The sequence below is a fragment of the Chlorocebus sabaeus genome, chromosome 9, assembly GCF_047675955.1.
Source record: "Chlorocebus sabaeus isolate Y175 chromosome 9, mChlSab1.0.hap1, whole genome shotgun sequence".
NCBI lineage: Eukaryota > Metazoa > Chordata > Mammalia > Primates > Cercopithecidae > Chlorocebus > Chlorocebus sabaeus.
The window spans coordinates 100,075,764-100,197,659 of record NC_132912.1 but is presented as its reverse complement, the minus strand read 5'-3'; the positions used below and the strand labels follow the sequence as shown (position 1 = coordinate 100,197,659).

At 49.9% G+C, this 121,896-nt stretch overlaps 4 protein-coding genes and 1 long non-coding RNA gene across 6 annotated transcripts; 3 read left to right on the top strand and 2 right to left on the bottom strand.

The window, feature by feature from the left end:
• Positions 1–462: 462 nt before the first annotated feature.
• On the bottom strand, positions 463–8,266 carry PGAM1 (phosphoglycerate mutase 1). The gene is made up of 4 exons (XM_038009392.2): positions 8,004–8,266; positions 3,535–3,809; positions 3,057–3,237; positions 463–1,521 (listed from the first exon to the last, which is right to left on the bottom strand). Exons 1-4 carry the CDS (start codon positions 8,140–8,142, stop codon positions 1,352–1,354), a joined length of 765 nt encoding a protein of 254 aa, XP_037865320.1. The 5' UTR covers positions 8,143–8,266; the 3' UTR covers positions 463–1,351.
• Positions 8,267–8,374: 108 nt separating this feature from the next.
• Positions 8,375–33,532, top strand: LOC140712419 (uncharacterized). The gene is made up of 4 exons (XR_012094028.1): positions 8,375–8,426; positions 14,881–15,218; positions 31,123–31,215; positions 33,418–33,532. It is a non-coding gene; the product is annotated as an uncharacterized lncRNA (long non-coding RNA).
• A 734-nt stretch (positions 33,533–34,266) lies between these two features.
• RRP12 (ribosomal RNA processing 12 homolog) lies at positions 34,267–77,524 on the top strand. 2 transcript variants are annotated; one of them, XM_038009391.2, is made up of 34 exons: positions 34,267–34,541; positions 35,096–35,325; positions 39,047–39,130; positions 41,873–41,949; positions 45,049–45,154; positions 45,353–45,469; positions 46,924–47,062; positions 47,173–47,300; positions 49,849–49,947; positions 50,583–50,674; positions 53,506–53,617; positions 53,849–53,946; positions 54,741–54,855; positions 55,891–56,033; positions 56,245–56,366; positions 61,220–61,284; positions 61,377–61,539; positions 62,018–62,172; positions 62,421–62,488; positions 63,054–63,147; positions 64,151–64,309; positions 64,409–64,489; positions 64,645–64,750; positions 64,937–65,044; positions 65,649–65,806; positions 68,122–68,213; positions 68,345–68,509; positions 68,630–68,805; positions 69,018–69,143; positions 71,026–71,075; positions 73,935–74,007; positions 75,535–75,602; positions 75,925–76,007; positions 77,035–77,524. In XM_038009391.2, exons 1-34 carry the CDS (start codon positions 34,403–34,405, stop codon positions 77,135–77,137), a joined length of 3,894 nt encoding a protein of 1,297 aa, XP_037865319.1. In that variant the 5' UTR covers positions 34,267–34,402; the 3' UTR covers positions 77,138–77,524. The 2 variants fall into 2 exon arrangements, with proteins under 2 accessions (XP_037865319.1, XP_072875325.1); XM_073019224.1 differs by lacking the exon at positions 34,267–34,541 and adding an exon at positions 35,720–35,837 and having other exon boundaries at positions 35,243–35,325.
• Positions 77,525–95,269: 17,745 nt separating this feature from the next.
• On the top strand, positions 95,270–98,022 carry FRAT2 (FRAT regulator of WNT signaling pathway 2). The gene has a single exon (XM_007963732.3). It carries the CDS (start codon positions 95,956–95,958, stop codon positions 96,655–96,657), a length of 702 nt encoding a protein of 233 aa, XP_007961923.3. The 5' UTR covers positions 95,270–95,955; the 3' UTR covers positions 96,658–98,022.
• Positions 98,023–109,596: 11,574 nt separating this feature from the next.
• On the bottom strand, positions 109,597–112,194 carry FRAT1 (FRAT regulator of WNT signaling pathway 1). The gene has a single exon (XM_007963731.3). The coding sequence runs from the start codon at positions 111,984–111,986 to the stop codon at positions 111,147–111,149; it is 840 nt and encodes a 279-aa protein (XP_007961922.3). The 5' UTR covers positions 111,987–112,194; the 3' UTR covers positions 109,597–111,146.
• Positions 112,195–121,896: the final 9,702 nt, after the last annotated feature.

Below are 121,896 nucleotides of genomic sequence, written 5' to 3'. Positions count from 1 at the left end.
AGTGGCACAAGCCTGTGGTCCCAGCTATTTGGGAGGCTGAGGCAGGAGGATTGCTTGAACCCTGGAGGCAGAGGCTGCAGTGAGCTGAGATTATGCCACTGCACTGAAGTTTGGGCGGCAGAGCGAGACTGTCTCAAAAAGAGAAAAAAAACCCAGCAGACTATTTACTCTTAAGAGGATACAATGGAGTTTCAGTGACTTTCCAGTCAGGGGAGCACCAAGCAAGAGCTGCAGGGGGCAACATGAACGGAGGGCTTGGCCAGGAGGGCCTCCCACCACCACCTCAGCTCACCAGGCTGACATGAAAAGCCCAGGGAGATGTGTCATTTTTGGACCAACCATGTAAAGTTGTGACTGGGTGTCCCAAAACAAACTGCCACACAAGGACTAGGGTAGTGGGAGACATTTCAAGTTAAATGCTAAGGTTTCCTCAGATAAGCTCTTCCACATCACACAAGAAACTATTGCACATCACTCCTTTATTATACTGATCTGGAAAAAGGATTTAGTACAGTTATGCTCAGGTGAACACTGGACCCATGTGGCAGAGCCAAGCAACTAGAACATGATTCGGAAATCAGTGAAAGACACACTTGGACAGGACCAAGGGGCGTTTCACTGCCATGAAACAAGGCAGGAAGCACTCCTGCCCCTCAGAGGTCAAGGAACTGATCCCATACTGGTATGAGGAATGGTTTATTTTCTGATGACCACATGTGGGACTATTTCAACCGCCACAAGAAACCCCAGAAGGGTTACTGTTTTGTATTATTTATATATACTATACTTTTTTAATAAAAGTAAATGTAACACATAACTAAATTCAGGATTGATCCCAAACTTCTAGAGCCAGGTCCTCTAGGGTCAGGGAGGAAACAGTTGTCACATCACCATGCAGGTTACATTCATCTTCCACTGGAATGACTAGAGCCCCCAGGCAGTGGCCTGACTGCAGAAGAGCAGAGGACTGGCTCCTGGGGACAGAGAGGCTCTGCTGCTTCTCCTCATTGGTCATGGCTTAGCATGATTCCTCCCCACAAGTCCTTAGTAAACAAAGAACTCGCAAAAACCCAAGTCACTACCTTTAAACTCTGTTGGATAAGGGGAGCTTTTCCACAGCTTGGACTGAGAACCTATGCTTTAGAAGTGCTATTCTGACTAGATTGTACGAAGGGAGTGGGTGCAGAAGACAAAATGGCTAAAATGAAAATGGGAGCCACCAGTCCCCATCTGCAGCTACAACTCAAGATGTCTACAGATGTGGTCAGTGTGACATGTGCAGGTGGGAGGGGCAGAGGGACAAGACGGGTAGGGAGGGTGCTCCTGGGGACAGTATCCTCCCCGCTGGCCTTCACTTCTTGGCCTTGCCCTGGGCGGCCACAGCTTCCATGGCTTTGCGCACCGTCTCTTCATCCCCCAGGAACTGCATGGGCTTGATAGGCTTCAAGTTCTTGTCCAATTCATAGACAATGGGAATACCAGTCGGCAGGTTCAGCTCCATGATAGCCTCTTCAGAGAGACCTGAAAACATCCACCATCATCAGCCACACAAGACATAAATCTACATCATCCCTCCAGGTTTACTCTTTGTCCTCCAGGGGACAAAGGACTTTGACAGAAATTAAAGTAAGACACCTTTTCTGATCTTTATAGTAGTTCTGAACCCAGGGAATGGCTCCCGCCATACTTACTTCTCAGCCATTAAACTGAAAAGCAAGAAAAGGTATACAAGATAAACCACCAACAAACTACAGCAAGGTGTATGGCCAGGTATCTACCAAAGTGAGGTCTAGAAGCCCACAGTGAAGCAAGACTGTACACATCTCAAATATCCCATATAGTCCATCCAACCAAAAATTAGCACACACACAGGCCTCTAGGTCCTCGGGGAGGAAACAATTTAAGATGCAAATTGAGATTCATGTGTAAAGTTGTGCCTGGTTGTGACTAAGGAGAATATTTTATATATGTTTCCCCCTTTTTTTTTTTTTTTTTTTTTTAAGAGACAAAGTCTTACTCCCAGGCTAGAATGTAGTGGCACAATCGTACCTCACTATAACCTCGAACTGCTGGGCTCAAGCGATCTCCCGCCTCAGTCTCCTGAGTAGCTGGGACTACAGGTGAGCATCATATCAAGCTAATTTTTCATTTTTCTTTCTTTTTTTTTTTTTTTTTCTTGAGACACAATCTTGTTCTGTTGCCCAGGCTGGAGTGCAGTGACGAGATCTCGACTCACTGCAACCTCTGCCTCCCAGATTCACGCCATTCTCCTGCCTCAGCCTCCCGAGTAGCTGGGACTACAGGCGCCCGCCACCACACCCGGCTAATTTTTTATATTTTTAGTAGAGATGGGGTTTCACTGTGTTAGCCAGGATGGTCTCAATCTCCTGACCTTGTGATCTGCCTGCCTTGGCCTCCCAAAGTGCTGGGATTACAAGCTTGAGCCACCACACCCAGCCAATTTTTCATTTTTCTTTTGTACAGACAAGGTCTTGCTTTGTTGCCCAGGCTGGTTTTGAACTCTCAAGGTGCTGATAGTACAGGCATGAACCACTGTGGTTGGCCTTTAAAAATTTTTAGAGATGAAGTATTACTATGTTGCCCAGGCTGTCTCAAACTTCTGGCCTCAAGTGGTCCTCCTGCCTTGGCCTCCCAAAGTGTTGCAATTACAGGCATGAGCCACTGTGCTTGGCCAGCTAAGGAGGATTTTTACTAGCAGTTTCATTTAACAATTCCAATCTAGAGGTGAGCTTCTCAAGCTTTAATATGTATCCAAATCACCTGGGGAATAGATGCCGATTCTGAAACAGGTCTGGAGTGATACCTGAGGTTCTGCAAGTATAACAAGCTCCCAGGGGGTCCAGCTGTCGCTATTCTGCAGATCACATTTTGAGAAACAAGGGTTGAGGGTGTTTTTTCACCAGAAGTCAATCTAGACCACCTCTAAAGCTGTTAACATGTCCAGCCCTTTCCTAGACTCCTTTTTACCAAGTCCCTGATTGGTAGCAGTTCTGCTTTATCCTGCCTTGAAGGCACCTCTAAAAACACATACATACCCTCCAGATGCTTGACAATTCCCCGGAGGCTGTTGCCATGGGCTGCAATCAGTACACGTTTCCCCTCCTTGATCTGGGGAACTATTTCTTCATTCCAGAAGGGCAGAGCTCTGGCAATAGTGTCCTTCAGACTCTCACAGGAGGGTAGCTGATCTTCTGTGAGGTCTGCATACCTGCGATCCTAAGCAATAAAGAATCCAAGTTCACTGCTTATTAACAGTTACATCTGTTAAAAGACTTCATGATGTATTAATTTTGGCCCATGCACATTCACAGGTTTTTATAAAATCTGACAATGGAAATACAAAAAAGGAGATAGTAAACTATCAACCATATCTTCTAGTAAGTGAAGGTCATTCCTTGGAGAAGGATTATAATTAACTATTTTATCATGAATTACAAGCTCAGTGAGATTAGGCAGACACTACTAAAAGCCCCTGATCCTGGGCGGAGTGACCAAACCTCTGTTTGTCCATACCTTACTGATGTTGCTGTAGAAAGGGTGGTCGGGCTCCATCGGAGGTGGTGGGACATCATAGGAGCGCCTCCAGATCTTCACCTGGGCCTCACCATGCTTTGCAGCAGTTTCTGCTTTATTGAGACCGGTTAGACCCCCATAGTGCCGCTCATTGAGGCGCCAAGTCCTCACCACTGGCAGCCACATCTGATCAATGGCATCTAGCACTGTCCAGAGGGTCCGGATCGCTCTCTTCTGTACTGAGGTGAAGCAGATGTCAAACTCATAGCCAGCATCTGGAAATCAGAAGTTCAAAGTGATAAGCTAACGAGGCCTACTCTGAGCCAAAATGTTCTTCCTTATCAATCTCCTGTACAAGTAGTCCAAATGACAATATTTGGCCAAAAAACAAAGTATTTGGCCAACTGTTTTGTTTATCCTTGCAATCTACCTAAGGTCACAGTTATTACGTAAGAGATTAAAACCCATGCTGTGGGACTCCAGAATCCAACTTTTCACCACCATCTCTAGCTATCCCCATTTTCTCAAGGATCCTGATGTTTGTATTTCAGTTAGAATTGTGACTTTTTTTTTTTTTTTTTTTTGAGACGGAGTCTCGCTCTGCCGCCCAGGCTGGAGTGCAGTGGCCGGATCTCAGCTCACTGCAAGCTCCGCCTACCGGGTTCACGCCATTCCCCTGCCTCAGCCTCCCAAGTAGCTGGGACTACAGGCGCCGCCACCACGCCCGGCTAATTTTTTGTATTTTTTAGTAGAGACAGGGTTTCACCATGTCAGCCAGGATGGTCTCGATCTCCTGACCTCGTGATCTGCCCGTCTCGGCCTCCCAAAGTGCTGGGATTACAGGCTTGAGCCACCGCGCCCGGCCTACTTTTTTTTTTTTTTTGGAGACAGAGTCTCACTCTGTCACCCAGGCTGGAGTGCAGTGGCACGGTCTCAGCTCACTGCAGTATCTGCCTCCCAGGTTCAAGCGATTCTCCTGCCTCAGCTTCCCAAGTAGCTGGGACTACAGGTGCATGCCACCACACCCAGCTAATTTTTGTATTTTTAGTAGAGACAGGGTTTCACCATGTTGCCCAGGCTGGGAATTGTCACTTCTAATAGATATTTTACTAGAACTCTGATCTAAGAAAATTAGGATTTAAGTCCCAATCAGGACACAGGAAGAGCTCTTCCTGTACTGATAAAACTTCAGTTTGTTGTATGAAATTGTATTTTGTTTTTGTATTTGTTTGCAATTGTATTTGTTTGTTGTATGAAATTGTATTCACTGTGGAGTATGGAAATCACGTCACAAACTCTAATCCATGGTTTCTCTCTACTGTAGTCAAAGTTCCAGCCTAATCCCAAGTACCCTCAGAAGAGTAAACCTACTTAAGTATTAAACCAAGTTCAGGAGAAGCCACCTACTAAAGACAGACCCAGTGTTGTGCACTATCTGATTCATCAATGAATATGTGTTCTATACACAGCAGTTATTGTGGCAAGAGTTATGTTGGCCCAACGAATAGGTTACAAGAAATCAGTCTTGGCCGGGCACCGTGGCTCACATCTGTAATCCCAGCACTTTGGGAGGCCAAGGCGGGTGGATCACGAGGTCAGGAGATTGAGACCATCCTGGCTAACACGGTGAAACCCCGTCTCTACTAAAAATACAAAAAAAATTAGCCGGGCGTGGTGGCAGGCGCCTGTAGTCCCAGCTACTCAGAAGGCTGAAGCAGGAGAATGGCGTGAATCCGGGAGGCAGAACTTGCAGTGAGCCGAGATTGCGCCACTGCACTCCAGCCTGGGCGACAGAGCAAGACACTGTCGCGCGCAAAAAAAAAAAAAAAAAACCGTCTTATTGATTTTGTTTCATGAAAGATTACTCTCCCTCCCACCATAATGGGGAGATGGCACTTTCCTTGATGACCAAGAAAACATTCCTGTTTTTCTCCATGAGGCTAGAAGGCCCTCTTAGAAATTCAGCACAAACTTGCCTGGATATTGCTTCATATTGAGGTTAGCAACAGTAATTAATAAAACATGAAGTGAATTTTCCTCCCAGTCATTCAAATGAGAATGAGGCCAAGAAGAACTCAATCTTAACTGAGTGAGGGCTGGGGGGAATTAATCACCAGGAAAACTCACACCACCCACAAGAGAAAAAACAGGTCTCCTCACTGAGCCGCCAGACAAGTCCTAGTAGACTCACTTACTGTCACCTTCCTAACTGTAAGGAGAGGAATGGCTCCCCAACAAAAGGCTGAGTCACCCAGAAGTGAATACCCACAGTGCTCGCCTCAGCCCCCATGCTGGAGAGCTTCAGGCTGTTTTACTGCAATTACTTCCACTTGCAATGAGGCAGCTCACTTTGGACACATAAATAGGACCTTGAGGACAAAAGAAGTTCTGCTTAGGACTCTTAACAGAGAACCTGAAAGATCAGAGCATAAAGTCTCTTCCTTTAACTTGCCCATCAAAGTAAAACATAGCCTAGGGACACTCACAGGGCTAGGAGTGGACACTGTGGTGTGGACTCCATCCTCCCCCAGGCCATCCCTCTCTTAGCAGTAAGGATGCATGGGGAAACTCAGTTCTCACTAGCTTTCTCCTGAAATCAGATTCAAGACTGTACAAACCCATCACTTAAAGCACTGAGGAATTATTTATATGTTTTCGACCTTTTAAACTGTTAAAAATTTTAATTTTTTATACTGTTAACTTTTTAATTTAATGCTAACATTTATTTTAAAACTGAAATAGGATCTGTTATTTTAGAGATTAGAAGTTTAACTATTTGATCAGTCTCAAATAGAGACAACATGGTTTAACGTGGACTAGTTGTTGGGAAACCACCACAGACTGATACAGTTCTTCCTGCCACAGAGCTAAAGAAAATGGCCTCCTTTACCAGCACTTTCCATTTCCCAGCCTCTCCTAAAAGATGAGGTCACACCAGGCCATCTGAAACATTCACTCCCCTGCCCACCCACCCCGCAGAGGTTTACATTTCCCAGACTGTCCCGCGTTTTGCTTCATTTGAGAAGGATAGTACAGTGAACGCAAGAAGCTAGGAGAGCAATCTGAGGCCAAATACCTGTGCCTCATCAATGACCCTTGTGAATGGCTGCTGCTTTGTCCAGAGGTGAGAAGGGGGCAAAGGAGGATCTGCCCCTATCATCAGTGGAAGCACCTCTTCAGGGATTCTTGGCATTGCCGGCAGCAGGAAATGCTTTCTTATTAGCATTCCGAAACCACAAAGAGCAGACTGGGGTGGGGGCAAGCCTGGATAGGCAAGCATTATCTCACAGCCACTTCCACCTTTGCCCAGCGTCCTTGGCCAAAAGCCTACCAGTTCCTAACACCTACCTGTTACTTCACCCAGAACTAGGGTGAGAACACTGGACTAGGAATAAGACATGACCTTGGACAAGTCATCTTTCCACATCCTCACTTTTCCCAACTATAAAGGGGCCTAGGAAGGCTGAGGAGGATAAAATCTTATCTACTTTATTGGGTAGAAGGAGCCACTCAAACCATTCATTCATTCACTCAGTTATATCTACGGATGCGTTTTGGACACACTATTTGTGGAATGCTACTGAACAGCAAAGTCCTACACAACCACGCGGATTTCCTGGTGTCCTGAGGCTTGTTAGGCACCCCTGGGGACTCCACCTACTGCTGGGGACGAGGCTGTGTGGCCTGCCGATCCGCTACGATCCGTAGCCGCCTCTTGAGAAGCCTTGGTTACAGCTGCTGTAAGGCACAGGGCGTCCTCCTCCAGGAGCCCCAGACTGTACCAACCGTTTCTGGCGCTGGGGGAATCTGAAAAAGACCTGGCCGCCACAAATGGCTCCATTAGGGCAAACTGTCCACGACTTATTATTGTTTTTTTTATTTTTCTGAGACAGAGTTTCGGTCTCGTTCCCCAGGCTGGAGTGCAATGGCGCGATCTCGGCTCACGGCACTCCGCCTCCCAGGTTCAAGCGATTCTGCTGCCTCAGCCTCCCGAGTAGCTGAGATTACAAGCGTGCGCCACCACGCCCGGCTAATTTTGTATTTTCAGTAGAGACGGGGTTTCACCATGTTGGTCAGGCTGGTCTCGAACTCCTGACCGCAAGTGATCCACCTGCCTCGGCCTCCCAACATGTTGGGATTACAGGCGTGAGCCACCGCGCCCGGCCTGTCCCCGACTTATTAAACGTCGAGACTAGAACGGGAAAACTGCGAAGCGGTGTCGTGGGGAGCGCAAAGGGTTGCGGGGGGACCGCCCTGGGTCCTCCCCCGGCACAGTCCGTCACGCTCCACGGCGTGACCTTGAACAAGTCGACTCTACCTTCTGGATTCATCTTCTCAACTACACACTAAACTGCTAGAGAGATGCTGCCCAAGGTGCCGGCCCTCTCCAGGAGGGCGCAGACGCCAGCCAGGCGGCCTCCGAGGCCGGACACCCGGCCCTTCGCAGCTCCCACCCGGCCCCTCCGCACCTCGCAGCGCCTGCCCGCCGCGCTTCGCCTCCTCGTGGCCCGCTGGGCTCAGGTCGGCGTCGTACCAGCCGCTGAAGCGGTTCTCCAAGTTCCATGCGCTCTCGCCGTGCCGGATCAGCACCAGCTTGTAGGCGGCCATGGCGGCGGGCTGAGGATGCGGCACCGACTGCGGTTCGCAGATTCCGGAGTAGCAGCCCGCCCCCTCTGCCGCGCCTGCGCGCTCGTGCCGCACGGCCCGGCTCCCGCGCACAGTCTTGCCCAAATCTTTCTGCTTGCTCTAGACCGCGCTCCGCCCGCCAGGTGTGCGCATGCGCCGAATCCTGGCACCGCGGCCCCAGACTGGAGGGGGCGCGCTCCGGCACGCAGAGCGCATGCGTCCTGCCTCGCCAGCCCCACATCGGCCGCGGCGGTCACGGAGCGCACGTAAGCACGCGGAGGGCGGAGGGCGGCGGGCTCTAGGGGCGGTGCCGCTCAGGTGGCTGCTGCGCTGCTCTCGAGCGGCTCGGCCAGATTAAGTGGCTCTTATCGCTGGAACCACTCCAATCCCCACACAGAGATTGATTGACAGACCTGTGTTCGAGTCTTCACTCGTGCATACTACTTGCTTTGTATCTTCGGGCAGGTCGGGAAACCTCCCAGCCTCATCTGTAAAATGGGATCATAAATACTTATCGAGTACCTGGAAGTGCTCAGTAAATAGTAGTTTTTACTATTACTCTCTCATTTCGGCGGGACACTGATCTTTTTACTCCTAGTTTACACGTAAGGAAACTGCCCGTGACCCTGCTGATTCCAGAGCCTGCTCTTTTTCCAGCACGGGGTTCTTTATCCCGTCTCTGTCTACAATCTTTCACACACGTCAAGTCAGTGCTTTCTGGGCCTCCAACAAGGAAACAAACGCTAGGACCCTTCAAATATTTCAGAAAGGGGCGAATTCTAGTCACTGCCTGTCCTTCTCCCAGCCCCAATCAGCAATTTATTACTACAATTTTTTTTTTTTTTTTTTTTTTTTTAGACGGAGCTGTCTTCCAGGCTGGAGTGCAGTGAGTGAGTAGCTCGATCTCGCCTCACTGCAACCTCCACCTCCCGGGTTCAAGCGATTCTCCTGCCTCAGCCTCCCGAGTAGCTGGGATTACAGGTGCCCGCCATCACGCCCGGCTAATTTTTGTACTTTTAGTAGAGGCGGGGTTTCACCATGTTGTCCAGGCTAGTATCGAACTCCTGACCTCAAGTGATCCACCGGCCTCGGCCTCCCAAAATGCTGGGATTACCGGCGTGAGCCACCGTGCCCAGCCTTCTTTTTCTTTTTTGAAACAGGGTTTCTCTCTTCCCAAAGCAGAGTGCAGTAGTATGATCATAGCTCACGGCAGCAGCCTTGAACTCCTGGACTCAAGTGATCCTCCTGCCTCAGCCTCTTGAATAGCTGGGACTACAGGCATGCCACCAAGCCTGGCTAATTTTTTTTTTTTTTTTCTGTAGAGATAGGTCTCGCTATGTTGACTGCTATATTGACCGGGCTGGTCTCAAACTCCTGGCCTCAAGCCATCCTGCTGCAGCAACCTCCCAGAGACACTGGAATGACAGGTGTGAGCCACTGTGGCAGGCCAGTCTCCTGGTTGATTTCAATCTAGACACTTTAATGAGCACCAAACATGAACCAGGCAGTGGACTAGACTCAAGGATGGGCTGAATGTGTTTCCTGTTGTTCAAGCAAGCAGAGGGCAAATGAGGCCCATGTACCAGTAGCCAACAGTAACATTGGGTGGCTCACGCCTGTAATCCCAGCACTTTGGGAGGCCGAGACAGACAGATCATTTGAGGTCAGGAGTTCAAGACCAGCCTGACCAACATGGTGAAACCCCCCCCACTCTACTAAAAATACAAAAATATCAGCCGGGCATGGTGGAGTGTGCCTGTAATCAGGAGGCTGAGGCAGGAGAATCACTTGAACCTGAGAGGCCAAGGTTGCAGTAAGCGGCAATCATGTACCAGTAAAACACCTACGGCATGCCAGTCAGTGTTCTAAGTGCTTTGCAAATATTAACTCGTTCAATCCTCATATCTCCACAATGACCCTCTGAGGCAGGTTCTATCTTTTCCCCACTTGCAGATGAGGAAATTTGCCCAAGGTGACAGAGATTAGGATTCAAGCCCAGGCTGCTGGCTCCCAAGACCATGCTCTTACTCCACTATTGTTTGTGGCCTCCACATTTTTGTTGTATTTTTGGCATTTGTTGACTTTGAAGTGTGGGAAGGATTTGAGAGGCAGAGAAAAGGCACTTTGGGAACAACATGAACCAAAACACAAGTGGTTTGTAGCTACATTATCATAATGGCTCCTGTTTGTGACGGTTTAGTGCAACTAGCCTTTTAATGTATAATTTCAACCCCAGCAATTCATATTATGTAAGAACTTTTTTTTTTTTTTGAGACGCAGTTTTGCTCTGGTTGCCCAGGCTGGAGAGCAATGGCTCAATCTTGGCTCACCACAACCTCAGCCTCCTGAGTTCAAGGAATTATTCTGCCTCAGCCTCCCGAGGAGCTGGGATTACAGGCATGTGCCACCACGCCTGGGTAATTTTGTATTTTTAGTAGACACGGGGTTTCACCATGTCGATCAGACTGGTCTCAAACTCCTGACCTCAGGTGATCCACCTGCCTCGGCCTCCCAAAGTGCTAGGATTACAGGTGTGAGCCACCATACCTAGACTTATGTAAGAACTACTATAGCTCCGTTCCACAGATGAGGGAACCAGGGACCAGGGGAATCGTTGTGCAAAGTCACAGCTAGGAAGTGGAGGAGAAACCGGGACTCAAACCCAGGTCATCCAATGGCCTAGTCTGCACTCTCACCACAGCACTCCACTGCTTCTCTCGTCTGTAGCTGGGAGAAGATGGAATTCAGTAACTAGAGAGGTGACTGGGATGAGGTGCAGCCCTAGAAGCTGCACCAGAACTCACAGGACCCCAGAGCTGCCAAGCTAGAATGCCCTTAAAGGGCTTATGGTTCAAGCCCCAGGGGTGTCACCCCTATGGGAGTTTCGCTGAGGAGCCTGTCTCATAGGCAGTTCTCCCTCTGATCTTTCCTACTGCTCAGTCATCCTAATTTGTTGTTCAGGCACTCCCAGGGAGAGCTGTTCCAGCCTTAACCTTGGCTTTTTGTTCTGCCTTGGCCCAAATCCATGCTTCTAGCCTGACTCCTACCGTGTTTTCTTCTCCTCCTGCTCTCAAGACATTCAAGATTCTGTGCCCTTGTCACCTCGTCTCCTCACTGGGTTCTCTCATTTCTGCAATGAGTAAGAAATGTGAGTAGGAAGAAGATGTTCTCGGAAACTCAAGTTCAAATATTCCTGTTTCTGGTTAGCTCTGGGGCCTGCCACGAGTCACTCAACTTCTCATCCCGTTTTCCTGTCTGTAATCATATTCATACCCACCTAAGCAAAGCCCTGTTGTGAGAAATAGATGAGATGAATGGAAACAACTAGTCACGAATTTTAAATATATTAATAATAAGTAAATATAGATATATAAATATATATTTTAGATGGAGTCTTGTTCTGTCACTCAGGCTGGAGGGCAATGGCGCAACCTCGGCTCACCAAAACCTCCGCCTCCCAGGTTCAAGCAATTCTCCTGCCGCAGCCTCCCGAGGAGCTGGGATTATAGGTGCCCATCACCAAGCCTGGCGAATTTTTCTATTTTTGGTAGAAATGGGGTTTCACCATGTTCGCCAGACTGGTGTCGAACTCCTGAGCTCAGGTGATCCTCCCGCCTTGGCCTTCCAAAGTACTGGCATTACAGGCATGAGCCACCACACCTGGCCAGTGATATTATCGGCCGGTAATATTATATTAATAAATATTATTGGCTGGGCACGGTGGTTCACGCCTGTAATCCCAGCACTTTGGGAGGCCAAGATGGGTGGATCACCTGAGGTCAGGAGGTCGAGACCAGCCTGGCCAACATGGTGAAACCCCATCTCTACTAAAAATACAAAAATTAGCCAGGTGTGGTGGCGAGTGCCTGTAATCCCAGCTACTTGGGAGGCTGAGGCAGGAGAATTGCTGGAACCCGGGAGGCGGAGGTTGCAGTGAGCCGAGATCGCACCATTGCCCTCCAGCCTGACCCGACAACAGTGAGACTCAGTCTCAAAAAAATAAAACAAAAATAAGTATTATTAGCAGTGTGATTAGGAAGGCAAAAAAGATTTAATGAGCCACCAATTCAGAAGGTGTGAGTGTGGCTGCCTGGTAGGGGAAGACTTGCCTGCCGGGATCAAAGTTGGGCAATAACTGGGATTCTTTGTTTGGGAAGCCAAAACCATCTGCACCACTGGCCTCGGAAAGGAACTCAGGAACCCTACTTCATCCCCTTCACCAACCCCCTCTGCCTCCAAAAGGAATCTTGTATCTCCTTGGAATTCTGATGAACTCTGATATGCCTCACTTCCTGGATATCTACCTAAGATTTATTGATTGATTGATTTTTATTTTATTTATTTACTTTTTTTTTTTTTGAAACGGAGTCTCGCCCTGTCGCCCAAGCTGGAGTGCAGTGGCGTGATCTCGACTCACTGCAACCTCTGCTTCCTGGGTTCAAACCATTCTCCTGCCTCAGTCTCCCGAGTAGCTGGGATTACAGGCGCCTGCTACCACGCCCAGCTCATTTTTGTATTTTTAGTAGCCATGGGGTTTCACCATGTTGGTCAGGCTGGTCTCGACCTCTTGACCTCGTGATCCACCCGCCTCGGCCTCCCAAAATGCTGGGATTTCAGACATGAGCCACCGCACTGGGCCTACCTGAGATTTATTATGCATGCCTCTGAGCTACTCAACTGCAAACTCGAGGATGGGCACTTCATCTTAACTATTTCATACACCCCCACACACGAACTTGCACTTAGGGTGATGCCTTTGCCCTTGGTAGACTCCCTGGGTCCCCAAGTGTCAGAGCCGGGAGAGACCTTGAGAATTCTTTACTACAAATCCCCACCCACCTCCTGTCATGCACAATTCACATTTTCCAGATGAAGAAACTGAGAGGAGCCATTCAAAAGGGCTGATGAGGCTGGTCCGAAGGTCAGGAGTTACCTCAATTGATTGTTCACAGTCAGTTACAGGTCAAACTCCTTGTTCTACCCTTTCCCCACTTCTCACTACTGCACTTTACTAGTCTTTAAAAAAAATTTTTTAAATAAATAAATAAAAGAGCAGATGAACAAGAGACTAGATTTATCAGAGGTGATCCACAGGGAAGGACTCCAAAGTCAGGGCTTCCTTTATCAGAAGAGAGAGGCAGGGAGGGCATGGTAGCTCAAGCCTATAATCTCAGCACTTTGAGAGGCTGAAGTGAGAGCATGGCTTGAGCCCAGAAGTTCAAGGCCATCCTGGGCAACGTGGCAAATCCCCATCACTATAAAAAATACAAAAATTAGCTGGACGTGGTGGTGTGTGCCTGTAGTCCCAGCTACTTGGGAGGCTGAGGTGGGAGGATCGCTTGAACCTAGGAGGTTGAGGCTGCAGTGAGCCATGATTGCGCCACTGCTCTTCAGCCTAGGTGACAGAGTGAGACCCTGTCTCAAAAATAAAAAAAAAAAGAGCGAGGCAGGAAAGGAAGATTGAGGGAGGGACTATGGGAGGTTATGCCTGCCCCATTGCAATGACCCCAAAGGCTTTGCAGCCAGAAGCCAGAATTCCTGGGCAGAGATAGGGTCCATTTAGTGCCAATCACAGCATTTTAAATCTGGGAAGAAGCTTAAAGCCTATCAAACCGAAGAAGTTTCTTGAATGCCAGTAAAGAGAGTAAACCACTGTTTTTTGCCCTCTATAATTTATTTTTTAATCTTATCTCTACTGAACACAGCACAAAAAGGCATTTGTCGGGGTTGATTCCTGGGCCTTCTGAAGCTCGAGGCACACGCAGGCGAGCATTACTGGTCCTAAAAATAAATCAGCTGGGAGGGGCTTAGCTCCCAGCGGGGTCCCAGCACGTCTTGTGCCCTCCCCACCCCTCCCAGCAAGCATCCTGAGGGACCCCCTGTACAGCTCCTCACCAGGGCACTGCCCTCTTTTCCTATCCTGTAGGGAGTAAGTAGGGCCACCAAGTCCTGCTTCCTGCTAGAACTGCAGGGGTGTCAGTGGAGGATCTGTGCTCCGTGCCCTCTTAGCAGGCAACCCCCAGTCAAGGCACACATCAATGATGGACTCCAGTGAAGGAAATCCTAACTGGGCCTTCATCTCTACCCGAGGCCTCCAGCCAGCCCCTAAACCCTGAACTTGAGGACAGAAAGCCTCCCCTTGTAGAGCAGTGTTTCATTCCTCAGGCCCCAGGGAAATTCTCAGGACTCTTACAATTTTCAGACAACAAGCTCGTTTGTCAAACTGTTACAAAAACTCAGATAAGAGTTAGGTATGGTGGCTCATGCCTGTAATCCCAGCACTTTGGGAAGCCCAGGCAAGGGGATCAGTTGAGCCCAGGAGTTTGAGACCAGCCTGGGCAAAATGGCGAAAACCTGTCTCCACAACAAAATACAAAAATTAGCCGGGCGTGGTGGTGCACACCTGTAGTCCCAGCCACTAGGGAGGCTGAGGTGGGAGGATTGCTTGAGCCCCAGAAGTCAAGGCTTCGGTAAGTTATGATTGCACCGCTGTACTCCAGTTTGGGTGACAGAGTGAGAGACCCTGTCCCAAAAAAAAAAGAAAAGCAAAGGAAAAGAAAAAACACTGAGATAAAGAAGCTACCAGAAAAAAAATCAAAACAAAACAAAAAACAACTAAAAAAAAAGCTAACCAGGAGTCACAGCCCTTTTACCTTCCACTGCCCCTTAAGCTAATAAAGGCCTCTCCAACCTTCCCTTCCCATTTATTTTTTTCCACAGAACTCCCTCATCAAGGACTGAACATTCATTGATTGAAGGCCCAGATTTAGAGTGAGCGGGACAAACCAAGTATTGTGCTGGGTGGAAGGAGGGGCGGCTGCCGTTCAGCCCACAGGACTCCTGTGAGGACACCACATGTCCATAGTTGTTGAACCATCTTGCAAACTCATCACCTGTTGTTCAGATCTCCCGGCTCAGCTGGTGTCTGAGGAGGAGAAGATGTATGCCTCATAGAGGGCATGAGCCCAGATGATGCCTCAAGACTCAGGTTCTAGGAGAGAAAGCAGTGCTTCAGGGACTTGGACTGCCCCCGCCTGAAATGCAGTCGCCATCTGCAGGTAAACAGAGCTGGAGCTGGTGCTGCCAGGAAAGAGAGGAGGGCTTCCGGCAGGCTGCGGCTTCCTCAAGGGCTCCCCTGATAGCACCCAGGCTTCCCTGATCCCCCCCGCATTGTCAGACTTAGTATAAGGCCGGGCTTTAGTCCAAGCCTTCTTTCTTTTTTAAATTTATGGCACTTTCAAAACCACCTGGTGTGCACCAAGCCCTCTGCCACTAGACCCGTGTGAAAACTGTAATGGTAAAATACTCAAAGCAGGGCAATAAGCAAATTTTGACCCTTCTGCTTTCATTCACATGAAACTGATTTCTCAGTCTATGTTAATCTTGGATCACTTTTTTTGTTTTTGAGATGAGGTCGCCCTATATTGCACAAGCCAGTTTTAAACTCCTGGCTTCAAGCGACTCTCCTGCCTTGGCCTTCCAAAGCACTGGAATTACCTGTGTGAGCCACTGAGCCTGACCTCAAAATTGTACATTCAAAACAAGCTGACGTTCTGGGCACAGGAGGCATGTGCCTGTAGTCCCAGCTCCTCAGGAGGCTAAAGCAGGAGGATGGCTTGAGGTCAGGAGTTCGAGGCTTCTATACGCTGTGATCACACATGTGAATAGCCACTCTACTCAAGCCTGGCAATAAAGTGAGACCCTGTCTCTAAAAAAATTAAAAAAAAAAAACTGGCAGAAACTTAGTTATTTGAGATTGATTTGCATCAAGTTTAGTGAATTGTTGGAGGTTAGCAGTGTGTTAGTCCAGGATCTCTGAGAAGCAGTTGCCAAGACAGGATTTGTATTGGCAAAGGAAATATATTAGATGTGTCTGTGACAGGAAATGGGGCTGGGAGTGCAGGTGTGATGCTGAGTAAGGGAAGGAGGAAGGAAGGTGTGATGGGTGGCAGTGTTGTCTTAGATTGCAAATGCACTTCTGGGGAAAATTTGGCAAGCCTGTGGGGGGCTATTCCAGCCAAAGTTACTCTTTAGAGGGGTCCTCGGGCTCCCAAGACCAGCCTGCCTTCACATTCTCGATACAGGGATGCTAAATCATGACTGGATGCAGCCCATGGGCAGCACAGCCTCTGAATGCTGGGAGGGGCCCTCAGCCAATCAGCTCTCTGCTCTGGGCACGGTAGCTTATGCCTGTAATTCCAGCATTTTGGGAGGCCGAGGCAGGTGGATCACCTGAGTCCAGGAATTCAAGACCAGTCTGGGCAACACAGTGAAACCCCATTTCTTAAAATAAAAATAAAAATAAAAAGATAGGCCAGGTGTGGTGGCTCACGCCTATAATCCCAGCACTTTGGGAGGCTGAGGCGGTTGGATCATGAGGTCAGGAGTTCAAGACCAGACTGGCCAACATGGTGAAACCTCATGTCTACTAAAAATACAAAAAGTAGCCGGGTATGGTGCAGGTGCCTATAATCCCAGCTACTCGGGAGGCTGAGGCAGGAGAATCGCTTGAACCCGGGAGGTAGCGGTTGCAGTGAGCCCAGATTGCGCCACTGCACTCCAGCCTGGGCGACAGACCAAGACTGTCTCAAAATTAATTAATTAATTAATTAAAACATTTAAAAAATAAAATTAGCCCATATAGTAGTGCATGCCTGTAGTTCCAGTTATTTGGAAGGCTGAGATGGGAGGACTGCCTGAACCCAGGAGTTGGAGGCTGCAGTGAGCCAAGATTATGCCACTGCACTCCAGCCTGGGCGACAGAGCAAGACTCTATCTCAAAAAAAAAAATAAAAAAATCAGCTGCTGCTCTGAGATTTGAAGGGTGTGTTCTCATGGCTGCCACAGTATAGTCTATAAATCGATCAGGTGTTTTCAGGTCAGCATTCAGTGGCTACCTACCAATTGACTAAGGAAAGCTGTTAAAGGTACCTACCAGCTGATGGCAAGGTGGCCAAGTATCCAATATTAAGGATTTTGTCAAAGGTGGAACAGGGGAACTGATGGTTGTTATATTCTTTTTTTTCTTTTTTTGAGACAGAGTCTTTCTCTGTCGCCCAGGCTAGAGTGCAGTGGCATGATTATAGCTCACTGCAGCCTCGAACTTCCCGGCTCAGGTGATCCTCCCGCCTCGACCTCCCAAAGTGCTGGGTTTATATGCAGGAGCTGACTGTTATATTTCTGACTGCAGTGGAGGAAAATGTCCAGTCTCCCAGAGCTGTCATCGGGAGCAGGCTCAACGTTGACCAGCCTAAGAAATATCACAAGAAACAACCACCATCAGAAACCCACATGGGGCTGGGAGTGGTGGCTCACGCCTGTAATCCCAACACTTTGGGAGGCCAAGGTGGGTAGATGACTTGAGGTCAGGAGTTTGAGATCAGCCTGGCCAACATGGTGAAACCCCATCTCTACTAAAAATACAAAAATTAGGCCGGGCATGGTGGCTCACACCTGTAATCCAATGCTTTGGGAGGCCGAGGCAGGCAGATAACCTGAGGTCAGGAGTTCGAGACCAGCCTGCCCACCATGGCAAAACCCCATCTCTACTAAAAATACACAAAAAAATTAGTCAGGTGTGATGGTGGGTGCCTATAATCCCAGCTACCCGGGAGACTGAGGCAGGAGAATCGCTTGAACCGGGGGGACAGACATTGCTGTGAGCTAAGATGGCGCCTCTCCACTCCAGCCTGGGCCACAGAGTGCACACACCTGTAATCCCAGCTACTTGAGAGGCTGAGACTGGAGACTCGCTTGAGCCCAGGTGGCAGAGGTTGCAGTGAGCCGAGATCGCACCACTGTCCTCCAGCCTGGGCGACGGAGCGAAACTCCATCTCAAAAAAATTAAAAAAGAAGAAAGAACCCACCTGAGTTTCTCAGTGGTTAAACATAGAGTTGCCATATGACCCAGAAATTCCCCTCCTAGGTATGTATTCAAGAGAAATGAAAACATATCCACACAAAAATTCCTACACAAATATTCATAGCAGCATTTTTCACAGTAGCCGAAAGGTAGAAACAACCAAAAGTCCATCAACTGATGAATGAATAAGCAAAACATGGTGGCCAGGTGCGGTGGCTAACACCTGTAATCCCAGCACTTTGGGGGGCTGAGGCAGGCAGATCACATGAGGCCAGGAGTTCGAGACCAGCCTGGCCAACGTGGTGAAACACTGCCTCTACTAAAAATTAGCCAGGTATGGTGGCACACACCTGTAATCCCAGCTACTTGTGAGGCTGAGGCAGGAGAATCTCTTGAACTTGGGACACGGAGGTTGTAGTGAGCCGAGATCATGCTACTGCACTCCAGCCTGGGCGACAGATTGGCACTGTGTCTCAAACAAAACAAAACAAAACAAAACAAAACAAAATATGGTACATCCATACAATGGAATGTTATTTGGCTATAAAAAGGAATGAAGTACTGATCTATGCCACACATGGATGAACCTTGAAAACATTATGCTGAGATGGCTGGGCACGGTGGCTCACACCTGTAATCCCAGCACTTTGGGAGGCTGAGGCGGGCATATCACAAGGTCAGGAAATCGAGACCATCCTGGCTAACACGGTGAAACCCAGTCTCTACTAAAAATACAAAAAATTAGCCGGGCACGGTGGCAGGCACCTGTAGTCCCAACTACTCGGGAGGCTGAGCCAGGAGAATGGCATGAACCTGGGAGGCGGAGCTTGCAGTGAGCCGAGATTGCACCACTGCACTCCAGCCTGGGCGAGAGTGTGAGACTCTGTCAAAAAAAAAGAGAAAGAAAGAAAAGAAAAGAAAACATTATGCTGAGCCAAAGAAGCTAGTTACAAAAGACTGCATAGTGTATGATTTTACTTATATGAAATGTCCAGAATAGGCAAATCTATAGAGACAGAAAGTAGAGTAGTGATTGCCAGGGGCTGGGAGGGTTGGGGGTGATAAATACAGGCGGTGGGGTTTCTTTTTGAGGTGCCGAAAATGTTTTAAGTTGACAGTGGTGATGTTGCACACATCTGTGAAGATACCAAAAACCACTGAATTGTACACTTTCTTTTTCTTTTTCTTTTTTTTTTTTTTTGAGACAGAGTCTCACTCTGTCACCCAGGCTGGAGTGCAGTGTCACGATCTCAGCTCACTGCAACCTCCACCTCCTGGGTTCAAGTGATTCTCCTGCCTCAGCCTCCTGAGTAGCTGGGATTACAAGTTTGTGCCACCATGCCTAGCTCATTTTTGTATTTTTAGTAGAGATAGGGTTTCACCACGTTGGCCAGGCTGGTCTTGAACTCCTGACCTTAGGTGATCCACCCACCTCAGCCTCTCAAAGTGCTGGGATTACAGGCTTGAGCGCCTGACCAAAAGCTTTAAACAATTATTTTAAAAAACAAACCCACCCGAGCCTACCTACCAGAAGCCGTTGCTCAATAGGAGTGAAGTGTGCGGGTAGCTCTGATGAATCTAAGTGGCCGCTGAGCTGCAGAAAAGCACCGGTCTGCTTTTATCCTAGTCCTGACAGAGCTCAGAACCTCCCATGGCAGCTCCAGGGATAGTTCTCAGGATTATGGTTGGGCAAACACATGTGGTTCCTACAAAGCCCAAGGAGAGACATAAAGGAGGGACTAAGGAGAGGCCTCTGTGGAGAAGGCAGGGGCAAAAGCTGGCTGTGAGGTCTGGCCAACTGCACCACACTGCCCACCAGCACTTCATAGTCTCCTTTACGGGAGACGTGACTGGGAGTCCGAGCTCCTAGGTCTCATTTCTGATTTTTTTTTTTTTGAGATAAGGTCTCACCGTGTCTTGTGGGTGGACATGCAGTGGCGTGATCATGACTCACTGCAGCCTGAGCTCAAACTCTTGAGCTCAATCCTCCCATCTCAGCCTCCCAAGTAGCTGAGACTACAAACATGTGCCATCATGCCCAGCTAATTTTTTTTTTTTTAGACGGAGTCTTGCTCTGTAACACCCAGGCTAGAGTGCAGTGGCACGATCTCGGCTCACTGAAACCTCTGCCTCCCGGGTTCAAGGGATTCTCCTGCCTCAGCCTCCCGGGTAGCTGGGATTACAGGCACCCACCATAACGCTTGGCTAATTTTTTTAATTTTTTAGTAGAGACGGGCTTTCACCATGTTGTTCAGGCTGCTCTCGAACTCCTGACCTCAGGTGATCCACCCGCCTTGGCCTCCCAAAGTGCTTGGATTACAGGCGTGAGCCACCGCGCCCGGGCTTTTTTTTTTTTTTTTTTTTTTTTTTTTTTAAGAAATGAGGTCTCACTATGTTGGCCAGACTGGTCTCAAGCTCCTAGGTTCAGGGGATCCTCCTGCTTTCACCTCCCAAAGTGCTGGGATCACAGGTGTGAGCCACTGCACCCAGCCCTAGGTCCCATTTCTGATTAGGTATGTTCCCTACAATGCAACTAACTTCCCTGATCCCTGTGTTGGAAACACCTCAGCCACAGGATCTTGGAGAGGTGACAAACTGGGCCTTTGAATACCTGGGCCAGGTAAGTATTCTGAGCCTAGCCAGCCTGTGAACTTCCCTCCCCAGAGCCAACATGGTCCTTCATAAAGGAAAACAACTTCTGAGAGTGAATGCTTCGTGCTACCAGTCACTTGAGGGGGAAGAAAAAGTTCATACCCACAGGAAAGACTGTTCCGTTGCCATGGCAACAAGTCACCACCATAACCAGTTTTAAGCCACTTAAAGACAATTCATCTCCCTTCAGCTGAACAATTTTCCTCAGTGACCAGACATCTGACAGCCAGCCAATTAGTAACAGCCACACTGGTTGACCAACCAATCCCTAAATGCTACCTCCCTTGATATGTGCCCACCATTGATCTTCAACCTCCTGGCACCTTATGTATAAGATCAGTGCCCTGCTCCACTCACAGGGATTGCACCTAACAGGCCCAGCTCCACCTCCCTTAAGTAAATACTGTAGTAAATGCAGCTTTTGGGTTCAGATATTGAGAGGTGGTCTTTTCTTTAGACACATTCATATTCTGGAATCTTGCCTTCCTGGGAGTGATTTATTCTCACTTCCTCTGTGGTGTCATGAGCCTCATATACCTGTAGGCATCATATACCTCTATGGTGTCACTGGTGAATGAGAAAAAGGCAAACTCCAGGCATGGTGGCTCATGCCTGTTATCCCAGCACTTTAAGAGGCTGAGGCGGGCAGATTACCTGAGGCCAGGAGTTCAAGACCAGCCTGGCCAACATGGTAAAACCCCATCTCTACCAAAATACAAAAATTAGCTGGGTATGGGGGCAGGCCCCTATAATCCCAGCTACTCCGGAGGCTGAGGCAGGAGAAATGCTTGAGCCTGGGAGGCAGAGGCTGCAGTGCGTTGAAACTGTGCTACCGCACTCCAGCCTGGGCTACAGGGCTAGAGTCTGCCTCAAAAAAAAAAAAAAAAAAAAAAAAAAAAAAAAAAAAAAAAGGCCAACTCTTCTTCTGTACAAGGCAGCAATGAAGATTGAATTTCAGATCCCTCATCTGGGAAACTAAGCAGTCCATAGACTTCACAACTGTACACGACAACCCTGCTCACCCCTCATAACCACTAGCCTTCATGTGCCATTCTCCCTCCTCGATACCTTCTCCAGTCTGTCCTTCCCTCTTTGCCCCCACGGCCACATTCTTAGTTTCAGCCCTTATGGTTTCTTGCCTGTACTGGTGCAGCAGTCTCTAATGCATCAGTGACTCATGTCTTGCCAGCATCTAGAGCAAACATGTCATGTTCTTACTTGCCCCTGTGCCTTTGTAGCTGCTATTGCCTTGCCTGGCCTGAACAGCCACCCTCAGCTTCCTGGTCAATTCTAGTTCATGCTGCAGCACTCAGCTCCAACATCACCTCACCCAAAAATTGGCCCTGACTCACCTCTTAGACATGACTATAGTCTGCCAGGCTCTGGGCTCCCATAGCTCCTTGCCCCCATAGCTCCTGGCCATACCTGGATGATGGCACTGATTGCCACAGAGATTGTTTATTGCCACCCCAACCAGCCTGTAAACTCTAGATGTGAGAGCTAGGCTTCTTTCATTGCTTGATAATCAAATGGTTATAAAGAACAGGAATTGGGAGAGGAGTAAATTACAGTTATAACTCCCCACTTAATGCTATTGGGAATATTTCCCTAGCTTTGGTTTCCCCATTTTTAAATGTGGATGATAGGCCAGGTGTGGGCTCATGACTGTAATCCCAGCACTTTGGGAGGCAAAGGCAGGAGGATCACTTGAGGCCAGGAGTTAGAGACCAGGCTGGATAACAGTGAGACCCTGCCTTTTTTTTTTTTTGGAGATGGAGTCTCACTCTGTCGCCCAGGCTGGAGTGCAGTGGCACGATCTTGGCTCACTGCAACCTCTGCCACCCGGTTTCAAGCAGTTCTCCTGCCTCAGCCTCCCGAGTAGCTGGGATTACAGGTGCCTGCCACTACGCCCAGCTAATTTTTGTATTTTCAGTAGAGACGGGGTTTCACCATCTTGGCCAGGCTTGTTTTGAACTCCTGACCTTGTGATCCACCTGCCTCGGCCTCACAAAGTGCTGGGATTACAGGCATGAGCCACTGCGCCTGGTCGACCCTGTCTCTCATTTAAAAAAAAAAAAAAAGAAAGAAAAAAAGAATAGACCAGGCGTAGTGGCTCACCCCTGTAATCCCAGCAGTTTGTGGGGCTGAGGCAGGCAGACTGCCTGAGGTTAGGAGTTTGAGACCAGTCTGGCCAACATGGTGAAACCCCATCTCAACTAAAAATACAACAAAAATTAGCCAGACATGGCAGCGTGTGCCTGTAATCCCAGCTACTCAGGAGGCTGAGGCAGGGGAATTGCTTGAACCAGGGAGGTGGAGGTTTCAGTGAGCTGAGATGGTGCCACTGCACTCCAGCCTGGACGACAGAGCGAGATCCATCTCAAAAATAAATAAAAAATAATAATAATAAAATAAAATGTGCATAATAATGGCACCTCCCCTACAGAGTGCCTGCGAGGACTCAGCAGGATGACACATGTAAAGTGCCCAGGTGGATAGAGGCTAACAAATGATAGTTCTTATTACCACAGAGAGCCTCTGACACAAAGGAGACATCCATTAAATTCTGTTTTCCTCTCCTCTTCTCTACCACAATGCCCAATTTACTTAGCAGGATGGTATAGTGGTTGGATAAGTGATGGACCAATATTTCTGTTATTTTCCCTGATTGCAGCCTTCAGAAATTATTGTCCAGGCAAGGTGGCTCACGCCTGTAATCCCAACACTTTGGGAGGCTGAGGCAGGAGGATTGCTTGAGCCCAGAATATTGAAACCAGTCTGGGCAACATAAGGAGACTTTGTCTCTACAAAAAATTTAAAAATTAGCTGGCCTTGGCCTGGCACAGTGGCTCACGCCTGTAATCTCAGCACTTTGGGAAGTCAAGGCGGGTGGATCACGAAGTCAGGAGCTGGAGACCATCCTGGCTAACACAGTGAAACCCCATCTCTACTAAAAATACAAAAAAAATTAGCCGGGCGTGGTGGCGGGCGCCTGTAGTCCCAGCTACTCAGGAGGCTGAAGCAGGAGAATGGCGTGAACTCGGGAGGCAGAGCTTGCAGTGAGCCGAGATCGCGCCCCTGCACTCCAGCCTGGGCGAGAGAGTGAGACTCCGTCTTAAAAAAAAAAGAAAATTAGCTGGGCATGGTGGTATACGCCTGTAGTTCCAGCTACTTGGGAGGCTAAAGTGGGAGGATCGCTTGAGCTTAGGAGGTCAAGGCTCCAGTGAACTGTGATGGCATTCCAGCCTGCATGACTATGGCATTCCAGCCTGGTTGACAGACATAAAAGATACACCTCAGACAGCCCCTCTTAGACACCCTAAGAGCTTTATCTGAACCTCTCTTGTGCCCCTTGCTGAGCTCTGCATAAATCATGTGTTCACTTGGCAAGCAGATGTATTGAGCCACACACTGTGGTAGACTCTGCTGGCACCAGAGTAGACCTGACATGGTTCCTGTAATCAGGGGTTTCACAGTCAGATGGTCAGATGGGGGAGGCAGAGAAGCAAAATGCAATTCTATTAATTGAGCATCAGTGAACAATAAAGTTACCAGGGGCTTTAGAGAGCTCTGGGTACAACATCTTCAATTTATAAATAAGAAAACCAAAGAGTTTTGTGCTTGTCTTTTCACCACTCCCCTGTAGGTTTCTTTCTTTCTTTTTTTTTTTTTTTCAGAGACAGAGTATCTTGCTGTCGCCCAGGCTGGAGTGCAGTGGCGCAGTGCGATCTTGGCTCACTGCAACCTCCACCTCCCAGGTTCAAGCAATTCTCATGCCTCAGCCTCCCAAGTAGCTGGGATTACAGGCATGTGCCACCATGCCCAGCTAATTATCCCCTGTAGGTTTCTTAAGGCAGAGCAAGAGTCTTTTTATTTCTTTTATTGTTTATTTATTTATTTTTTGAGACAGAGTTTTGCTCTGTCGCCCAGGCTGGAGTTCAGTGGCACAATCTCGGCTCATTACGATCTCTGCCTCCGGGGTTCAAGTGATTCTCCTGCCTCAGCCTCCCATGTAGCTGGGATTACAGGCATACACCACCATGCCCAGCTAATTTTTGTATTTTTAGTAGAGACGGGGTTTCACCATGTTGGCCAGGCTGGTCTCGAACGCCTGACCTCAGGTAATCTACCCGCCTCAGCCTCCCAAAGTGCTGGGATTACAGGCGTGAGTCACCGCACACAGCCAAGAGTCTTTTTAGATGGCGTTTCGCTCTTATTGCCCAGGCTGGAGTGCAATGGTATGATCTCGGCTAACTGCAACCTCAGCCTCCTGGGTTCAAGTGATTCTCCTGCCTCAGCCTCCCAAGTAGCTGGGACTACAGGCATGTGCCACTGTGCCTAGCTTATTTGGTATTTTTAGTAGAGATAGGATTTCACCATGTTGGTCAGGCTGGTCTCGAACTCCTGACCTTATGTGATCCATCCACTTCGGCCTCCCAAAGTGCTGTGATTACAGACGTGAGCCACTGTGCCTGGCCATAAGCTTCTTTAAATACTTTCATATGTGTGCTTAGCATAGTACCTTGCACATAATAGGTGCTCAAGAAATAACTTTTGAGTATGTAACTCAGTTAAATTGATCATAACCAGTCCTCCTAACACCCAGCTGAGATCCAGAGGCTGCTAGTTGCCTCCCCAGTATCAATTCTTCCCTTCTTTTTTTTTTTTTTTTGAGACGGAGTTTCACTGTTGTTGCCCAGGCTGGAGTGCAATGGCGCCATCTCAGCTCACTGCAACTTCCACCTCCCGGGTTCAAGCAATTCTCCTGTCTCAGCCTCTCGAGTAGCTGGGATTACAGGCACATGCCACCACACCCAGCTAATTTTTGTATTTTTAGTAGAGATGGGGTTTCATCATATTGGTCAGGCTGGTCTCGAACTCCTGACCTCAGGTGATCCGCCCACCTCAGCCTCCCAAAGTGCTGGGATTACAGGCGTAAGCCACCGTGCCGGGCCAATTCTTCCCTCTCTCAATAGGCACAGGGGGTGAGCTGCAACTTACCCAACTAAAAGACTAAATTTCCCAGTCCCTTCTGCAGCTAAATTTGGCCAAATTACTAAATTCTAGTCAATCAGGTATAAGTGGAACTGACTTGGCTGGAAGGTGCACCTTTTGGCTCTTCCTCCCTTCCTTCCTGTACTAGGCCTCCACCTGGATCATGAATATGACAGTTGGAGCTCCTGCAGCCTATCTAGGGAGCACAAGGTGACAGTGAAAATGGAAGTCATACACTATGGATGTTGAAGCAGAAAAAGAGAGGGATCCCAGGATCCTGAAGATTCTGTGGAGCTGTCGTAGCAGCCTGGACCGCCCATTGCCTCCTGATTTCCATTTCTTGAATGTGAGAGAATTAACCATTGCCTGTTTAAGCCACTGTAGCGTCTCTTATAGCAGCTGAACACAATTCCTTGCTGATATAGAGGCCCTGAGAAGAATGAAGAATTTGAAGTGGTAAATGGGGAACAGTTTAATTTTGGGGTAAGTGGAGAGAGAGCAGTCCTCTCCATTAAGCAGAGTCCCCTGCCATGCCTAGATTCCAGTCTTCCTCAGCCTAGGAGGAGACATGCTTCCTCTCCAGCACACCAGGCTCTTTCCCCAAGAGTTACTCTAGAAAGCAAGCCCTTTTTTGCTTTTGGATTTTTTTTTTTTTTTTTTTTTTTTTTTTTTTTTTTTTTTTTTAGACAGGTTCTCACTCTGTCACGCAGGCTGGAGTGCAGGGGTGCAATCATGGCTCACTGCAGCCTTGACCTCCTGCACCTCAGCCTCCTGAGTAGCTGGGACTATAGGCGCACATCACCATGCCTGGCTAATTTTTGTATTTTTTGTAGAGTTGGGGTTTCTCCGTGATGCACAGGCTGGTCTTGAACTTCTGGGCTCAAGCGATCCTCCCACTTTGGCCTCCCGAAGTGTTGGGTTTACAGGCAGGAGCCACCACACCCAGCATCAAATGGAATTGTAATGCCCCAGGAGCCGAGGGATGCTAGACCCCTGCAGCAGTGCTGTGCCAGGCACTGGGCTAAGGATTTCACATGCATTATCTCATTTTAGTCTCACAACAGCAACCCTATTTTCTTTTTTTTTTTTTTTTTTTGAGTCGGGGTCTCGCTCTGTCGCCCAGCCTGGAGTGCAGTGGCCGGATCTCAGCTCACTGCAAGCTCCGCCTCCCGGGTTTACGCCATTCTCCTGCCTCAGCCTCCCGAGTAGCTGGGACTACAGGCGCCCGCCACCTCGCCCGGCTAGTTTTTTGTATTTTGTAGTAGAGACGGGGTTTCACTGGGTTAGCTGGGATGGCCTCGATCTCCTGACCTCGTGATCCGCCCGTCTCAGCCTCCCAAAGTGCTGGGATTACAGGCTTGAGCCACCGCGCCCGGCCGGGCCTGCAACCCCATTTTCAGATGAGGAGACTGTGGCTCACAGAGCTCAGCTGCCTGCTCTGGGTCACACAGCTGGGATGTGGCTCCAAACCCAGTCTTCCTAAGTCCAAAGCCTGGGCTTTAACACAGCTCCAGCAGTTAGGAAAACCATCCGGAGCAGCTGCAACCACAACAGGTTGGTCAAAATGCCCTGAGCTTGAGCCCCAGGTTAAACACCCAGACCATCTGCTTCCTCTTTGAGGCAAGAGGCTAAGCCTCAATTTCCCTTTCCTCCTGCCCAGTGTCATAACAGATTACAACTTGCTGACCTAAAACTGGCCTTACTGCTCCCCATGGCCTCAGAACTTTGGGTGTGGCAGCTCTGTTCCCTCTACAGGAGCCTTGCAGAGCAGTGCAGACCAGGTACGGTGGCTCACACCTATAATCCCAGCACTTTGGGAGGGCGAGGTGGGCGGATCACCTGAGGTCGGGAGTTCGAGACCAGCCTGACTAACATGGAGAAACCCTGTCTCTACTAAAAATACAACATTGGCCGGGCTTGGTGGCACATGCCTGTAATCCCAGCTACTCGGGAAGTCTGAGGCAGGAGAATCGCTTGAATCCGGGAAGCAGAGGTTGCGGTGAGCTGAGATCGCACCATTGTACTCCAGCCTGGGCAACAAGAGCGAAACTCCATCTCGAAACAAGAAAACAAAAAAACAAGAGCAGTGCTATGCCGGGAGGGGGTTTATCCTGGGCTAAGCATTGGATCTCCTGGCTTCTGCTCACTATGTGACCTTGGGGGTGTCACTGAACCCCTTGGAACCATGTTTCCCCATCTGTGAAATGAGGACACCGGCTGTGTCCTCCTCTCTTAGAGAATTGATGAAAAGGTATTTTGGAACTGAGGAAGAGTTTTTTTGGATGATAATAATAGCTCGCATTTACTGTATGCTCACTGTGTACCAGGCAGCGTGCTCAGCACTTTAAATTCATTATCTTATTTAGTTCCCATAAACCATATGGGTAGGCATTCTTATCTCCATTTTACAGATGTGGAAAACTGAGGCTCAGGGAAGAGTAAGGTGAGTTGTTCAAGGTCACAGAGCAAGTGGTGGTACCTGAATTCCAACCCAGAGAGTCTAACTGCAGGACCTATCCTACAGATGTGAGTGGTCCTTATTAGCCATATGTGGAGTGGCTGATCATGGACACAACTAGAGCCTCTGGGTGGGAGTTGCTGCTAGAATTCAGGGGTGGAGAGGTGAGCCCTGGGGTGCGGGGGTGGAAGAGATTGTGCTCAGGCCATTTGGATGCCTATTGTTCCCTCTTCTGGTAGAGCACGACTCCTGAAGGAGGCTCAGAGCAGACGCCTCAGGATGGACGGCCAGCAGGTGGCCTAGGGCCCTCCGATACCCATACCAGGCTGGCGATGTAGCCAGGGGCTGTATTCAGTTACGACGCAGACTCAGTTTGGAGGCCAGCGGGTTTCTGTAGCCCAGGAAAAGGATGGGAAGCCTGCCACTTCCCTTGGCCTCTGCATCTCCCCATCTGATTTGCAAAATCCCAGCCTACTAGTTGGTGTTGCAGGCTCTTTATAGGGTTTTAGCCCTAACGGGTTGTTGGTAGCACTCCCTCTGGTGGCAAAGATGCACCACTGACCCCTCTGTAAAGCACAGTACTACACATTTACAGTAATTTGACACATATACACAGTTTCTTTTATTTTTATTTATTTTTTATTTATTTTTTTGAGACAGAGTCCCACTCTGTTGCCCAGGCTGGAGTGCAGTGGCATGATTTAGGCTCACTGCAACCTCTGCCTCCCGGGTTCAAGCGATTCTCCTGCCTCAGCCTCCCAAGTAGTTGGGATTACAGGCGTGCACCACAACACCTGGTTAATTTTTGTATTTTTAGTAGAGACGGATTTCACTATGTTGGCCAGGCTGGTCTCGAACTCCTGACCTCAGGTGATCCACCCACCTTGGCCTCCCAAAGTGCTGGGATTACAGGTGTAAGCCACCGTGCACAGCCACAGATACATAATTTCACACTGAATCCTCGCAGCAGCCCAGTGGGTTCAGAATTATTATCACAACTTTCAGCCAGGCACAGTGGTTCACACCTGTAATCCCAGCACTTTGGGAAGCCAAGGTGGGTAGATCACTTGAGGTCAGGAGTTTGAGACCAGCCTGGCCAACATGGTGAAACCCCATCTCTACTAAAATTACAAATAGTAAGCTAGGTGTGGTGGCATGTGCCTGTAATCCCAGCTACTTGGGAGCCTGAGGCAGGAGAATCGCTTGAACCCAGGAGTTGGAGGTTGCAGTGAGCCAAGATCGCGCCACTGCACTCCAGCCTGGGCAATAGAGTGAGACTCCGTTTCAGAAAAAAAAAAAAAAAGGAATTATTATCATAACTTTAAATAATATGACACATTAGAATGTGTAAAAAAATGTATAAATAAATAAATAAAGGGGAAAAAAAGAACAGGAATCAGAGACTTAGAGAGGTTAAATCCCTTGCTTGGTTTATAGTTGAAGTATGTCCCGTCTTGAACCCAGCACTTTACCTGCCTTCTTTCAGCAATTATCCCAAGTCTAGACCTCTGGTCGTGAGCACAGCTTGCTTATAACAGTTTCCACACTCTGCTTCCTTTTCCTCCCCCAGCCACCAGTTCCCTTTTCTCAGCCTTCCCAGTGAGGTCTCAGCCTGTGTCCCAGGCACAGGGCCCCACTGGAGGGTGATAATGTCTCCAGAGGCTTGGAGGGGCTGAGGCCCAGAGTCTGAGCTGACTTCAGTCTTCTCTGCAGCGACACTTTCTCACGTCAACACACTTGATGCTCTCTTTGCTCTAGGTGTGAGGGCCACTTTTTGTTGTTGTTTTTTGAAACAGAGTCTCACTCTGTCACCCAGGCTAGAGTGCAGTGGCACAATCTCGAGTCACTGCAACCTCCACCTCCCAAATTCAAGCGATCCTCCCACCTCAGCCTCTGAGCAACTGGGACCACAGGTGCCTGCCATCATGCCTGGCTAATTGTCATATTTTTTGTAGAGATGGGGTTTCACCATGTTACCCAGGCTGGTCTTGAACTCCTGGGCTCAAGTTATCTGCCCGCCTCAGACTCCCAAAGTGCTGGTGTTACAGGCGTGAGCCACTGCCCCCGGCCCATTTTGTATTTTCAGTAAGTCCATAAAGTGTAATATACATATAAGCAGGGCATGGTGACTCACGCCTATAATCCCAACACTTTGGGAGGCCAAGGCGAGCAGATCACTTGAAGCTAGGAGATCGAGATTTGTCTGGGCAACATAGCAAGGCTCTGTCTCTTAAAAAAAAATTAGCTTGGTGTGGTGGATATGTGTCTGTAGCCCCAGCTATTTGGGAGGCTGAAGCAGGAGGATGGCTTGAATTCAGGAGTTTAAGGTTATAGTGAGCCATGATCATGCCACTGGACTCCAGCCTGGGTGACAGAGTGAGGCCCTATCTTTAAAAAAAACAAAACAAAAAAATTAGCCAGGCATGGGAATGCATGCCTGTGGTCCCAGCTACTCGGGAGGCAGAAGTGGGAGGATTGCTTGAGCCTGGAGGTCAAGGCTGCAGTGAGCCATGATTGTGCCACTGCATTTCAGCCTGAGTGACAGAGGAAGACTGTGTCTCAAAATAAATACATAATTAATTAAATAATAAATAAATGGGATTATAACTATGTACTCTTTTGTGTCTGGAGTCTTTTACTCAACCTGGGTCATACATGATGTTATATGTAGCAGTAGTTCCTTCTCATTGCTATATAGAGTCAAATGCTGTAGTATTCCATTATATATCAATATGTCAAAATTTATCCATTCTGCTCTGTCTGCCTGTCTGTCTTATCTATCTATCTATCTATCTATCTATCTATCTATCTATCTATCTATCTATCTATCTATATTTTAGACACAGAGTCTCACTCTGTTGCCCAGGCTGGAATGCAGTGGCATGATTATAGATCACTCTAACCTTGAATTCCTGGGCTCAAGTGATCCTCCTTAGTTTCCCAAGTACGGGTACATGCCACCGCATGTTGATAATTTTTAATTTTATTTTTTTAGAGATGGGGTCTCACTATTTTGCCCAGATTGGTCTTGAACTATTGGCCTGAAGCAATCCTCCTGCCTCAGCCTCCCAAAGCACTAGGATTACAGGTATGAACTACTGCATCCAGCTTCATTCTACTGTTGATGGACATTTTATTATTTCCATTGTGAACATCCTCCTATATCTCTTTTTTGCATACAAGTAAACATCTCTGTTGAGTAAATACACAGGAATGTATTGCTGGGTTATGGAGCAGGCCTGTATTCAGTTTTAGTAGATACTACCACACAGTTTTCCAAAATGGTTGTATCACTTTATACTCCAACGGCAGCATATTTGCCAGTTTCTCCACATCCTTACCAACATTAGTATTGCTAGTCTTTTTAATTTTAGCCATTCTGGTGGGTGTGTAGTGGCATTTCATTGTGATTTTAATTTGTATTTCCATGTTGATAATGAAACTGAGTATCTTTTCTGTTCTGGTCTGTTCTTTTACTTTTTTTTTTTCTTGAGACAAAGTCTCATTGTGTCACCCAGGCTGGAGTGCAGTGGTGCTATTCTAGCTTACTACAATCTCGAACTGCTGGGCTGAAGAGATTCTCCTGTCTCAGCTTCCCAGGTAGCTGGGACCATGGGGGCACACCACTGCACCCCGCTATTTTGCTTAGTTTTTGAGGAGACAGGTCTTGCTGTGTTGGCCAGGCTGGTCTCCAACTCCTGGACTCAAGTGATCCTCCTGCCTCAGCCTCCTAAAGTGCTGGTATTACAGGCGTAAGCTACCATGCCTGGCCTGTTTTTCATATATTTATTGGCCATTTGGATATTCATTTTTGTGAAGTGCCTGTTCATGTCTTTTTTATTTTTTGTACAATACATCATGATGTTCAGCTGTTCATGTCTTTTGCCCATTCTTCTTTTTTTTTTTTTTTTTGAGACATAGTCTCACTGTGGCGCCCAGGCTGGAGTGCAGTGGCACGATCTCAGCTCACTGTAACCTCCACCTCCTGGGTTCAAGCAATTCTCCTGCCTCAGCCTCACAAGTAGCTGGGACTACAGGCACCCACCACCACGCCCAGCTTAATTTTTTTTTTTGTATTTTTAGTAGAGATGGGATTTCACTGTGTTGGCCAGGTCTTGAACTCCTGACCTCGTGATCCGTTTTTTTTTTTTTAATTTTGTTTCTTTTTTGAGACAGGGTCTCACTCTGTCACCCAGGCTGGGGTACAGTGGTGCAATCACGGCTTACTACAGCCTCAACCTTCTCTGGGCTCCCACCTCAGCCTCCTGAGTTGCTGGACTATACAGACTCACACCACCATGCTCAGCTAATTTTTGTATGTTTTGTAGAGACTGGGGTCTCATGATGCTGCTCAGGCTGGTCTTGAACTCCTGGGCTAGAGCAATCCTCCCTCCCCTCTACTCCCTGCCCCCGGGCCTCCCATAGTGTTGGAATTACAGGTCAGGCATGAGCCACTGCACCCACCTGTCCCTTTTGCCCATTCTTTTTATTGGATTGTCTGCCTTGTTCTTACTGATTGGTAGGAATTCTTTATATATTGTAGATATACTTTGTTAGTTATATATATCTTCTTCCAAAGAATGCTGCTAAAGGTTTAGAATAAAGCTGCAGGGCAAGAGGGAAGAGAAATGTGTCTTTTGTAAGGTTTGGGATCTGGTTGAAGGATTTTAAGGAGGGCCTCAGGGAGTGGGGATAAACTGGATTGGTTGCTGGTTCTGAGGTGGAATTAGGAGAACTGGGAATTGGCTAGGTGCCGGGTGTGGTGGCTCATGCCTGTAATCCCAGCACTTTGGGAGGTGGGCAGATCACCTGAGGTAAGGAATTCGAGACCAGCCTGGCCAACATGGTGAAACTCTGTCTCTACTGAAAATACAACAACAAAAATCAGCCGGGTGCGGTGGTGCATGCTTGTAATTCCAGCTACTTGGGAGGCTGAAGCAGAAGAATCGCTTGAACCTGAAAGGTGGAGGTTGCAGTGAGCCGAGATCGCATCACTGCACTCCAGCCTGGGCGCCAGAGCAAGACTCTGTCTCCAAAAAAAAAAAAAAAAAAAAAAAAAAGAGAGAGAGAGAGAGAACCGGAGATTAACTAGGGATGGAATGGAATGCTGTCATAAGGCAAGGGTGGCTTAGCAACCGAGTATCTCCAGTAACAAATGAAAAAGGAAAGCTTGTCTAGAAGACACTGACTGCTTTTTTCTCTTTTCGTTTCAAGCTAATTTTCACCCTTTCAAGTCTCCATAAGTTTTGACTTTTTCTTTTTTCTTTCTTTTTTTCTTTTTTTGAGACAGAGTTTCGCTCTTGTTGCCCAGGCTGGAGTGCAATGGCGTGATCTCGGCTCACCACAACCTCTGCCTCCCAGGTTCAAGCGATTCTCCTGCCTCAGCCTCCCGAGTAGTTGGGATTACAGGCATGTGCGACCATGCCCAGCTTATTTTGTATTTTTAGTAGAGACAGGGTTTCTCCATGTTGGTCAAGCTGGTCTCGAACATCCTGACCTCAGGCAATCCACCTGCCTCAGCCTCCCAGAGTGTTGGGATTACATATATACTTTTATATGAGAGTATATGACTTTCATGTAAATGTTTCTAGGCTTAATTTTGAAAATAGATTTTCAAAAACAACCTTTTGTTGTTAACTGCAAAAGAATTCCAGTTTTTTGTTTGCTATGTTTTGTTATTTTGAGACAGTCTTACTCTGTTGTCCAGGCTGGAGTGCCAAGGCGCAATCTCAACTCACGCAACCTCCGCCTCCCGAGTTCAAGTGATTCTTATGCCTCATCCTCCCGAGTAGCTGTGATTACAGGCGCGTGCCACCAAGCCCAGCTAATTTTTGTATTTTAGTAGAGACTGGGTTTCACCCTGGTGATCAGGCTGGTCTCGAACTCCTGACCTCAAATGATCCACCCGCCTTAGCCTCCCAAAGTGCTGGGATTACAGGCATGAGCCACCACGCCCGGCCACACTCCAGTTTTATAAGGCTCACTCCTGTGGCCCTGAAACCTGGTCCTGGCTGGAGTAAGAACCCCATAGAACGCGTAGCAACCTAACTTCCTCCCTAGCAACAGATCTCCTTGGAGCTCCTCCCCATTCGAAGCCAGGAAGGGGCGTAAAACCGGATGTTGACTGTTTTACTATAGTAATGCACACGAATCCGGAAGTGACGCCAGAAGAAGAGGACGTGAAGGCTACCGGGTATCCACGTGGGTTCTGAGCGTGTTTCTACGTCCCTGGAAGCCGGTCGTTTAAGCTCAGTGCTGGCCACGGCGTAGTCAACATGGGTCGCTCGGGAAAGTTGCCCTCTGGTGTCTCAGCTAAGTTGAAACGCTGGAAGAAAGGCCACAGCAGCGACAGCAATCCGGCCATCTGCCGCCACCGCCAGGCCGCCCGCAGCCGCTTCTTCAGCCGGCCGTCAGGTAGTTGGGTTGGGACCCGAGCTCAGCCGGCGGCGGGTTTCCGGGCAGACCTGGGTCCAGATGAGTCTGGGGCCTCTGGGAGAGTCCGGGGCCAGGCATTGGACTTTTCATCTCTTAGGATGTCGGATCTGGAGCCCTCTCTGAAGGGCAGCCCTTCCAATTTAGCAGATACGGAAACTGAGGTCCGCAGTAGGGAAATGTCTTTGTAAGGTACCGCGGGTGTCAGAGTTGAGACTGATGGCTCGGACCTTGGATAAGTCTTTACAGAGCCCTTTCACCTTCATTTATTTTCCAGGCCCTCTGAATGTAGCTCCCAGCCGATTCCCAGTGGCGTTTATGCCACTGCTACAGGCAAGCAGAAATTCTTACATGGAGGATTCCCTTTCTCCTTGGTTTTTCAATTTTTTAGGCATACAGTGGGTTTATGAGACTGGCTGTGTTCAGAATTCAGCCTCTCGGGTTGGCGATTTGGCCTGAGCTGGTTTGTTTCCCAGGGGTTCTGTTCTCTTGACCAAAAGGAGACTTGGGCCTTATGTTGTGCCTCTGGCTCTCAGGAAGGAGTGACCTGACAGTCGATGCTGTGAAGTTACATAATGAGCTGCAGTCAGGGTCCTTGCGCTTGGGCAAAAGCGAAGTCCCCGAGACGCCCATGGAAGAAGAGGCAGAGCTGGCTCTCACCGAGAAGTCCTCTTGCACCTTTCTGAGTGGCCTTTCCGACTGCACAAACGTCACCTTCAGCAAAGTGCAGCGCTTCTGGGAGTCCAACTCGGCTGCCCACAAGGAGGTAGGAGTGAGGGTCAGGAGGGCCATAGGATAGTGAGGAGAGGCCAACTCATGCCTTTTCTTCAGCTCTGGCTGACGGGTTTCCGATGACAACAGCTGGTATTTCTGGATGATGTGTCATCGCTCCTCCCCTTTATGTCCCCTCCTAGGGCAGGTTCCACTTTCTGCTTTTTATAAGAACATCTCCCCTGCTGAAGAAGTACTTGAGGGTAGAAATATTTTCCAAACATTTGTCTCCTCAGCTGTATCTAACACAGTACTTCTTACACAGAGTATTTTCAATAAACATATGTTGAGTAAATAAATGCTGAGTAACAGTGATTAGGAAACGTTTTATCTAGCAAGAACTAAATTTAATTTAATTTAATTTAATTCATGTATTTATTTTGAGACAGAGTCTCGATCTGTTGGCCAGGCTGGAATGCAGTGGCATGATCTTCGCTCACTGCAACCTCCGTCTCCCGGGCTCAAGCAATCCTCCTGCCTCAGCCTCCCGAGTAGCTGCGATTACAGGCATGTGCTACCACACCTGGCTAATTTTTTCTTTTTTTTTTTTTGAGTAGAAAAGGGGTTTCACCGTATTGGCCAGGTCTGAGCCTCCTGAAGTGCTGGGATTACAGGCATGAGCCACCGTGCCTGGCCTTACTTTTATTATTTTATCTATACTTTAAAGTTATATATATTTTTTGTTACTGAAATAAAAAATGTCAAAATTCTAAATGATATCAAAATGATAGAAGAAGAATAAAATGTGATGGTAGAGCCCCCAACTTGAGTCATTCACAGAGCTCCTATTAATGGGTCATTGTCTGTCTTCCTGGACCAGCTCTGTCCAATAGTAATCTAAATTCAAGCCACATATGTAATTAAAAAAATTTTAGTAGCCATATTAAAAACTGAAAGAAACAGGTAAAATAAATTAATCTTTTTTTTTTTTTTTTTTCTGGAGACAGAGTTTCGCTCTTGTTGCCCAGTCTAGGGCGCAATGGTGCGATCTCGGCTCACTGCAACCTCCGCCTCCTGGGTTCAGGTGATTCTCCTGCCTCAGCCTCCTGAGTAGCTGGGATTATAGGTGTGAGCCACTGCGTCTGGCCAAAATTAATGTTAATAATGTACTTTATTTAACTCAGTATCTTTAAAATATTATCACTTCAATGTATAATCAATATATTTTACTACAGCGTTATTATACTAAGTCTTCAAAATCTAGTGTATAATTTACCCATATTCCCCTACTTAGATGGTAAATTTTCATTGGAAATACTTGGTTCGTGTGTATTTAGAGTTCATAACATTTATAGTTGTACAAGTAGATTCGCCTACTATGAATTACTGCGAACCTATTCGCCAGGTTGTTACAAATATATGTTTCCTAGTAAATGGATCAAGTATTTTAAATGATGAGTAGTTAAAATTTAAAAATTAAATTTTCAGGCCAGGCGTAGTGGCTCACACCTGTAATCCTAGCACTTTGGGAGGCCGAGGTGGGCAGATCATTTGAGGTCAAGAGTTTGAGACCAGCCTGGCCAACGTGGTGAAAACCCATCTCTACTAAAAAATTAGCCTGGCATGGTGGCATGCGCCTGTAATCCCAGCTACTCAGGAAGCTGAGGCACGAGAATCGCTTGAACCCTGGAGGCAGAGGTTGCAGCAACCCAAGATCGCACCACTGCGCTTCAGCCTGGGTGACAGAATGAGACTCTGTCTCAAAAAAAATAAAATAAAATAAAATAAAATATTTTTTACCCAATTTTGTTATTTAGGTTTACCAAAATGTGATTAGTTTCCTTTTTTTTTTTTTTTTTTTTTGAGACGGAGTCTCGCTCTGTCGCCCAGGCTGGAGTGCAGTGGCCGGATCTCAGCTCACTGCAAGCTCCACCTCCCAGGTTTACGCCATTCTCCTGCCTCAGCCTCCCGAGTAGCTGGGACTATAGGCGCCTGCCCCCTCGCCTGGCTAGTTTTTTGTATTTTTTTAGTAGAGACGGGGTTTCATCGTGTTAGCCAGGATGGTCTCGATCTTCTGACCTCGTGATCCGCCCGTCTCGGCCTCCCAAAGTGCTGGGATTACAGGCTTGAGCCACCGCACCCGGCCGTGATTAGTTTCTTTTCTTTTTTTTTGAGACAGAGTCTCACTTGATCACCCAGGTTGGAGTGCAGTGGCTGATCAGCCTCCCAGCCTCCCAAGTAGCTGGGACTGCAGGGGAGTGCTACCATACCCAGCTAATTTTTGCATTTTTTGTAGAGATGAGGTTTGCCATATTGCCGAGATTGGTCTCAAACTCCGGGGCTCGACAGATCTGCCCACCTCAGCCTCCCAAAGTGCTGGGATTACAGGCATGAGCCACTGTGCCCTGCTTGGTTAGTTTATTTTCTATCCACTGTTCTGCAACTTTTTCCCCACTGAACGATATTTATAAGTTAATATATAGTTGTTCTCATTCTTTTGAATAATGCACTATTTAAATCTTTTATTATTTATTATATGATACGGTTGGGTCTCCATATCTGCAGGTTCTGCACCTGCAGATTCAACCAAGCATGGATTGAAAAATCTTTTTAAAATAATAATAATAATATACCGGGCGAGGTGACTCACACCTGTAGCCCTAGCACTTTGGGAGGCCGAGGTGGGCAGATCACTTGAGGTCAGAAGTTCAAAACCAGCCTGGCCAGCATGGTGCATCCCCATCTCTACTTAAAATACAAAAAATTAGCCTGGCATAGTGGCACATGCCTGTAATCCCAGCTACTCAGGAGTCTGAGGCAGGAGAATCGCTTGAACCTGGGAGGTGGAGGTTGCAGTTAGCAGAGAGTACGCCACTGCATTCCACCTTGGGCAACAGAGTGAGGCTCTGTCTCAAAGCAACAACAACAACAACAACAAAAATACAACTACTTATATAGCATTTACATTGTGTTAGGTGTTATAAGTAATCTCGAGATGATTTAAAGTATATGGGAGGCCAGACATGGTGGCTCATGCCTGTAATCTCAGCACTTTGAGAGGCTAAGGAGAGCAGATTACTTGAGGCCAGGAGTTCAAGACCAGCTTGGTCAACATAGTGAAACTGCATCTCTACTAAAAATACAGAAATTAGCCGGGTGTGATGGTGCACACCTGTAATCCCAGCTACTTGGGAGGCTGAGGCAGGAGAATCGCTTGAACCCAGAGGCAGAGGCTGCCGTGAGCTGAGATCATGCCACTGCACTCTTGTCTGGGTAACAGAGTGAGACTCTGTCTCAAAAAAAATAAAGTATATGAGAAGATGTATATAGGTTATACACAAATACTGCACCATTTTATATAAGGGACCTGAGCATCCTCGGATTTTGGTATCTTTAGGGGTCCTGGAATCAATCCCCCCCTCGATAACTGCAGTACATTAGAGACAACTACTGTACATTATTAATCTCCTGTTGATGGTTTCTTGACCATTCCAATTTGTTGCTGCCGTGAACATCCTTGTACATAAATATTTGCACACTCATCTCATGCAGGTATTTCTACAAGGTTAGTACCTCATGGTGGAATTTTAGCAAGCATTTTCTGAGTCTTCTTATTTGCTGGGCTCCCTGGTATGGACCCAGGCCCTGAATGTTACCTGTCTTGTCTGTCTCTGGGCTTTAACCAGAGATTAATCTGTGAAGGAGCAAGGAAAGAAGGCTCCCCTGGGGTGGGGTTAGGTCTCAAATAGTCACAGTGCTTTCTCCCTCCTGTGCAGATTTGTGCTGTTTTGGCTGCTGTCACTGAGGTGATTCGCTCCCAGGGAGGGAAGGAGACAGAGACTGAGTACTTCGCTGCTCTGGTGAGTGGGTGCCGCTGGAGGGTGAGTGTTCAGAGCAGCAGGTTATGCAAGATTTAGTAAGAAGACGAGTGCCCCTGGCATGTGGGGGTAGAGGACAGCTTTGACCAGATGAAAGTGCTGCATTTATTCTCAGGTGGCTTAGGAAGGCTGGTGGTATTTGCTACATTTCTATTTTCTCTTTCTTTTCTTTTCTTTTTTTTGTTTTAAGAGACCGGATCTCACTATGTCGTCCAGGCTGATTTCAAATTCCTGGGCTCAAACCGTCTTGTCATCTTGCCCTGGCCTCCCAAAGTGTTGGGATTACAGGCATGAGCCACTGCAACTGATTACTTAGTAATTTTTTTTTGAGACAGTCTCTCACTCTCCCCCAGGCTGGAGTGCAGTGGCATGATTTCGTCTTATTGCAACCTCCGCCTCCTGGGTTCATGTGATTCTCCTGCCTCAGCCTCCCAAGTAGCTGGGATTACAGGTGCACACCACCACACCCAGCTAATTTTTTTGTATTTTTTTAGTAGAGAAGGGGTTTTACTATGTTGGCCAGACTTGTCTGAAACTCCTGACCTCATGATCTGCCTGCCTCAGCCTCTCAAAGTGCTGGGATTACAGGTGTGAGCCGCCAGGCCTGGCCTACTTTTTTTTTTTTTTTGAAACAGTCTCACTCTGTTGCCCAAGTTGGACTACAGTGGCACGATCCCAGTTCACTGCAACCTCTGTCTCATGGTATCAAGTGATTCTCATGCTTCAGCCTCCTGAGGACCTGGGATTACAGGTGTATGCCACCACACCTGGCTGATTTTTGTATTTTTAGTAGAGATGGGGTTTGACCATATTGGCACGGCTAGTCTCGAACTCCCGACCTCGGGTGATCCCCCCATCTCGCCTCTCAAAGTGCTGGGATTATAGGTGTGAGCCACCATGCCTGGCCGCCTTACTACATTAAATAAATAAATATATATGTGTATGTATGTGTGTGTATATATATGTGCATATATATATTCTTTTTATTTTATTTTTGGTGGTTTTTTTTGTTGTTGTTTTTGTTTTGTTTTGGAGATAGGATCTCACTCTGTTGCCCAGGCTGGAGTGCAGTGGTATGATCATGGCTCACTGCAACCTCCAGCTCCTGTGTTCAAATGATGATTGTGCTTAGCCACCTGAGTAGTTGGGATTACAGGTACCTGCCACCATGCCCAGCTAATTTTTGTATTTTTAGTAGAGATGGAGTTTCGTCACGTTGCCCAGGCTTGTCTTGAGCTCCTGGGCTGAATCAATTCTCCCACTTCGGCCTCCCAAAGTGCTGGGATTACAGGCATGAGTCACCATGCCCAGCCGGGTTATTACTTTTTTATTTTTTTTTTGAGATGGAGTCTCGTGCTGTCGCCCAGGCTGGAGTGCAGTGGCCGGATCTCAGCTCACTGCAAACTCCGCCTCCCGGATTTTGCGCCATTCTCCTGCCTCAGCCTCCCGAGTAGCTGGGACTACAGGCGCCCGCCACCTCACCCGGCTAGTTTTTTGTATTTTTTTGGTAGAGACGGGTTTCACCGTGTTAGCCAGGATGGTGTGGATCTCCTGACCTCATGATCCGCCCGTCTCGGCCTCCCAAAGTGCTGGGATTACAGGCTTGAGCCACCGCGCCCGGCCTGGTTATTACATTTTTAAAGAATTGTTAAAACACATGCAAAAAGAGCATACAACAGAGACCAAATGTGCATGCAAAGCCGAAAATATTTACTGTCTGGTCCTTCATAGAAAAAGTTTGCCAACCTCTGCTCTAGAATAATGAAATAAATTAGATGGCAGTATATGGTGTTTGGTTGGGTGTGATGGCTTACGCCTTTAATCCTAGGACTTTGGGAGGTCAAGGTGGGAGGAGTGCTTGAGGCTAGGAGTTGGACACCAGCCTGAGCAATATAGTGAGACCCTATCTCTACAAAAAATAAAATAATTAGCCAAGTTTTGTGGTGCATGCCTGCAGTTCTAGCTTCTTGGGAGGCTGATGTGGGAGGATCTCTTGAGCTTTGGAGTTCAGGGTTACAGTGAGCTATGATCATACCTGTACTCCAACCTGGGAGGCCCTGTCTCTCAAAAAAAACTGTCTTTCTTTCTCTCTCTCTATATATATGCACATAAACATGTTTTATAGTGTTTTTGTTTTTGTTTTTTGAGACAGAGTCTTGCTGTGTCGCCCAGGCTGGAGTGCAGTGGCACGATCTCGGCTCACTGCAAGCTCCGCCTCCCGGGTTCAAGTGATTCTCCTGCCTCAGCCTCCCGAGTAGCTGGGATTATAGGCACCTGCACCACGCCTGGCTACTTTTTGTATTTTTAGTAGACATGTGGTTTCACCATGTTGGCCAGTCTGGTCTCGAACTCCTGACCTTGTGATCCGCCCGCCTCAGCCTCCCAACGTGCTGGGATTACAGGCGTAAGCCACCGCGCCCAGCCACATATATATAGTTTTAATTATGTGTCAGGCAATATTTTATATATATTAATTCAATTAAACCTCACAACAACTTACAAGGTATGTAGCATTACTATCCCTACTTTACAGATGAAGAAACTGAGTGACAGATAGGTTAAATTACTAGCCTAAAACCACACAATGCCAGAGTCAGGATTTGAACCTCTGATACTGTGGTTCTCGGTCACAACTGTCCTGCTGGGCACATGTTCTCCGACTGTTTTTCCTGTTTGCTCAGTGTAAATTTTTATCCATTCACACCCCCTCAATCTGGCCCTCAGATGACAACAATGGAAGCAGTGGAGTCCCCGGAGTCCCTGGCCGCTGTTGCTTACCTGCTGAACCTTGTCCTGAAGCGGTGAGTTCTGCCTCCTGTTTGAACCCCAAGGCTTTTTGTGGAAGGGAGAAGGGAATGTGGACAGGAGAAACAGGATCAGGGAATTGTTTCTTAAAAAGATACTTGCTCTTCATGAGCACTGTCTAGAGGCACGCAGAACAAGCCAGCGTGTGACATACCATCATAAACCTCTAGTGAGAAACCTCTGACAAAACTAGGCTGTCCTGAACCCCTGGTAATAGAATCATTTACCTTTATGCCAAGAAGGTTGGGAAAGCACCAAAATCTTCACGTGGTGTGTGCCCAGGCAGACTTTCAGGAGCTCATGCTGTGAGATCTAAAGTTCTTATTTGATTGTCCAAAACAAAAGGCACGTCCGTAGGGCCTGCAGTGCTTCCCTGGTTCCATGTGTGCTAAGTGTGTTCATGACAGAATCCAGTGTGCTTTCCTTATTGAGGAGCAGAAAATCATTGTGAAAGTGTTGAAGGCAAAAGCAGAGTCAGAAAGCTCTATTGAAAATGAAACTTTTTTGGCTGGGTGCGGTGGTTCACACCTATAATCCCAGCACTTTGGGTGGCTGAGGCGGGCGAATCAAGAGGTCAGGAGTTCGACACCATCCTGGCCAACATGGTGAAACTCCGTCTCTACTAAAAATACAAAAATTAGCGGGGTAGGCTACATGCTGTGGCTCACACCTGTAACCCCAGCACTTTGGGAAGCTGAGGCGGGCAGATCACCTGAGGGCAGGAGTTCAAGACCAACCTGGCCAACATGGTGAAACCCTGTCAAAAATTAGCTGGGCATGGTGGCAGGTGCCTGTAATTCAGCTACTTGGGAGGCTGAGGCGGGAGAGTTAGTTTCAACCCGGTAGGCAGAGGTTGCAGTGAGCTGAGATCGTGCCATTGCACTCCAATCTTGTCAACAGTGTAAGACTCTGTCTCAAAAAAAAAGAAAGAAAATGAAAATTATTTTGAATAATAAAAATTAAAAGTCATGGCTGGGCGCAGTGGGTCACACCTGTAATCCCAGCACTTTTGGAGGCTGAGGCAGGAGGATTGCTTGCGGCCAGGAGTTCGAGACCAGCCTGGCCAACATGGTGAAACCCTGTCTCTACTAAAAATACAAAATTAGCCAGATGTGGTGGTGCACGGCTGTAATCCCAGCTACACGGGAGGCTGAGGCAGGAGAATCACTTGAACCCAGGATATGGAGGTTGCAGTGAGCCAAGATCAAGCCACTGCAGTCCAGCCTGGGCAACAGAGTGAGATTCTATCTCAATAAAATAAATAAATAAATAATAAAGTAAAAAAAAAAAAAAAAAAAAAAACCTTGATCTTTAAGATGAAAAAGTTGTTGAGATTGATTGCACAACAATGTGAGTGTACTTGGCTGGGTGCGGTGACACACACCTATAATCCCAGCACTTTGGGAGGCTGAGGCAGGTGGATTGCTCGAGCTCAGGAGTTTGAAACCAGCCTGGGCAACATGGCAAAACCTCATCTCTACAAAAGAATACAAAAATGAGCTAGGCGTGGTAGCATACACCTGTAGTCCCAGCTACTTGGGAGGTTGCAGTGAGCCTAATTGTGCCACTACACTCCAGCTTGGGTGACGAGTGAGACCCTGTCTCCAAAAAAAAAAACCCACAACATGAATATACTTAATAGTACTGAATGATATACCTAAAAATCATTGAAATTATGTTTGGTTTGTTTGTTTGCTTGCTTGTTTGTTTTTTGAGACGGGGTCTTGCTCTGTCTCCCAGGCTAGAGTGCAGTGGCGCCATCTTGGCTCACTGCAAGCTCCGCCTCCCAGGTTCATGCCATTCTCCTGCCTCAGCCTCCCAAGTAGCTTGGACTACAGGCACCCGCCACCACGCCCGGCTAATTTTTTGTATTTTTAGTAGAGATGGGGTTTCACCGTGTTAGACAGGATGGTCTTGATCTCCTGACCTCGTGATCTACCCGCCTCATCCTCCCAAAGTGCTGGGATTACAGGCGTGAGCCACTGCGCCTGGCCGAGATGATGTTTTATCTTATGTGTATTTTACCACAATTAGAAATTTATTTATTTATTTATTTATTTTTGAGATGGAGTTTTGTTCTTGTTACCCACGCTGGAGGGCAATGGCGCAATCTCGGCTTACCCCACCCTCCACCTCCCGGGTTCAAGTGATTCTTCTGCCTCAGTCTCCCAAGTAGCTGGGATTACAAGCATGCGCCATCACGCCCAGTAATTTTGTATTTTTAGTAGATACAGTGTTTCTCCATGTTTGTCAGGCTGGTCTCAAACTCCCGACCTCAGGTGATCCACCAGCCTCGGCCTCCCAAAGTGCTGGGATTGCAGGCGTGAGCCACCGTGCCCGGCCACAAATTTTAAAATACAATTTAGGCCTGGTGCAGTGGCTCACACCTGTAATCTCAGCACTTTGGGAGGCCGAGGCGGGCGGATCATGAGGTCAGGATATCAAGACCATCCTGACTAACACGGTGAAACCCCATCTCTACTAAAAATACAAAAAATTAGCCGGGCGTGGTGGTGGGCGCCTGTAGTCCCAGCTACTCAGGAGACTGAGACAGGAGAATGACGTGAATCCAGGAGGCGGAGTTTGCAGATCGCGCCACTGCACTCCAGCCTGGGTGATAGAGCGAGACTCCATCTCAAAAAAAAAAAAAACAAAAAAAACAACAGAATACAATTTAAAAGATACTTGTGTATCAGGTGGCATTCTACAACATAAGGCCCTGGGTGACTTGGGTCATTATACCAGGGAGTGTGAGTGTTGGCCCCCAGGAGGGGCATCCCTGGAGCAGTGAGTGGCAGAAGGGAGGGAAGGGGTTGTTGGCCCCGGGCTTTCTGGAGCTGTGAACTGCCAGGGGAGGTGGAGAGAGGATTGGTGTGAGTTTATGAGTGTGTAGTGGGAAGGTGAGGGAGGCAGGGATCCCGGGTGGAAAGCACACTGAGCTGGCTGATACGGTGGGCACCTGTTCTGACTTTGTTGCTTACTTGCTGAGTGACTGTGCCACCAGCGCCCCTTGCCCTGTCCTTGGTACCACAAGGGGCTGCACCAGCTACTCTTCAGGGATCCTCTGGGGTGACCGTCTATGTTCTTTCCCACAGTGTTCCCAGCCCTGTGCTCATTAAGAAGTTCTCTGATACCTCCAAAGCCTTCATGGATATCATGTCAGCCCAGGCCAGCAGCGGCTCCACCTCTGTCCTCCGATGGGTTAGTGTCTGGGGTTTAGTTTCTCATCTGGCATCTCCCAGAGCCTGTCTGATTTGGTGATGCTTGGATGTTCCCTGAGAGGGGTTTAGGCACCCTGGGGACCTCAGACAGATGTGATTTTCTGAAGTCATTGAGAACCTGGGTTCTTTTCCCTCCTGGCCAAGGCTGGTGGCACTGAGGGCTCTGACTTTCTTCCAGGTCCTTTCCTGCCTGGCCACCCTTCTGCGGAAGCAAGACCTGGAGGCCTGGGGCTACCCTGTGACCCTTCAGGTGTACCATGGGCTGCTGAGCTTCACGGTGCATTCCAAGCCCAAGGTGAGAAAATGTGACAAGGGGACAGCCACCACTCGGCCCAGCGCAGCCCAGACTTGGCTAGCTGAGTGGCATTGGGGAGCTTGCCCTGAGTACTGGCTTCTGATTTCTGCCTCTGAGGCACCATGCATTTAGATGCAGAAGGCGGGGCGGCTCTTCCTCCTCCAGGAGGCTGTTCCCTATCAGCCCTGTCTGAGTCTCTGGTACCTTGTCAGCCATTGCCCTGTTGACATGGACTCTCCCCATATGTCTGTTTACCTCGGCAGGGAGGGTGGCATAGCTGGGGGAGTCACATAGACCTGAGTTGGATCCTGACTTCACTGCTCAAGGTGTGAGCAGTGAATTGGGAGGCCAAAGTGGGAGGATCATTTGAGGTCAGGAGTTAGAGACCAGCCTGACCAACAGAGTGAAACCTCGACTCTACTAAAAATATAAAAATTAGCTGAGCATGGTGGTGGGCGCTTGTAATCCCAGCTACTCGGGAGGCTGAGGCAGGAGAATCGCTTGAACCCAGGAGGCAGAGGTTGCAGTGAGCCAAGATTGCACCACTGCACTCCAGCCTGGGCAACAGATGAGACTCTATCTCAAAAGAAAAAAAAAGAAATAGAGATAATCACACCAGCTTTGCTACAGAGTTGTGGGGAGACTCCAGTGTTCCCCACAGGCCTCGTGCACCCCCTGGCTTATGGCAGGTGCTTGGGAAGTGGTGGTTCCCCACTGTTTCTTCTGGAAATTTAGGGCAGAAGGTGGTAACAATAACAGTCATGTAATCACTCCCAGTGCTGAGCACCATCAGCCCAGATGCTCTCATGCCTCCTTCCCTCGGTGCTTAACAGTCATGTAATCACTCCCAGTGCTGAGCACCATCAGCCCAGATGCTCTCATGCCTCCTTCCCTCGGTGCTCACATGATCTTTTCCTCACCTTCTTCAGCTCTCGCTGCAGTGGCACTTCACTGTGGTGACACTTTCCTGACCACTGTATAAGAAGTGGCAGCCCCTGCTTGATTGTCTGCAAAGTACTTTTTAACCTCCTGCTATGTATTTGTTTTCCGCCTCCCAGCTGGAAGGTGCGTTGCCTGCTATTCACTGCCAGTTTGCCAGGACCTAGAACAGTGCCTGGCTTGGTGGACACACCGTGTTTGCCAGATGATTGAGTGAATGAAGAACCCCCTGTTTTAAAGATGATACTGAAACTCAGAAATTAGGTAGTTGGGCTTGCTTAAGGCCATTTGGTGAGTTAGTTGTAGAGCAGGGATTTGAACCAAGGTTTGTCTTGCTTCACAGCTCAGGATTCTGTACACATGAAGGCCCTGGTGTAGCACTGGATCCGTAGTACTTAGATCATCATTAGATCTATATGTTCAGCCAAAGCTAATTGGTTGGTGCTTGTGCCAGACACCCATGATGCTGGTGGAATGCTGATTTGGCCTTGTCCCCTGCTCTCCTTGCCCCTCAGATCCGGAAGGCTGCCCAGCATGGAGTATGCTCAGTCCTTAAGGGCAGTGAATTCATGTTTGGCGAAAAGGCCCCTGCCCATCATCCTGCTGCCGTTTCCACTGCCAAGTTCTGCATCCAGGAGATTGAGAAGTCTGGAGGTGGGGAAGCCAAACAGAGGGCAGGTGGATGGGAGGCAGTGGCTGGCAGAGCAGGACAGGGCCTGCTGCGGGGCGGGGGCTGATGTCTCAATTCCCCTTCTGTCTATCAGGCTCCAAGGAGGCCACCACCACACTGCACATGCTGACGCTGCTGAAGGACCTGCTGCCCTGCTTCCCAGAAGGCCTGGTGAAGAGCTGCAGTGAGACTCTCCTCAGGGTCATGACCTTGAGCCATGTGGTGAGCTCAGGCCCAAGAGCTAGAGGAAGGGGGGTCTGCAGTGGTGGCATTTGAGGAACTCGCTGGTCAGTCAAAATGCAGGGCCTGGGGTCTCCCTGACTGTGTTCTTAGGCCAAAACCAACGGTACTACATCAATCTGTGGTGTTTGGCTAGGCCAGGCCATATCAGAGTCCCCTTCCAGATGGAAGCTGACCTCAGAGATCAGGTCAGAGTCAGGGTGGATCTGTAGTGGGCTGCCCCCAGCTCTATGTACCCTATACCAAATTTTTTTTTTTTTTTTGAGATGGATTTTCGCTCTCGTTGCCCAGGCTGGAGTGCGATGGCGTAATCTTGGCTCACTGCAACCTCTGGTTCCTGGGTTCAAGCAATTCTTCTGCCTCAGCCTCCCGAGTGGCTGGGATTACAGGCATGTACCACCATGCCTGGCTAATTTGTTGTATTTTTAGTAGAGATGGGGTTTCTCCATGTTGGTCAGGCTGGTCTTGAACTCCCGATCTCAGGTGATCCGCCTGTCTCAGCCTCCCAAAGTGCTGGGATTACGGATGTGAGCCACCCAATTTTTTTAGCAGCTTTAAAGACACATGAAAAATGATTTCCTGTATTTCTACCATTTCTAGCACAATTCTGTAAATCTTTATACAGTCAGCCCTTTGTATGTGTGGGTCCCAAAGCCATAAATTCAACCAACCTTGGATTGAACATATTTGGAAACTGGGCATGGCGGCACATGCCTATAGTCCCAGCTGCTTGGGAGGTGGAAGTGGGAGGATTGCTTGAGCCCAGGAGGTCAAGGCTGCAGTGAACCCAGTGAGCCGTGGTAATGCCACTGCACTCCAGCTTGGGCAACAGAGCAAGAATGCTGTGTCAAAAAAAAAAAAAGAAAAGAAAAGAAAAAGGAAAAAAAGGAAGAAAGAAAAAGAAAAGAAAATATTAAGGAAAAAGAAAATGGTTACTTGCTTCTGTACCAAATATGTACAGTGTTTTTTCCGTGTCATTATTCCCTAGACAACAGAGTGTAGCAACTATTTACATAGCATTTATGTTGTACTACGTATCATAAGTAATCCAGGTGATTTAAAGTATATGGGAGGATGCACTTAGGTTGTATGCAAATATTACACCATTTAAAATAGAGACTTGAGCATTGGTAGATTTTTATGTCCATGGGGAGTCCTGGAACCAATCCCCCCCAACAGATACCCCCACCAACTCACTGTGTATTCTCTTTTTTTTTTTTTTTTGAGACAGAGTCTCGTTCTGTCGCCCAGGCTGGAGTGCAGTGGCATGCTTTTGGCTCACTGCAAACTCTGCCTCCCGGGTTCACGCCATTCTCCTGCTTCAGCCTCCTGAGTAGCTGGGACTACAGGCGCCCGCCACCACACCCGGCTGCTGTTTTGTATTTTTAGTACAGACGGGGTTTCACCATGTTAGCCAGGATGGTCTCAATCTCCTGACTTCGTAATCCGCCCACCTCGGCCTCCCAAAGTGCTGGGATTACAGGCATGAGCCTCCGCGCTCAGCCTTGTGTATTCTTTTGTAGTGTTTATTTACATACATATTTTTAAAATTGAAAATATAAATAATATGATCATTGTTTAAAAGGAAAAAAGAAGTCAGAAGTGTATAAAGTAAAAATCTCCTTCCTTCCAGATTCTGTTTCCTAAGGTAGACAATGCGAATAACTTTCTGGTTATCCTTTCAGACATTTTCTCTTTGGATATACAGATATACATGATAAAACATGTAAAGGGCCGGGCGCGGTGGCTCAAGCCTGTAATCCCAGCACTTTGGGAGGCCGAGACGGGCGGATCACAAGGTCAGGAGATCGAGACCATCCTGGCTAACACAGTGAAACCCCGTCTCTACTAAAAAAATACAAAAAAATAGCCGGGTGAGGTGGCGGGCGCCTGTAGTCCCAGCTACTCGGGAGGCTGAGGCAGGAGAATGGCGCAAACCCGGGAGGCGGAGCTTGCAGTGAGCCGAGATCGTGCCACTGCACTCCAGCCTGGGCGACTGAGCGAGACTCTGTCTCAAAAAAAAAAAAAAAAAAAAAACATGTAAAGGCCAGGAGCGGTGGCTCACACCTGTAACCTTAGCACTTGGGAGGCCGAGGCGGGAGGCAAGCAATTTGAGACCAGCTTGGGCAACATAGTAAGACAAGACTCTGTTTTTATAAAAATTTAAAAATTGGCCAGGCACAGTGGCATGCATCTGTATTGGTCTCATCCCTGTATCCGGCAACAGAGCAAGATTCTGTCTCAAAAAAAAAAAAAAAAATACAGCTGTAATTATAGCATGCAGACCGTTTATAGCCTGCTTTTTTTGGCTATTATGTTAAAACCATTTTGTTAATGTTTCTGTCTTTTTAAGTCATTTAAAGCTTTTTCAGGGGCTTCCATGTCTTACTAAGGTGGCAGTCCTCAGGGTATGTGTGAGGTTCAGGGGGCCCTCAACTCCCTAGCACACAGAGTGGAGTGGAATGTTGAGGGGTCCAGGGCCAGCCATGGGCTTTGTAGTTCCTTTCTAAGCCTGTGTGTCCCCCTCCAGCTGGTGACAGCTTGTGCCATGCAGGCCTTTCACAGCCTCTTCCACGCCAGGCCTGGCCTGAGCACCCTGTCGGCAGAGCTCAACGCCCAGATCATCACGGTGAGGCCTGTTGGTGGGGTATGGGGGCATTGTGGAGTGGGGGTCCCTTGGGAGGCTGTGCTGGGGACACTGGCCCTGTGCCTTGTCTACAGAGTGAGGTTGGCTGGGCTGGGTTGTCCCAGTGGAAGAGGCCAGCAGAAGGGGAAGGAGGATTGGAGTCCAGCCATCAAATTCACATCAGTGTCCCCAGGAGCTGGGACCTTGACCCTTGACCTAGTTAACTTTAATGAACTGTTTTGGCATGATCTCGTGGTGGTCACAGATACCTTGAGCAGGGCTTTCGACCTTAGAGGTCTGTGGATGGATTTGGGGGGGGGAACAGATCCCCCAAATTGTTAGCAAAATGTACGGCTTTTTTCCCCCAAAGAAGGCCTCTGGCTTTTGTCAGACGCACAAAGGGGTGTGTGACCCATGATATTCCGCTGCTCCTAGAGGCTGTTCTCCCAAAGAATCAGAGCCGGGAGGGCTTCGTGGAGAAGGGAGAGGCAGGATCTGGGAAAGCCAAGGGGGCTGTGAGTGCCAGGGTCACAAGCACTGTCCCCAGGACATTGCCGGTGCCAGGATGGGAAGGGGTCATCATCATTGGGCTGTTGCAGACCCCACATGCTCAGTCACCTGCTTATTCCCACCTTTAGGCCCTGTACGACTATGTTCCCAGTGAGAGTGATTTACAGCCCCTGCTAGCCTGGCTTAAGGTCATGGAGAAAGCCCACATCAACCTGGTGAGGTACGGATGAAGGAGGGGTGCTCTGGGCCTCTGTCCAGGCTGCCGAGGTGGGGGCTCCTCAGGGCCTTCGTCCTGGCTGCCAAAGTTGGGGGGATCCTCAGGGCCTGTGTCCAGGCTGCTGAGGTCGGGGATCCTCAGGGCCTTCGTCCTGGCTGCCAAGGTTGGGAAGGGTCCATAGGGCCTCCGTCCTGGCTGCTGAGGTTGCGGGGTCCTCAGGGTCTCCGTCCTGGTGCTGAGGTTCGGGGTCCTCAGGATCTCCGTCCTGGTGCTGAGGTGGAGGGTCCTCGGGGTCTCCATCCTGGCTGCTGAGGTGAGGGGTTCCTTAGGGCCTCTATCCAGGCTGCCAAAGTGGGGGGTCCTCAGGGCCTCTATCCTGGCTGCCAAAGTTGGGGGAGTCCTTCAGGCGTCTGTCCAGGCTGCCGAGGTTGCGGAGTTCTCAGGGCCTCTGTCCTGGCTGCCGAGGTTCGGGGTGCTCAGGGCCTCTGTCCAGGCTGCAGAGGTTGTGGAGTTCTCAGGGCCTCTGTCCTGGCTACCGAGGTTCGGGGTGCTCAGGGCCTCCATCCTGGCTCTTGAGGTTGGGGGTGCTCAGGGCCTCCGTCCAGAGGCTGGATACACTGTTCAGCCTCTCAGGGCCTGACAGCATCTCCGTGTCAAATGAGCTACAGAGCAGCTCTTGTTTTTGTGAGGCACGGGGTAGGACAGTGCAGCTCGTTCTAACAGGGTCTGATTCCTGCCACAGCGTTTGCCTGCCAGCCAGCCATGAGGAGCAGCAAGGTGGGCTGCGAGCCCTGCGTCCCAGGTTGAGGCCTGAGTTTCACCCTGCCTCTTGCTGCTCCCTGGCTGTGTCTTCCTGTGCATTTGGTTTCCTGGCCATTGCATATCCTTTCTGTCGCTCCACTCCACTCTCGCCTGGACTGGTGGCTCCCTTCTCTAGGTTCCGTAGTTCCGTGAACCGACTTTCTGCTTTGTGTCTGCATACTTTCAGGTTCGGGCTTGGCCACTTAATAGTAACTCCACTTTTCTGGAATAAGGCTGAGAAGAAATTGAGTATACAGTAACCAGTTGGTGACCTGCATGGAGGGAGGCAGGGGTCTCTTAGGCCTCGTGGCTCTGTTTTGCTGGACCTGTCTTCTCCGCAGCTGAAGGGTTCCTGCAGCCTGCTCTCACCCAGGCGGCCTGCTCTCACCCAGGCGTGTGCCACACACTCTTCATCTGTGTTTCCTTTCACTAATCAAGGCAACCCCATGAGGAAGCGTTTAGCCCCAATTTATAAGCCAGAAACCGAGGCTCTGTGAGTGAGCTAGTCACACAGCCCCTGATGAGTAAGGTCAGGTCTCTGGTCTGCCTGGCCCAGGTCTGCCCAGCCCACGTTCTTTTTCCTGCACCAAACTGCCTTTACTGGGAGGTGTCCAAAAATGGCAAAATCACTCCATTCACCACTTCTCAGATTTCATCCTGCAGGAGCACACCCACAGTCAGGCCCCTAGGATGCTTATCATCGCACTCTAGGTAACACATAAAAACTGGAAGCAAGCTAAATGTCCCACGGAGGGGTGAAATATAAACAATGAAGTACTGTGCAGCCATTAGAAACAATCAAAGTGGGCTTGGCACAGTGGCTTACACTTATAATCCCAGCACTTTAGGAGACCAAGGTGGGCAGATCACTTGAGGCCAGGAGTTTGAGACTAGCCTGGCCAAAATGGCAAAACTCCATCTTTACTAAAAATACAAAAATTATCTGAGTGTGGTGGTGCACACCTGTAATCCCAGCTACTTGGGAGGCTGAGGCACGAGAATCACCTGAACCTGTGAGGTGAAGGTTGCAGTGAGCTGAGATCGCACCACTGCGCTCCAGCCTGGGTGACAAGGTGAGACCCTATCTCAAAAAAAAAAAATTGAGGTGGTTGTATGTGCACTTACGTGGAAAGAACTCCAAGATATACTGGGAAAAAGCCCAGACATAGAATAGCAGGTATGGTGTGATTGTTTCTCTATGTATACTCTGGAACCACATTGCTAAGGATGTGAATCCTGACCCCATTGCCAAGCTGGGTGGCCTTGGGCAAGTTATTTGACTTCTCTGTGTCTTTCCTCATCTATAAAATGGAAAAATAATAGGATTTATCTCATTGGTTGTTACAAGGTTTAAATGAATGTATGTTATATCAGTGGTTGGTATATGATAAAGAGTTATATAAATGCTACCAGGCCAGGTGCTGTGGCTCACACCTGAATCACAGGGCTTTGGGAGGCCAAGGCAGGAGGATCACTTGAGGCCAGGAGGTGGAGACTAACCAGGGAAACACAGTGAGATCTTGTCTCTACAAAAAATAAAAAGATTAGCTGAGCATGGTGGCTTGTGCCTATAGCCCCAGCTACTCAGGAGGCTGAGGTGGGAGGATCACTTGAGCCCAGGAGTTTGAGACTCTGTAAGCTATGATTGCACCACTGCAAAAAAAAAAAAAAGTTAACAGAAGTTACTATTTTTATGTTTGTGCATTTTAGAACTTCTGGAAGGGTATTTAAGAAACTTAACCTTGATTTTCCCCTGGGAAATGCATATAAAGGTCAGGCCAGAAGGGTGAACTGGGGAAGGCATGCCCTTCGTTTTACACCTTGAAGACCTGTTTGAATTTTTTACCACATGTAGTTATTACTTGAATGATAGTGCCTTTTTAAAAACCACCCACCCGAAGGGCCCTGTGGAGCCCTGCAGATCAGTGGGTTTGTGATTGTTTTCAGACCTGGGCCATCTCAGCCCTGAGCCCTGGTTGCCCAAGTCCCCAGGGCTCAGGGCCAGGCCCCACAGAAACCTTTTGTTTTGACAGGTTGCAGTGGGACCTGGGGCTAGGCCACCTCCCTCGCTTTTTTGGAACCACGGTGACCTGCCTCCTTTCCCCACACTCGCAAGTGGTGACTGCTGCCACGCAGAGCCTCAAGGTACTGCAACTTTAGCTGAGGAAGCAGAGAACACAGGGGCTTCTGCGGGCTGCCCTGTCTTTCCCAGCACTGGCCCCAGGCTACCAGCTCAGGCCCAGAGAGGCCGCTCTCAAAATGGGAGATAGGTTTCTTCGAAGCTTTCTTAGACTCCCAGGAAGCTATCGCCTGTGAGGGGAGAGTGGTCCTGGGGGGCTACCTTGGGCCCAGAAAGCCTGTGGCCTCTCTTTGCAGGAGATCCTGAAGGAATGCGTGGCTCCCCACATGGCTGATATTGGCTCTGTGACCTCCTCAGCCTCGGGCCCTGCCCAGTCTGTTGCCAAGATGTTCAGGTGAGGATATGGGGTCCGCATTAGGAAGGGATGGTGGTACCTTGAGGAAAGTTCTGTATAATGTGAATGCTCCACTGTCCACCTGCTGTGGGCCAGGCTTGCAGTGGCAGTGCTTTACGGGATGGTAGGCTGCTTACTGAACATCTGTCAGAGCAGCTACTGTGGACTTGAGCGCCTGCCATGTTTTAACCACACCTCACCTCTTAGTTTCCTAGTGGTTTCCCCATCTGAAGTTGGGTCAGATAACCACCTCATCGATTTTTCTGTAAGCACTAGCATTATCTAAATTAAACTCTTCACATACGGAGTGTGGGCATGTCACAAATGTTAGTTCTCTTCTGTTGTCTGTCCTGGGGCCCCATTCTTTTTTTTTCTTTTTTTTTTTGAGACGGAGTCTGGCTCTGTCGCCCAGGGTGGAGTGCAGTGGCCGGATCTCAGCTCACTGCAAGCTCCGCCTCCCGGGTTTACGCCATTCTCCTGCCTCAGCCTCCCGAGTAGCTGGGACTACAGGCGCCGCCACCACGCCCGGCTAGTTTTTTTTTTTGTATTTTTTAGTAGAGACGGGGTTTCACCGTGTTAGCCAGGATGGTCTCGATCTCCTGACCTCGTGATCCGCCCGTCTCGGCCTCCCAAAGTGCTGGGATTACAGGCTTGAGCCACCGCGCCCGGCCTGGGGCCCCATTCTTGCTGGCCAGCTAGCATCTGTAGCTCGGGGTGCTGGTCATTGACTTTCTCTGGTCAGGGGCACAGGGTGGCGTGTGACCGTGGCCCTGACTGTGCCGCCCCCTTGGCAGGGCAGTGGAGGAGGGCCTGACATACAAATTCCATGCGGCCTGGAGCTCCGTGTTGCAGCTGCTGTGTGTCTTCTTCGAGGTGTGTGGGAGACAGGCCCACCCTGTGATGAGGAAGGTGAGTAGGGAGCGACTGGGGCCAGGGCAGGAGGTGGTGCTGGCCCTTGGACTGTGGGCTCCTGGAGGGCATGTGTGTCTGTTATCTCTGCACTCTGCTCCCCACCCTGCCCTGACAGGGCCATAGCAGGTGCCCCATGCAGTATCCCCTGGAAGGTGACTGGGCCAATAAGGCGGGGGGGGGGGGGGGCAGGAAAAAGAGTGGGAGTCCCCCCACCTGCTCACTAGTCTTTGCTGGAGTTGCTGGTTTTGAAGCTTAGGGAATCTATTTGCTTTCCCTTACCCCCAGCCCTTATCTTTTACATTTCAGTTATCTAAGTTTCCTATAACCAGTGAGTATAGTGTTGATGTTCTCAACAGCCCTAGGTTCCAGGAAGGTTCCTCTAGTCCAGGGTTAACCATTTAAGGATCAGGGATCACTCAGGGATCCTGAGCAGACCCTAGTCCAGGAGAGAGTAGGGTCCTGAGGAAGCCCCCAGACTGGTCCCGCATCCGCAGAGGCAGCAGCTCTTGGCCTTGTGGGGCCTTCCTCGCTGACTCCCTCCTATGCTGGAGAAAAGGAGCCCTGGTGGGAGGACAGGGTCTCCCTCAAGAGGCCTGGCTGGAGCCCTCATAGATTAGGTTAGCCAGTTTGGCTTTATACAAGAGGCCAGGCAGGGCCATGAAAGTGTGACTGGGGGAGGGCTGTGGCCCGGGTGAACCCAAGGGTGCAGCTTTGTCTCCTCAGCGCCTGCTGATTTGCTAATTGTTGCATGCAGACACGATAAATTTGTCCCATTTTCGAAGATAAATTGGAAATCTACATTTGTGTTGAAATTTCTGAATTTTTATATGTCGTTAAATGTAACAGAATTTTGTAAAATCCTAGGCCCTGGGATTTTACAGTCACCAGTGGTTAATTGGGTTCTCAGTCTGTACCCTCTGGTGTAGCGTTGAACCCAGGCCCAGAATTCCGGCCTCATCCTTCGGCGGGGTCTTGTCATGGGTCCCAGCTTTTGAGCATGTCTTGATGTGTGGTCACTCATCTCTGCTCCAGTGCCTCCAGTCCCTGTGTGACCTGCGCCTCTCCCCTCATTTCCCCCACACGGCGGCTCTCGACCAGGCAGTGGGGGCTGCGGTGACCAGTATGGGACCTGAGGTGGTGCTGCAGGCTGTGCCTTTGGAAATTGATGGCTCTGAGTAAGTGTGGCCCTGGCTGGCTTCCTGACAAGCCCCAGACTTGTTCTCTCCCCTGGAAAGGATGTCTGCTGCTGTGGGCTAAACTCTGTCAGTGCAGGGCTCGGCAGGAGGGGCCAGAAGATTTCTCGCTCTGTCCTGGGCTCAGTATGCTATGCACTGCCCTCAGGGCTGTCCCCTCATCCTCACTGGGTTCTTCCCATTCTCCTCCCAGGGAGACTCTGGATTTCCCACGGAGCTGGCTGCTGCCTGTCATCCGAGACCACGTTCAGGAAACGCGACTTGGTTTCTTCACCACCTACTTCTTGCCCTTGGCTAACACCCTGAAGAGCAAAGGTAGAAGTGCCTGTGTGTGACCTGAGGCTCCCCACAGTCCTGAAGGCTTCACAGAAGGGGTTGGGAAGGGTGCTGAGTCCCACACACCCTGCCTTCAAGACATTTGGCAACATCCCTCAGCCGAGCAGGTGGCCAGCCAGTGCTCGAGTGCCTGTCTCCCTCCCTGCTGCTCCGAGGCGTGGCCAGGTAGCCCGCCCTGTGGCAGAGCTTGCCCTGTGAGACAGGAGCTGCCTCCACATGGAGCTGCCCCAACTGGGCCTTGTTCTTCCTCTTTGGATCACAGAGAATAGCTGTGCCCCTTCTTCCTCACGCAAGCCCTTGAGATCGATTTTGTAAAAGTTTGTGATATGTTTGTTTATATGTATATATATTTTTATATACTTCTAGGTGTATTTGTTTATTTATTTGTTTGCTTTATTACTATTTTTTTTGAGACGGAGTTTTGCTCTTGTTGCCCAGGCTGGAGTGCAGTGGCTGATCTCAGCTCATTGCAACCTCTGCCTCCCAGGTTCAAGCGATTCTCCTGCCTCAGCCTCTCGAGTAGCTGGGATTACAGGTGCCTACCACCACACCCGGCTACTTTTTTGTATTTTTAGTAGAAATGGGGTTTCACCATATTGGCCAGGCTGGTTTTGAACGCCTGACCTCAGGTAATCCACCTGCCTCGGCCTCCCAAAGTCCTGGGGTTACAGGCGTGAGCCACCATGCCCAGCCTGTAGGTATATATTTTTATTATTATTTTTATTTATTTATTTATTTTTTACTTTTTTTATTTTTTGAGACGGAGTCTCGCTGTGTCGCCCAGGCTGGAGTGCAGTGGCGTGATCTTGGCTCACTGCAAGCTCCGCCTTCCAGGTTCATGCCATTCTCCTGCCTCAGCCTCCCAAGTAGCTGGGACTACAGGCGCCCGCCACGACGCCCGGCTTTTTTGTATTTTTAGTAGAGACTGGATTTCACCCTGTTAGCCAGGATGGTCTGGATCTCCTGACCTCGTGATCTGGCCACCTCAGCCTCCCAAAGTGCTGGGATTACAGGCGTGAGCCACCACACCTGGCCTATTTATTTTTTTGAGATGGAGTCTCACTCTGTCTCCCAGGCTGGAGTGCAGTGGTGCAATCTCGGCTCACTGCAACCTCCACCTTCCCGATTCAAGTGATTCTCCTGCCTCAGCCTCTCGAGTAGCTGGGACTATGGGCACCCACCGCCGCACCTGGCTAATTTTTGTATTTTTAGTAGTGACAGGGTTTTGCCATGGCAGCCAGGCTGGTCTCAAACTCCTGACCTCAGGTGATCTGCCCGCCCCAGCCTCCCGAAGTGCTGGGATTACAGATGTGAGCCACCGCGCCTAGCCAGGTGTATTTATATATATGAGTATATATGTACGTACACATACACAGTCACACACCACATGACGTTTCAATGATGGTGGTCTCATAAGATGATAATACCGTGTTTTACTGTACTTTTTCAGTATTTACCTGTGTTTAGATATACACATACTTAGCATTGTATTACAGTTGCCTGCAGCACTCAGTACAGCAACATGCTGTCCAGGTTTTAGCCTAGGAGCAATAGATGACACCACATAGCCCAGGTGTGTAGGGGCTGTGCCATCTGGGTTTGTGTAAATACACTCTATGCTATTAACACAGTAAAATCACCTACCAACACATTTGTCAGAACGCACCCTGTCAAGCGATGCGTGACTGTAGGTGATATATGTATGTGTATTTGAAAATGATGATTACCCCAGAGGTGTTCTTTCTTCAGGCTGCACATCCCCAGTCCCCTGCCCCTCTCCTTTCAGACATAGTTTCTTATCCTTCGTGATCATGGTCTCCATTTATCCTCCAGTTTACTCCTGACCTGTGTTAGGCAGACTCAGGCGTACATGAGGATAGGCAGAGCATCTGGTTACATTGCTCGACCTAGTGATGGCTTCAGGAGATTTTCGTTTTCATTGGATTTTGAGGATCTAGGGCAGCATTGCTAAACTATTTCATCCACTGTCTGTTTTTGTAAATACATTTTCTTTTTTTTGTTGTTTTTTTTGAGACGAACTCTCGCTCTTTTCACCCAGGCTGGAGTGCAATGGCGCGATCTCAGCTCACTGCAATCTCCGCCTCCTGGGTTCAGGAGATTCTCCTGCCTCAGCCTCCCGAGGAGCTGGGATTACAGGCATCTGCCACCACGCCCAGCTAATTTTGTATTTTTAGCAGAGACGGGGTTTCACCATGTTGGCCAGGCTGATCTCAAACGCCTGACCTCAGGCGGTCCACCTGCCTTGGCCTCCCAAAGTGTTGGGATTACAGGCATGAGCCACTGTGCCCAGCCTGTAAATAAAATTTTATTGGAACACAGCCACATTTATTCTTGCTCTGTCACCCAGGCTGGAGTGCAGTGGCGTGATCTAAGCTCACTGCAACTTCCGCCTCCCGGATTCAAGTGATTCTCCTGCCTCAGCCTCCCAAGTAGCTAGGACTACCGGCACATGCCACCACACCCAGCTCACTTCTTAAAAATTTTTTGTGTTTTTAGTACAGATGGAGTTTCACCATGTTGGCCAGGCTGGTCTCAAACTCCTGACCTCAGATGATCTGCCTGCCTCGGCCTCCCAAAGTGCTGGGAGTACAGGTGTGAACCACCATGCCCAGCCTGTCACACTACTTTTTAATGACAGAGTTATTGTGATAGAAATCATATGTATTGTGGGCTGGCCACAGTGGCTCACACCTGTAATCCTAGCACTTGAGGAGGCTGAGGCGAGTAGAGCACCTGAAGTCAGGAGCTTGAGATCAGCCTGGCCAACATGGTGAAACCCTATCTCTACTAAAAATACAAAAATTAGCCAGGCATGGTGGTGGGTGCCTATAATCCCAGCTACTCGGGAGGCTGAGGCAGGAGAATCACTTGAACCCGAGCGGGGCGGAGGTTGCAGTGAGCTGAGATCGCGCCACTGCACTCCAGCCTGGGCAACTGAGTGACAGTCTGTCTCAAAAAACAAAAAAAGAAAAATATGAATCATATGGCCTGCCAAGCTTAAAGTACTGGCCCTTTTGCACAAAAAATTGGCTGACTCCTGGTCTAGGGCAGTGGTTCTCAACAAGGAGGGTGATTTTGCTGCCTGTAGGACATTTGGCAATGCCTGGAGACATTTTTGGTTGTTACCGTTGGGGGAAGGGTGCTCTGGCATCTAGTGGATAGAGGTCAGGATGCTGCTAAGCACCCTGCAATGCACAGGACGGCCTCACACAACAAAAAGTACCAGGCCTAAAATTTCCACATTGTCAAGATTGAGAAACCCTGCTCTAGGGCATGGTTTCCTGGTTTCACACATGATCTTGTGAGAATATACAGGAAGTGCTTAGAGAAGAAAGTAAGGCCGGGCACAGTGGCTCATGCCTGTAATCCCAGCACTTTGGGAGGCTGAAGTGGGCGGATCGTGAGGTCAGGAGTTCGAGACCAGCCTAAACAACATGGAGAAACCCCTGAAATGGGCAGATCATGAGGTCAGGAGTTCGAGACCATCCTGGCTAACACGGTGAAATCCCGTCTCTACTAAAAATACAAAAATTAGCTGGGCATGGTGGCACGCGCCTGTAATCCCAGCTACTCGGCAGGCTGTGGCAGTGGCTTACGCCTGTGATCCCAACACTCTGAGAGGCTGAGGCAGAAGGATTGTGTGAGGCCAAGAATTTAAGAACAGCCTGGGCAACATAGCAAGACTCCATCCTTGGTGCAAGCTCTACCTTCCGGGTTCACACCATTCTCCTGCCTCAGCCTCCTGAGTAGCTGGGACTACAGGCGCCCCCCACCACGCCTGGCTAATTTTTTGTATTTTTAGTAGAGACGGGATTTCACCGTGTTAGCCGGGATGGTCTCGATCTCCTGACCTCATGATCCGCCCACCTCGGCCTCCCAAAGTGCTGAGATTGCAGGCGTGAGCCACCGCGCCGGGCTGTTTATGTTTTTGAAAGTGGGCATGTGGCTGGGCACAGTGTTATATACCTGTAATCCCAGCACTTTGGGAGGCTGAGGCACGTGGATCGCTTGAACTTAGGAATTCGAGACCAGTCTGGGCAACGTGGTGAAACCTTGTGTCTACAAAAAGTTAGCTGGGTGTGGTGGCATGCACGCCTGTAGTCCCTGCTACTTGGGAGGCTGAGGTAGGAGGGTCACGTGAGCCTGGGAGGTCAAGGCTGCAGTGAGCCCAGATTGCACCACTGCACTCTAGCCTAGGCCACAAAGTGAGACCCTGTCTCAAAAAAAACACACAGAAAAAGTGGGCATGTGTTTAAAGAAGTATAAAACAGTTATAAGAAACAGAGGCTAGCTGGGCACAGTGGCTCACGCCTGTAATCCCAGCACTTTGGGAGGCTGAGGCGGGCGGATCACAAAGTCAGGAGATCAAGACCATCCTGGGTAACATGGTGAAACCCCGTCTCTACTAAAAATACAAAAAATTAGCCAGGCATGGTGGCAGGCACCTGTAGTCCCAGCTACTCGGGAGGCTAAGGCAGGAAAATGGTGTGAACCTGGGAGGTGGAGCTTGCAGTGAGCCGAAATCGCGCCACTGCACTCCAGCCTGGGCAACAGAGCAAGACTCTGTCTCAAAAAAAAAAAGAAACAGAGGCTATCTCTGGGGGAGTGGGAGTATGAAGAGACGTTTGCTTTCTGTTTATTATAGGTTCATTTTAGTATTTTAGAATGAACAGGTATGATTTAATTTATGGGGATGGGGGGAAGTCACCCATATTCCTGTCCTCATCATTAGGCTTCTGGTTTGGTTTGGTAATAAGGCCATTGGCTAGGAGGGTGCTGGGCTCATACTCTGTCCCTGTGTCACACTGCAGCCATGGACCTGGCTCAGGCAGGCAGCACAGTGGAGTCTAAGATCTACGACACACTCCAGTGGCAGGTAAGGGTCAACTAGGAGAGGGCGTGGGGAGAAGCACACAGGGACACGGGTTGCTGCATGTCACTTTCCTTTATTGTCCCCTCCTTCTCCAGATCTGGACACTCCTGCCTGGATTCTGCACGAGGCCCACGGATGTGGCCACCTCCTTCAAAGGGCTGGCACGGACGCTGGGCACGGCCATCAGCGAGCGTCCAGACCTGAGGGTCACCGTGTGCCAGGCCCTGCGTACCCTCATCACCAAGGGCTGCCAGGCAGGTACGTGTGGGCTGTGGGCGTGGGGGCTGGGGAGGATGACACAGGTCCCTGGCCCTATCCCCTGGCTTGCTACGCTCCTTTCCAAGCAGAGTCACAGAGACTTGCCTCTGGGGCTCATCCTTTGCTGCTTCTGCTGCAGACCCCAGGGGATAGTAGGAGGCTGGAAACCACCCTTCCCTCTTACCTTTACTTCCAGTGTGCTGACAGCTGCTACGGGTTTGTTCAGTTAGTGTCGAAGGCTTTACTCTGTGGCTGCCACTTTGCTGGCTCCCTGGGGTTGGAGCCATTGAGGACCACGGGCCACTGGGGCAGCAGGCTCTCCATGCCCTGGCTCAGCTCCTGCCACAGAGAGCACCAACCTACGGGTTCCAAGTCCTGCCAGCTCCCCTAAGAGAAGGCCTCTGGGCCACAGCCCCAGCAGCCACTGAGGCACAGTCAACTCCTGTGCCTTTAGTGCAAACTTTGGTCCTTTTGCCAGAGGCCGACCGTGTTGAAGTGAGTCGTTTTGCCAAGAACTTTCTGCCGATCCTCTTCAACCTGTATGGGCAGCCCGTGGCAGCCGGGGACACTCCAGCCCCTCGCCGGGCTGTGCTGGAAACCATCAGAACTTACCTCACCATCACTGACACTCAGGTGAGCCATGAGAGGGAGGGAAGGAGGGAGGAGGGTAGCTCTCAGGTGGGCAGTGTCAGAGAGGCAGAGACCCTACCCACCAGGGTTCATGTGGGTCTCTGCGTTCTGGAGCACATACCAGCAGTCGTGGCTTGGGCAGGGCTGGGGGCTGCTGGTGGTGGGGAGGCCGCTCTGGGACTGCTGCCATTGCTGCTTTTTTTCACTCCTCCTCAACGACTCTCTCCTCCTCATTCCGTCGGGGCCTCAAGTTGGTGAACAGTCTCCTGGAAAAAGCTAGTGAGAAGGTGCTCGACCCTGCCAGCTCTGACTTTACCAGGTAACACACTCAGGGCCTCCCACTTGAGCTGGAGCATCCCAGGGAGCTGGAGGGTGCATCTGGCAGAACACGGTGGGTTCCCTCTTGCATTATTTAAGGAAGTCTTGAGGTATTAATTGTCTAGGCTGTGCTGAGAGGCTGTGCTGACTAGTTCCTTCTTCCTGGAGAGACTATTTAGTCTGCTAGGGAGGAACAAGGACCCAGGAGACACATTGCCCAGATTCTGATCCCAGCTCCATCACTTATGGGCTGTGTGACCTTGGACAAATTACTTATCCATTCTGCCTCTAAGGCCTCATCTGTAAAATGGGCATGATAATCGTTCTTGCAACAAGGTTGCTATGAAGATTGAAGGAGTTAGCAAGTGTAAAACACCAGGAACAGTGCCTGGTACGTGATGAATGCTCAATTAGGTGCTAGCTATTATTGTTCATGAGCTCCTTCAAGCCCCTTGTCCTCACCCTGACTTCTCCCACCTCCCCGTACCCAGTAGACATAAGAACACTGGTAGTCTGCGCCCTTCTCCAGCTCCCCACCCCTCTCCTTGGTCTCCTGCCCTGAGCAGATTGTCTGTCCTGGACCTGGTCGTGGCCTTGGCTCCGTGTGCTGACGAAGCTGCCATCAGCAAGCTGTACTCCACCATCCGGCCCTACCTAGAGGTGAGCCTCAGTGGCCAGGAGCCCCACACAGCCACGCTTGGGGGCAGGTGGGTTGTGGGAAGGTGGGGCCTGTTTTCATGTCTTTATCCGTTGCTGCTTCCCAAGATCAGGTCCCTGTCTGCTTTCTCCTGCACTGGCTTCCCTTTGTGTCCTGTGTAGCCCATCTGTCTTGTAGGTCCCAAAGGGACTGAAATGCACAGCAGTGCTTAGGCCTTGCCTGCTGAGTGACTCTTGTAGAACCAAGGCCATGCTTCTTTGCCTGGCTTACTCCCCAGGCCCATCCCAGACCGGCCTGAGCTTCATCCCACCCATTCCACTCTCCTCTACCCCTGCTGCAGCCTCCTTCAGCTGCCTTAAGGCCCCCTGATACAACAGGCCCCGTCTGTGCCTTTGCAGGGTTTAGGTCCTAGGCTTGAAATGCCCTCTGCTGTGGCCAGCAACTCTGCAGATCTCAGCCCACCACTGACCCCCTGAAAGCTGCCCCTACTGCCACAGTTTAGTAGCAGTTACCTAATAGTGTGAGAAGTGCTCTGGGGCAGCACTGCAGGTGGACATGGAAATCCAGGGCCAGGTCACCTCACCTCAGGAAAGGTGTCCGGGGTTGGGGGTTGGGGGAGTGTAGCAGAGAGCTGGCTTGGAGAAGCAAGGAGTTGTCAGTCTTGGAAGGTGAGAGAGGAGTGCTCCAGCTGGAAAGAGCAGCAGGTGTGCAGGCCTTGGCACGTGCCAGGCACCATGAGCTCAGGCTGCTGGAGGGAGTACTGTCTGGAGCTGGGCGAGTGGAGTGGATTGGTGGGCCGCACGGCACACACCCCCAACCCCTGTGCCTTGCCCAGCAGTTAACCACTTGCTGTCCACATTCCACTGGTCCTCTGTCAGGCCACATGAGCCCCCGCGGGGCAGGGCCCGCTTCTGCTCAGAATCCCTCTAGTACTGGGGGATGTTCCATGGATGGCATTGGACGGGGGTGAGCCCCAGGCCTCCCTCACCCGTTCCTGTCTGCCAGAGTAAGGCCCACGGGGTGCAGAAGAAGGCCTATCGAGTGCTAGAGGAGGTGTGTGCCAGTCCTCAGGGCCCCGGGGCCCTCTTCGTGCAGAACCACCTGGAGGACCTGAAGAAGACGCTGCTGGACTCGCTGCGGAGCACCTCCTCGCCCGCCAAGAGGGTGAGGGCTCTAGGGCAACACCAGGAAAGGAGCCACTGTTGAGGCTTGTGGGGTGGAGGTAGCATTGAGGGGTCCTGACTGGTAGCCCCCTGCCCACAGCCCCGTTTGAAGTGCCTTCTACACATCGTGAGGAAGCTCTCAGCTGAGCACGAGGAGTTCATCACTGCCCTCGTCCCAGAGGTGAGTGTGCAGGTGTGTTTTAGAGGGGGGTCCCTGGAATGTAGCTCTTAAGGGCCTCAGGATCCAGGGAGGGCAGTGATGGGGGTCGGGGGACTCGATTCGCTGCCCGGCCGGATGGCTTAGGGAGCAGATGCTGATGGGGCTGTCTTGGCCAGGTGATTCTGTGCACCAAGGAGGTGTCGGTGGGCGCACGGAAGAATGCTTTCGCGCTGCTCGTGGAGATGGGCCATGCTTTCCTAAGGTTTGGCTCGAACCAGGAAGGTGAGGCCCGGGTGATGCGGGCTGGGGGTGGACACTCTGCTTATAGACTGGGTGTGGGGAAGCACCCCTCAAAAAAGGTGGAGAGAGCTCTGTGCCCTGGCCCTGGGCAGGCTGCTCCTCTCTGGCCCTCAGTCCCCCTACCTAATGGGTCCTTCTTGCTTGACCCACATTGGTCTCTGTCCCCAGAGGCCCTGCAGCACTACCTCGTCCTGATCTACCCTGGCCTGGTGGGCGCGGTGACCATGGTCAGCTGCAGCATCCTGGCCCTGACCCACCTCCTTTTCGAGTTTAAAGGTAAATGCTTATTTCTAGAAGGTCTGAGAAGCTCTCGGGGTAGGAAGATGCCCGAAAGGTCAGGATAAGGTGGCTCCTGGAACTGGGAAAAGGTGCCTGGAGGAAGGAAGAAAAGCCGCACCCAGCCCAGCTTGCCTCTCTGTCTCCCTTCCTGCGAGTCTCTTTCTCCCGCCCTTGCGGCTACACCAAGGCACCTTCCTCAGGCCTGTCCCCGTGTGTGACTGTGCAGTCCAGCGGCCCTGCATCCCACTGTCAGAGTAGTTAGGAGGTGGTTAGGGCCGATGCCTGAATTTCAGTCCTAGTCCTGCCTCTTGGCAACCACATGAGACCTAGAACAGCTTGATGAGCCTCATAGTACCTCAGTTTCCTAAACTGGAACTCTAAACTCAGTATATCTAAACTGGAAGCAAGAAATATCACCCACCTCAGGGTGATAAAAGGACCCAAGACCACTCCATGGAGCGTGATTGGAACCATCCTGGACATATGGAAAGGCTCTCAATGTCAGCTTCTACTGACACTTGAGTGGCTGTTTTCCAATGGGGAGGGTTTGGGTCTGGGTGGGGTCCTAGGTCTTAGACAGTGACCCCCCTCCCTGCCATAGGTCTGATGGGGACCAGCACAGTGGAGCAGCTGCTGGAGAACGTGTGCCTGCTTCTGGCCTCCCGCACCCGTGATGTGGTCAAGTCCGCACTGGGCTTCATCAAGGTGGCGGTGACTGTCATGGATATGGCACACCTGGCCAAGCACGTGCAGCTGGTGGTGAGTGTCCCCATTCCCCTTAGCAGGTAGCAGGGTGGCCTCTGAGCTGCTGGCATGGACCCGGCAAGCCTCAAGGCCAGCAAGTTTCAAACTTTCTTTTTGTAGCCAGAAGGTCATTAAGGAGCCCTAAAAGGGACCCATAGGGGAATGCCCATCAGGTGGAGGTGAGCAGGGGGCACACTGCCCAGGTGGCTTCCTTCACCCCAGAGCCCTACATGGAAGGAAACAGGGGCTCTTCAAGGCAGAGACCCCATGGGCAGGGCCGCTCCTCATTTTACAGATGGGGAAACTGAGGTCAGAGATTTTCCAGATTGTGGGACTCATGCTGGGCTCTCCCTTCACAGGACCCCCTCATCTTGCCTTTTTTTTTTTTTTCCCATCTTGCATTTTGACCTTGCTGGTTGGAGGCCATTCCTTTGGGTCCCCTGCTGGGCTGCAGAAGGCTCTGAAGAGCCCCTTGGTATAGGGTCCCTGGCCCTCTCCTGCCCAAGAGAATCCTTGCCCAGGCTGGGACAGGCTTCCAGACAAGCTGTTCTCTGTACCTGCTACCTCAGTTTCCCATGTGCCACTGGCTTGAGTCACAACAGACCTCTAGGTCCCTCTTGCATATTTTCTTTGGGTCTGGCCTTGGGTTCAAGATAGGAAGGGACAGATGAGAATCAGCATGCCCTCCTGCTGCCCTCAAAGCCTGCAGCCTAACTAGGGACTAAGGTGAGGAGAACAGCTAGAGCAGTGATCCATCATGGAGTTACTCAAATTTATAGAAGTCCTGGCTGGTTGCAGTGGCTCACGCCTCTCATCCCACCACTTTGGGAGGCTGAGGCGGGTGGATCACTTGAGTTCAGGAGTTTGAGACCAGCCTGGCCAACATGGTGAAACCCCGTCTCTACTGAAAATACAAAAATTAGCTGGGCGTGTTGGCAGGTGCCTATAATCCCAGCTGTTCGGGAGGCTGAGGCAGGAGAATCGCTTGAACCCAGGAGGTGGAGGTTGCAGTGAGCTGAGATTGCACCATTGCACTTCAGCCTGGGTGACAGAGCAAGACTCTGTCTCAAAAAAAAAGGATTTATAGAAGCCCTTCAAAGAGTGGATGGGGAGGCCAGGAGCAGTGGCTCACACCTGTAACCCTAGCACTTTGGGACGCCAAGACGGGTGGATCACTTGAAGTCAGTAATTTGAGACCAGCCTGGCCAACATGGCGAAGCCCCATCTCTACTAAAAAATACAAAAATTAGCCAGGCAGGGTGGTGCGCACCTGTAGTCCCAGCTATTCATGTGGCTGAGGTGTGAGAATTGCTTGAACCTGGGAGGTGGAGGTTGCAGTGAGCCAAGACCATGTCGTTGCAGTGAGCCAAGACCATGTCATTGGACTCCAGCCAGGGTGACAGAGCAAGACTGTGTCTCAAAAAAAAAAAAAAAAGCTGGGCACAGTGGCTCACGCCTATAATCCCAGTACTTTGGGAGGCTGAGGTGGGCGGATCGCCTGAGGTTGGGAGTTCGAGACCAGCCTGGCCAGCATGGTAAAACCCTATCTGTTACTAAAAATACAAAAATTAGCCAGGTGTGGTAGCAGGCACATGTAATCCCAGCTATTCAGGAAGCTGAGGCAGGAGAATTGCTTGAACCCGGGAGGTGGAGGTTACAGTGAGCTGAGATCATGCCATTGCACTCCAGTCTAGGCAACAGAGCAAGACTCCGTCTCAAAAAAAAGAGTAGACATGGACCCTATCCCCTAGCCCATTTGGGAGTCACTGGAGATAAGATCTGCCACCTGCACATGTAACCCAAACTGGGCCAGATTAAGGCTTAAGAGGAATCCAGCCAGAGCAGAATGTAGTGAGATAGAAGGGACATAGGGGACCAAGAGAAATCTTGGGGTGCTAGGGGCAAAGCAGGAGCCACGGTGTTAGATGAGTCTGGGCTGAACTCCCATCTCTATGGCCATTTAGCAAACACTTTACCCACTGTGCCGCCGTATCCTCTTCTATAAATAGAGGGTGATAGCCTGTATCTCGGGGGTAGTCCAAGGATTCAAGGAGAGGATATATGTCAAGTACCAAGCACTGTTGAAAAGACTAAAGCTCTCATCCTGCGAGGGTGCTCAGGCCTATGTCCTGAAGGAGGGTGCAGAGGAAAGATGGGGCCTGCCTACCCAAGGGAAGCATGACTGGGCCAGGGTGTGGGCCAGGAGCAGGGCCACACTAACCCTCCCCTCAGCTGGGCTTGATTATCCTGCATCCCTGGGCTGGACAGCAGTGAAAGGGGGGCAGCGTGGAAGGCTCGCCTCCCTGAAAGCCCGGTGCTCTGTCTGGCAGATGGAAGCCATTGGGAAGCTTTCAGATGACATGCGGCGGCACTTCCGCATGAAGCTTCGGAACCTCTTCACCAAGTTCATCCGCAAGTTTGGGTCTGTGTACTGAGTGGGGGTGGGGATAGGGCAGGCAAGGAGCCGAGGATTTCCAGTCCTACCAGGGACACTACTTCTGGGTTGTGCTGTCCGGCCAGTGCCTCTCATCAGCCCTTCCTTGCTACCCCCAGATTTGAACTGGTGAAAAGGCTGTTGCCCGAGGAGTACCACAAAGTCCTGGTCAACATCCGGAAAGCTGAGGCCCGGGCCAAGAGGCACCGCGCCCTGAGCCAGGCTGCCACAGAGGAGGAGGAAGAAGAGGAGGAGGAGGAGCCCGCCCAGGGCAAAGGTGACAGGTGAGACCATGTTAGGGCCATGGGACCTCGTGTCTCCCAACCCAAGGACCTGCCCAGGCAATGCCCGCCGACCCCCGCCTCTCCCAGGGGCGCTCTGACTGGGGACTTCTCTGTCTTTAGCATTGAGGAGATTTTGGCTGACTCAGAGGACGAGGAGGACAATGAGGAGGAGGAAAGAAGCCGGGGCAAGGAGCAGCGGAAGCTGGCGCGACAGAGGAGCCAGGCATGGCTGAAGGAGGGTGGTGGGGATGAGCCCCTCAACTTCCTGGATCCCAAGGTGGCCCAGCGAGTCCTGGGTAAGCACAGGGCTGGCCCCTGCACTCAGAAAACAGGCTTGCCATGGTGCCAGGTTCTCAGGTGGTGGGTAGGGCATGGCATCCATGGCAGGCCCATGGACAGGGCTGAGAGGTGCCTGTTTGGGGTCCCTGAGATGGGCTTGTTGGTCATGATGAGGGTGAGTAGCATGGGAATGGCCTTCCACCTCCTCATGCCAAACTGTCCATCCCAGCCACACAGCCAGGGCCAGGCCGGGGCAGGAAGAAGGACCATGGCTTCAAGGTGAGCGCTGATGGCCGGCTGATCATAAGGGAGGAGGTAGACGGCAACAAGACGGAGGAAGAGGAAGGCACCAAAGGTGGGACCCAACGCACTTGTCCATTCATTTATTCACCGTGTTCATTTATGCCTTTGGTGACCTCTTGCTGAGGAAGCATGGGTAAAAACAGACCTAAGAAGCTCTTCTCTCGGCAGCTTCCTCAAACTTTTTGAGTTTCTCAAACTTTTTTTGAGAAACATTAAGAAATCTTTTTATGTTGTAACCGAGCCATTTATACAATACGTATTTAACTCAAAGGAAACTATCAGAAATGGTACTTCCCCTTACTGTGTGTGATGCGCTGTTACTCTCTCCTGTTTTTCTCCTCCTCCTCCCCCCTCCTCCTTTCTCCTTGTCTTCCTTCCTCTTTTTTTTTTTTTTTTTTTAATGCAAACTTGGCTAAGGCCCTGAAGATGATTTAGAGGCAGAAAGAGCCAGAGGCTGAAACCCTCCCAACTTCCCAATCCCAATGCTCATGTTGCCAGGGAGTCCCTCGGGTGTGGCATCTCGGAGCCCTCTTTAGTCTTTCTTGGCACCTCTCCACATGTCCACCCATTAGCTAAGAAACACCTAGGTCTTCAGGAATACACCTGTCTTCCCTTTGTTTGGTTCCCACTGCTGGGAGCTTGGGCCCTTGTCTCACTGCACCTCCTAACTGGAGCCTCACTGCTCCACATACACCCAGCTCACCAGCCACGTGACTGCAGCCACTCAGTCAGCCTCTTCTTAGCTCCATTTCCTTACTTCAGAGTGGATATCATACAATCCTAATACCCACTTTTGCAGGTTGGAATAAATATGAATCGGTGTAACAGGTACAGCGTATGTACTTGGTGTGTATGTACCTGTTATATTTCCGTGTCTAGCGTCTTCTCTGCTCCTCTCTCGCCCCTGTGTACTTTCCAATCTCCTGTCCCCCTTGGTGCCCAGGCATTCCTGAGGCTGTCAGGACCCCTCCCCTCTCTCTGCCTTTCCAAATCCCCTGCTCTTCAGCATTCAGCTCAAAGCCCCTTTTGTAGCCTTTCCTGGGCCCCTCAGCCTATAGGCCTGATTCCCCCAGAACTCCTGCCAAGCCCAGAGGAAACCTAGTCTTCAGCCCTTGGTCATATGCTTTCTTTGGCGATAGAGTCTTGCTCTATCACGCAGGCTGGAGTGCAGTGGCTCGATCTCGAGTCACTGCAGTCTCCAGGTCCTAAGTTCATGCGATTCTCCTGCCTTAGTCTCTCAAGTGTTGGGGACTGCAGGCATACGCCACCATGCCCAGCTAATTTTTGTATTTTTAGTAGTGACGGGGTTTTGTCATGTTGCAAATTGGTCTTGAACTCCTGACCTCAGGTGGTCCTCCCACCTCGGCCTCCCAGAGCGCGGGGATTACAGGTGTGAGCCACTGCACATGGCTGGTCACGTGTTTTCTATTGTCTTTTGGTTGTTGATTGACTTTGAGTTTCTCTTCCCTCCAACTGGTCAGTTTCATACTTTGTATCCCCACACGGAGCCCAGCACATACTGCATGGGACAGAGGTTTCAAACAGGAGAATGAAGCCTTCCTGGCACAGTGGGGGCGTGTATGGGGCTGCGGGAGTGCCTGACTCCCCCGGAAACCTGGGGCTTTCTTCAAATCTCAAACAATGAAGGGTGGGTGAGTGGGGAAAAAAGTTTCAAACAAAGCCATATTCACCTCGAAAGTAGGATCACCACTTCTTTGAGGGGCCATTATACCTAGGGCCTAGGATGGAAAGGGGAAAGGGGCAGTGCTCAGGGATCTCACCTCTTCTAGCAGAAGGATGATATGGGTCTGAGGAAGGCAATTTCCTGGGGCTGGAGTTGGTGCCCCCTCAGCCTGGTGAGCCAGGAGGTGCAGAAGGAAAGGGTAGGTTTGAGGAGCTCCTGCAGCGCTCATGGACCTCTTTTTTGGCTCCAGGTGAAGATGAAGGGATGGCTGACCTAATAGAAGATGTGATCATCAGGAGTGTGAGTAGTTCCTGCGGACGGGGGGCTAGGGCTTCAGACCTAAGCCTGGGCCCCACAGCTTCTCACCCCCACCACACATAGATATTGGACCTGCCCTGTTTCTGGAACGCTCAGTGCCTCCTCGCAGGTGTGCATAGCAGGCAGTCCAGAAGGCTGTGGGTGCCATGCAGGACAGGGTGATGGTTGTCTAGTTAAAGGAGAAAGAAGGCAGAGACCCTTGTCTCTCTAGCGAGGGCATGTGCTATGCAGAGGCAAGGGCAGCAGCTTCCCTGTGTGCTCCTACATGGGGTGGGGGCTTCCACCATGGGGGAGCATGGTTGTGCGCCCAGCACTGTGCTGAGGACCCCACATAGCCTCACGAAGATAGGGACTCCGTCGTCCCTGTGACCAGAGGAGTGTACAGAGGTAAGTAGCCTGCCCAGGGTCACAGGGCTCAGTCTGTGCAAACTAGGAATTTGAACCCTGGTTTTCCAGTCTCCTAAGCCCAGGAATTCAACCTCTTTGCCACCATTACCCATGTTGACCTGGCAGTTGGTAAGATTGGGTGTGTAAGGTGCATTAGTATAGTGCCTGACGTGTTACAGACTTCCCCCACATACCCATTTTCATTGGCATCATATTTGTGAATGTCTGCCCATATGCCTTGCCAAGTGTCCATCGGCCCAGCATGGCCCGAGGAGGAACTTTGTTATTAGAGCATTGTGACAGCGCAGAATTCTGTTTGAAGAGCTGAGTACATATCCAGAGTCCTGGGTCAGAGAGTAGCTGAGGACCTGAGCAGCCTCTGATGCGTGAAGCCCCTCTGGGATGCCCTTGAGGAAAAGCAGTGGGGCTTCTGCTGAAAACCCTCCTGCCCCTCTTTGCCCCCAGGTGACTGCTCCTGTGGGACAGCTTCACCTACTGGGAGTCCTTCCTCTGCTTGGCCCCTCCGAGAGGCCACCCTTGGGCCAGTCTAGTCTCCCTTTCCAGGTGATGGCAGTCGTCTGCCAAACGTGTGTCTCTGGGCCCAGACTGCCTGGCTCAAGTCTTGGTTTCTGTGTACAGTGCTTGCCACTTAGTGATGCCAAGTAAGCCGTCATGACTGATTATTCACTTTTCCTGGAAATCTTTTTTTCAGTCAAAGCCTCCTGGGTTTCTTGAGCGAATCTTCACATGTGGCTTTTCCTGGCTGGAGAGAACCGACCACGGCCTTCTAAGGATGGCCCCCACTGCCCCGGGCAGAGCGGGACTGGGCAGACGCCTTGTCTCCAGGCACCGAGAGGGCCCTAGGGCAGCTGCACTCTGTGGCTGACTCCTGCCACTGAGACCCGTAGAGGGTTTTTTGCATGGCAGTTGCTGAGTTCTAACTCTTTTTTTTTTTTTTCCTTGAGATGAAGTCTCGCTCTTTCGCCCAGGCTAGAGTGTAGTGGTGCAATCTTGGCTCACTGCAACCTCCCCCTCCCAGGTTCAAGTGATTATCCCGCCTCGGCTTCCTGAGTAGCTGGGATTACAGGCGCATGCCACCACGCCTGGCTCATTTTTGTATTTTTAGTGGAGATGGGGTTTTATCATGTTGGTCAGGCTGGTCGCGAACTCCTGATCTCGTGATCCACCCGCCTCAGCCTCCCAAAGTGCTGGGATTACAGGATTGAGCCACCGCACCTGGCCAAGTTCTAACTCTTCTGCCAACCACTGTGGGAGCATGAAGTGCTGGGGTTCAAGTAGCTGCCTCCATTTAAGGCCAGCGGGCTGGGCTGTTGACCAGGTACCAGCTGACCCAAGAGCCAGCTCAGCCATCATCCCCCATGGTGCAGCCAGAGTCAGCTTCCTCCCAGTTCCTGTTTCTCCACTAGGAACCCATTCAGCTGGGCTTCGGCCAGTGGATCTGGTGTTCCCCATCCTCCAGGCACACTGTGTGTGTGCTGCAGCCTGTTCACTCTGCCCAGGCTAATCCCTTTACCTGGCACACCTTTCCCCTGGTTGGCCTCTGAGCCTGCCTCTGGATCCTCTGGGTAGCTGGAGCCCTGGGAATCTGCAGTTTCAAGACGTTTCTGGGGCACAGTGGCACAGACCACAGTGCAGGGACCAGCCCTGCCAGCTGGGGCTGCCTCTGTTTACCTCCCCTCCCTGCACAGCATGCCTCTGCCTGGCCTGATTGTTGATTACTGGGCTCACATCTGGTGAGGTGGGGCTGCTGTCGGGCTCTCCCTCCTTCCCTTGGACTGCCTAACACAGTGCCAGGCGCACAGTAGGTGCTCTGTCACTTCCTGTTGAATATAATTGACAAGTTGACGTGTCTCATGTCCATGCTCATACCTGCTGGGATGGTAGCATTGTTGAGGATCAGTGATGACTGGCTTGAGCAAGGGTCTCCCACCTGCCTGAGAGCCCCTGGAGCACAGGAACTAGATCCTGTGCCCTGTGTCCCTAGGACCTGGCACTTAGTAGGGGATCAATAAGTGAGTGATTAATAGGGAGAGTGGGGTGGGGTTTGTGTGAAGCAAAGAACTGGTAAAGCTGTTCTCTCTGAAGAGGCCAGGGACCTCATTTTCCCCATTAGGAAGGTTGGGTAAGCTGATGTCAGAAGCCCTCTGGGCAATTGCAGGCCTTGGTGGGGCCCAGAGTGGAAAGGCAGAGCAGGAGCAGCTGCCACCAGCCCGGCAGTCTGGACGTGGCCAGAGCTTCTCTCCTGCACTGCTTGGCTTTAAACAGTTCTTTGCCCTCTCTGGGTCTTAGTTTCCCCATCTGTAAGTGAGAGGTGGGGTTCTTAGCAGAGGGCCTCTCCTGCTCAATGCAGGGTACTCTGCTGTTACTGTTGGCATTCCCAAGGGTGGGCACATCCCCTGGTTCACTCACTCCCAATCTATTCCCTCTCTATAGAAAAAGCACCAGAAGCTCAAGCACCAGAAAGAGGCTGAGGAGGATGAGCTGGAGATACCCCCTCAGTACCAAGGTGAGGCTTCCACTCCTCTGTCCTGGGACACATGGATCCCTGTCACCTGCATTAGGGAAGGGAGTCACAGGAAGGGGTGGCAGGGCCATGAGGGTGCACAGCCTGGTTATACTCACTTGGCACCAACAGAGGTTGGCTGATATGACACTCAAGACTGGCCTGGAGTCTAAGGGACCCTGGGGGTGTGGGAGAGCCTGTGGGTTAGGAGATCTGTGCATGGAATCACCAGCCTTCTGAGGAGCTCTGAGCTGAAGTTCCTCTCCACCTGCCCAGGCCTCCCAAGAGGCTTGAGCCTGCCCCTTCTGCGAGCTACTTGCCTCTCTTGGTCACCCTAAGAGCACCAGCCCTGAGTCAGGCTGGATTTAGAGAAGCCACTTGGCTGGTGCTGGGGCTGGGAACTGGGAAGGTTGGTATTGGGTCTGGCCAGAGGATTCCCCTCTATTTCTGTCTCTGGGCCCACCAGCTGTTGCCCTCCTAGAGCAGCTGCTAGAAGTGCCAAGATGGCTTCACCTCTGCTTCCTTCCTCCCAGGGCAGCTGTGCAGGACCCCTGCCCCCAAGCCCTTGCAGCAGAGCCCTTGCTTTGCATCTGGAGGTCCAGGGGCTCCTGTGGGAAGCCTCTGATTCCAGTAGTTGGTGTGTCCTCAGAGCCCTACAGCATCATAACGCAGCTGCACAACCTCATGGCTCTTCCGCCTGTGGTGCCCACCAGCCAGGGCCAGCTCACCTACTGTGCCCTGGGATGGAGTGGTGCTGAGGCAGGAGTACCTGCCAGTCGATGAGGCACAGACATGGGGTCAGGGCTGCTTGTCCAACCTCTGCTTAGCTGTGTGACCTTGGCCTGGTTACACTGTCTGTCTCTGAGCTTCTAGTTTCTCATCTGCAAAAACATGGGGGATGGGGGAGTTCGTGTTGGTCATCTCAGAGTCCCCCTGAGCTGACATTGTAGGATTCCATCCACAACTCGTTGAGTGTTGAAGTCCAGGCTGGAGAATACAGCTGACCTTGGGCAAGAATCCTGATCTCTCTAAGCCACAGTGTTCACATCTGTACAATGGGTTAAATAGCTGTCCTTCTATCTCAGTGTTTGTGTGAAATCCAAATGAGATAAGAGGGGAAAGCCTAAAATGTCTTCTCTTACAGCTGAGGTTAAGAGGCTTGCCTGAGGTTGGAGCTGTAAGTGGCAGAGCTGGGAGTTCAGCCTGGCTGACTGGCTGAATTCTGTCTGACTTTGGAGAATATGGGTTATTTTTTGTTAGTGTTAGTGGAGAATATATGTGTTCCCAGAGGTCTCTGGTAAGCTGTAAGGATTCTGGGTCAGTCTGAGGAGCCCAGTGATCTAACTGTCAAATCACCAGATAGTCCCTCCTCGAGGAAGGTCTTTGTCCTGGTTTAATAGAGGACAGAGCCAAGTTCCTGGTCTTCACTCATCTGCTCCCTGGCAGCTTGCTCAGAGAGGGTGCCCATTGCCTTCTAGGAGGAGGCTACCCTGGCTTTGCCTGACTCATGGTCCTGTGTTCTCCCTATAGCTGGAGGCTCAGGCATTCATCGCCCTGTGGCCAAGAAGGCTATGCCTGGGGCCGAATACAAGGCCAAGGTAAGCGCTGCATGTAAGGCATGGGGTCTCCTGGCACTGGACGGGTGCCAGGGAGGGGCAAGGAGGAGCTGTGCCCATCACTGTCTTGAGAGGCACCTTGCTGGAACTCAGCTGAGGCCAGGAAAGAAGAAGGGGTATACCAAGGCCTTGTGGCATCTGAAATGGAGGACCTTGTTGAATGGCCTTCCAAGGATACAGGAGCTCTTTGGCACCACCTAAGGCAGAGGATGAAGGGAGGTTATGGGGCCTGTCAAATCTGGGGCAGGGACAGAAGGGGAACCCCACACTCCTAGCTGACTCTGTTTCTCTCCTGGGTAAGCAGAAAGCAAAAGGTGATGTGAAGAAGAAAGGCCGACCAGATCCCTATGCCTACATCCCCCTCAACAGAAGCAAGCTCAACCGCAGGTATGGTGCTGTGCCAGGCTGGCAGCTGGAGGATGGGAGGGGACGAGGGAGCAGAGTGCTCTAAAGAAGGGAAGGCCTTATTAAACTCTCAACTCAATTTGAGTCTCTTCTAGCTTTTTTTTTTTTTAACATGCACCTACATCGTGTAGCTGGTACCTACCTATATTATTGACTTGAACTGCTGCTTTATTTATTTTTTTTTTTTGAGACAGTCTTGCTTTCTCACCAGGCTGGAGTGCAATGGTGCAATCTTGGCTCACTATAACCTCTGCCTCCCGGGTTCAAGCTAGTCTCCTGCCTCAGCCTCCCGAGTAGCTGGGACCACAGGCGCGCACCACCATGCCCAGCTAATTTTTGTATTTTTAGTAGAGACAGGGTTTCACCATGTTGACTGGGATGGTCTTGATCTCTTGACCTTGTGATCCTCACGCCTCAGCCTCCCAAAGTGCTGGGATTACAGGCGTGAGCCACTGCACCCGGCCCTGAACTGCTTCTTTAAACATGATATTATGTCATACAGATGTTTTCTGGTATATACATACTCTACATAGTCATCATTTTTAATAGCTTTGTATAATTTGCTTTTCTAATCCCTTTATTGGTGGAAAATTAGAGTTGTTTCCGACTTTGGCCCTTAAATTGGGTTATGTGTAGGACTGCTTTGGAAACTAATGTTACTAGGGAAATGGTGTTCTAAAGTTCTAGCTTCTGCAGATTGTAAGTTACCTTTCAATAGAGGGATGGGTGGGCAGAGGGAGCTTTGACCTTCTCTGGATGTACATTAGAGGAAGAATGGCAGTGAGGCCTGTTTCCAGGGGGATAATTGTGCCAAAGTGGAATGTCCCGGTCGGGACATGAGCTGTGTAGAAGTTGGAACCACGCATGGTCTGCCCAGTTCATGTGCTGGCCACCACCTGGAGGCCCACTTCTCATCCCTGCTGGCGCTGGGGGTGAGCCATCATTTGGCATCAGGAGGGGGCCTCCTATTCTCAGCCAGTTGTGACCCTTCTGTTCCTTGGCCCTGCAGGAAGAAGATGAAGCTGCAGGGACAGTTCAAAGGCCTGGTGAAGGCTGCCCGGCGAGGTTCCCAGGTGGGACACAAAAACCGCAGAAAGGATCGTCGGCCCTGAGGCCCAGGGCCGCCCCGTGATCCAGCCTGAGGCCCTTTCAGCCCCCAGGCTACCTTGCCACCAGCTCCAGGTACTCAAGAGTCTGGCAGAGGCTGGACTCAGGATGACTTGGAACTAGGGCTTGGCTCTCAGAAGTCCTGGATTTTGGAAACTCCAAATAGAATCACCCTTCAGAGACATCCCTGGTGCCTGGAGATGGGAATGTGGCCTCAGTGCCTCTGAGTAGGTGCCATGGGGCACCTTTGCTTTCTGCCCAGAGTGGCCACGAGCACCAGAGCAGATGATCTCTATTTCCGCCAGCTGCTTGTACCCACGTGGCATCCTGGCTGTGGTCTGGGTGTGTGAGATTTATTGTGACCAGATGTAGAATAAATGTCTCATCCTGCATTTTTTTTTCTAGAAACTGTTTCATAATCTGCCCCCTCCAGGGGTAAGAACAGTGTCCAGTTGTTGGCAGCAGTGGCCTGACCTCTTCCTGTCTAACTCCTTACATCCAGTCCAGGGCATATCATAATGCTTTGCCCATAGGACAGGCTTTGGAACTTGCCAGGAAGCACCCACCTGTGTCAGGAGGGGCAGCAAATGCCCCAGGGCTGGTGTTGGGAGCTGCAGTTCAGCACTAGGGACTGCCCCTGCTGCCCTGGTCACAAGTCTCTCCAGCATCTTTGTTCATTGATTCAACAAAGTGTTTGCTGAGCCCCTCCAAGTGGGCTCAGCATAGCCTGGTTCATTCACCTCCCTGTTTTCCCACATTCTTTTTTTCCCAGACAAGGGGATTTGTGCGATGTGATTCACTGGTCCAGCTTTGTTGGTCTGGAGCAGAGAAGGACATGGCACAGAGGTCCTGAGGTCACTGTCCTGTCAGTCCAGGTCCCCTCGTGTGGATACGATCCCACAGGCAGCCAGAAGCAAAGAATCGCAGCACTGTTCCCACACCCCAATATGAGGAGTGTGCTTTGCCACCTGACTGGTATATTCTTCCCATCTCAGATCCCCCGAGTGTGAGGCGAGCACATACACATATTCCCCGTTTCCATTCTAGTTTAAGGCACTTGGCTCTGATAATGGTCCCAGGAGGCCCTGTGCACTTCCTGGCAGCCTGTCCCACCATACTCTTCCACTCATTCTCTAAGGAGACCCAAGTCTTGACTGAGTCCAGCGCTACCCAAATTAGGGCATTTCCTCCCGATGATTTGGGGCTAGGAAAAGCTAAGAGGAACCACACTTGGCCCAGAGGTGGCACTGTTTACATGCCTTGTTCACAGAAATCTAGAATTAAAGAGCAAGCAAGAAAGGTGGTCAGGAGTGGCTACCAGAGATTTGCAGAGGGGATCTAACCATACTCCCCATTGTTACACTTCTGGACACAAGTTGGGTTGAGGTAAGCCAAGCCCAGTCCTTTCCTGTTTCCTTTCTCAGGAAATGTGACCATGTGCACTGGGAAGCTTCGTGTAAAGTAGATACGGGTATGAGCCAATTGCCCAGCATTGGTGTGTTTTTTTGTCTGTTTGTTTGTTTGTTTTGATGGAGTCTTGCCCTGTCACCCAGGCTGGAATGCAATAGCCGATCTCAGCTTACTGCAACTTCTGCCTCCCAGGTTCAAACAATTCTTCTGCCTCAGCCGCCTGAGTAGCTGAGACAGGTGCTCACCACCACGGCCTAATTTTTGTATTTCTAGTAGAGACAGGGTTTTACCATGTTGGTCAGGCTGGTCTCGAACTCCTGACCTTGTGATCCGCCCGCCTTGGCCTCCCAAAGTGCTGAGATTACAGGCATGAGCCACTGTGCCCGGCTTACTGGTTTTTTTTTTTTGTTTTTTGTTTTTAATAAAGGCCAGGCACAGTGGCTCACACCTGCAATCCCAGCACTTTGGGAGGCCGAGGCGGGTGGATCACCTGACCAACAAGGAGAAACACTCTCTCCACTAAAAATACAAAATTAGCCAGGTGTGGTGGTGGGTGCCTGTAATCCCAGCTACTCGGGAGGCTGAGGCAGGAGAATCGCTTGAACCCAGGAGGCAGGGGTTGCAGTGAGCTGAGATCGCGCCATTGCACTCCAACCTGGGCAATAAGAGTAAAACTCCTCTTGAAAAAAAGAAAAGAAAGCGTGAAGCCAACCTTCTTGTTATATATAGCACATTTTCCAAGGAACTTTGTTTTCTTTTAAAGATGGGAAAGGCAGGTGACCTAGAAAGGTTGGCTTTAGTGATGTGCTGAATGCCATATTATTTTGGAAGTAGACTTCAAATGCACGTGATCTTGATGCAAAGGCAAGAATTAATCTTCATCCCAGAAACTTCAGGTGCTTAAAACATGTATTTTGAAAGTCAGTGTTCTTTAGGCTGGGCGTGATCACTCACACCTGTAATCCCAGCACTTTGGGAGGCTGAGGCAGGTGGATCACCTGAGGTCAGGAGTTCAAGACCAGCCTGGCCAACATGGTGAAACCCCATCTCTACTAAAAATACAAAATTAACCAAGTGTGGTGGCGCACACCTCTAGTCCCAGCTACTCGGGACGCTGAGGCAGGAGAATTGCTTGAACCCAGGAGGCGGAGGTTGCAGTGAGCTGAGATCGCACCATTGTACTCCAGCCAGGGTGACAAGAGCGAAACTGTCTCAAAAAAAACAAAGTCAGTGTTGTTTCAACAGTGGGGGTGAAAGAGAATCTTAGGAGTGTTTATCAACAAAAGATGCATCCAATTTTACGGTGAATAGGAAAGTTGAGAGCTCTCACTCTCCAGATTTTCAATTTGTGCTTTTGGGAATGTCAGTCTGAGGCTTGCTTTCCTGGGGTCCATCCTCCACTCTTTCTCAGAAATGGAAAACAGATCCTACCCTGCCTGACTACGAAAACCGCAACCCCTCAGTTGGCCAAGGGAGTGGTCAAGCTTTGGGGATTTGCAAAGGCTGTCTAGTCATGTCCTATCGTGACACTTCCGGCCATGGGTGAGTCAGGTTAAACTGATCTTGCCCCTTCACTATTTCCCTTCCCGTGATTGTGGCAGAAGGCTTGGTGGGGACTGTCCTGGCAGTTCATTCCCGCTAGTGGCCGTTTTTAGGGCTAGTCTTACAGCCTGATCAGTCCCAAGAAGGGTGTTTTTTCTGTACTGTTTGCAACACGTAACAAAATTGCTTATGAAGTTCAAGTAGCCTGTTTTCAGTCCTCAGAGTCCTTCCCCCCCCCTTTTTTTTTTTTTTAATTGGTTGCTTATGTTTCTTCAAAGGGTAATTTTAAAAATTAAAATCATATATATTTCATCTTTAAAAAAGTGATAAAGAGGCCGGGCGCGGTGGCTCAAGCCTGTAATCCCAGCACTTTGGGAGGCCGAGACGGGCGGATCACGAGGTCAGGAGATCGAGACCAGCCTGGCTGACATGGTGAAACCCCGTCTCTACTAAAAAATACAAAAAACTAGCTGGGCCTGGTGGCGGGCGCCTGTAGTCCCAGCTACTCGGGAGGCTGAGGCAGGAGAATGGCGTGAACCTGGGAGGCGGAGCTTCCCAGCCTGGGCCACAGAGCCAGACTCCGTCTCAAAAAAAAAAAAAAAAAAAAAAAGTGATAAAGATTCACAGAATATTTGGAAAAAACAAAAGTAAAAGCAGGGGCTACAATCCCACCAAATTCTCAGTTATTACTAGTGCAATTCATTCTGGGTGTTTTTGTTTTTTTTTTTTTTTTTAAATATACAAAGGGCTTTTTTTTTTTTTTTTTTTAAATTCAGGAAAAAATGTAAGGCCAGGCACAATAGCTCACACCTGTAATCCCAACACTTTGGGAGGCTGAGGCAGGAGGATTGTTTATGCCCAGGAGTTTGAGACTGGCCTGGGCAATATAGTGAGACCTTATCTCTACAAAAAATTAGCCAAGCATGATGGCGTACACCTGTAGTCCCAGCTCCTTGGAAGGCTGAGGTGCGAGAAGAGCTTGAGCCTGGGAAGCAGAGGTTGCAGTGAGCCGATATCATGTCACTAAACTCCAGCCTGGGCAACAGAGTAAGACCCTGTTTCAAAAAAAGGAAAAATGGGGCTGGGAACGGTGGCTCATGTCTGTAATCCCAGCACTTTCAGAGGTCAAGGCAGGTGAATCATCTGAGGTCAGGAGTTGGAGACCAGCCTAGCCAACATGGCGAAACCCCGTCTCTACTAAAAATACAAAAAAATTAGCTGGGCATGGTGGCGCGTGACTGTAATCCCAACTACTTGGGAGGCTGAGGCAAGAGAATCGCTTGAATTTGAAAGGCAAAGATTGCAGTGAGCTGAGATCACACCACTGCACTCCAGCCTTGGTGACATAGCAGGACTCCATCTCAAAATAAATAAATAAATAAATGTAGTTTTAAAATGCAAGTTTACTTTTTTTTTTTTTTTTTTTTGAGACGGAGTCTTGCTCTGTCGCCCAGGGTAGAGTGCAGTGGCCGGATCTCAGCTCACTGCAAGCTCTGCCTCCCAGGTTTACGCCATTCTCCTGCCTCAGCCTCCCGAGTAGCTGGGACTACAGGCGCCCGCCACTACGCCCGGCTAGTTTTTTTTTTTGTATTTTTAGTAGAGACAGGGTTTCACCGTGTTAGCCAGGCTGGTCTCGATCTCCTGACCTCGTGATCCGCCCATCTCGGCCTCCCAAAGTGCTGGGATTACAGGCTTGAGCCACCGCGCCTGGCCTTTTTTTTTTAATATATGTTTTGAGACAAGGTCTTGCTCTGTCATCCAGGCTGGAGCGCAGTGACACAGTCATAGCTCACTGCAGCCTCAAACTCCCTGGGCACAAACAGTCCTCTGCCTCAGCCTCCTAAAGTGTTAGGATTACAGGCATGAGCCACCATGCCTGGACAATTTGTGTTCTAAATTTGCACTTGACTAAAGTTCTTACCGTATACTAATGTAAACGCTTCATAAATATCATTTTCTTTTCTTTTTTGAGACGGAGTTCCACTCTTGTTGCCCAGGCTGGAGTGCAGTGGCGCCATCTTGGCTCACTGCAATCTCCGCCTCCCGGGTTCAAGTGATTCTCCTGCCTCAGCCTCCTGAGTAGCTGGGATTACAGGCATGCGCCACCACGCCCGGCTAATTTTTGTATTTTTAGTAGAGATGGGGTTTCTCCATGTTGGTCAGGCTGGTCTCGAACTCCTGACCTCAGGTGATCCGCCCACCTCGGCCTCCTAAAGTGCTGGGATTACAGGCATGAGCCACCGCGCCCGGCCATAAACATTTTCAATGGCTCAGCTTTAAACGTCTGCCCAGCAGGGCCGTGCGTGGTGGCTCATGCCTGTAATCCCAGCACTTTGGGAGGCCGAGGCGGACGGATCACGAGGTCAAGAGATGGAGACACCATCCTAGCTAACATGGTGAAACCCCATCTCTACTAAAAATACAAAAAATTAGCCGGGAGTGGTGGTGGGCACCTGTAGTCCCAGCTACTCGGGAGGCTGAGGCAGGAGAATGGCATGAACCCGGGAGGCGGAGCTTGCAGTGAGCGAAGATCGTGCCACTGCACTCCAGCCTGGGTGACAGAGCGAGACTCCATCTTAAAAAAAAAAAAAAAAAAATCTGCCCAGCGGATATAGCTCAGTTTACAAAGGACTTTGAGTCCATAAGTATGTTGCTCTTTGCTGTATGCAGGAATTTAACGTCATCACTAGATGCCAGACCGTGTGCAAAGCAATATTTAGAAAATGCCATGATGACGACTATTTGTTCTATTTTTGATATACATTATTGTGAGTAGATAGATGACTGTACTCCAGAAAATAACCCTGATTTGGGACAATGTAAGCTGGTTTGCCATTTCATGAAATTATGCTTGACGTAGCTACTGCCATTAGAAACACTTACCAAGCTGTTAGAAGCCAGCTGAGTCATCCAAGGCCAGGGATGCATCAATCTCGTTGATTTGTCATGGAAATGCCTGGATTTGGGTTTTGAGGCCGTGGTCAATCATCAGTAAATACTGACTAAGAACGTAGGTAGATGATGTTTGTGTAGTGGCTTGCCACTGCATACTCATTCCAGGGCTGAGGTCTGTAGATCAGCTTTGCAAGTCTAAAATCAGGATTGATGCTGGGTGCGGTGGCATGTGTCTCTAGACCCAGCTACTTGGAAGGCTGAGGTGGGAGGATCACTTGAGGCCAAGAGGTTGAGGCTGCAGTGCACTTTGGTCCAGCCTGTGAATAATCACTGCACTCCAGCCTGGAACTCTAAATAAATAAGGATAAAATCAGGATTGATCAGGTTCAGAGAATAAAATACAGATTCACATGAGACCTAGTCAAAATTATAATATATTAATTTATAATGAGAACTATCACTGCCCAAGATGCTCAAGGTGACTGTTCGGCACATGCTTCCTTGCTTAGGAGGCCGGAACTAGTGGTTTTTCTGTACTGGGGGCGTAAAACAGGGCAAATGGGATCATGCAAGTGATAGGTGAATCATATTGTCATTGGGGTGGGACAGTTTTGTCTCTAGGGATATAACTGCCTACGGGGGGTCCCATTCTCCTAGCAGCCTGTAGGGGCCCTGCCCCTCTATTTTGGTTGGCTGCAGAATGGAACAGATCCTTCCTCTCTGGTGTCTTGTATGGCCTTTGTAGCCATTTACCTGCTGTTCAGAAGCTGGAGATTTTTTTTTTTTTTTTGAGACAGAGTTTCGCTCTTATTGCCCAGGTTGGAGTGCAGTGGCATGATCTCGGCTCACTGCAACCTCCGCCTCCCAGGTTCAAGCGATTCTCCTGTTTCAGCCTCCCAAGTAGCTGGGATTACAGGCACCCACCACCACTCCCGGCTAATTTTTTGTGTTTTTAGTAGAGACGGGGTTTCACCATGTTGGCCAGGCTGGTCTTGAACTCCTGACCTCAGGTGATCCACCCCCATCGGCCTCCCAAAGTGCTAGGATTACAGGCATTAGCCACCATGCCCAGCCTATTCTGAGATTTAATAAGGCTTCCTTCACAGGCAGGCATGCCTGGATTGAATTTCCAAGCCCAGTTCTGGCTTTCACCAGAGAGACATCCTGTTCCCTCTGGGGCCTTGTTCAGATAACTAATCCTATCCATCACGTGTAGACTTGAAGGGTTTAACTTCCAGAGGGCAGCCTGATTTCCAGCTTCCAGGGATGTCACCCTGTAGACCCACAGGTACTCACTACAGAGCTGATGATTTTTAGTCAGAATTTCAAAGAGGATGTGAAGCACTGATGACAGGCAGATGGATTTGCAACTGGTGCCAGGAATAACCTGTACAGCCCTCATGGCCTCCACCAATGAAGGTTCTGCAAGCTCTTGGAAGTCTTGGTTTTTCGTTTGTTTGTTTGTTTTTTTGAGACAGAGTCTCAATCTGTCACCCAGGCTGGAGTGCAGAGGCATGATCTCAGCTCACTACAACCTCTGGGTTCAAGCAATTCTCCTACCTCAGCCTCCTGAGTAGCTGGAATAAGGTGCATGCTGCCACGCCCAACTAATTTCTGTACTTTTAGTAGAGATGGGGTTTCACCATGTTGGCCAAGCTGGTCTTGAACTCCTGACCTTTAAGTGATCCGCCTGCCTCGGCCTCCCAAAGTGCTGGGATTACAGGTATGAGCCACCACACCCGGCCAGAAGTCTTGTTCTTAACCAGAACAGTTGCTATGCCATAGCTCTTGGACTTGAGGCCACTGAGCCTGAATTACATACACAGTAGATAACCTGAGACCAACCCTCAGTTGTAAATATGCTCATAAAAATGACAAGGCACAGTATTGCCCTGAGCAGATTTTATGTGTATCGATTGGATCACTGTGTGATAATACTTATCTAAAAACGCCTTCCTTCATCGTTCCAGCAGCTAGTTCAACTCCTCGCAGAAGGTGGGGTGCTCCCAAGCAAACACTCGTAATTAACTAGCAAAGCTGACATCTAGTATTCTGAGAAAATTCCTCCCTGCTCACATGAGGACTATCACATGGGTCATGCAGGCCCCCTTCCTCGGGATTTCACAAAGGGGCCTAGTATCTGTTCCATGCACAGTCACAGTCACACCTGCCAGATTTCAATCTCCTGCGCAGGTACAGTGGGAGTTACAACTGGAGCTTGTACGGAGCTCTCCAGTTTACCAAACACATTCACACCCACCATCTCTTTTGACCCTTGCAACAGTTGCCCTGTTTGCATTGTGATCATGGTTATCTTTATCATGATTCCCACTTTGCAGCTGAGAACTGAAAGGCAGAAAGGATGCATGGTTTGGGCAGAGTTACGCAGGTAGCAGAAGGTAGCACCCAGGTCTCTGGAGTTAAAGCCTGTGCTGCTGCAGCGTGCTGAAATTAGCCCCAGGGAGGGCACAGTGTTGCAAAGAGGCTTGGCTGTGAATTTCCAAATGCCGTGTGAAGTTGGACACCAGCGTCTGTTCTCCCTCCCATTCATTACCCTGCAGGCTCTTTGCTTCCAAAGCTCTGCTACTCTGGGATAAAGACCAATTACAAAACAGGTCTCTTTATACTCAGTGAGAGGCGGGTGAGTGTGCCAGCGTGAACTTGACATGAAGGGAAAGGCTGGGCTGGGCTGCGCATTCCTTCCTGTCTCCTTCAAGGAGGGGGATGCAATTGGCCTGCAAGTCTCTTTCCATGATCTTCTTGTACATTTCTCTCTCTCTCTCTCTCTCTCTCTCTCTCTCTCTCTCTCTCTCTCGCTCGGCATTTATTCTGAGCAAAGGATTTCCAGAAAGACGTTTGGTGAGGCGTGGGAGATAAGAGTAGCATGCAATGCAGGCAGGATCCTTGCCTTCACAAAGTTTATGAGGAGACAGAACAAATAAATAAAAAATTTAGCCGGGCGCGGTGGCTCAAGCCTGTAATCCCAGCACTTTGGGAGGCCGAGACGGGCGGATCACGAGGTCAGGAGATCGAGACCATCCTGGCTAACACGGTGAAACCCTGTCTCTACTAAAAAAACACAAAAAACTAGCCGGGCGAGGTGGCGGGCGCCTGTAGTCCCCGCTACTCGGGAGGCTGAGGCAGGAGAATGGCGTAAACCCGGGAGGCGGAGCTTGCAGTGAGCTGAGATCCGGCCACTGCACTCCAGCCCGGGTGACAGAGCAAGACTCCGTCTCAAAAAAAACAAAAAAAAAAACAAAAAACAAAAAATTTAATAAAACACCTGATTAGGACAGTGCTATGAAGGTTCAGCATGGATATTATGCTGGGCCCTGGTTTGGGCAAGGGGAGGGAGCCATAGCAGGAGGGCCTCTTGGAGTGACATTTAGCTAAGACCTGGAGGATGAGTAGGCTTTAGGGCAGCAAACAACCAAGGCTCCTACATTTCCAGAAATCTGGGACCAAGAGCAGCAGTCACTTGCAACTTGGAAGGTGGGCTGGGGCTGGACCCGTGTGGAAGCCTTGTTTGCATACCAGGCTTACAGTTTCTACTTAGACTGTGTTTATGTGTGTGTGTGGTTGGGGTTGGGAGCAGTGCTGTTAAAGTGCCTCACTCTGGCCAGGCGTGGTGGCTCACACCTGTAATCCCAGCACTTTGGGAGGCTGAGGCAGGCGGATCACCTGAGGTCAGGAGTTCGAGACAAGCCTGGCCAACACAAAACCATCTCTACTAAAAATACAAAAATTAGTCGGGTGTGGTGACGGGCACCTGCAACCCCAGCTACTTGGGAGGCTGAGGCAGGAGAATTGGTTGAACCTGGGAGGCAGAGGTTGCAGTGAGCCGAGATTGTGCCGTAACACTCCAGCCTGGGCAATAAGAGCGAAACTCCATCTCAAAAAAAAAAAAAAAAAAAAAAAGGTGCCTCACTTCGGGGCTGTGCTGCTACAGGCCAAGAAGGGGGAAAAGAATGTTCAGCAGTAGAGGCCCTGGAGCAGAAGAGTTTGGCTTCTTCAAAGAACTGACAGAAGGCCAAGGTTACCCAACCAAGGGTGCAAGGAGGAGAGTGCTGGCAGACAGGGCTGAGAGGCTGGTGGTGGAGGTGGTTCTCACTGGGACTGGAATTATCCTCACTCAAATTAGAGGGGAGGGAGTGCACAGGACACTGACCTGATTCAATATATTATTAATTTTTTAAAATCACTGGCTATTGTATAGATGATGGATTAGAACAGGGCAAGAGGAAATGAGGAGACCTGCTGGGAAGCTGCTGTTATGATCCAGACAAGAGGGGCTGGTGCATTAGGCTGGGGTGGAGGCAGTGCTGGACAGGGAGATAAGAAGTGGCTGTTGGCTGGGTGGGTGGCTCACGCCTGTAATCCCAACATTTTGGGAGGCCGAGGCAGGTCGATATCTTGAGCCCAGGAGTTGGAGACCAGCTTGGGCAATATGGCAAAACCCCTTCTCTACAAATCATACAAAAATTAGCTGGGCATGACGGCACCCACCTGTATTCCCAGCTACTGGGGTGGCTGAGGTGGGAGGATCACCTGAACCCAGGGAGGTTGAGGCTGCAGTGAGCTGTGATCCTGCCACTGCACTCTAGCTGTTTAGCGACAGAGTGAGACACTGCCTCAAAAAAATTAAAAATTAAAAAAAGCCGGGTGCGGTGGTGCATGCCTGTAATCCCAGCACTTTGGGAGCCCGAGGCAGGCGGATCATGAGGTCAAGGGATCAAGACTATCCTGGCCAACATGGTGAAACCCCGTCTCTACTAAAAAATACAAAAATTAGCCAGGTGTGTTGGTGGGCACCTGTGATCCTAGCTACTCAGGAGGCTGAGGCAGGAGAGCCGCTTGAACCCGGAGGCAGAGGTTACAGTGAGCCAAGATCGTGCCACTGCACTCCAGCCTGGGCAATAGAGCGAGACTCTGCCTCAAAAAAAAAAAAAAAAGGAAAAGAAAAAGAAGCCTCTGACCAGCTACGTGCAGTGGCTCATGCCTGTAATCCCAGCACTTTGGGAGGGTGAGGCAGGGGGATCACTTGAGGTCAGGAATTCGAGACTAGCCTGACCAAAATGGTGAAACCGTGTCTCTACTAAAAATACAAAAATTAGCAGGGAGTGGTGGTGCCTGCCTGTAATCGCATCTACTTGGGAGGCTGAGGCAGGAGAATAGCTTGAGGCCAGGAGGCAGGGTTGCAATGAGCCGAGATCATACCACTTCACTGCAGCCTGGGTGACAGAGCGAGACTCCATCTCAAAAAAAAAAAAAAAAAGTGTACTTGCATGTTGGAGTCTACAGATGGTTGGAGTCATCTGCCCTTTCTTTTCCCCAATAAACCACATTACCCAGGGAGGGACACTCAGAATTGCCTCAGTGAAGCAACCCACCTTGTGTAGGAGAAACTCACTGGGATTCTGTGAAATCGAGGGCCTGGGAGACCTGGAAAACAATGTGGCAGCTGTCTGGAATGGAGGCCAATAGTAACTCAACTGGGCTGTGGCAGAAGAGGGAAGGCATTGGGCTGTGTCTGATCAGAGTCTGCAATTTTTCCATCAGTCCTAAACTGGCGTTTGCCTTCTCCGTTCACATCTTTGGGATTTGCCTCCTCTGTCAGTCCCCTAAGCCTGGCACCTCTAGGGGTAGAGTGTGCCTCTTCTAGGGGTAGAGTGCATTCCTCTTCAAATGCAAATCAGGTCTCTCTGCCCACCTGCACTCACAACCAGGCCCTGCATTGACCAGTGCAACTCCCCCATCACTGCACCCTTAATACGCCCTCTTCTTTTCTCTCCCCCAGACATTACGTGCCAGCCATAATTTCATAAAGATAATGTCATGAACTTTTTCATGGTACTTAGATGTGCTGCTCTCTCCCCACCTCTCTTTTCCCTGATAACCTTTATCCCTCTGCATTAGTCAGGGTTATGCTAGATGTTCTAACAAACCTCAGAAGTTCAGCATTTAACACAATAGAGTTGTTTTCAAATTCTCAAAACATGGCCAGGTGCAGTGGCTCACACCTTTAATCCCAGGGCTTTCAGAGGCTGAGGAGGAAGAATTGCACTTTGGGAGGCTGAGAAGGGAGTATGGCTGGACCCTAGGAGTTGGAGACCATCTTGGTCAACATAGTGAGACTTCATTTCTACAAAAAATTTAAAAAATTAGCCAGGTGTGGTGGCATGCATTTGTAGTCCTAGCCACTTGGGAGGCTGAGGTGGAAGGACTGCTTGAACCCAGGAGGTTGAGGCCGCTGTGAGTTGTGATTGTACCACTGCACTTCAGCCTGGGCAGCACAGTGAGATCCCGTCTGTAAAAATAAATAAATAGGCTGGGTGTGGTGGTTCATGCCTGTAATTCTAGCACTTTGGGAGCTGAGGCGGGTGGATTGCTTGAGCCTGGAAGTTCAAGACCAGCCTGGACAACATGGCAAAACCCCATCTCTATAGAAAATCTACAAATTAGCTGGGTGTTGTGGTGTGTACCTGCAGTCCCAGCTTCTCAGGACGCTGAGGTGGGAGGATCACTTGAGCTTGGGAGGCAGAGGTTGCAGTGAGCCAAGATCATGCCACTGGACTCCAGATGGGGACAGAGTGAGACCCTGTCTTAAAAAATATTATAATAATAAAATTCTCAGAACAATCTATATAGCTATTGCAGGTGGTGCGGTGCTAGTGGCATTGTGGAGTTGCTATCTCCCACACTAACATGAAGAAGGTTTGTTCTTCCTTTTTCTTGAGACAGGGTCTCTCACTCTGTCACCCAGGCTTGAGTACAGTGATATGATCATGGCTCAATAGATCCTCAACCTCTAGGGCTCAAGCAGTCCTCCTGCCTCAGCCTCCCGAGTAGCTGGGACCACAAGCACACCCCACCTTGTCTGACCGTTTTTTTTTTTGTTTGTTTTTGTTTTTTTTTTTTTTTTTTTTTTTTTTTTGGTAGAGACAGGATTTTGCCATGTTGTCCAGGCTGGTCTTGAACTTCTGGGCTCAAGGGATCCTCCCACCTTAGCCTCCCGAAGCTCTGGGATTACAGGCGAGAGCCACCATGCTTGACCAGATGTGATTGTTTTTACATCAGCAAATAGATTGCATTTCTAACTACAAAGCAAGAAAGAAGTTGATCAAATACTGCATAAAGTATATAATTATTTTTATTGAGGCAAAATTAACATAACATAAAATTTGCCATTTTATTCTTTTATTTATATATTTATTTTTTCAGAGTCCGTTGGTGTGGGGTGGTCTCTCTTTGTTGCTCAGGCTGGTCTTGAACTCCTGGGCTCAAGCCAGGCTTCTTCCTCAGCCTCCCAAGTAGCTGAGACTACAAGCTTGCAGCCCAGTGCCCTGCTTTAAATGAGCGATTTCAAGGCTGGGCATGGCAGCATGCGCCTATAGTTCCAGCTACTTCGGAGGCTGAGGCAGGAGAGTCATTTGAACCCAGGACGTGGAGGTTGCAGTGAGCCGAGATCATGCCACTCCACTCCAGCCTGGGCAACAGAGCAAGACTCCATCTCAGAAAAAAAAAAAAATTAGAGATCTCAAAGGGTGGCCATTTTAGTGGCATTTAGTACACCTGCAATGTTGTGCAACCATCACTTCTAACAAGTTTCAAAATTTTTCCATTACCCCAAAGGAATATCCCTTGCCTGTTAGCAGTCACCCCCTACCTCAATCACCCCCCAGCTCTAATCAACTATCAGTCTGCTTCTAACTCTATAGATTTGCTTATTCTGGATACTTCATGTAATTGGTGCCATACAATATGAGGGTTTTTGTTTGTTTGTTTGTTTTGAGACAGAGTCTCGCACTGTTGCCTGGGCTGGAGTGCAATGGCGTAATCTCAGCTCACTGCAACCTCCACCTCCTGGGTTCAAGCCATTCTCCTGCCTCAACCTCCCAAGTAGCTGGGATTATAGGTGCCTGCCACCACACCCGGCTAATTTTTTGTATTTTCAGTAGAGATGGGTTTTCACTATGTTGGCCAGGCTGGTCTCGAACTCCTGACCTCGTGATCAGCACGCCTCAGCCTCCCAAAGTGCTGGGATTACAGGCATGAGTCTCCGCGCCCGCCTTATGTTGTGTCTGGCTTCACTCAGCATGTTTTTGAGCAAAATGTTCTTGCATGTATCAATAGTTCATTCCTTTTCATGGCTGAATAAAATTTTGTTGCATTGGCTGGGCACGGTGGCTCACGCCTGTAATCTCAGCACTTTGGGAGGCTGAGGTGGGTAGATCACTTGAGGTCAGGAGTTCAAGACAAGCCTGGCCAACATGGTGAAACCCCGTCTCTACTAAAAATACAAAAATTAGACAGGTGCAGTCATGGGTGCCTGTAATCCCAGCTACTTGGGAGGCTGAGACAGGAGAATTGCTTGAACCTGGGAGGCAGAGGTTGCAATGAGCTGAGATCGCATCACTGCACTCCAGCCTGAGCGATGAAGCAAGACTCCGTATCAAAAAAAAAAAAAAAAAAAATTGCTGTATGGCTATACTACACTTTGTTTATCCATTCATCCATTGATAGACCACAACTTAGAATTTGCCCTTTTAAAAACTTGAACATCGGCCAGGAGCGGTGGCTCACGCCCGTAATCCTAGCACTTTGGGAGGCCGAGGCAGGCAGATCACCTGAGGTCAGGAGTTTCAGAGCAGCTTGACCAACATGGAGAAACCCGCCTCTACTAAAAATACAAAAAATTAGCCGGGCGTGGTGGCGCATGCCTGTAATCCCAGCTACTAGGGAGGCTAAGGCAGGAGAATCGCTTGAACCTGGGAGGCAGAGTTTGCAGTGAGCTGAGATCACACCATTGCACTCCAACCTGGGCAACAAGAACAAAACTTCATCTCAAAAAACAAACAAAACTTCAACATCCCTAAGAGTATTTCTACTCCCTAGAACCTATGCCAACACCACGCTAAGGGTCCACATGATGAGTCTTCCCATACATACTATTCTCATGTAATATAACCATTTCATAAAGAAGGGACTGTCCCCCATTTTACAGATGAGGAATCAGAGGCACAGAAGGATAAAGTGACCCCATCCAGGTGGTTATTTCCAAGCCTAGTGTTCATCCCACATAGCTATTGTCTCTGAGGGCAGGTGACTTGAAACAAGGTCTGTGTGGAAAGCAAACTTCTTGCAGAGAATTTCAATGCAATCTAAGTGAATGCAGAAAACCCTTGAATTCTGTTCTTCCCTGGGTGATTCTGAATGCTGTCCGAGAGTGTCTCTTTCCAGGCAGGGAGCCAATGTGCTGGGCACACAAGTTCTCATCGCTTCCCTTTTTGATACCCTCTCATTACTTTTAATTGCATCTGAGCCTTTCTAGCATCTTGTATTTTGCTTCCTAATCCAGGACATTTCTCTGCCTCTCACTGGTCCAGCACAGCACTTCCCTCTCTCAGAGCTCTCCAGAGAGGTGCCCCCAGAAAATGGAGCTGGTCTTGTGTAATGAATTCATCTCTGTAATGAATAGTATAATATCCAAGTCCCAGCATATTTACATAGCAATCTTCACACAAAAGCAACGTTACAAAGGGAAGATTTTTTTTTTTTTTTTTAAGAATGCCATCTCAAAGCTCCATTTCCTATAGTACCAAGAACACTATTGGAATTACCCTGACAGGAAGACAAAAACAACTTCCAGGGATGCTGGGTGAGAGACAATAGCTAAACCAGACCCATTAATGTTTAAAGTCAATGGAGCATAAAACTGCTTTTCTCTACTTACAGCCAGGCATCATCTTACAGAAAGGAGGAAAAAATTACCATTTTAACTCTACTGAAATCCATAAGCCCTCCCCTAATTTTCATTCCTCTTGAAATTCTCCAGTGAGTACCATCGGAATGAAAATGAGAATCAGTCTCTCCGGGGGGAATGGCTCAGTCCTCATCAGTAAAGTGTGTGAACAGTCGTCCAGAGATGGAGGTGGGAGGCTGCCCACTGGGAAAGTCTCCATCACTCAAACCTGCAGAACTAGTTGTGGGAACTCACCGTGGGGCTTGGGAGCCTCTGGACTGACTTCAGTAAAGCCCTACACAATCCCAGGTCAGGGTAGACCTGAGGCAGAATTTAAGAAACCTGGCAAGTGCAGGGAAGTAATACCTTCAGGGTACGTTTCACCTAGTGGGCTGCATGGGGGGGATCTTCAACATTAATATGTTAGATGCTCCCCAGGGGGCACTCGCTGGAATTGAGCCAGGCCTCTGTTAGTAAACCGCTGGACCTAATCCTACATTTGTGTAATGCCTGACAAAACCCGTTCCCATTATCTCATTTGATCCTGAAAACAATCCTCAGAGGGAGGCCGGGAAGGGATTATTTTTCCCATTTACAAGTGAAAACACTTGTAAACTGATTTGCCTGGAGTCCCACACCCAGGATGTGGCAGGAATGAGACTTGGATCTAGGTCTTTGTACAACCTGTTCTGGGTTCTTTTGACTTCACACAACAAACTGATCAAAACATTCCCAGCCCCACCCACTCCTCACAACTACCAGCTCAACCAGCAACTGGAAACTCACCAGACAGCTTGTGTTTATGCTACCCTCACACCTCTTTCCTAGTGAAGAAATACACCTTTGGCTGGCAGGCTCTCCAGGAAAAAATTAATTTCATGTCATCTCCTTGAACCAAAGACCAAAATTAATCCCAGATGGATTTGAAAAAAAAGAAAATCAAGGCATTTGAAAAATCTAAGTAGAATGGAATATTTAATAACTTTCTGGCAGCAAGGAGACGCCAAATTTAGCATCGTGTTAGAAATTTCAAAGGGATTTTAAAATTTGCCTACATGAAAATTTGGTTTTACTGGGGGAAAAAATGACTGTACAGAGCCAACAAAAGCCTGGAGACATATTTGCGGCAAAATATGAAAGAAAAGGGTTAACATTTGGTATGTAAAGGTGTCATGCAAATACGTAAGAAAAACTCCCTAGGAAAATCTTATTAGGAAATAAGACAATTCATAAGAAAGGAAGTACAGTTTGTTAACAAACATTTAGAAAACCACTCTCACCTAACTGAAATCAAAGATATGCAAACTGAAGGGAGAAAATTTCCCTAAATAATCTGCAAAAAAAAAAAAAAAAAAAATTCAATGATAATACTCAAATACTAGTGAAGGTGTAAGGATGTATGCTCAAACATTAATGATGGTAGAGTACATTTACCTAACTCTTGGAAAGAGACTTCCTGAACATTTATCAGTAAACCTTAAAATACCCAACTCCTGTGACTTAAAATTCCACTCCTGGGAATATGCTCTAAGGAAAGAATCATCAATAAAGTGTTATGCACAAAAATGTTAGTCACGCACTTAACGATGGTGAAATTAGGCAAATGTTAAAAGCACAGGCACTTGATGGAAACTTATGTAATCATTAAAATGTTTTCAAAGTGCATGCAACAACATGAAAAACGCTTATGATGTAAGGCAAAGTAGAAAAGTGTATAACATGGTATGCGTGTGTTTGTATAGTACACTTTCATAGAACAAAGGCTAAAAAGGAAAAAAATTTAAATGTGAACCATGTTTGAGTGCTATGAGAGATTTTTTCCATCCCCTATATTTTTCTTTTTCTTTTTTTGGAGAGGGAGTCTCGCTCTGTTACCCAGGCTGGAGTGCAGTGGTGTGATCTTGGCTCAAACCTCCGCCTCCCGGGTTCCAGCGATTCTCCTGCCTCAGTCTCCCGAGTAGCTGAGATTACAGGCGCCTACCACCACGCCCGGCTAATTTTTGTATTTTTAGCAGAGACAGGGTTTCACCATGTTGGCCAGACTGGTCTCGAACTCCTGACCTCAGGTGATCCGCCCGCCTTGGTCTCCCAAAGTGTTGGGATTACCGGCATGAGCCACCCACCGCTCCTGGCCAATCCTCTATATTTCTATTTGAACCTTTAAAAAAAAAAAAAAAAAAAGACAAAATCAACTCTTTAGCGGAGCGGCGGTGAGTCCTGCCCGGGGGCTTGAAGACTGAGGGAGGGAAAGCTTCTGGGACCTCACCTCAGAGCGACTCTGCTCTGCTTCAAAGTGTCCCCTCTTAGGCCGGGCGCGACGCCAGTAACCCCACTTTCGCAGGCCGAGGAGCGAGGACTACTTGAGCCCAAGAGTTCGAGACCAGCCTGGGCAATAATAGTGAGACCCCCCCCCCCCCGCCCAGTCTCTACAAAAAGAAAAACTTTTTAATTAGCCAGGCGTGGTGGCCGCGCCTGTGGTCCCAGCTGCTCGGGAGGCTTAAAGTGGGAGGATCGATTAAGCCAAAGTTCGAGGCTGCAGTAAGCCGTGTTCGCGCCACTATACTTCAGCCTGGGCGGCAGAGACCCTTTCTAAATAGTAAAAAAGTAAGGCGCAGCCTCTTCACTCCCAATTTCCTCCGTCTTTCCCCGCTCCGCCTTCTCGAAGCCGGATCCCCGGCGGCCCACCCCTCCCCCACGCCAGGGGCCGGGAACTGCGGGTGCGCGGGGCGGGAGCCGGGCAGGCCTAGGCGCGGCCGACACGTGGGGAGGGAGGCCGCGGCCCAGGAGGCGGGCCCGGAGTGGGTGTGGGTGTGTCCCTGCGTGGGAGAAACCAACCCCTGCCTCTTCCGAAGCGCCACGTTCCTGCACCGCTTGTCGGGCCCGGGCGATCGGAAATCAGTCCCCACGCCCCGGACCCCCTCCTGGAGGGACAACGAACACAGACGCGGGACAGCTCCGACCGCCGCCCGAGCCGCCCCGCGCCCCTGCGCCTGCTAGCGCGTCACCCCCGCCCCGGCGCGGTGGTAGGGCCCGGCGCGACGTCACCCATTGTTTACAAATCAACCCGAGCCGGCAGGATTCCGGCTCCCGCGGCTGCAGTCGCGCGTCTCGAGTGCCTGGCGGTCTCCGGCTTCCGCGTCCGCCCCTACCCCGGCTTCGCCCGCAGCCCCGCGCCCGCGGGCAACCGAGCCCCCAGCGACGCCCGCACAGCTCCGGGTGTCAGGACGGGGGGCCATGCCGTGCCGGAGGGAGGAGGAAGAGGAAGCCGGCGAGGAGGCGGAGGGGGAGGAAGAGGAGGAGGACAGCTTCCTCCTGCTGCAGCAGTCGGTGACGCTGGGCAGCTCGGGCGAGGTGGACCGGCTGGTGGCCCAGATCGGCGAGACGCTGCAGCTGGACGCGGCGCAGGACAGCCCGGCCTCGCCGTGCGCGCCCCCGGGGGCGCCGCTGCGGGCCCCGGGGTCCCTGGCTGCGGCGGTGCCGGCGGAAAAGGCCCGGCCCCCGGCGGTACAGCTGCTGCTGCCGCCTGCCTCGGCTGAAACGGTGGGCCCGGCGCCCCCTGGGGCCCTGCGCTGCGCCCTGGGGGACCGCGGCCGCGTGCGGGGACGCGCCGCTCCCTACTGCGTGGCCGAGCTCGCCGCAGGCCCCAGCGCGCTGCCGGGGCCGTGCAGGCGAGGATGGCTCAGGGACGCGGTCACCTCCCGCCGCCTGCAGCAGCGACGATGGACCCAAGCCGGGGCACGCGCCGGCGACGACGACCCGCATCGGCTCCTGCAGCAGCTGGTGCTCTCGGGAAACCTCATCAAGGAAGCCGTGCGGAGGCTCCAACGAGCCGTCGCCGCGGTTGCAGCCACGGGCCCCGCAAGCGCCCCTGGGCCCGGGGGAGGCTGCAGCGGACCGGACCCCATTGCCCTGCAGCCCTCAGGCTCCTTGCTCTGACCCAGGCCTCCTGGAGGAGAAAGTGGAGGCCGCTGCGTAGACCCAACAGCGTCCAGTTCCTACTATGAGCTGAAGCCGACGTCGCCAGCCTGGGAGCGACCACTTTGGCTGCGGGGAGGCGCGTGGGGAGAGATCTCAAGCCGCGAGAAGTTACCAGCTGCGGCGAGGCCGTCGGAGAAAACTTAAGCGTGGAGAAATGCGTGCGCCAGGGTGCGTCCGTGGGGCATGAGAATTTCCCGGGCCATCCAAGCCCAAGGACCTGGGATAAACTGGGAGAACTATGGCAGCTACTTGCATCGACTTGTACCTCACTTAGCCCTTGGGGGCGTCGTGAGCTTGGATTGTTTAAAGAGGGCTCAGGGGCAGGAATCGCGATGGCTTTATAACAATACTTGAAAACTAATGACACGCATACATTTTCTTGTTATTTTCCTGTGGAGGAACTTAGTGAACGTGGTGCTACAATTGCTGCGCAAAGAAATTCCAGAGAGAAGAAGAATGTAAAAGTTTGGTGGTGGGTGGGTTGGCATTGCCCCTTTCTCCCACCGATTCCGTGGCTGGTGAACGTGGGAGATGTGAACTCCAGTTAAGGGACTGGAGGGAGGTGAAGAATTTTGCAGGTGGGAGAGTTGGATTTGAATGTGGACTTGTGAATGACTTGACCTTGCCACCTGCGGTGAAGGTCACGGTTTGCTGTGGGCTTCCTGGGAGACCTTACTCACTCGGAGTCTTCTTTCTCTTGCTCCAAGAAGAGCCCTGTCGGTGCTTTACCACCACTTGGAGTCTCCCGAGGACACAAACAGGCAGAGAGGGATGTGTAGGGAGTTCTTTCCTGTTTTCTGTGCTTTCCTCGCCGGCTTCCAGGACTCCCCGTAGGCCACTCACGGCCATGCCAGGAACTTTCTCAGAAACAGTCATAAACAATCTCTTGAGTCTCTCTCCTGTCCTCCCAGCTGAGCTTTCTTATTCCACCCTTTCTGGTGTCTATAGGAATGCATGAGAGACCCTGGACGTTTTTCTGCTCTCTTCTGGCCCTCCATGGAGCCATGGGCCTCGGCCTTGGCGGTTCCTCACCTGCACTATTTATTTCCTCCTCCCGTGCCAGCCCGTCTTTTGTGTCTGAAACCGGTTTTAAAATGTGACTCTCCTAGAGGAAAAGCCGCTGGCTGTACCCTTGTGAAACTTGACGGCGCTTTTGTAAGGTGCCACCCCCAAACTTTAAGGTAGCTAAACCAATTTTTAAAAGATTCAATGGCTTGTTCATCCTCCAGATGTAGCTATTGATGTACACTTCGCAACGGAGTGTCTGAAATTGTGATGGTCCTGATTTATAGGATTTCATAATTAAAATGTCTGCTGAATAAATTTGGCTTTTGTTTTGGAGCACGGTTTGGCATTTTGGTGGACGGTGGGAGAGGGGCAGAAAAGCATATAGGGATGTTCTTAATAATGAAGAGGGCACTTGGACTAAATAGGGGGACCTGGACAAATGGTTTGGGCCAATGCCGCAGGGCACAGAATGCTAGTGGAGCCGCAGTACTTGAGTGCTTCTGAGTTTTTGTTCCACAAGATCAGAAAATTAAGTCCAAGTTTTTAGAAGCTGCAAGATGGGCTCCTACTCCCTTTGTGGAAAGGCAAAGTATTCTAGAAATGCTTTCTGGGCTGGAGAGCAAAGAGGTGCTGTGGTGGAGGGAGGTGGATTTTCATCTGGACGTTTTGTGCAAAATGGGGAGGGCACAGGCGAAGCCAGCCTGGTTTCCCCTTTGAGACTGACCTAGGCTTGAGCTATGGCCTTGGGAGAGAAAAACAGGGTTTTACAGCAGTGTATTTGGTAGTTGTAAAATGGCTTGGTTTGAGCAGTCGGGGGTTAGATTTGACTGAAGTAGCCCTCCTCCTCTCCTCCTCTCTCTGCCCTGTCTTCCCAAACGTAGAGCCCTTGCTGAATCCTTTCCTAGTTCCTGCCTTGCCCTTTTCTCTTTTTAATTTAATTTTATTATTTTGAGATGGTGTCTTACTCTGTAACCCAGGTTGGAGTGCAGTGGCACAATCTTGGCTCACTGCAGCCTCAACCTCCTGGGCTCAAACAGTCCTCCCACCTCAGCCTCCTGAGTAGCTGGGACTACAGGCTCATACCACCATGCCAGGCTAATTTTTTATATTTTTAGTAGAGATGGGGGGGTCTCACTGTCTTGCCCAGGCTGGTCTTGAACTCTTGAACTCAAGTGATCTGCCTGCCTCCGCCTCCCAGAGTGCTGGGATTAAAGGCGTGAGCCACCACACCTGGCCCCTGCCTTACCCCTTCCTTGCCCAGCTCTACTAACCAGCCCCCAGGGAACCTCTCCTGCTCAGCACACTCCCAAGGCTGGGGCTGCAGAGGGAAGGCTGATGCTTAGTTGACTCAGCCCTTTCTGCTCACCCGCTGTGTCATGCTGGGCAAGTCAGACTTTTGAGTTTTTCCTTTGTGATTTGTAAAACAATAGTACTTAATTGGGGAGTTGGAAGGGTTAAATGAGGACTTGAAGGGGAGACTTCATTGCTCAAAAAGTGATAGCTGCTCATTCTTGGTACTACCACATGGCTTTATGTGCCATGAGGTAAGCACCATTTTTCCATCTTACAGATAAGGACTACAGACAATGGGAAAAGACCTACAGGCTCTGAGTGTTTCTCTGCTTGCCTAGGTAGAGAGGAGCTGATTCCTGTTATGGGCAGGCACCCTGGTTCCTGGTTGGCACCTTTTACAAGACTTTTTTTTTTTTTTTGAGATGGAGTCTCGCTCTCTCGCCTGGCTGGAGTGCAGTGATGTGATCTGGGCTCATTGCAACCTCCATCTCCTGGGTTCAAGCGATTCTCCTGCCTCAGCCTCCCGAGTAACTGGGACTACAGGTGCGTGCCACTACACACAGCTAATTTTTGTATTTTTAGTAGAGATGGGGTTTTACCCCGTTGGCCAGGATGGTCTCAGTCTCCTGACCTCGTGATCCGCCCACCTTGACCTCCCAAAGTGCTGGGATTACAGGCATGAGACACCGCACTTGGTTTTGGTTTTTTGTTTTTTTGTTTTTTTGAGACATGGTCTTGCTCTGTCCCCAGGCTGGAGTGCAGTGGCATGATCTTGGCTCACTGCAGCCTCTACCTCCTGGGTTCAAGCAGTTCTCCTGCCTCAGCCTCCCAAGTAATTGGGATTACAGGCACCGCCACCAGTCCTAGCTAACTTTTGTATTTTTAGCAGAGATGGGATTTCACTGTGTTGCTCTGGCTGGTCTCAAACTGCTGACGTCAAGTGATCCACCTGCCTTGGCCTCCCAAAGTGCTGGGATGACAGGCGTGAGCCACCGTGCCTGGCCCTACTTTGCTTTTTACAACAGTGAAAGGTAGGAATTATTGGTGGTAGAGCAGAATCAGGGCACTTAAGTTGGTCCTCTTGCCCGCTGTCTGAGCCTACACACAATGTTCTTCTCACACACCCCACCTCTTGCTACTGATCCAGCCATTCGCAGAGCCTCTGGAGAGCCTGGGCCTGGGGAAGTGTCTTTGTCTAGGAGGCATTGGCCATTTCCAAGGTGCTGCAGCTTGGGATAGCCCATTCCTAGTACTCTTAGCTCAGGAATGATTTTGGCTAGGATATCCCTAACCCCTTGTAGTGGAAGGGCACAGAGTTGAGACAACTTCGTCTTCTGAAGGGGCCCATGCCCATGTTTCCCTGATAACATTCTGCAAGTCTCTAGCCTAGAAGGACCAGAGCAATAGGGAAATAATAAGGAGAAATGGTGTGTGTGGGGGAGAGGGGAGGGGGGAGTGTTTGGAGAGTTAGGAGTTTCACATGGGAAAGAAGTTACAAGGACAGAAGCCTGGTGCCTCATAAATGAGTAGGAGTTGGAGAGGGTTTAGGGCTTAAGATAAAGATTTGGCAGTTAAGACTAAGGGGGTGGGATGGGGTGGGGCACAGAACGGGGCCTGGGAGATGGGCAGTAGTAACCCTAGCTAATGTGCAGTAGTGCCCGCCATGTGCCAGGCTGTGTTCTAAGCACTTTGTTTTCTTTCTTTTTTTTTTTATTGACAATCTCACTCTGTTGCCCAGGCTAGAGTGCAGTAGTGTGATCTCAGCTCATTACGACCTCTGCCTCCCAGGTTCAAGTGATTCTCCTGCCTCCAGCCTTCCAAGGAGCTGTAGCTACAGGCAGGCAGCACCACACCTGACTAATTTTTTTTTGTGTGTGTGTATTTTTTTGGCACGGACGGGGTTTTGCCATGTTGTCCAGGCTGGTCTCGAACTTTTGACCTCAAGTGATCCATCCACCTCAGCCTCCTAAAGTGCTGGGATTATAGGCGTGAGCCACCACACCCAGCCTGTGTGTGCCCAGCCTGTGTTCTAAGCACTTTACAAAGACCCAACTCATCAAATCTCTGTGGGAGGAAGAAGACTACACAAAAGGAACAGACAGAAAATAAAAGTAGAACCAAGAGAAGCCAAGGGAGACTAGGGTGAACAGTAGAAGTGTGGAATGTATGTGGGTCCACATGTGCACATAACACAAACACAGCTGTATCTGTAATCGCTATGTATATCCTCTGTAGTCAGGCCACAGAGGTCCGGGGCATATGGAATCAGATCTTATTCAATGACTTTCACTGTCTTTTTTGAATCCTGAAGTTAATTCTCAAGTTCCCTTCGTCAGCACCCTTAAGTAGCGTGTTTTGAACATCTGCACTGGATTCCTCCCCTCCTTAGCCCAGCTGAAGAAAAGTACTATTTATGGTTCATCAGAGAAAGGGGTTTGTGACTTCAGTGTCTAGGAAAGATTTTCAGGAAAAACTATAGGAAACCATTTTTCACCAATCTTAGGCTGTGGAATCTAATTTAGACAGTTACAGAAATGGGCAAAAGGCAGGGCAAAGGTAACAGGATGATAACCAGCTCTTGCTTTTTTTAACCCACCCAAATCAATAAGTCAAACAAACTGCCTGGGCAGCCTATCAAGCGGGGGTTGTGATTTTACCTGCTATGAGTCAGTTGACACTTGATAAGGGGGAACACTTAAACTCTTTGCTATCAGTTTTAGTTTTCATTCCATTATAGCATCAGCTACAAATAATTCATTCACACAAAAACAACAGAAACATATCCAGCCGTCCCAGGCATGAAGGATGCTTTCAGCAGCCAATCTGTCAGGTTCCAGCCACACTGTGGCAGGACAGTTAGTAACATAGGGAGCTGTTGTGTGGTATCCACAACCACAGTCCCTCTAAGCCCTGCCCTTCAAACCTGCCCTAGCGGAGGACCCCGTACTGTCCCACTCCTCCAGGAACTTAGACCTTTATAGTACCTTCCCTTCGATTTCACCCTTTTTTTTTTTTCTTGAGATGGTGTCTCGCTGTGTCACCCAGGCTGGAGTGTAGTGGTGTGATTTCGGCTCAGTGCCACCTCTGCCTCCCAGGTTCAAGCGATTCTCATACCTCAGCCTCCTGAATAGCTGGAACTATAGGCGTGTGCCACCACGCCCACCTAATTTTTGTATTTGTAGTAGAGATGGGATTTCACCATATTGGCCAGGTTGGTCTCAAACTCCTGACCTCAAGTGATCCACCCGCCTCGGTCTCCCAAAGTACTGGGATTACAGGAGTGAGTGAATCCTTCCCTTGGCCATTTTCCCTTTTTAGCTGTAGTCCCTCTTTTCCCATCTTCAGACTTGTAGGCACCACAACGCATCATCTACGTCCCAAGCACCCCACTCCTTTAGCCTCTGCCAGTCTGTCGAAATTGCCCATTTGTTTGCTCTGCAAATATTTACTAAATACCAGTACCCTGGCGGCCGTTGCTAAATGCAGCTATGTTGCAGGCAGTGGCGAAGCATTTCTACTAGCATTAGCTCAATTAATCCTCACAACAACCCTATGAGGGGGGGACTTTTTTTTTTTTATCATCGGACTTTGCAACTGAAGGTAAGGTTAGAGAGGTGAAGTTACCTGCCCAGGGTCACAGGATGGAGCTTTCAAGGAAGGAGCCAGGCAGTCTGGCTCCAGAGCCACGATTTTATAGCTACACAGTACTGTAACTGAGGCCTACCGGTTTTCTTTTGGAAACGTCTGGTGTTTTCCTCTCCCTTATCGCCTGGGTGCCTGGGAGCTGTAGCAGCCATTCAGCCGATCTGGCTGACCATCAGTGTTTCCTTTCAGCTCCAGACCACTCCCCATGCCATGAGGCCTGACAATCTGCCTAAAACATCCTCTTCATCTTGTCACTCCTCTTCCATCACAAAATATATAATCTATTGGGGAAGAGAAGACATTCACATATGAGTCCCTGAGATAATTCTATAATGACAGTAAATAAAATGTGAGAGTGAGAATGAAATGAACTTAAAGGCCACTTCCTGTGAATAAATTGCACAGTTTTCTTTCTTTTTCTTTTTTTTTTTTTTTTTTTTTTGAGATGGAGTCTTACTCTGTCACCCAGGCTGGAGTGCAATGGCATGATCTCAGATCGCTGCAACCTCCGCCTCATGGGTTCAAGTGATTCTCCTGCCTCAGCCTTCCAAGTAGCTGGGACTACAGGCACATGCCACCATGCCTGGCTAATTTTTGTATTTTTAGTAGAGACGGGGTTTCACTATGTTGGCCAGGCTAGTCTTGAACTCTTGACCTCAGGTGATCCAAAGTGTTGGGATTACCAGACCCGGCCTATTGTATGGTTTTCTCAGTGTAGATTATAGATAGGCGTGGACAGGACAGGCAAGTAGAACTTGAGCATTTGAATTTTAGAAAAGGATTGGTTTTCTGATAGGAAATGGGGGAGTTAAGAGCTGTGGCCCCAGGCTGTCTTCACTGCCAACTGCCGACCCTATCCTTTGTGATATTCCTGCTGCCTCTATTCCACCAGTTCCAACCCTGAGCTGCTTTCCAGGTTTAGCTTGGCTCTACCCGTTTTTTCCCTCTCTTTAGACGCCCATGCTAGAGTGCGGTGGTGTGATCTTGGCTTACTGTAACCTTCACCTCCTGAGTTCAAGCAATTCTCCTGCCTCAGCCTCCCAAGTAGCTGGGACTACAAGCATGCACCAGCACGCCCAGCTAATTTTTGTATTTTTAGTAGAGACAAGGTTTCACCATGTTGGCCAGGCTGGTTTCGAACTCCTGACCTCAAGTGATCTGCCTGCCTGGGCTTCCCAAATTGTTGAGATTACAGGTGTGAGCCACCGCACCCGGCTGGCTCCACCCTTATTCTCTTCTTCTACACTTCCCTTAACACTGACCTATGCAATTGGGGTGCATGATCAGGAAACTGGTCTGACCTTCAGAAGAAACAGGTTTGTGCCTGTTAAGAGATAATGAAAAAGTCAGTAAGAGGCAGGGTTTTCTGCAGAAGACTTTTATTTATTTATTTATTTATTTTTTTGAGACGGAGTCTCGCTCTGTCGCCCAGGCTGGAGTGCAGTGGCCGGATCTCAGCTCACTGCAAGCTCCGCCTCCCGGGTTCACGCCATTCTCCTGCCTCAGCCTCCCGAGTAGCTGGGACTACAGGCGCCCACCACCTCGCCCGGCTAGTTTTTTGTATTTTTTAGTAGAGACGGGGTTTCACCGTGTTAGCCAGGATGGTCTCGATCTCCTGACCTCGTGATCCACCCGTCTCGGCCTCCCAAAGTGCTGGGATTACAGGCTTGAGCCACCGCGCCCGGCCGCAGAAGACTCTTAAGTGGCCTTAATGCAACATCTCTCAGGAACAATGTTCTGTTTGGTTTATTATTTGCTCTTTGGTTCCCATACTATTTGCTCTTTGGTTTTAATTTAATTTTCACACAACTCTTCAAGGTGGTCTACCCTTACCCACATTTTGCAAATGAGTTCATTGAGCTTACTGACCCTGTTCCATATCACACAGCCGAGAGTGGAGGGCTGCCGGTAGAGCCCCTACTGTTACCTGTTATATCTTTTGGGTAACACTGGTAGGGACAGGTCAATTGCTCTCCCTTCAGTTATGATGGAAAACCAGGAGGAAACTACTCGGAAGAGTTTTGCCCCTTTGCCTGCACCAGTTTTCACAGTGTTCAAGTGGAGTGCACCTCGGAGTGGAAACCTCTCTGAGCTTCCATCTCTAAATGAGGCGGTAGCACCAGACTGCTGAAGGCTGAGCTCTCCGGGGGCTGACGGTCTGTGATTACTGAGCATTGGTAGAAGTGGGGGCTAATTGAGTGAGTTAGTAATTTCGTTGCCAAGGTAACTCTTTCCTGATTGGAAGGAAGGGATCACAGGTTTCAACACAGACTTTGCTAGATAGGAAAGTGGTGTCTGATCTTTGCTCCAGGTTTCTGCATCTAAGCTGGAAAAAAGAGCAGAAGAGGGTAAAAATTGAATCTAAATATCGTCAGATGTATGCCTAATTTAGATTGAAATCTTGGGGTGGCAGACTCTGGAGTTCTCTGTGAGGTGTGGCATTCTTTTCTCTAAATCCCTTATTTGCCAATGTATGTGTTCACTTTGTTTCATTCCATTTATACCTTTGTTCTCTTATCTCACTCAGGCCATTGTCTTTTTTTTTTTTTTTTAGACGGAGTCTCGCTCTGTCGCCCAGGCTGGAGTGCATTGGCCGGATCTCAGCTCACTGCAAGCTCCGCCTCCCGGGTTCACGCAGTTCTCCTGCCTCAGCCTCCCGGGTAGCTGGGACTACAGGCGCCCGCCACCTCGCCTGGCTGGTTTTTTTGTATTTTTTAGTAGAGACGGGGTTTCACCATGTTAGCCAGGATGGTCTCAATCTCCTGACCTCGTGATCCGCCCGTCTTGGCCTCCCAAAGTGCTGGGATTCCAGGCTTGAGCCACCGCGCCCGGCCCACCCAGGCCATTTTCTGTGGCCAGCTGTCTTCATAGGATGCTGAACATTTTGTAAGGAAATGGCATTCCCTAACTCAGCCTAGGAACTTGGAGCACAATTTTCCCGGGTTCCAATGGCAGGGTCACCAATTTGGGCAACTGCAGAGATGTCATTCCCATGGTAGCCTATGTGCAGAGTTGTGCAGTGAACAATATTGGACCATGTTCGATGATATGGAGCCATTGGAAAGAGCCCTGAGTTGGGAGCTGGGAGACCTAGGTTCTAGACTCTTGCTAGGCCTCTGGCTTCATAAACAACGTTGGTAGGTCATTCTGCCCTGCTCACTTCCTTGGACTGTTTTTCCACCTACAAAATGGTCTAATATGACTTTTTTTTTTTTTTTTTTTTTTTTTTTTTTTTTTTTTTGAGACAGAGCTTTTGCTCTGTTGCCCAGGCTGGAGTGCAATGGTGAGATCTCGGCTCACTGCACGCTCTGCTTCCTAGGTTCAAGCGATTCTCCTGGCTGAGCCTCCTAGTAGCTGGGATTACAGGTGCCACCACGTCCAGCTAATTTTTGTATTTTTAGTAGAGACGCGGTTTCCCCATTTTGGCCAGGCTGGTCTCGAACTCTTGACCTCAGGTGATCCACCTGCCTGGGCCTCCCAAAGTGCTAGGATTACAGGCATGAGCCACCACGTCTGCCCCAATATAACTTTTAAAATACTTTATGTAAATCCTGGCTGGGCGAGGTGGCTCACACTTGTAATCCCAGCACTTTGGAAGGTTGAGGCAGGTGGATTGCTTGAGCCCAGGAGTTTGAGAACAGCCTGGGCCACATGGCAAAACTTTGTCTCTATAAAAAGTTTTAAAATTAGCCGAGCATGGTGGCACGCGCCTGTAGTAGTCGAATTACTCAAGAGGTGGGAGGATCACTTGAGTCCAGGAGGTGGAGGTTGCAGTAAGCTGAGATCTCACCATTGCACTCCTGGGTGACTGACTGAGACCCCATCACAAACAAACAAACCCCACACTTTATATAAATCCTGAGTTACTGCAGAAAATAGATTTTGGGGTGAACAGTAAAACTTGGCAGGATCTTAAAAAAAAAAAAAAAAAACAGGCCAGATTCGGTGGCTCATGCCTATAATCCCAGCACTTTGGGAGGCCGAGGCAAGCGGATCACCTGAGGTTAGGAGTTCAAAACCAGTCTGGGCAACATGGTGAAACCCCGTCTCTAAAATTATACAAAAATTAGCTGGGCGTGATGGTGGGTGCCTGTAATCCCAGCTACTCGGGAGACTGAGGCAGGAGAATCACTTGAACCCGGGAGGCAGAGCTTGCAGTGAGCCAAGATCACACCATTGCACTCCCACCTGGGCAACAGAGTGAGACTCTGTCTCAAAAATAAATAAATAAAATAAAAAATAAAAACACAGATGGTTACTGGATTATAGTGTGTTTAGAGTGCTAAAGTGCCTTATCTTGAGAGGCTTTAGTTTTTTCCAGTTTTCTTTTTTTTTTTTTTTTTTTTTTTTTTTTGAGACGGAGTCTGGCTCTGTCACCCAGGCTGGAGTGCAGTGGCCAGATCTCTGCTCACCGCAAGCTCCGCCTCCCGGGTTTACACCATTCTCCTGCCTCAGCCTCCCGAGTAGCTGGGACTACAGGCGCCGCCACCTCGCCCGGCTAGTTTTTTGTACTTTTTAGTAGAGACGGGGTTTCACCGTGTTAGCCAGGATGGTCTCGATCTTCTGACCTCGTGATCCGCCCGTCTCGGCCTCCCAAAGTGCTGGGATTACAGGCTTGAGCCACCGCGCCCGGCCTCCAGTTTTCTTTTTTGGGAGGGCGTTGTACTGCATGGGCCCTAAGGTTGAGTCTGACCTTAACCCGTCATTCTTATTACAAGAAACTATGCACAATCAGTGCAGTGACATCAAATCATAGCCTATTTAAGGATGGAAAGCCCTGGATTGCTCATAACCCCTTGACCTTGGATAAATCCCACATCAACTAAGAATGGGAACTGGGGACTTCAGGGCTACTCCCATGCCAGGGGACATCAGCACTTGGCCACTTTCCCCTCGTGCTCAGCGCCCAGAGGTGGTGCCCATTGCACTCTCGGGGCTCCTTTTCCTCAGTTTGTATTAGAACCTCCATAGTTACCCTTCCCATGCTGGAGAACACTGGACTGAGGCCCCCACAGCCCTTTCTGGGCATGCTGTGGGAAATAGCAGGCTTGGTGTGTTCTGAAGGTAATCCTCAGAGACCATCAGCATCTGAGTGTGAATTTGAGAAAATGGGGCATTGAACCAAAAAGGGAGTTAGAAAATCAGGACTCAAAGTCATAGAACACTCCAGAAAGCAGATTTGGGATCATGGCATGCTCTTGTTTTGTAGGAAAACGAAGACACTTGGGACACAGTCACCAGGGAAGGAAGGGGTAGGGATTAGATACTGTTCATCTCCAGCATGTGCCAGTCACCATATGCCTTTTAATTTTTTTTTTTTTTTGAGGCAGGGTCTTGCTCTGTCACCCAGGTGGGAGTGCAGTGGCTCGATCATGGCTCACTACTGCCTCAAACTCCTAGGCTTGAGCAATCCTCCTGCCTCATTTATTTATTTATTTATTTATTTATTTATTTATTTATTTAATTTTTTCGAGACGGACTCTCGCTCTGTTGCCAAGGCTGGAGTGCAGTGACTGGATCTCAGTTCACTGCAAGCTCCGCCTCCCGGGTTTACGCCATTCTCCTGCCTCAGCCTCCCGAGTAGCTGGGACTACAGGCGCCCGCCACCTCCCCCCGCTAGGTTTTTTTTTTTGTATTTTTTAGTAGAGATGGGGTTTCACCGTGTTAACCAGGATGGTCTCGATCTCCTGACCTCATGATCCGCCGGGTCTCGGCCTCCCAAAGTGCTGGGATTAGGGGCTTGAGCCACCGTGCCCAGCCTTATTTATTTTTTTGAGACAGAGCCTCACTCTGTCTCCCAGGCTGAAGTGCAATGGCGTGATCTTGGCTCACTGCAACCTCCACCTCCCAGGTTCAAGTGATTCTCCTGCCTCAGCCTCCTGAGTAGCTGGGATTACAGGCGTGCACCACCATGCCCGGTTAATTTTTGTGTTTTTAGTAGAGACAGGGTTTCACCATGTTGGTCAGGCTGGTCTTGAACTCCTGACCTCGTGATCCACCCTCCTTGGCCTCCCAAAGTGCTGGGATTACAGGTGTGAACCACTGTGCCCGGCCATTTATTTATTTATTTTTGGAGAGATGAGGTCTCACTATGTTGCCCTGGCTGGTCTTGAACTTCTGCGCTCCAGCAGTCCTCAACTTTAGCCTCCCAAAGTGCTACTAGGATTACAGGTGTAAGCTATCGGGTCTGGCCTACCTTTTAGTTCATTATCCCGGTTGTATGGATGAGGAAACTGAAGCCCCAGAGGTAGAGCAACTTGTCCAAGGTTCCCTTCCCACTTTAGAAGTGGACTTAAAATCTGGGTACTCTTTCCTCAGAGGGAGGAAATTAGCTCCTTCCATGAGGGAATAGACTGAAGTAAGTCAGAACTATAAGGATAGACATGGGCTGTTATGTCACTGCTTAGGGACAGAATGGTATAAATGTGCCAGGGGCAAAGAGAGGAATCTTTTGTAAGTTTCCACCCAGCTTTCCTACCACCAGGCTCATATGTTGTGAGCAGCCCCCTAATCAAGAGCTGCCCCAGCCTTAAGGCCCACCTTGTGGAACAAGTGCACTTAATGGCCATAGTAGAAAGAAAAGAAGAAGAAGAAAAAAAAGATAAGCCTCCCAGTCTGCAATGACTGGCTGATCTGATGTCCTTTGCTAATAGAGGCAGCTTTATAACACATCTCCATCACTGACTAGTAATCCAAAAGGCTCTGAGGTTTTAACGAATGGGATTGGTCCAAAACCTGACCTCACTTTCATTTAATTTCATGCCAGCTCCAATACACACCCAGCTGCGGAGACCTTGTCTAGCTAGTGAGCTGCTCAGACACAAAGGCGCTCTAATTACCATCCGCAAGCCAGGCTGACAGGGATTTCAAGTGTTTTCATGTTTATGGAGATCAGACAAATGTGTCCTGTACATCTTTTTCACCGATGGCAAGTATAAAATAAAACCAAACAAAAAACCCAACACATTTATTCAAAGCAGGCATTTCAGTTAAGTTAAAATCCTATAATCAGGATAGCCACAATTCCAGACACTCCGGTGCGAAGTGTAGATATGTCAGTAGCCACATCTGGATGATGAACAAGCCATTGACTATAAAAACGAGAACAACAGCACAGTCTCAGCGCCTTTAGAGTGAGTGAACAGTATGTTCCAAGCACTTCACCATGGTTCACAATGGCAAAGCCTGCAGCTTCTCCATTTGGAGGGTCACATTTTCTACTCGGTTTCCTGCACTTACAAAGGCCAGCTGGCATGGCTGGGGGAGGGGCAGAGGGAGGAAATCAACTCCGCTATCCAGGGAATTGCAGCTGTTATTGCAAATGGCCCCAGAGAGCCCATTATAAGCTGCTGTGCTAGGCTGTGTGTCCCTGGAGTGCCCATCACATGGCGTCTCCCTAGCCCCCAACCCAGGCCCCCAGGATCCCAGAGCCACCCGCTTGAGTACGACAGCAGAGCCAAGTGGGAGAGGAGGAACCCGGGGCTCCGTCTCGGGAGTTTCCGCGAAAGCCCGGAGCGGGGCCAGGGGCGGTGGTCGCCTAGGGAAGCAGACGCCCAGCACGTCCGCGCTTTCCCACACCCGCGGTGGCGGCGGTGCGCGTGTCCTCAGGAGACTCCAGCACTTGCAAAAAACACTGCGCTCTTCTCCGAGCACGGGCAGAATCTGGCTACTCTGTCCCGCCACCCAGTGCGTGCCCAGGAAACAGTGACCTTGAACCCGAGGAGAGGCAGGCCGGCTGTGAAAATACACTTTAGAGAGCGCGTGGGGTTCACTCTGCACCTCTCTACCCTTCCATCACCATTCAATACCCCCCGCCCCCACCTCCTGTCCCCACCCGTGTCGTACAGCCTTTCCCCCACCACTCTGAGAAAGGCAGACAGTTGCAAAGAGAGCGCAGGGGTTAACTCCTATTCAACCCTCAAAGGGTCCCTTCATGGCAACGCGTGTTTGATATTAAGCAGCACCTCCAAAGACACAAGATGGTTTTTTTAAGTGTCGAAAATATTCAAGTCTGGCAGTTTGGGGTGCACCCTGAAATTATCTACTCATGTTCCCCTCCCCCAAAGTGGATCAGGAGCCAGCCCTGAAAAGGTAAAGCAAGTAACTGGCATCATCCTCAGTGGTTCCGGCGCACCGCGATCCGGAGAAGCGTGGATTGTGGCCACATGGTCGCGGGGCTGGAGGGCACTGAGAGGCTGCGCGGAACTGCACGCTCCGCGGCTAGGTCGGGTCACTCCAAATAAGGAATCCTACTAACTTGTAAGCTTGGGGTGCGCTCTGTAAAATCTGCCTTAAATAGGGCCAAGTCCTGCATTTCAAATATTTTGGCCCTCAACCCCAGTTACCCGCGAAACATTCGCGATTTTTCTGTTCCTCGTCTTTAGCTTTTTTCTCCCACTTCCAAAAGCCAGAGTTCTCCACCAGCCTGAGCAGAATTGCAGCCCTCAGGGGAACCCCTTGCCCTCCAGTCTGAGGCTGGCGCTGTGGCCACCCCGGGCGTGTTAGCTGCCAGGGACAAGAACGCCGTCGCCAGTTCTGAGCTGCGCCCTCCCGGAGGCGCCAGGGTCACTGCAGGCCGCGCGAGGGCTGCGAGGTGAGGGGGGTTCATGCACCGGGGCCGACAGAGGTCCCCGGAGCGGGCGTTGGGGAAGCTTTGCACGTAACTGCAGCCGTCGCGAATGAAGCCTTCGCACGGCCTCCTTGATGAGGTTTCCAGAGAGCACTAGCTGCTGCAGGAGCCGGTGCGGGTCGTCGTCGCCTGTGCGGGTTTCTGGTTGGGACCCGCGTCGCTGCTGCAGGCGGCGGGAGGCGGCGGCGCCCCGGAGCCATCCTCGCCGGCACGGACCCGACAGCGGCTGCGGGACGCCCTGCTTGCCAGCACCCGGAGGCCCATCGAAGTCGGCCTGAGGGGGCAGTGGGGACAGCGCGCTGGGGCCTGTGGCGAGCTCCGCCACGCAGTAGGGCGCAGCGCGGCCCCGCACGCGGCCGCGGTCCCCCAGGGCGCAGCGCAGGACCCCAGGGGGCGCCGGGCCCACAGTCTCAGCCGACGCGGGAGGCAGCAGCAGCGGCACCGCCGGGGGCCTGGCCTTGTCCGCCGGCACCGCCGCAGCCAGGGGCCCAGGGACCCGCAGCGGCGCCCCCGGGGGCGCGCACGGCGAGGCCGGGCTGTCCTGCGCCGCGTCCAGCTGCAGCGTCTCGCCGATCTGGGCCACCAGCCGGTCCACCTCGCCCGAGCTGCCCAGCGCCACCGACTGCTGCAGCAGGAGGAAGCTGTCCTCCTCCTCTTCCTCCCCCTCCGCCTCCTCGCCGGCTTCCTCTTCCTCCTCCCTCCGGCAAGGCATGGCCCTCTGTCCGGGCACCCGGAGCTGTGCGGGCGTCGCTGGGGGCTCGGCTGCCGGCGGGTGCGGTGGGCTGCGGCGGAGCGGGCGCGGAGCTGAAGACGATGCCGGGGCCGTGGCCCGGGCCGGGGCCGGGGCCGGGGCCGGGGCCGTGGCGGACGCGGAAGCCGAAGCCCGCCAGTCACTCCAGCCGCGCGCCTGCAGCCGCGGGAGCCGGAATCCTGCCGGCTCGGGTTGATTTGTAAACAATGGGTGACGTCGCGCTGGGCCCTACCACCGCGTCGGGGAGGGGGTGCTGTGCCGCTGGGGGACGGGGCTTCTGCGGGACTGGGGGTCTGGGTGAAGCCGGACTGCCTTCTGAGCTCCTTCGCTCAGGGTGCTGTCTGCAAGGGCGCCCTGGGGACCTGATCCTGGCTCCCGCAGTCGGGCGCGATTGGCATTTCCAGAAATGGACACCAGCGTGGACCTTGTTGGTTTCTTCCACACACAAGCACACACACAGTAACACACACACACCGACCCACACACCCCCTCTCTCCGTGCTTCAACTCAACCGGGTTTTAGCGTTTGCGCTTTTGAGGTCCGGCATGCGGGTGTCTGGTGAGGATGAAAAGGAAAGGGAGTCAGGCTAGGGATTTGTACGGAGATTAGGGAAACTGACGGGAATGGGAAGGAAGAAGGGGATCTTGTCGTGCGATGGAGGTGGCAGAGTTGGAAATGGCAAAGAAAGGCCACGGATTAATGTTTCTTGATCGAGATCCTGGGCGGATGGGGGCCTGGACTGGGGTTGGCATTGCTGGAGAGGAGGAGGTTGCTAGTCTTTTTTGTTTGTTTGTTTTTGAGACGGAGTCTCGCTCTGTCGCCCAGGCTGGAGTGCAGTGGTTTCATCTCCACTCACTACAACCTCCGCCTCCTGGATTCAAGCAAATCTCCTGCCTCAGCCTCCCGAGTAGCTGGAATTACAGGCGCCCACCACCACGCCCAGCTAATTTTTGTATTTTTAGTAGACACGGGGTTTCACCATGTTGGCCAGGCTGGTCTCGAACTCCTGACCTCAGGTGATCCACCTGCCTCAGCCTCCCAAAGTGCTGGGATTACAGACGTGAGCCACTGTGCCCGGCCTCGGTTGCTAGTTGCTAGTCGTTTTTTTTTGTTTGTTTGTTTTTTTTTGAGAGGGAGTTTCGCTCTTGTTGCCACAACCTCCACCTCCTGGGTTCAAGCAAGTCTCCTGCCTCAGCCTCCTGAGTGGCTGGGATTACAGGCATGCGTCACCATGCCCGGCTAATTTTGTATTTTTAGTAGAGATGGGGTTTCTCCATGTTGGTCAGGCTGGTCCCGAACTCCCGACCTCAGGTGATCCACCTGCCTCGGCCTCCCAAAGTGCTGGGATTACAGGCGTGAGCCACCGCGCCCTGCCTTTTTTTTTTTTTTTTTCTCTTTTTAATTGAGACAGGGTCTCCTTCTTTCACCCAGGCTGGAGTGCAGTGGCACGATGTTGGCTCACATCAAAGGAGTTTTATTCATAAAAGCCAAAAGTGAAATGGCCCAAGTGTTCATCAACAGGTGAATGGACAACCTACCTATTGTACATTCACACAGGATGATGACAGAAAACAGTTCAGCAACAAAGAGGACTGAATATTGCTGCATGCAGTAACATGAATGAAGCTTAAAAACAGTATGCTAAGTGAAAAAAGCCAGATAGAAGCAGATATACCTCATATGTTTCTGTTTATATGAAGTTCTAGAACAGGGAAAGTAACTTACAGTGCGGAAAACATCAGAAGACTGGTTGCCTTTGAAAAAGGTAGAGCAGGGGCAGGACTGACACTCTGACACTGAACAGACAGAGGGAACTTGCAGGAGGGTGGACATGTTCTAAATCTTGATATCTTGATTTGGGTTTCACAGGTTTAGGCATGTGTTAAAACTCATTGAGTGGACTGGGTGCAGTGGCTCACGCCTGTAATCCCAACACTTTGAGAGGCTGAGGTGAGTGGATCAGCTGAGGTCAGGAGTTTGAGAACCGCCTGGCCAACATGGTGAAACCCCATCTCTACTAAAAATACAAAAATTAGCTGGGCATGGTGGCTCACACCTGTAGGCCCAGCTACTTGGGAGGCTGAGGCAGGAGAATCGCTTGAGCCCAAGAGGCAGAGGTTGCAGTAAGCCAAGATTGTGCCACTGCACTCCAGCCTGGGCAACAGAGAGAGATCCTGTCTCAAAAAAACAAAAACAAAAACAAAATAACAAAAAGAAAAAAATTGTAAATTTTATATGAAGAGAATAAATTGTAAAGAAAGATTGAATTCTAGTAATAGACATGCTGATGAGTTTGGAGTGAGGTGTACTGATGTTTGCAATTTATTCCAAAGTACACTAAAATGTGAGGAGGATTAATATAGATGGATTAGAAAGATAGTTAGATAGGTAGATATGTGATAAAACATGTATAGTAAAATGTTAATGTTACCATATGACCCATCAATTCTACTTTTAGCTATATACCTGAGAAAATTAAAAACATATGTTCACATAAAAATGTGTACACAAATGTTGATAGCAGCATTATTCATGATAGTCAAAAAGTGGAAACAACCCAAATATTTACCAGCTGATAAATGGATGAATCAAAAGTCGTATACTCATACAATGGAGTATTATTCACCATAAAAAGGAATGAAGTACTGATACATGCTACAAAAGGAATGAATGTTGAAAACATTATGCTGAGTGAACGAAGCCAGACAGGAAAGGCAACATATTGTGTAATTCTATTTATATGAAACATCCAGAATAGACAAATCCATAGAGACAGAAGGTAGATTAGTGGTTGCCAGGGGATGGGAGAAGGGGGGAATTAGGACTAACAGCTAATGGTTAAGAGTTTTCTTTTTGGGGTTATGAAAATGTTTTGAAATTAGTGGTGATGTTTGTGCAACACAATGAATATACAGAACTAAAAACTATTGAAGTGTACACTTTAAAATGTTGAATTTTATATTATGTGAAATATATCTCAATTTAAAAAATACTAGAATCTAGGTGCTGGGTAACAGCGTATTTCAATTTTGTTGGCTGTTTGAAAAATTTTACAATAAAGTGTTAGAAACAATAAGCCATAGAAAAGGGGAAATTGGGTGACTCAGGCCTGTAATCCCAGCACTTTGGCAGGCCGAGGCGGGCAGATCCCGAGGTCAAGAGATTGAGACCATCCTGGCCAACATGGTGAAACCCCATCTCTACTAAAAATACAAAAATTAGCTGGGTGTGGTGGCGAACGCCTGTAGTCCCAGCTACTCGGGAGGCTGAGGCAGGAGAATCGCTTGAACTTGGGAGGAAGGTGGAGGTTGCAGTGAGCTGAGATTGTGCCACTGCACTCCAGCCTGGCGACAGAGCGAGACTCTGTCTAGAAAAACAAAAGGGGAAATTGGGCTGGGCTGGGTGCGGTCGCTCACGCCTGGCCACCGTGCCTGGCCCCAGGGTTGCTTCTTTACCAGTTCTTTCATTGCCTCCCAGCCTTCTAAATGGAGGCTCAGCTGACTGGGGAAGAGGAATGTGTACTGAGAAAATTCAAGAGATTAGGGGACTCGGCCGGGCGCGGTGGCTCACGCCTGTAATCCTAGCAGTTTGGGAGGCCGAGGCGGGTGGATCACGAAGTCAGGAGATTGACACCATCCTGGCTGACATGGTGAAACCCCGTCTCTACTAAAAATACAAAAAATAAATTAGCCGAGTATGGCGGCACTCTCCTGTAGTCCCAACCACCCAGGAGGCTGAGGTAGGAGAATGGCTTGAACCTGGGAGGCAGAGGTTGCAGTGAGCCGAGATCGTGCCACTGCACTCCAGCCTGGTGACAGAGTGAGACTCCGCCTCAAAACACATACACACACATACACACACACACACACACACACACACATACACACAAAATTAGCTGGGTGTGGTGGTGGGCGCCTGTAATCCCAGCTACTTGGGAGGCTGAGGCAGGAGAATCACTTGAACCCGGGAGGGGGAGGTTGCAGTGAGCCGAGATCACGCCCTTGCATGCCAGCCTGGGCAACAAGAGTGAAACTCCATCTCAAAAAAAAAAAAAAAAAAAAGAGAGAGATTAGGGGACTCAAACTGAGGTGTTAAGAGATGAGGATGAGATATTAAACACCTCTCAGTAGGCTAGGTGCAGCGGCTCGTATCTGTAATCACAGCAGTTTGGGAGGCTGAGGTGGACGGATCACCTGAGGTCAGGAGTTCGAGACCAGCCTGGCCAACATGGTGAAATCCTGTCCCTACTAAAAAAAAAAAAAAAAAGAAAAAGAAAAAAAAATTAGCCGAGCGTGGTGGCAGACCACTGTATTCCCAACTACTTGGGAGACTGAGGCAGGAGAATCACTTGAACTCAGGAGACAAAGGTTGCAGTGAGTCGAGACTGTGCCACGGCACTCTAGCCTGGGTGACAGAGTGACATTCCATCTCAAAAAGTAAAATAAAATAAACATATTTCAGTAGATTAGCAACTGAGGAAGCCATGGAAGGCAAAAGTTAAAAATGTCTTGAAGCTGCTGACTAGGCAGGAAAGATAAACCACCGGTTAGACAGTGGGGAGTGGGGGTGGGAATTAGAACAGTTGGGTCTAGAAGCCAGTAGTTAAAATGACTAGATGGCTTCGGAGCTAACACTGATGGAGCAGTGTAGAATGTTTTGCTATCTGGTGCAATCTCGGCTCACTGCAGCCTCCGCCTCCTGATTTCAAGGGATTCTCCTGCCTCAGCCTCCTGAGTGGCTGGGATTACAGGCACCTGCCACAATGCCTGGCTCATTTTTGTATTTTTAGTAGAGATGGGGTTTCACCATGTTGGCCAGGCTGTTCTCGAACTCTTAATCTCAAGTAACCCGCCCGCCTTGGTCTTTCAAAGTGCTGGGATTACAGGGGTGAGCCACTGCGCCCGGCCTTTTTTTTAGTATATTTAACACAGCATTGCCTGAGGATATTTTGTCATTTAAAAAAGGAGAAAGGTCTCTAGGTTAGGGAGATAGTTCAGAGGGATGCAGCCCTCAGGTTGGAGGCTGGAATAGTATACTGGGTTGAGTAGCTTCCCCTAAATTTTTATCTACTCAGAACCTGTGAGTGTGACCTTATTTGGAAATAGCATCTTTGCGGATGTAATCAAACTAAAAGGAGGTCATACTGGATTAGGGTGGGACCTAATGAAGGGACTGGTATCCTTATAAAAAGAAAGAAATTTGGACACAGACACATGAGGAGAATACCATGTGGCAATATGTCAAGCATGTTGCCACAAACCAAGAAACACCAAGGGCAGAGAAGCATGGGATTATTTTTTGTGGTTACAGCTCAGGCTGGCAGCTTGGTGATTGAGAACCTCTGTGATGGATGTTGGGTCATGATAGGCGCAGCCAGATCTACCATTAGAACAGGAATCAAGTGTGAAGAGGCCAAGCGCGGGGCTCATGCCTGTAATCCCAACACTGGGAGGCTGAGGCAGGGGTATCACTGGAGCCCTAGAGTTGGAGACCAGTCAACATAACGAGACCCGGTCTCTATCCCCTGCAAAAGAACAAAGAGATGGGAAGACAAAGGGTCAATAAATCTCTCATGGGGTGTACGTGTGTGTCTCTGTGTGTGTGTGTGTGTGTGTGTATGCATATATATATATATATATATATATACACACATTTTTTTGAGACAGGGTCTTACTCTGTTGCTTAGGCTGGAGTGCAATGGTACAATCATGGCTCACTGTAGCCTCCACCACCTGTGCTCAAATAATCCTCCCAACTTAGCCTCCCAAAGCTGTAACCATAGGTGTGCACCACCACACCCGGCTAATTTTTGCGATTTTTTTTGTAGAGACTGGGTTTCGTGATGTTGTCCAGTCTGGTCTTGAAGTCCTGGGCTCAAGTGATCTGCTCAGCCCAGCCTCCCACAGCGCTGGGATAATAGGCATGAGCCACCGTGCCCGGCCCCCTCATGGTATGTTGATCATAGGTAAAAGATGGCCATGTTAGGACCAAGTCTCAGGGACCATGATGATGACTCCATGTAGGCTGAAGCAGTTAGTGCTCCCATTTCTGGGACTGTGCCATCCTTGCTACCTGGGTGGCAATGGGAATGGAAGAGTAGATACTCAGACTTGCCACATGATTGCTTGTAGGTGTCTGGAGGAGGCAGTGTTTTTTTCTTTTTCTTTTTTTTTTTTGAGATGGAGTCTTGCTCTGTCACCCAGGCTGGAGTGCAGTGGTGTGATCTTGGCTCACTGCAGAGGAGGCAGTCTTAGATCCACAGAAGCATGGTGTCCACATGGATGCCTGGGACAGCTGTGGTATCGACAGAGCTGTAAGTCAGGAGACACATGGTTGGGTACCATCATTCAGTATTTTTTGTTTTTAAGACCAGTCTCACTCTGTCACCCAGGCTGGAATGCAGTGGCTCAGTCATGGCTCACTGCAGCCTCAACCTCCCAGGCTCCAGTGATCCTCCCACCTCAGTCTCCCTTACTAGGGAGACTAGGGTGGAACTCCAGTAGCTGGGACTACAGGCACTCACCACCATGCCTGGATAATTTTTGTATGTTTTGTAGAGACAAAATCTCACCATCTTGCTAGGCTTCGGTATTTTTTTTAAATTCTAGTTTTACTTATTTGAGTAGATAATACAGCCACATGGTTCAAAAGTCAAAAGGCAAACTATACTACAGGTGTTGTGTGTCTTTTCAAAGATAGTTTATTTATTTATAGTCTGCCTCCATTGTTACACAAGTAGTAGCTATAGCAGAAGCTGCTGTTTGCCTCCCAAAACTGTTCTCCTCTTTAATAAACCCCAAATTGTAGCTGTACCAGAACCATAAGACTCATTTGTCATCTTCTCTTGCAGCCAAATGGGGCCATGTGATTAAGTTCTGGTCAATGAAATATAAGTGGGAGATATATATATATATATATATTTTTTTTTTTTTTTGAGACGGAGTTTCGCTTTTGTTGCCCAGGCTGGAGTGCAATGGCTCGATCTTGGCTCACTACAACCCTTGCCTCCCGGGTTCAAGCGATTCTCCTGCCTCAGCCTCCCGAGTATCTGGGATTACAGACATGCTGCCACCATGCCTGGCTAATTTTGTATTTTTAATAGAGACGAATTTCTCCCTGTTGGTCAGGCTGGTCTCTAACTCCGGACCTCAGGTGATCTGCCCGCCTCAGCCTCCCAAAATGCTGGGATTGCAAGCATGAGCCACCACGCCCAGCCAAGTGGGCCATATTATGTGACACTTTTGTAAAGTCACCCTGTGAGGAAGGGGGCAAGCCTGTCTCTTTTTCTTTTATTTTGTTGCCTGGGTCTTTCAAAAGCCCCAAACATGGTCCTGGATTGCCTACCTCTGGATCTTTTTTTTTTGAGATGGAGTTTTTGTTCTCGTTGCCCAGGCTGGAGTTCAGTGGCCTGATCTCAGCTCACTGCAACCTCTGCCTCCCAGGTTCCAGCCATTCTCCCACAGGTGCACCACCACACTCAGTGAACTTTTTGTATTTTTAGTAAAGATGAAGTTTCATCATATTGGCCAGGCTGGTCTTGAACTCCTGACCTCAGGTGATCTGCCTGCCTTGGCCTTCCAAAGTGCTGGGATTACAGGCATGAGCCACGGTGCTTGGCCCTGTTTGTTTGTTTTTAAAAATACATTTTTTTGCATTCAGCTTTTGGCTCGGAAGAGGCCAAGGTACAACTCTCTTTGGTCATCCTGAATCTGGGTTCATCCAACACCAGCCGCCTCCACCATGCCACCGAAGTTCGACCCCAACAAGATTAAAGTCGTATACCTGAGGTGCACTGGGGGTGCAGTCAGTGCCACTTCTTCACTGGCCCCCAAGATCGGCCCCCTGGGTCAGTCTCTAAAAAAGGTTGGTGATGACATTGCCAAGGCAAGGGGTGACTGGAAAGTCCTGAGGATTACAGTGAAACTGAACATTCAGAAAAGATGGGCCCAGACTGAGGTGGTGCCTTCTGCCTTTGCCCTGATCATCAAAGCTCTCAAGGAACCATCAACAGACAGAAGAAACAGAAACACATTAAACACAGTGGGAATATCACTTTTGTTGAGATCGTCAACATTGCTTGACAGAGGTGTCACCAATCTTTAGCCAGAGAACTCTGGAAACATTAAAGAAATCCTGGGGGCTGGGCGCGGTGGCTCACGCCTATAATCCCAGCACTTTGGGAGGCTAAGGCGGGCAGATCATGAAGTCAGGAGATTGAGACCATCCTAGCTAACATGGTGAAATCCCATCTCTACTAAAAATACAAAAAAGAAAAAGAAAAAATAGCCGGGTGTGGTGGCGTGCACCTGTAGTCCCAGCTGTTGGGGAGGGGAGGCTGAGGCAGGAGAATGGCGTGAACCCAAGGAGGCAGAGCTTGCGGTGAGCCCAGGTCGCGCCACTGCACTCCAGCCTGGGTGACAGAGCAAGACTCCATCTCAAAAAAAAAAAAAAAAGAAATCCTGGGAACTCCGTAGTCTGTGGGCCGTAATGTTGATGGCCGCCACCCTCATGACATCCTAGATGACATCAACAGTGGTGCTGTGGAATATGCCCAGCTAGTGAAGAAGCACAAAACGAAATATTTCAATAGAGGATCATGTGAGCAAAAAATACCAAACAAACTTTTTTTTGGTTGGCTGTGGTGACTCATGCCTGTAATCCCAGCACTTTGGGAGGCTGAGGCAGGTGGATCATGAGGTCAGGAGTTCGAGACCAACCTGAACCACATGGTGAAACCCCATCTCTACTAAAAATACAAAAATTAGCCGGGTGTGGTGGTGTGCACCTGTAATCCCAGCTACTCAGGAGGCTGAGGCAGGAGAATTGCTTGAACCCAGGAGGCGGAGGTTGCAGTGAGCTGAGATCACACCACTGTACTCCAGTTTGGGCGACAGAGCGAGACTCTGTCTCAAAAAAAAAAAAAACCAAAACAACAAACATTTTTAAAAATACAAAAATTATCCGGGCATGGTGGCGTGTGCCTGTAGTCCCAGCTACTTGGGAGGGTGAGACAGGAGAATCACTTGAACCTAGGAGGCGGAGGTTGTAGGCAGAGTGGAGCCGAGATTGCTCCACTGCACTCCAGCGTGGGCGACAGAGCCAGACACCCCTCACACACACAAAAAAGTATACAACTCAATGGTTCTTAGATATTTACACAGTTGTGTAACCATAATCTAATTTTAGAACATTTGCATCACTCCCAAAAGAAACTTTGTACCCACTAGCTACATTGGAGATTTATTTTATTCCTGGACCCTGAAAATTGCTTTAAGGATATTATATCATTTAGTCATCCAAAAACCTCTGAATTTGGTATTATTATTCCTTTTCTTTTTTTTTTTTTTTCTTTTTCTTTTTTTTTTTTTTTTTTTTTGAGACGGAGTCTCGCTCTGTCGCCCAGGCTGGAGTGCAGTGGCTGGATCTCAGCTCACTGCAAGCTCCGCCTCCCGGGTTCACGCCGTTCTCCTGCCTCAGCCTCGTGAGTATCTGGGACTACAGGCGCCCGCCACCTCGCCCAGCTAGTTTTTTTTTTTTTTGTACTTTTTAGTAGAGACGGGGTTTCACCATGTTAGCCAGGATGGTCTCGATCTCCTGACCTCGTGATCCGCCCGTCTTGGCCTCCCAAAGTGCTGGGATTACAGGCTTGAGCCACCGCGCCTGGCTATTATTCCTTTTCATGGATAAGAAAACCAAGGCCCATGGCCGGGCGCGGTGGCTCACGCCTGTAATCCCAGCACTTTGGGAGGCCGAGGCGGGCGGATCACAAGGTCAGGAGATCGAGACCATGGTGAAACCCCGTCTCTACTAAAAAATAGAAAAAAAATTAGCCGGGCGCAGTGGCGGGCGCCTGTAGTCCCAGCTACTGGGG

What these genes read in the sequence shown, in the direction of transcription:
- PGAM1 (XM_038009392.2), bottom strand. Translation starts at nt 8,142, where the DNA reads ATGGCCGCCTACAAGCTGGTGCTGATCCGGCACGGCGAGAGCGCATGG. An exon ending in CGGCGGGCAGGCGCTGCGAG is followed by an intron (nt 3,810 to 8,003) that starts GTGCGGAGGGGC and finishes TCTGATTTCCAG; the next exon opens with ATGCTGGCTATGAGTTTGAC. An exon ending in AATTGTCAAGCATCTGGAGG is followed by an intron (nt 1,522 to 3,056) that starts GTATGTATGTGT and finishes GGATGTTTTCAG; the next exon opens with GTCTCTCTGAAGAGGCTATC.
- RRP12 (XM_038009391.2), top strand. Translation starts at nt 34,403, where the DNA reads ATGGGTCGCTCGGGAAAGTTGCCCTCTGGTGTCTCAGCTAAGTTGAAA. An exon ending in CCACCTCTGTCCTCCGATGG is followed by an intron (nt 45,155 to 45,352) that starts GTTAGTGTCTGG and finishes ACTTTCTTCCAG; the next exon opens with GTCCTTTCCTGCCTGGCCAC. An exon ending in GGAAGAGGAAGGCACCAAAG is followed by an intron (nt 69,144 to 71,025) that starts GTGGGACCCAAC and finishes TTTTGGCTCCAG; the next exon opens with GTGAAGATGAAGGGATGGCT.
- FRAT2 (XM_007963732.3), top strand. Translation starts at nt 95,956, where the DNA reads ATGCCGTGCCGGAGGGAGGAGGAAGAGGAAGCCGGCGAGGAGGCGGAG.
- FRAT1 (XM_007963731.3), bottom strand. Translation starts at nt 111,986, where the DNA reads ATGCCTTGCCGGAGGGAGGAGGAAGAGGAAGCCGGCGAGGAGGCGGAG.